The sequence below is a fragment of the Esox lucius genome, chromosome 15 (assembly GCF_011004845.1).
Source record: "Esox lucius isolate fEsoLuc1 chromosome 15, fEsoLuc1.pri, whole genome shotgun sequence".
Lineage (NCBI taxonomy): Eukaryota > Metazoa > Chordata > Actinopteri > Esociformes > Esocidae > Esox > Esox lucius.
In genome coordinates this window covers 19,649,754-19,761,436 of record NC_047583.1, presented here as the reverse complement: position 1 = coordinate 19,761,436, position 111,683 = coordinate 19,649,754, and the positions used below count along the sequence as shown (strand labels likewise).

The following is a 111,683-nucleotide window of genomic DNA, read 5'->3' as shown; positions in this document are numbered from 1 at the left end:
TGATATATAAGTAGGGTTGGAACAATCCTTCAAGTAAATTCTTTTTTCTTTTTTCTAGAATGGATGTTTTGCAACCATGTTTGTAAGGTGTGAGGCCAAAACGAAGTGAGAAATCAAGGTGCAGTTTTGAACCGTCACAGCTTTACGAGATTAAAGAGACAGGACACAAAGGAGACAGGAAGCACACACACACACTGAACCATCTAATTCTAATTTTAAAACAGTGACCTGTTGAACTATGCAGGTAGGTATTACTGTAATACTATGTGTGTGTGTCCACTTGCTCTGTCTGTTTGCTCTGTCTGTTTGCTCTGTCTTTATCTCCAGACTGGTAAATAGCTCATGCGTTCCCAGCAATTCCATTCTCATTTCTCTTGGCAGAATAGGTCCACACACACACACACACACTGGCAGGACACCACTCAAATGGGTTTGGCTCCCATTAAAATAAAGTGATTTATTTTGTACCTATCCTGCAGGATGGAGGTGGTTGGACTGTTGGCAGCACCATGTTTAGTTAATGACAGCAGGGCTCAATTCCTGTGATTCTAATGAGGATCACTGACACCCTGACAGTTCCCATTCACCTGGTCCATAGCTGTCCAGCTGCCTTATAGCTTTTAGATTAAGCTTGAGATGATTAGGAAAATGTGTATAATGATAATTCAGTGATAATGATCATGGCATCATGATAGACCAAATCCACATGAATTATGCTGATTTTATTTTTATTTGATTGGTAAAAATGACGGAAGGACGAAAAGACAATGAAAAGACAATGAAAATCATTCTCTTATGGAAACTGCGTTGAAAACCATTTCCCACTCTTTGTCACAGGTTTAGAAAACATGTCATTGTACTAAAGGTTATGTATTCCCTTAATCATTACATGACCAATCATCCTTCTACATTTGATCAACAAATATTTAATCTGGAAATCCCTCAGAGTATATCTGGGTGTGTGTGTGTGTGGTATTAGTAGGTTAGAGAGCTGACATGTGTGATCTAGGTTAGAAGTGGTCAGTATGTCTCCTGAGAGAATGGAGGGGGCCATGGCCCATCAATCATTTGTCGAGAGGGAGAATGTGTGAGTGAATGGGAGAGGGACTGGGGCTGGGTGATCAATCAAATGGTCAAATCAATCAACTAATTAGCTAATCCATATTTTCACACATTTTACTGTGTTTTCTAAAATTCTGACAAGAAAGGGGGAATGTGTTTACAATGGTCCCCTCTCCCTTTTGGTCTTCCCTCCCCTCCTCTCTGCATGTGAATGTGTGTGTTCCCACTATTGCTTGGCCCACTTCTAAAGACAGGCTGGTTGTCTGCGCCTCAGGGCAGCACTGAATCACAAATCTGGAGAGTTAAACAGCTAGAGGAGTTATTGTCATGCCAACGGCTGCCCAAGAAAAAGTGAGAGGAAAGAAAGATGGAGGAAGGGGATAGAGATGGAGATAGAGATGGAGATAGGGATAAAGGGAGATTGAGATGGAGCTGGGGATAAAGAGAGAGATGGAGAATGATGGAGATGGGAATAGAGAGAGATTGAGATGGGGATAGAGAGAGATGAGATGGGGATTGAGAGTGATTGAGAGTGATGGAGATAGAGAGTTGGAAAGATGGAGATGGGGATTGAGTGAGATTGAGATGAAGATGGGGATAAAGGGAGATAGAGAACTATGGAGATGGGGATTGAGAGAGATGAGATGGGGATTGAGAGAGATGAGATGGGGATTGAGAGTGATGGAGATGAGATGGGGATAGAGACAAGGGAAAGAGAGATAATGTTAAGACATGAAAATGTTGGTACTCAGCAACAATAGTACGTGTATAATGGAACAGAAGTGTTAAAATGAAAATACCATTGCAAATTGAACGCTTCTGTTCCTCACTCAAAACCTTCAAATGTTTTGGAAAGGAAAGAAAAAGGTGCAGTAGTCTCTTAATTTTTTCTGGAGCTGTATATGCCCACTTTGAATGTGATGCCAGCAACATGTTTCAAAAAAGCTGAGACAGGGGCAAGAAAAGACTGGAAAATGTGTGTAATGCTTACCTGCTGGTGGAACATCTCACAACAAATCAGGTTAATTGGCAACAGGTTAGTAACATGCTTGGGTATAAAAACCAGAAAAGCTTAGTTCAGACAGCCCGCAATTGAAAGTGATGAATGTTGTCGCCTGTAACTGGATTCAAACGAGGGTCGCCCACATGAGAGGCTATGTCTTCAGCCACTACACAACGGAACTGCACGATTATAAAGTGTCGATATAACGTCTTGACATTAGTTCATTTTGTCACGCATTAATGTTTCTTAAGCATACTTCCACCACAAAAAGCATATACAGTGGGGAGAAGAAGAAGCTTCAGGAAGTGTGCATGCAGTGTGCGTGTGCGTGTGTGTGTGTATATACATATACAGTGGGGAGAACAAGTATTTGATACACTACCGATTTTGCAGGTTTTCCTATTTACAAAGCATGTAGAGGTCTGTGATTTTTTTATCATAGGTACACTTCAACTGTGAAAGACGGAAACTAAAACAAAAACAAAATCACATTGTATGATTTTTAAATAATTAATTTGCATTTTATTGCATGACATAAGTATTTGATCACCTACCAACCAGTAAGAATTCCGTCTCTCGCAGACTTGTTAGTTTTTCTTTAAGAAGCCCTCCTGTTCTCCACTCATTACCTGTATTAACTGTACCTGTTTGAACTCATTACCTGTATAAAAGACACCTGTCCACACACTCAATCAAACAGACTCCAACCTCTCCACAATGGCCAAGACCAGAGAGCTGTGTAAGGACATCAGGGATAAAATTGTAGACCTGCACAAGGCTGGGATAGGCTACAGGACAATAGACAAGCAGCTTGGTGAGAAGGCAACAACTGTTGGCGCAATTATTAGAAAATGGAAGACGTTCAAGATGACGGTCAATCTCCCTCGATCTGGGGCTCCATGCAAGATCTCGCTTCGTGGGACATCAATGATCATAAGGGAGGTGAGGGATCAGCCCAGAACTACACGGCAGGACCTGGTCAATGACCTGAAGAGAGCTGGGACCACAATCTCAAAGAAAACCATTAGTAACACACTACGCTGTTCCCTCAGTAAGAGCATTGAATATGGGTCGTGGCTGGATCTTCCAGCATGACAACGATCCAAAACACACAGCCAGGGCAACTAAGGAGTGGCTCTGTAAGAAGCATCTCAAGGTCCAGGAGTGGCCTAGCCAGTCTCCAGACCTGAACCCAATAGAATATCTTTGGAGGGAGCTGAAAGTCTGTATTGCCCAGCGACAGCCCCAAAACCTGAAGTATCTGGAGAAGGTCTGTATGGAGGAGTGGGCCAAAATCCCTGCTGCAGTGTATGCATACCCGGTCAAGAACTACAGGAAACGTATGTTCACTATAAATGCAAACAAATGGTTTCTGTACCAAATAACGTAGCTACTGAAGGTTGTAGCCAGCAATGATATAATGTGTTTTGACTGTGACAGGAGTGAAACACAGGACCTGTTGATCCGTAGTCTGCATTACCACTACGTTATTTAACAAGGGTCTGTCGGTCGGTTGGTCGGTCAGTCAGTCAGAGACATTTGCTCTTGTAGGCCAGCTCCACATACGTAGTCCGGCAAAAAACGTCCCAGAGATGAGCCTTTCAGAAGTAAAGATGGGGAGGGGTTCACCACTTGCCAAACCACATACTGCATGCATTACAACAGCATGGCTCAGTAGTAGAAAAGTCTGGGTGCTAAACTGGCTTGCCTGCAGTTCAGACCTGTCACCCACTGAATTTTGCACATTATGAAATGAAAAACACGACAAAGGAGGCCCTGAATTGTTGAGCAGCTGAAATCCTATATCAAGAAAGAATGAGAAACATTTCACTTTCAAAACTACAGCAATTGGTGTCATCAGTTCCCAAACGCTTACAGAGTTTTGTTAAAAGAAGTGATGCAACATAGTGGTAAACATGCCCTTGCCCCCACTTTTTCTGAAACATGTTGCTGGCATCAAATTCAAAAATGCAAAAAAAGATTTTTTCCAAAAACAGTAACATTTCTCAGTTTCAACATTTGATAAGTATAAAATAGGGATACATTATTTGCACATCATTTCATTCTGTTTTGATTTGCATTTCACACAGCGTTTCACCTTTTTTGGAAATGGAGTTGTACATGTACCAGTTGCAACACAGAAACCCAAGTAGAGTATTTCCTTCAATGTTATGCATGTTGTCATTTACTTTGCACTTTACACTATTATGGCAATACACATAATACAGTGGTATAAACACAAAAGGTATTTAGTCAGCCACCAATTGTGCAAGTTCTCCCACTCAAAAAGATGAGAGAGGCCTGTAATTATCATCATTTTTAGCTTTAGCTATGAGAGACAAAATTAGGAAAGAAATCCAGAAAATTACATTGTAGGATTTTTTATGAATTTATTGGTAAATTATGGTGGAAAATAAGTATTTGGTCAATAACAAAAGTTAATCTCAATACTTTGTTATATACCCTTTGTTGGCGATGACAGAGGTCAAATGTTTTCTGTAAGTCTTCACAAGGTTTTCACACACTGTTGCTGGTATTTTGGCCCATTCCTCCATGCAGATCTCCTCTAGAGCAATGATGTTTTGGGGCTGTCGCTGGTCAACAAGAACTTTCAACTCCCTCCAAAGTTTTTCTATGGGGTTGAGATCTGGTGACTGGCTAGGCCACTCCAGGACCTTGAAATGCTTCTTACGAAGCCACTCCTTTGTAGCCCGGGCGGTGTGTTTGGGATCATTGTCATGCTGGAAGACCCAGCCACGTTACATCTTCAATGCCCTTGCTGATGGAAATCTCAAGATACATGGCCCCATTCATTCTTTCCTTTACACGGATCAGTCGTCCTGGTCCCTTTGCAGAAAAACAGCCCCAAAGCATGATGTTTCCACCCCCATGCTTCACAGTAGGTATGATGTTCTTTGGATACAACTCAGCATTCTTTCTCCTCCAAACACGACAAGTTGAGTTTTTACCAAAAAGCTCTATTTTGGTTTCATCTGACCATCTCCCAGTCCTCTTCTGGACCATCCAAATGCCCTCTAGCAAACCTCAGACGGGCCTGGACATGTACTGGCTTAAGCAGGGGGACACGTCTAGCACTGCAGGATTTGAGTCCCTGGCGGCATAGTGTGTTACTGATGGGAGCCTTTGTTAGTTTGGTCCCAGATCTCTGCAGGTCATTCACTAGGTCACGGGGGGTGTGGTTCTGGGATTTTTGCTCACCGTTCATGTGATCATTTTGATCCCACGGGGTGAGATCTTGCGTGGAGCCCCGGATCGAGGGAGATTTTTCAGTGGTCTTGTATGTCTTCCATTTTCTTATAATTGCTCCCACAGTTGATTTATTCACACCAAGCTGCTTACCTATTGCAGATTCAGTCTTCCCAGCCTGGTGCAGGTCTACAATTTTGTTTCTGTTGTCCTTTGACAGCTCTTTGGTCTTGGCCATAGTGAAGTTTGGAGTGTGACTGTTTGAGGTTGTGGACAGGTGTCTTTTATACTGATAACAAGTTCAAACAGGTGCCATTAATACAGGTAACGAGAGGAGGACAGAGGAGCATCTTAAAGAAGAAGTTACAGGTCTGTGAGAGACAGAAATCTTGCTTGTTTGTAGGCGACAAAATATTTATTTTACAGAGGAATTTACCAATAAATTCATAGAAAATCCTACAATGTGATTTTCTGGATTTTATTTTCTCATTTTGTCTCTCATAGTTAAAGTGTACATATGATGAAAATTACAGGCCTCGCTCATTTTCTTAAGTGGGAGAACTTGCACAATTGGTGGCTGACTAAATACTTTTTTGCCCCACTGTGTATTGATTAAAGTTTGGTAAAATGCTTATACTGAAAAATGGATCTGGCCACTTCATAAGGTGTATATTCTCTGTGTGACACAATTTCAAATGTTATGTTTCAGATCCACCTTTTTTAATTTAGTTGTAGGACAGTCTGAAACAAATTTTTGGGATGTTAAACACCATGGTTTATTTTCTAATTGTTTTCATTCTAAATATTAGCAATTTTATAAGACACTCTATTTCTCTTGTTTTTCTGTCTTGCTTACAATTGACCTAAATCGTATACTTTCTATGTTTCTCAGAATAAAGATTAAATTCACCTAATTGTCAATTTAACAGAAAGTCTAATCTAATTTGACTTCACGTCAAATCTAAGTGGAAATAGCATCCCCTACAGATACATATCAAACTAGTGAGTGGACGTTTAACATAACCCATGATAAGGCTGATGACACCAATCACAAAGAGTAAAAATATAGATTAACAGGGATCTGCGAGTGGCGCTGGGGTCCAGGTCACTGCCTTGCAGCAGCTGTACAGCTGTTTGGATCCTGGTCATGACAAACTGACGATGCCTCATTTGTCCCGATGCTGCCTGGGGTGGGGCGGTGGGAGTCAGTCAGGGTTGACTTCCTGGTTGAGTGAGTGTTCATAGGATTAGAACAGCTTGGCGAAATGTGCTTTGGAGAAAACACGTTTTGATCTCCAACCTTCCCACACCTGCTGTGCAGTTGTTGTGATGAGACAAGGCCTTATTGGGAGTTGGACAACACGAAATTGGGAAAAAAAATATAATGCATTTTTCTGTATACTAATATTTTATATTTTACATTTACGTCATTTGACAGATGCTTGTGTCCAGATGGAAAGAACAGCAGCTTTTTCAGTTGCTAGCCCAATGTTTCAACCACTAGGCTACCTGCTGCCTCAGCACGCAGCAGTAGGACTCCACACTGCATTTAAAGCAATTTCCAAGAAAATGCAGTACAGACGCGTGCTGCACATGGGAGCAGCTTCATGGACAGAGATGGAAATATCAGATAGAAATGTAGAAAGACTGGAACATCCTGGTGGCTGGAAGAAAGCTGCTCTGCAGTTGTGCTCATCTGTAACTCTCAGACGGCTTTCCAGGTCAGAGGACTAAGGTGACCGCCAAGAGAGCAACACATACTGTAATGTGGTTCAAAGAGAGATGTGAATAAATATAGTGCCTTCGGACAGTATTCCGACCACTTCACTTCCTCCATATATTGTTGTTTTGCAGACTTAATTTATAATTTATTAAATGTAGTCACTTTTTGCCATCAATCTACACCCAACAACCCACAATGACAATGCAATAAAAAGTTGTTTTTAGAAATGTGTGCCAATTTATTGAAAATTACAAAAATAATTTACATAAGCATTTAGACCCATTATTCAGTACTTTGTAGAACCGCCTTTGGCAACAATCACAGTTTTGACTCTTGTATATATCTATCAGCCTTGCACACCTGGATTTGGGCCGTTTCTCAAATTCTTCCTTATAGATCCTCTAAGCTCTGTCAGATTGGATGGGGAATATTTTCGCCCCAATTTGTAGTCCTGTGTGCTCTGGATCAGATTTTCTTCAAGGACCTCTCAGTATTCTGCTCCATTAATCCTTCCCTCAATCCTGACCAGTCTCTTAGTTGCACATGCTGACAAGCACCCTCATAGCTTGATGCTCCCACCAACATGCTTCACAGTAGGGAATTAACCTGTATTAACCAGGTGATGAGCAGTAGCTTGTTTTCATCAACCGCAGAGCTTGGAATTCAGGCTTATTTATTTGATTTTGGTCATACCGGAGAATCTTTTTCCTCATAAGCTTAGAGAAGTAGATGTTGGGTTGTTGGTCACCTCCCTGAACAAGGCCCTTCTTGCCCGATTATTGAGTTTGTCCAGATGGTCAGCTCTAGGATAAGTGTTGATGGTTCCAAACTCCCATTTCAAGTTTCTGGGAACTTTCAATTATATCTCAGAGGTCTGCTGGGAATTCCTTGGATTGCATGGCTTGGTTTTTCCTCTGATTTGCACTGGGAGGTATGGGGCCTTACATGTGTGTCTTTCTACATCATGTCTAATCAGTTGAATTTGTAACATGTGAAACACCTGTTGTCCAATCACATTCTAATTACATCACAAGGATGATAAAAGGACACAGGATGCAACAGTGTCAGGGTGATGGGTCTGAATACTTATTTACATTCAATATTTTAGTTCTTCATATTCAATAAATTGGCACACCTTTTCAGAACACCAATGCCATATACCCAAAGGACATTATAAAACTGTCAACACCTACTATGCAACGACAAAGAATAGACACAAGTTACAATAGTAACTCCAAATGGTAATTACACCAAGGAAATCTTAATGTATGAACACACCTAAAAAAAGGTGTTCTCCAGATGTGGTGAAACATTGTTACGGAATTAAAACACGATTTTCTTGTTTTTCTATGACATTACTGTGAATTTCCATCTCAGTGGACAGACTCATTTATCTATTTCAACAGCTTACTTATGGTTTGGCCTAACCAGGAATAGACTTCATTAGGGATAGGAATAGTTATTTATTCTGACAGGACTAATTTCTTTTGCTGGACAGGCTGTTAGGTAAATATTTTCCAAAATGTAAGTATACAAACCACTCTCCACACTTCCAGATGCAATACACCTCTGCCAGTCCAAACAGAATGGCCGAAGGTATAAAACTGACTTCTTCTTTTTTTTACTAAAGCACAATTGGAGGCCAGACTGTGTTTATCTTGAAAGTTATGCTGATTGGTTCTGAACAAAAACCGTAAAACCACTGGCTGTGCCAGCGTATAGAGGTTTGCTTCTTAGTCTTCATTCACTGTCAAAATAGAAGTGAAATCTCTGTCTCTCTCCCTTTTTGAAAACGTTACAGCATTAGAGAGATGTAGCCGTATGATACACGCAATGAGACCAGCTCAACAAAATCCTCGTCAGTTAGGGGGCGGTTTAAAGCTGAAGAAAACCCGGAGACATAAACACACAGGGGCTGCTGCACGTGCAGAGTTGGGTTGCCATAGAGACAGATCCTCTGGCGTCTGCAAACTGGGGTTTTTTTTCACAGCGAAAGAGAGCCCGAGGGAGGCTGCCAGTCTCTGGAACTCTCACAAAAACATCTCCATCTCATTATAACACAGACGGTTAAGCTGCCGGCCAAGAGACAGAGACGAAATGGTGCAAACGGTTCTGGAAATAATTTCTTAGGTTCTCTATAGGCATGTTTCTAATGGCTTTTGCAACTTTGCCAAGAGGTCTAGATCTTTATGGTATAGGACGTAGTGCATGCAACTGAAACTGCAGGGTCAGTGTGGTTAAATTCCTGTTGTTGTTATCTCTATCTCTCCATCAGTCATGACCATGTTGGTTTTCTAGGGGAAGACATTGCTATGTTTACCTCACTGTAACATTCACTATAAATTACCTTTTCCTTAACTAATCCATTGCGTCCATTGCAAACGACCCAGGCATTTGTAGAATTCCCTGTGTGTTTTTACATGCCTGAGAATCCATCAAGTATTACTGAGAGAAATCCACACATCGACAGACAGACCGACAGTCAGTCAGACAGTTTGGGGCTGGCCTACCTTATTGACCGGAACACACTGGCAGCACGGGTGTTATTATCTGCTTCGTTAGCATCTCTAATATTAATTAAAGATGAAGAACTCTCCTCCAGATGTATCGTTACAGGTTCACTGCTCCTCTTTGCCTCACTCAGCATGTGGGTTTGTGTGTGTGTGTGTGTGTTTGTTCAGTGATAAGAGAGCTGTGTTTTACAACAGGGGTGCATTATATAAGCACCACTACTGGATTAATTCTTATCTAGTACATTAGAGATAATCGATTCATGATAAATGTATGCAAAGGCATTTTATATTACTGTACATTTATGCATTCTCAGCTATGGCATCCCCCAAGGTATAGTGTTTGTTTCAATGAAAGTACGTCTTCAGTTATTAGATACTACAGTCCGAGGCAAAGAACCGTCTTAGGAATGAACCTTACTGCTACCCATGCATTGCCCCAGTTTAGAGTTATTTCTAAATTGCTTTTTTATTTCAGGTGTCTTCCACTTTCCCTTGTGATTTGATTGTTCCTACCCCCGGGACATCCAATCCATTATAGGTTGGGCAGATACTACGCTAATAATTAGTCTATGCTAATGATGAGTTTGTTATGAACAAGCTGCTCACTAATTACCTTGAATAAGAACACGGTGCTTTTGATATTTCTTCAAACCTAATCAGACATTTTTCCACATCGGTAGACATGTTCATGAGGGACTCCGTTCATTAGACTTTTGAAAGTTTGAGCTGAAAAAGACACGATGCATTTCTTGTCTCACTTTTCAGTGGTATTATAGGCAGAATTACTGTCTAAATAACATGTTTATTTTATCTTTCTGGGTGTTTGCGGTTGGTTGGTGTCCCTTTTGGTCTGATGCTTGCCAAAGTAGGAGGAGTTACTTCCTGTCTGGTTGGCCCTGTCTGGGGTTACTTTCAGATAGGGCCACAGTGTCTGTGAGCATCTCTGTTTCAGCGTTTATTTTTACACTGCTATATTGTTGGGTTGGTCTGTTCTGCCCCAATTCTATATGTTGCATTCATTTATGTGGTGGGGGACAAGAGACAGTCTGAAAAGTATGCAAACGTATCCTTCTGAATCCAAGGAATGCTTGCTGTAACTTTTCTGGTGTCCTGTTTAATCTTAAGAGGAAGTGGGCCCTTTGACTCTGGCTCAGTACTGCTTGTCCTAAATGACCTGTGGATGTCCCTGTCCGTAATCCTCCTGGTTGTGTTGCCTAATGTTTCCTGTTACCACTGCCTAACCTCATCCTGGACAAAGCCCAAATGCTTTTTCTGACCTGCTTGTCATCTGAACATGCAAAAACATTGATGTGGCCCAAAAGATCATGTACTCATATAATCTTCACCCGGCACAGCCAGAAGAGGACTGACCGCCCCTCAGAGTTTGGTTTCAACCCTACTAACCCTACTTTTTTCTTCAAATCTGTTGTAGCTTGCTGTTTGGGGTTCCTGGCTGGGGATCTGTAAAAGCACTTTTTGACAACTGCTCATGTAAAAAGGGATTTATTTGATTGATTGATTTATGATGCAGTTTCACCTAGTTATGGTAAAATGGATGCACTTACTGCAAGTAAGCCTAGAAAAGAATGGCTGCTAAATGACAAAGTACATGGTAAAAATCCCTTTATCTGCTTACCTAGAGTTTGATAAGGGTTTATATACAATTTGTATATCTCTGCTTTCAGTTTGAACAAAGTTGCTTACTAGTGTTTACAAAACCATGTAAGGATTTGGTTAAAATGTGTTTCACAGCTTTATAATAACACACAATTACAAATCAGATAGAATGAGTGGTGTTTTTTGACATAAGCACTAGTAATAAAGAAAAAGCAACAAATTCAATAAAGACATATCAAACACTAAAGACAAACCGGCACTTGCTTCAAAGGAAATCTTAAACTATCCCTTTTTGACGCTAGACTGATTGTTGGTCACAGTACAGTATAAATATAAGAATTGCTGTGTGTGTGTGTGGGTGTCTGTCTGGCCTTCTCCCTTCCCCTTGTGTCTCCTTCCTCTGTCTCAAGTCTATCAAGTGTTGGTCACACCTCACAAAGTCTGATGTTCTCCATTCATTAAGCAACCTAATGTCCTTGTGCCGAGAGTCTCTCAAAGGGGTCGTGTACGGGGCTGTTGCCTGGGACCTAGGAGAACAGATGGAAACGGTGTGGCTGTGTGTCCACGTGTGTTTATGTGTGCGCGTGCGAGAACGTGCTCATGTTTGTGTGCAAAACTGCTGGGAACTGAGAGAGTGGGAGAGCAGGAGTATGTCCTGTCCTCCTTAGACCTCAGGCATCCTATGATCCCTCATTCTAAATGGCCCACCAGGGTGTAGGGCCATTAGTAATGAGAGGAAGTGAATGGATGACTCCATCTGTGTCTTGTCTTGACCCTACCACTGACAGTACGTGGGATTGACTTCATACGTACATGTCTGTACCTGCAAGCGTAGGTGTGAATCTGCACGTGCATGTGTGTGTCTGTGTGTGTGTGTGTGTGTGACAGCATCCCTGCTGCCACAGCAGTGTGCACCATAACAGCATGGGTTTACAGTCACTCCTGCGATGTGTGTCATTATCGAAGAGAACAGTTCCATCTATCTGACTAGCTCCAATATACCTGACCCTGCCTCTCTGGAGGCCGCTCTTACCTCCTGAGGGATGAGCGAGGGAGAGAGGAGTGAGGTAAGGAGAGGGGGACATAAGGAGCAAGGGAGGGAAAGGAGGAGATATAGTGGGGGAGATATATAAGGATGAAGAGAGAAAATGACTGTTTATGAGACGTGAATGAGTAACGAGATGGGAATGGGAGCGAAAGATAGAAAGAGCAAGAGACTGAAAGAAAGCGATGGTCCATGGGACTGTTGGCGTGTCTAATAATACCAGACAAAGTGAATGAGAGAGAGAGTTATTTGTCACATGAGGGTTGGCGTGCCTAGTAATTCTAAAGGAAGAAAGAGATTGAAGTGTGAAGGGCCAAGAGAGAGAGGAACAGGGAGGAACTGACAGATGGCAGCGTTACTTCCATCTACAAGACATATTTGTGGTGTGAGAAGTGCCCACTTTTATTGAAAGTGAATAGCGCGTGCCCTTTATTGTTTGCCTATCGCATTAAACCTGCATTCCGTATTCCACATTCCGTATTCCACATTCTGTATTCCACATTCTGTATTCCATCAGGGGTAGATGTGGGTTGGGGGTGGGAGCGGCATCAAATCCATCATCTACCCTCCGGTCTCCCCTCATACATACTCCTCTCGTGCCCCCCTCTTTCTCTCCTCCTCTTCCTCTCTCCCCCCTCCCTTTCTTCTATGTTTTATTTCGCCAATTCACCTTCACCCCCCACAGAACTCTTGCTTATCGAGAGGATGAAAAGAAGAAAGCAACGACAACGAAAACAACAAACAAATCTTCTTTGTCCTGACCAATCTATTTCTTCATCTCCCTGTCCACTTCTTTTTGTCTCGTTGCGTCTTCTCTCTCATTTTTTTAAACTGAAAAGCATTTGATATGCTCGAACGACTGGGTCAGGGTTGACATAGAAAATCATACACGTAAGAATAATGAAAGTAATGGTGAGAACAACCTTAAGAGTAGATAAATGAACACATCATAATAAAGTGGAAAAAACTATTTTTCTCTGTCTCTCTTTCTCCGTCCCGCTCTTACCCCTCTCTCTCTCTGTTTGGGAGAGTCAGCCCGACAAAGGATTTAATGGACAGCAACGAATGGAAAAGGTCCCTGTGATCTCATCACAGGTGTGTATGATCGTCCCTTCTGTGTGGGTCTGTGTGTGTATGTGACGGTCCGTGTGACACTTGTCAGAGTGCCCTCAGGGGGACAATCATGTTTTAAAACATCCTTCAACTAATAGTTTTAACACATTTTTCCATAGTTTCCTCTCACCCTCTCCATCTTCCCTCTTTCTCTGGCTGCTGTCTCTTCTCTGTGTGTGTGTCTCTCTCTCTATCTGCATGTTGGTCTGTTCAGTGTGTTAGTTTGGTGTCTTGTTTAAAGGATACTGAACGGACAACGTAGGCATGACAGGTGACAGGCAGAAATCTATAGCCTTGCAGCTGCTATGAAATGACACTTGGGGAAATGTTTTCTCTAATCCCTCCACATATACATCAGAAAAAGTGCCTAAAATGAGTGGTATCAATGGACCATGGCAGCTTTCACTCAGCTACTTCATAGTAAAATGATGATTTTGTGCATTTGTAACTAGCTCCCACCAAGGGTAGAATATCCAGTCAGAACAAGCCGACATGGGCTTCCAGGCTGGGTTTGCTACAGTACTTAGACCACGCTATTTATTATACGGCTTTGAAATTGCTTTCCAACGATTCCTCTTGAGATTCATCTGGTGTGTTTCGGCTTGGGTCATGCATCCGAGTGAAACAGAGGGAGCCTGTTAGACAAGCTGATTTCTCCAAATGTGGTTTGGTTAAGAGGCTAAGCTGGAGTAGAGGGAGATGTGGGAGAAATCAGTAGGCACTCGCTGGTCTGGCCCAGTTCACCCGTTTGCTGGACTGTGGCCCACTCCATACTTACATGAAGCAGAGCGCCCCTTTGGATGCTTCTGGCAACATCTTCTCAGTGACTTCAGTGGGGATCCACTGGGGACTATACCCCTCGATGGCCTTTTGAAAGGGAGACAGCAAACACCGGACCTGATCCAGCTCATTCCACACTGGGTGTGTAGAGAAGGCCTATCACTCATTCTAGAGGCTGTCCATTGGTCCAAGAAACTGTGAGTCGTGGATGTCACCTGGCTGTTCGTGGGTTCTGGGGCAGGAGTTGCTATCAGACCCAGCACGGAGGTTGTCTTTAACGATGTTATACAAAGTGTTGGGGGTGTTTCAGGGTATCATACCCAGCAATCTCCTACCTGGGAAGAGATCGAGTGCTTGGCAATGGGGTTCACTAGGTTTTAAAAGTTAAAAGTTGAGAATACATGAGGTCATTACAGAGCTGTGGGAGCAGGGCAGTTCATTCTTCTGCTTAAAGTACAACAGATACTGTACAATTGGAGATTTTCATGTGGGAATTGATTGCCATAACCCCAGGAGCAAATTCCCTGCCAGGGTGGTTGGGATTTGGCGCTACTTCTGGACCCCCTGTGGTAACAGTGGCTCTGTGATCCTAAGATGCTCTTTTCCATAACCAGTGTGTTCATGGCTATAGTTGCGGAAGGGACGCTGGGGTTCTCCACACGTTATCACACTATCTTGTACAGTTTTTGCTGCCTGCAATACCTAAGTGACACTGCCTGAATGCAGCATTTGCACTTAACGATATCTATTATTCCATTCACACAAAAGCTGTGAATTATATAGTCATTTTTTATGTATGAAAAGTATGCAAAGGGACTTGTGGCATCCAAGTTGATACATCGTTCCTGCAATGGCATTGTTTTTGTAATCTCTTGAGGTCCTGATACAGGATGCTCACTCAGATGAACCAATCAAAAGTTTCCCAGCCTAGCCTCTTGACATTCGTGGATGGCAGTGTAGCCAGATGAGATGGTTTCTCGCCCTATTGGGCAATTTTTTATGACAGTGTGTGGAAAAAAAGGTGCTTTGTTGTGTTGATTTGTATAATTTTAATAGCAAAAATATACACACAGTAGAGGTGGTATAATGTTTGCCGACACAAGTTGCAAACGCTGGGTGATGTCACTGAATGGAAGGTGATAAATGCACCTCTGATTTCCCGTCTACCAAAATGTCTGTGCCAAACGTGCATGCCACAAACATGTATTAAAGGTGACCAGATAAACATTACCAAGTTATATTCTTAAAACAATATTGGAACAATCCCACAATTTCTATCTGAATGTGATGTACAGTATGTCCTATAGGAGTATTTTTGGGCTCCTTTTCTTGGCCTCCAACACCCAACGGAGGTTAAATGCCTTGTGTCTGGTGTGGGGGTTATGCACATTTCTTGACTAAACACAAGTTTTCTGGTTACGCAACCAGCTCTTCATCTACTTTGCCATACTCACTGAAATGGCATTCTCCATTGCATATAACAGCAAGGGGCTAGGGTCATATAACAGGGTCAACTACTTAACCCAGAAGGACTGTGGAAATGTCTTCACGCTTCTGAAAGGGAAAGACTGTGGTTTCACACATTTGTCAGGTGTTACTACAATGTCACAGCTCCCAGCCTGGAGCTTAGTGTGCTTTTCGATGGCCCGGAAGTAGGTGAAAAGGAAATCTGCGTCTCTGTGCAAATCGGTTTCGATAGGCAGCCATGTGTTCTGCCTGGCCGGCTTGAGGCTTGACTCTATAACTCATACTGCGCCTTACCGAAGTGATCGATTAATAGGGAACTTCTATATCCCCGGTTCCCTGAAGGAGATATGACATCATTGGCCTTTTTATTCAAGGTGTGATTAAGAGCAGACCAGCATCAGAGTGCTGAGCCGAGATTATTTTACCTGGAAGGCAAATCTTCTAGTCAGGGTAGAGCAATCATTGGCCTTGAAAGGCGTGATTGGTGAGCACCCCTCCATGGGGTAACACATTCCTTCCTTCAGGGGTCTGGGGTTGTACACATTACATAAATATTGAACTTTATTGGAGATTAACTATAATTACATAGTGAGTGAGTGTGTGTGTGTGAGTGATTGTGTGTGTGAGTGATTGTGTGAGAGAAATGGACAGGCATACAGCATACTACCTAGATAAAGAAAGAGATGGTACAACTGAATGAAGAAACAGACAAACAGACGGACTAGAAAAAGAGATAAATGTCAAGAAGGGGAAACAGGAAGGAAAGAGATATATGGCGCTGCTTTGTTTCTGCTACTTGTTTCTTTTAAAGAGTAATGCAATGTGACACTGCTTATCTCTATGGAGTTGTTTGTTTATTGTATTGTGAGCTCCAGCCCAATAAACCGACTGTTACGGATGGACATAAGTTAACCTCACCCTTGTATTAGTCTGAATGACCAGATGTACTGTACATTCTGAATGTCCTGTGGCATTAATGCTAGGTATGCCATCACTGCCCCAGTTCATGGAGACACAAACACAGATGCATGCCCACGAAAAGGTATGCACACGCAAGCCAATTCTTCCTCTCCAGTTCCCTGAAAACTGAAAGTCTTCCCTTTTGAATGTTTGTACAGTATGTTTGTCTCCTGAGTGTGTGTGTGTGTGTGAGGTGGGGGGGGGGGGTCTCTAGGCAATGCTTTGTCTGTGTGTTGTAGCTACAACTATAAAACTTGCTCCACTTAATCCTATTATATGGACCATGGTTCTGTTCATTTTTCCTTCGTTACATCTCCTAACATACAGGGCTTTGTCAACGACCCTCAGTTGCTGTTCTTTCTTCGTTACATTCCCTAACATACAGGGCTTTGTCAACGACCCTCAGTTGCTGTTCTTTATTCGTTACATTCCCTAACATACAGAGGTTTGTCAACGACCCTCAGTTGCTGTTCTTTCTTCGTTACATTCCCTAACATACAGGGCTTTGTCAACGACCCTCAGTTGCTGTTCTTTCTTCGTTACATTCCCTAACATACAGGGCTTTGTCAACGACCCTCAGTTGCTGTTCTTTCTTCGTTACATTCCCTAACATACAGAGGTTTGTCAACGACCCTCAGTTGCTGTTCTTTCTTCGTTACATTCCCTAACATACAGGGCTTTGTCAACGACCCTCAGTTGCTGTTCTTTCTTCGTTACATTCCCTAACATACAGGGCTTTGTCAACGACCCTCAGTTGCTGTTCTTTCTTCGTTACATCTCCTAACAGACAGAGGTTTGTGAATGTCCCCTGGTGGCTATTCTCTCTACCTCACATTGCCTATCAGACTGGTGTTTGGTTGTTGTGTTGTTCCTGGTTCTCTCTCTGAGTAGCCTCAGCTCTTTCTCTTAATCCCGCTCTTTTTACTGTCTCTCTCCATGACTCACAACTTTTTTAACTTTGGCCAATAGTTGTAAACGTAACACATTTTTTATTTAACATTTATAGACACTCCGAGACCAAGGTCTTCTTACACCTGAGGCCTGTGTTAAAGCAATTAAAAAACATAAAATATGAAAACACAATAATGAAAAACATTCACATAGAACATCTAGAAGGTGACAAGCGTTTGAGTTACCCTACACTGAAAAAAAGTATTACCAGCTGTTGTTCATCCAAATTGTTTTCTTTTATTCCATTCAGTTTAAAATTATTAGTTTAGTTGTAGAACCAAATATTTTTTATTTGAATCAGGTCAAGTTGCCTGCAGAGTGTAAAGCCTAAATATTTCAGTTTCATTTAATGTATTTTTTTCTAGGTTGATCCAAAAGATATTTGGTAACACCAGCAACATATCTCACAAAGGATTGTTGCATGTTTGTTTTAATATCTTCTGTTCTCCGTGCACACATTGATTACTTTGTTTTATTATAAAAAGTCATTAATAATCTTTATTTTCCTAACCTAATCCAACCTTTAAGCGGTTGGATTTATTACACCCATTACATAGATGCTTGTTTGAGTTGATGTACTTTGCCTGGTCTTGTCCTTTTAAGCAATTACCTACTCATTCAGTTGTTTGGAGTGTGTTTTTTGGGTGATAAGATGTTGCATTAGTTGGCTACTCTCTCAGCTTAAGACCAAATGGGAATATTTAGAACCCAGTTACCGGCTCTAGCCTTATAGGCCCCTTTATCCTAAATAATTTTGGGGTTTCCCAAGTGGTCGGCCATTTACCAAATATAATCCAGGCCCAGTTATATTGCATGATTGCTGTAAGTCACATGCATTTACATTGTGTGAACAGTATGAATTACTTTAGCACAGGCTTCAGGGAGTGGTTGAGTGCAACAATCAAGTCTCTGTCAATATAAAACACACTCATGGGTGGGTATCACACATTTTATATATATATACAGCTCTGTAAAAGTTTTAAGAGACCAGTGCACCATTTTCTTTCCTTTCCAAAAAATTCAAAAAGGAAGGTTTTGAGCGAGGAACAGAAGGGTTAAAATTAAGATCACTGCCAATTGAACCTCACTCAAAACGTTCCTTTCCTTTTGGAAAAGGAAAGAAAAAGGTGCAGTGGTCTCTTAATTTTTTTTGGAGCTTTACGTGTATGTGTGGAAGCTTCAGGAAGTGTGCATGCAGTGTGCGTGTGCGTGTGTGTGTGTGTATACATATACAGTGGGGAGAACAAGTATTTGATACACTGCCGATTTTGCAGGTTTTCCTACTTACAAAGCATGTAAAGGGCTATATTTTTTTATCATAGGTACACTTCAACTGTGAGAGACAGAATCTAAAACAAAAATCCAGAAAATCACATTGTATGATTTTTTTATAATTAATTTGCATTTTATTGCATGACATAAGTATTTGATCACCTACCAACCAGTAAAGAATTCTGACTCTCACAGACCTGTTAGTTTTTCTTTAAGCCCTCCTGTTCTCCCTCATTACCTGTATTAACTGCACCTGTTTGAACTCGTTACCTGTAAAAAAGACACCTGTCCACACACTCAATCAAACAGACTCCAACCCCTCCACAATGGTCTAGACCAGAAAGCTGTGTAAGGACATCAGGGATAAAATTGTAGACCTGCACAAAGCTGGGATGGGCTACAGGACAATAGGCAAGCAGCTTGGTGAGAAGGCAACAACTTTTGGTGCAATTATTAGAAAATGCAGTTCAAGATGACAGTCAATCTCCCTCGGTCTGGGGCTCCATGCAATATCTCACCTCGTGGGGCATCAATGATCACAAGGAAGGTGAGGGATCAGCCCAGAACTACACGGCAGGACCTGGTCAATGATCTGAAGAGAGCTGGGACCACAGTCTCAAAGAAAACCATTAGTAACACACTATGCTGTCATGGATTAAAATCCTGCAGCGCACGTAAAGTCCCCCTGCTCAAGCCAGCGCATGTCCAGGCCTGTCTGAAGTTTGCCAATGACCACCTGGATGATCCAGAGGAGGAATGGAAGAAGGTCATGTGGTCTGATGAGACAAAAATAGAACTTTTTGGTCTAAACTCCACTCTGCGTGTTTGGAGGAAGAAGAAGGATGAGTACAACCCCAAGAACACCATCCCAACCGTGAAGCATGGAGGTGGAAACATCATTCTTTGGGGATGATTCTCTGCAAAGGGGACAGGACGACTGCACCGTATTGAGGGGAGGATGGATGGGGCCATGTATCGCGAGATCTTGGCCAACAACTTCCTTCCCTCAGTAAGAGCATTGAAGATGGGTCGTGGCTGGGTCTTCCAGCATGACAACGACCCGAAACACACAGCCAGGGCAACTAAGGAGTGGCTCCGTAAGAAGCATCTCAAGGTCTAGGAGTGGCCTAGCCAGTCTCCAGACCTGAACCCAATAGAATATCTTTGGAGGGAGCTGAAAGTCCGTATTGCCCAGCGACAGCCCTGAAACCTGAAAGATCTGGAGAAGGTCTGTATGGAGGAGTATTCCAAAATCCCTGCTGCAGTGTGTGTAAACCTGGTCAAGAACAACAGGAAACGTATGATCTCTGTAATTGCAAACAAAGGTTTCTGTACCAAATATTAAGTTCTGCTTTTCTGATGTATCAAATACTTATGTCATGCAATAAAATGCTAATTAATTATTTAAAAATCATACAAGGTGATTTTCTGTTTTTTTGTTTTAGATTCCGCCACTCACAGTGTTCTCCCCACTGTATATACACATACGTACATGCATACACACACACACACACACACAAATATGAAATCCTTGAGGGGGCAAAATAAAAAACTCACAATAACCTGGTTGCATAAGTGTGCACACCCTTAAACTAATACTTTGTTGAATTACCTTTTGATTTTATTACAGCACTCAGTCTTTTGGGGTAGGAGTCTATTAGCATGGCTTCTTGGCGTGGCAATATTTGCCCACTCTTCTTTGCAAAAGCGCTTCAAATCTGTCAGATTGCGAGGACATCTCCTGTGCACAGTCCTCTTCTGATAAACCCACAGATGTTCAATTGGATTCAAGCCTGGGCTTTTCTCCACTTGATGATGACTGTCTTCACTGTGTTCCATGGTATATCTATTGCTTTGGAAATTATTTTGTACCCTTCTCCTGACTGATATCTTTCAACAATGAAATCCCTCTGATGCTTTGGAAGCTCTCTGCGGACCATGGCTTTTGCCCTGAGATGCAACTAAGAAAATGTCAGGAAAATCCAACTAGAGCAGCTGAACTTTATTTGTGAATAATCAGAGTCACTTTAAATGATGGCAGGTGTGTAATGACTTTTATTTAACATGAGTTTGAATGTGATTGGTAAATTCTGAACACAGCCACAACCCCAGTTATAAGAGGGTGTGCACACTTATGCAACCAGGTTATTTTAAGGTTTTTATTTTTCGTTTTCACCCTTAAAGATTTCAGTTTGTTTTTCAATTGAATTCTTCACATTATTGGTCACATTGAAAGTGAAAAAAGTTCTGACATGATTTATCTTTGTCTCGTTCTTTTACATCACAAAAACCTGGCATTTTCACAGGGGTGTGTATACTTTATATATACACTGTGTATATATATATATAAATAAATAATGGAATGGATATATTGAAATGAGACTTAACAGAATCAACTTCAGAAATTCAGGTTGAACCAAATTCATTTGATTTACATTGGGTCAACTCATAAAATACAAGTGTTAATCATAATATTTTTTTTTGATTTGATCAATGTTATATTTTTTTCAGTGGATAGGCACACAAACATTTACCTTGAGGTAATTCTAGAAGAAATTCCATGTATGAACCTGTGGTATCTTTTGGACTGAACTTGAGAATCATTGATTACTGGTGATTCTCATATTTATTTTTGAGTTAAGATAATTTGGAAGTGTCTGTATTAAAGCTTCATGTAAAAACATCCACCAATGTATGGCACTTCTATAAGCCAGAGAGTCCCAGACAACTGAGGTGTGTAAAAGACAATGATGTGTGTGAAAGTTCATACCGGTAATAAAATGCAAAGCTGCATGATAGACTGCATCTAGAGGTTTTACTACTGAGGCATGCATGTATAGCACATCACCGTAATCTATTACGGACATAAAAGTGGCTCGTACTATAAACATTCTATGATGAGAAGCAAGGCTGTAATTACAATATATATTGGGGGCGGGCCCATCTCTCCCAATATTCAGATATGTTCAAAATGTCGTCCCCCCCCGTCCCCCCCACCACACACACACACACACACAATATATTGATATATAAATAATAAATAAAATAAAAATGCGCTATGCAACGACAGGAAGCCGTCGGTCGATTGCTGTTGGTAGGTACAATTTATGACGAACACTACTCTCTTATTGCTTTCAAATGTATTAAAAAGTTGAAAACTAAAATGTCATGTGACGTGAGTGTTACGCATATCTTCTTGTCGATTCTGATAGCCTAGTTTTAACATCAACGTCATTTTGCGCTGGAACTTAAATTGTGGAAATAAATAATAGTTTGCTAATAAGCGTCAGTAATTGCATGGAGTGTAAACAAAGTTTTTGGTGAAAACGGGCCGATTTGCGAGTGCTAATAAATCAACCATCACAATGGTGCTCATGTGGTTATTTAACTAACTTTAAAGTCTTACGTTAATGATTTTGTTTGTGTCAATCATTTATGTTGCGCTGCATGTGCTATTTGTGCAGACAGTATCATTTTCATTGATTGCATATTCGTATAGTATACTGTATAGTTGTATTTACTTATGATAAATAGAATTATTAGTGTTTGTTTGATTAACGTCCAAGCAGTTTTATTAGTCAGCTTTCATTCACAGTGAGTGTCATCATGAGCACAAGGAAGGATGTCAGTGACATTCATCAGTTTTCTGGGCAGCCTCAGAAACGTAAGCTGAGAGCAGTGAGAAAATGAGTACCAGTCAGATGATACAAGTATACAGTAGCACAAGAGGGGAGTCAATGTTTATTTATAAACATTCCAGCAGAAATGGTTAGTAATCTATTCCTGAACATCATGGCAAGAAACTTGTTTATTGATATTTCTTTCATGTTCACTCTGGTACATTCAGAGTAAAGAAAGAGAGGGAGAGAGAGGCTATGAGGATGCCAACAGGGCAGAGAGAGCAGGTGACATGGAGGTGAGTGAGAAAAGGAGCAAATATTGATGACTGATCTGATATTGCTATGTTGGTGTTGTTCTGACAACATCATAATTAATGTTGGCACAGGTACCATTAAGGTTCGGTTTAGGCACAGGTGTCTCTGAGGTTAGGGTTAGGTCAGAGGGGAATATTCTGTCTTTGGACTGGGGTAACCAACTAACTACATGTCAGTTTCGATGATGGTCCTGGAGAAACATTAATTATGATGTTTTAGGAACAATACCAACACGTGATATCAGATTGTGTAAATATTGATGGTTAAGTCTTGTAAATATTAAAACATTTTTGGAATGTTTTTCTTTTCAAACCTGCTGGTTCCTTGTTTAAGGTGGATCATTCTGTAGCGGTGGTGTGGAGAGGAGGAGCCAGGCTCAGGCGGAATAGTAGTCAATGTTGACGAATTTTAATCAAAACAAACACAGAGTACAAAATACACTGAATGAAAGTAAAAGGGCTGGCTTTGACGCCAAAACGAGACACCACCCAGTGAGCAATCAAAGGCGGCCCGTCAGAGGAGACTATAATGTCCTACAGCCAGCAGGTCACCAGCTTTTGACGTTTTTTTCCTCATCTCAGTTTGCATCTCAGGCAGCTTTCGACCACTAGCGGCCGAAGAGAGGGCGTGTGCTATGATCTGCAGTATATGCTTGTGTTGCCATTTTCTTCCATCAGAGATGCTTTTGTACCCATTTTATTCTTGTACTGATTATTTGTATTAACTTTATTTTAATATTGTTAAATCTTAGTGTACAGTATTTTGGTAGTTTATAAATAAATTAGACTTTTACTTTTGCACTATTGCTTGTGTAAAAGACCATTGTTTAGACATGTAGAGTAAACACTTAGAAACATCCTTCTCCCACCATTGCTTGCTATAATTTTTCCCCCGAACTAACGGCCATTTTCCACTTCATGGTACTGGCTCACCTACTATAGCCTCGACTTTAATCACTTCATGGGGGACAGTTCTTTACTGTGTTTAAACACCGCCGTGTCCGTAGATGGCGCTATAGTGAATGTGAACTGCACGTAAGGCAAGACTATCGCCATTTTGCATCCTAGGAATCCCAGGTTCTAGTGATGTGAATACTGGATCATTTTAGTGACTTGATTCTTTAATTCTCGTTCAGGAAAAGGAACAACTCTAATTCAAATTCTAAACCATTGGCAGGAAAGTCATAGAAACTAAGCTTGAAAAAAACAGCGTTGGCCTGAGATGAAATACCTACAGTAAACCTTGTGTTTCTTTGTGTCCACAAGTCAGAATCAACAAGTTAGAATGTTATAATATATGTGCTTATTCCTTGTAGCTTTTATCAATGGATACATAACGTTAGCTAAATCGTGTTTATTTGTGTAACGTGACTCTTGGCAGTAACATTTAACTAGACTAGCTAAACCTGCACTTGTTACATTTTCGTCACTGATGTGCAGGGGCGCCGTATAGGGGGGAAAAGTTAGGAAAATTCCTGGCGGCGCCCCTGCTGATGGTCTTGTTGTGTGTCTTTGTGTATCCACATTGTTCTTAGCTAGCCTGTGTGTGTCTTTTGCCGCCGATTTTTAAACCTCTTTTCTAAACATAGCTTTCAGGTCAAGAAGTTTTCTGTTGTTTTTTTCCCGGAAGAGGATGACTGTGTGGCTGTAGTTCAACGCCTGTGGCTGAAAGGGGGAATTTGTTACTGGCCACCACACAGCAAGTCCTTCAGCCATGACAAGTTTGCCAGAACTTGTTCACCACCTGAGACACCTGGGGGGCTGTCCCTTAAAAGCTCATCAAGCATACAGGTGAATTTGATAATGTAATAACAATTAGAAATTTGGAATCAAAATATGTTTTGTAGGGTAAATGCATACAAAACCTTAACTTTTCCTAGACTCCCGCGTGGGCCCCTACCACCCCAAGGACGCACTTGGTCTACACCACGACACCCTGTGGATTGCAGCCCTGGAGGAATGTGAATTACATGTTGATCTCATAATTGCTGCAGTGTTTACTTGGTTTCACCATATTTACCTGTTCACCAACTTTTATGTTTAGTTTTAGGATGGAGCAAGCACAGTACTCCCAGGCACCAGAGAGGTACTCCACGCCACCATGTGGAGGACTGCTACACAGGGGAGTGGGTTAATTCACTTAACCCAGATGCTTAACTTGTTGTTAAAGCATGTTGCTTCCATTTTTATTTGTCAATTTCAATTTATTTTTAAGGGCAAAAAGGCAGAGGTTGGGGGAAGTTTTAGCTCTGCACATGAAGGCAACAATGAAAATGTTGGCAGACACTGCGATTTGAGTTCTGATTGTAAAATAACTAGATATTTATGACACAATAATTAACTGTCTGTCTTTACTTTCAGAACATTTGGAGATAATCAAGTGGCTGACTGAAGAGAAGGTCGAGCTGAGGGCACAGCTGACTCTACAATCAGGTAAAAACAAGACTATAGTTGCGCTAGCATGTTGTCTTCATGAAACATTTCATTTGTCTTGAATGTCATGCAATTCTCAAAATCATTTAAGTACAATATCTGATTACTGTATTACAGGAGCCATAAGGAAGAATCCTTCCAACCGGGATGCCACTGACGAGGCTGTCCAGAACCAGGTCCCCAGGTACCAGAAAGGGGCAGCTGACCGTGCAGGTGGGAGAAGATGTCACGGCGGTACAAGGGACCTGCTGTGAATATTAATGACGTCTCCAGCACAACCAATATTGCTCCTAATCTACAGTACTCTTTTTATTTATTTTTTACTGCTGCTATGTACAGTGTTATGTATATGATCGCATTATCCTCTTAATATATTTAAAGCTGTGTGTCAATGTTCTTAATTCTGACTGTAGTTGTAATGTGCTATGCCACCATTCATAAGCTTATTGCACTGATGTATCTATGTTATTCAATAACTACCGATTGCTGCTAGGTCATACTTATGTCTATTACTGCTATTCTAGCCCTTGTTTTTTTGTATTATATTGTGTTTATTTTGTACTTTTCCACATTCAGATACAGTAATTTTACTATATCTGTTGCTGGACATGTTTTCTTGCACTATTTGATAAAAATTTGCACCATTTGCACATGGTTATTTTGTATGCTTGCTGTATAATGCATGTTTTTGGCATGCATCTTGCACTATTTGAAATAAATTGTTTAGATTTTATTCAGCTCATTGTCATTTGTGATATGACCAAAATTATTGTAAAGGATTATTATAAATAAAACCTAATATTGGGTTATGAGGAATCCCGCTGGATTTAGTACATAAAAGCGGCTATCCGCCGTCGGGCCGCTGGTGAGCCACTGATCAGGGTATTGTTGGAAGGCATCGTAATGAAAGGGTCCCAGCAGTGGCCCGACGGCGACGCGCGCTATAAAAAATAAATAGAAAAAGCCACCGGCGGCCCGCTGGCCAGACGCTTTGCTGAAACGCTCGGCGGCCGCAGCAGCAGAAAGCTAGTGGGCCGCCGGTGGGCGGAGTGAGTTTGTGAAGGGATGGGAACTGGGAGTGCACGGCACAATGGCGCTGAACCTCACCATACCGTGACAAACAACGTAGAGTACTGTGTCCTCAGCACAGAGATTCAAATGACAGTGTATCAGACATTTATATACAAAGTAAACAACGAAGGACCCAAAATGTAACCCTGGGTGATCACATGTTTTTATGTTGTTGTACTTTCATATATTTTTCTTTGTAAAGCACATTGAATTGCTTCGATGTATGAATTGTGCTATATAAATAAAATTGCTTGCTTGGCAAATTAATAGAAAATCTGATTTAACCCCATCTGTTACAATGACCTGGATTCTATCACTTAGCTATCACTCTTTTCTAATATCCGATTCCAGTCCAAATGAAAATCTCCAAGGATACTTACTTTGTCCGAATGCCTAACATGCTGGTTTCAGAATGTGAATCTGTTTTTTGATGGTCAGCATAAATCTGGACAAATCCATGACTCTCACTCCCGGAAATCAAAGTTTGTGGGTATCTTTAAGCTTTCCACTATGATAGTCTGCAGTTGATCATTCCAATCCGGATTTCTCAGTATAGCTTTTGCCCCTGCCTGGGTATTATTATTTTATTTTTTACAACTCGCCACAGATCACTGGAATAGAGGGCCCACCACAGACACAACATAAACAGATGAAGAAACCTCCCAACTTGAAGTTGATCACCCCCGAAATGATGTCTCTTGGTCATCAGTCTCCAGGGTAGGGAAGATATTCTACAGAACTTTACTGATTCAGTAGGAGGAGATCACACCTCACTCCCATGACGTACAACGTTTCCATTGCTGGTTAACACAGTCCGAGAGATGAACATTCTGTGACTCATTTCTATAAGACCTTTGACGTAAGAAAACAACGTTCTTAGAACACAAGGGTTTATTTCAACTGACAGTCATTTTGGACTGGTACAACATGAATAAATAAAGACCATGTCTACATGTTGTACTGGTGGTACAGCAGACCTGCAAATTGCGCGGCAAATTGGGGTTCAGAACTACTTCATTGCACATCAACACATCCCACTTAATATTTGTACACTTTATGGCCCCTTCTATTTGCACTTCTGGTTAGATGCTAATTGCATTTCATTGCACTGTGCTTGTACGTTCAATGACAAAGTTTAATCTAATATGAAGTTTTACTTAGGATATGCCCCCGAGTTACTAATCTTTGACATATCCAAGACTCTAATCACCACCAAAGCCCCATGCCCCTACTATTTATTATATGGAAAATATAATTTTTTTAATGATTTTTTTGTAATAAATAATGAGGTAATTCAAACAATCAAGCTAGCATTTAAAGGGTTAAAATGCTTGGTTGTTTTGAGCAGGTTTCAAGTTGTTTAAGAGATTTATGGGAAAAAAACCTGAAGAAAATATTAATGTATAAATATTTTATGTCAGTTTATTGTACGTGTACATTTTTGTCCACGAAGGTATCCAAAGGGTAATACATTTGAGGGGCGCAATAGGGGTAATAAACACGAACACTGAATTATTTTCTACATAGTATAATTGCTTCTCCATCATAATCAATCTAGTAACTTATACATAGATTTCCTTGACTATCTAGCCAACTAGCTAAATGATGTGATGTAACCTACTTGTCAAGTAGAAAGGTAACCAATTCTACATCACTGTTAACACAAACTTCAGCTCTCGCCATTAAATGCCAAATTTTCCCTTGATTGCTTTATGCTTGCGTTGCTTCAGTATATTTTTGTTTCTGGAGTGTTCAGTGTAGGCTACATGAACCCAAACAAAGCTTGTCATTGGCCTTCACCTCACACCCCTACAAGTAAGTACACGCCTACGAAAGTCCTTCAACGTTTTACTTGCAACCATGGCAGTGAGGATAGTGTCAGGCTCTGCCAGAGACGTTTTTTTAACGTTAACTCTTGGTACAGTAAGAGTTATTATGGAAATTTTAAATGTAAAATGCTGCATAGGGCACCTTTAAGTCCGCCAAATGTTAAATGTAAAATATTTTTCTTCCCTTTTCTTCCCTTCCCAATTTCATAATGTCCAATTTTTTATTATGGTTCAACTCTGTTGCAACAGCTCTACATTTTTAGTTGCACAAAAATATAATAAAAGGAAACTCAACTTGGTTCTCTATGCATTCTCTACAAAATAATGCAACTCCTTGAAAGGTGAGTTCTACTCTGGTGACAAGTCATGGATAACCTTCCATATTGTGATCCAGAGAATGCATAGCCGCTTGTTAATTATACATTACATACATACTTAATTAATCAAGATCAACAGGTTCTGCATTGACAAAGCAGCAGTGATGGCTCACTGCTCTCATTGGGTACACGCATGCACACACACACACACACACACACACATACACGTTCACTTTATGTTCAATTAGATTATTTCCCTTATTCAGAGGTGGAGATAATTAATTCCTGTGTTAATAATCTTGGATGTTCTTTATGACCATGTAGTTAAATGAGAAACGAGTCTCCGTTGCCAGACATGTATTGAACATGAGAGGAATGAGACGATCCCCGACTGAGATAAATGCAGAGAATTATATTGAATTGGTACTGAACAGTTTTCACAACATAGGACTGTTTATAAGAAAAGACAGTTCTTTGATAATCCATCCAAGCTCTCCTTTCATTCGCCTCTCATTCAATTGTGTCATCCTCCTTTGTACATCTTTAATTTAAAACCATGCACATGTGGAATGGTCCTTCCTTTTCATTTCAACAAGCCATGACACCCGTCCTCTCGATGTTCTTAATTCAACTCTGTATAAGTGAATATGATTAGCATACCAGAAACGTTATTTGATCACTCAGAAATTACCTATTTTTATTTACAAGGTTCTTATAAAATTGAATAATTATAGTTCCCAACATTCAATTTGGACCAACATTCTTGCACCTTTTGATGGACAGTGGGAATACAATACAATAGTGAAAAGTGCAGTTGATAATATCGGTACCTTACGTTATAGATTATGTCATCATTGCATACCCATCTGAATCCGTATTGGGCCTAATTGCTGAAAGTTGTTACAGTAACGTGTCTTCCTGTTGTTGTCAGTTGTCCAGTTATCCACCAACAATGGGAAAGAGCTACATTCATAACAAGCTGAAAAAGGTCTTCTAAAGCCTTCCACACCATGTCCTGCTACAGATTTCACATTGCATTTGCCTTGTGTGTCTTTGCTTGGGTCATGCTTTTGCTTCTCTTGTCCTTCTCAGTTCATGTCGGGATGGTTGGCTGTTGGTGGCAGAACATGCAGACTGGCAGAGATGTATGACTCAGTTCTCCTTTCTCATGTTCAGTCATTGGGTGGGATGACTCCATCTCAGGATTCCTCCTCATTACAAGTCTGTGTCTCAAACTGTGTCTTCACACCTGCCTTTACCTGTTGGGCTGATCGGGTCAATGATGGTGTCATTCCCCTAGGGAATGTAATGGGTGCCACCAGTTCACACCCTTGAACAAATCTCACCACCTACATCAGAGGCTATGGTGATTCTCATCATGCCTTAGGAAACTGGTCCCATGAAGGGACACAAAACTGTTGTTGCTGTGTGGTTTGATGGGCCGAGTCACATCACTGGGGGGAGGGCAAAGTCACATCACTGGGATGAGGGCAGAGTCACATCACTGGGGTGAGAGCAGAGTCACATCACTGGGGTGAGGGCAGAGTCACATCACTGGGGTGAGAGCAGAGTCACATCACTGGGGTGAGGGCAGAGTCACATCACTGGGTGAGGGCAGAGTCACATCACTGGGGTGAGAGCAGAGTCACATCACTGGGGTGAGGGCAGAGTGCCCAGCACTTAAATGACTTGGAACATGGTTTTGCTTGAGGCATAAAAAGACCAGATTAATTTCACTACAAAATCACTCTTTTAGTAGAAAATCTATGACACATTTTTGAATTGTCAAGGAGCACATCCATTGCTGATGAAGTGATTTGAAATATGCTCAATCATTTTCTCACTCAACTTAACATAGTCCGTGATCATTGCCATCACCTTGTACATCTTTGAGTCAGGTTGTCACAAAATGAACAAAGTGACAATTTATTGGTCTGGTCATTTCACTTGTCCTTTCTTTGCTTCAGATACTGAAACTCAGATACATCACAATGTAGAAACGGGCAGTGGATGCCAGTTCTCTAAAAACAATATAAGAATATCACACAAGGGCAGTGTCTTTGTTAATAATTCTGTTGTACTGACATTTGTCCTTTTCCATTAATTCATTAGATCTGCAGTGGATTCCAGCAGCGGTATTTAGGACTATTTGACCTCAATCCACCTTTACAGCACAAAGTGCCTATTCACTGTAGACTACAACAATTGTGGTGACAACAATTGAATTAAAAAATATTTACATAATATGTAAATACAATTTTCAATTCACACTAGCAACGAGATACTCTCACTGCTCAGATGTACACTATGGGGTGGAACACCAGCCTGTGCAATGCTTTGGGTAGAGTTGGTTTTCACGTGTTGTTCCTGTGATTTTAGTATTTGTTTCGGTACTAGTGGGAGATGTTTTTAGTTGCTTCCCAGCAGCAAAATAAATGTTTTCTGATATTGTTTTTACATGGTGCCAGAAGGACTTCAGAACCAGACTTCGTACGTCACCAGTCATTCCACTCCAATACATGCGAGCAAGACGTCAGTAGCTGCTGGTAGTATCTGTCAGATAAGTGTCTTATGTTACCTACAGCATATATTCTCACTATCAGAAAGAATCTCCCAGTTAGTTTAAAATTATGTAGATTGAATATACAATAACCCAAGCCACTGCTTCATACTACTTGCCAAACATTCAGTGCAGATACTGGCTGTTGAGGTGATCTCAGTATGAGTTGTGTGGCTCCTCAGGTAGCTTGTAAATATATTTGGATAATTTTTACAATTCATGAATAAAAAGACATTAGATACTGTAGTCACAGAATATTACATGAATCCTATTAACTGAAATTAACAATTTTGGTGAAGCTTAATCAATGAGATTGATAACAAGAGTACCAATTTCCGAACAGTCTCAGATTGTGGTTGTCAAACCCTATTTATTGTGCTTTTTGAGGTGGAATGACTCTGAAGTAGTTTTTCTTGTGCTCTTAAGGATTTTCCCTTCAAGGCATGTCTCTTTCTCTGTCTGGAAACATTACATTTTAATTATGGCTGTCAGATCACTAACTGCTTTTCTAATTGGTGGAGAGAAAATTACCTCGAGACCTAAGCTCACTTCATTCTGTGTGACGTTCATTCTCAGTGTGTTAGTGTGTGCATGCATGTGAATGTGTGCACACGCGTGCCTGTCTGCGAAGCCCCCTTGCAAGGCGACAAGGAACAATGACATTCTTTCACTCAAACCGGGAGGCACTAGGACCCAGAAAATCCCTGGCTCCTCTATGGGACTGCCTCCTCTGTTCCAGTACACAGTGAGACAGAGGGAGAGAGAAGAAGAGTGGGGGAATGAGACAGACGGAGAGAGGGAGAGAAGAGAGAGGACCAGAAAAAAGTGTGGTCATATCTGTGTTCTCTGCTGTACAACTGCATCTGAACGGAATGGAGGGATTAAACGGGATTTAAAAGCTTTTGGGAAGAAGAGGAAAGAAGGAGTGAAAGAAGAAGGAGTGTTTCAGGATCGGGGAAAACAGCAGGATTTAAAGGTTACTATATGCCTAATCTAATCTCTGAGCTCAGATTTGCTGTCAGGAGTCGAGTGTGTCGTGTGCATGTGTGTATATGTGTGAACAGGTCACGCTCCTGTCCCTGTGATGAGTACATACTGTAGGTAACAGTAAACACACGCAGAAACTCGCGCACACACACACACACACCGTGTGTCTGATTTAGGATCTCTTTTTCTTGTTTTTTTTCCCTCAAACTCCACCATCTCCCTTTATCTTGCCTCCTCTTGTTGTCACCCGACTCAATTCACTCTTCTCATCTCTCTGTCTCTCGTTCTTCTCACTTTCACCTTTTTCTATCATGCCTGTCTCTGACATCTTTCTGCTCTCTCTTTCACCTCTCACTTCCCCTCTCCCTCCATCTCTCTGTTGCTTTCCCTGTCTCGTGTTCCTGGTGGCTGAGGAGTGTTTGTTGCCAGGGTGTTCAAGGTCAGCGTGTGAGCCTCAGTGTAGAACTGTTTTCCACAAAATGTGTGTATAAACTCAACCACAGTGCGGCTCGTCAGTGAAGTTCCAGATTAGAAACAAGCTAAAGCTTAGAGGAAAGAGAAAGCAAGAAAGAGAGAGACGGGAGAAGACAGATTGAAAGAGGGACAGTATGGTGACATAAAAAGGAGAAAGTGATTGACGGAGACAAGCTTTACCCTGAGAACAGGGATCGAGTGAAAAGAGAAAGAAAGGGAAAGAATCGGGTGAAAACGAGGAGCAAGGCAGAAGACGGAGGGACGAGGTGTGCAGAGCCATGTGAGCCTGGATAGGCACAGCAGCCAACAAGCCACTGATAACCTGTATGTCTTTATGAATGCAGCTCACACTGGACGGCATCTGTCTATGGTCCTGTATCGCCCAGCTGTTTGTGCATGTTGTGGGTTCAAATCCACGTGACATGCACACCATGATGGCACAATTTAATCATCCCCAGCTGATACACCTTTAGCACTCGTGTCATTTCTCTCTTTCTTGATCTTTATTCAGATTACGGGGTTTGTTATTATTGTGTCCTTATTGTTATCTTAATTTAATCTATTATGTTTATTCGGATTGCATTATTGTGAGGAAACTCGCGAGTTAAAATTGTATTGAGTGATCCTTGGTATGGTATGACAAACAAAACTTGAAACTAAGTTTCTTTAATTAAATGATTTACTATGTGGCTTATTTTTTCAGATACAAGAATCATTCATTATAAGCTTAGCTGTCTGTGAATGCTCTGGAATAGGGCTCATTCTCTGATTGTTTATAATGGCTTAGTACTTGTACAGATACCTTTCGCTATGTTTAACTACAGTACCAGAGAGATGTGAATGTTCTCGGTCCATGCAGCTTCGATGTCCTTGGGTCTGTGTTTTTCAACCCAGCCGTTTCATTGTCTTTATCTTGTCTGATATTTCCTGTGGTGTAACTACTCCAAGTGGAGGCATTCTTGATCTTAGCAGATTCTCTTCCCAGTGACTACAAAGACAGGAATAGCCTTGCTCTTTTCACTGCCTTCGTAAGTGTGTATATGCGTATGCGCGTATGTAGGGGGTCAAGAGTGTGTGACCAGAGGCTTTTTGTAATATGAATATGTGCATTATGAAATAACCATTGGTGTGATAAAAGAATGAACACACTCATACACTCACACACATTGGTCTCCCTCCATGAGAGCATTTCCATTGTAGCGAGACAAAGCTGGCTCACTCAGGAATTCAGGAATTCTGCTGTTCGTCTGTACGGATCACATCAGAGCAGGCGGAATTCGCAGTTAGAGTGAACTAGGGTATTTGAGAGTGAATATGTGTGTGAGTGTGTGTGTGTGTGTGTTTGCATATTCCGATCCACATCTTGTCAACTGTTCTGCTTCTTATCACACTGCTTGAAGAATTTACTGGTAAACGACCGCTATCAAGCTTGCCGGTGCCCGACCTACAACAAGAAGTTGCTGTAGTGCGACATGGCAAAGCAGCCCTATTCGACATCTTACCCATCCACAAGTCATTCTTATTGATGGGATAGCCATGCAATAACTAGCTGTCTAGTTCAAGTTCTTTTTTCCAATAGATTTGTGTACTCAGTTTTGATGACAAAGCTGAAATACATAGTATAAATATGATGAAAATATATATATTTTTTTTAATGGATATTTTTTTTTTTATGGATTTCTAAAATTTGATTTAAATGCTAAAGACAGTAGAAAATTGGCACTATAAAATAACTGACAATAGAGAATGTTCTGCACTGCGTCCTCTGAGCGACACAGCGATTCCATTCCAATCTCTGTAGACTTGACTTCACCTTCATGCACTAAGTAATGTAGTCCGTCTGGCCAAGGGAAAGGGGTCGGGTTTCGAAACTGCAAAAATATTTCTTATTTTTTTGTATTCAGAGTTGTAAATCCATATATCCATATTGTGAAAACCCTGCTGTTGGATTGAGTATGCTCTTCCGTATGCCATCTTGGATGTGGGCTTTTGTTGTTGCTCTAAGGCAGAGGAAATTGATCCTTTGGATAAGACAGAAAATGGCAAGCATCACCCTCTATACAAGTTAGTAGTCAATTTAAAGGCGCACTCTGGTCACATGATCACCCCACTGAAATGGCCTCCTTTTTAAAAAGGCTACATCTCCTTGTCTAACAGTAACTTCACCCTGTGTTAAACATATCTCCAGTTGTGCATCAGGTCATTTGGGGAAGGGGATGCAGTGATTTTGTTATAACGACTAGAATCTTTCACTCTTATTTCATCTTGTAAAACCTTGTTTAAAATATAGAATAAAGTTAATAGGTAAGACTTTTCAGATGGATGATAATGTGACTGGTAGGGATACTCTGTCTAATCTCTTCAACATACCCTGTCTAATCTCTTTAACATACTCTGTCTAATCTCTTTACCATACTCTGCCTAATCTCTTGAACATACTCTGCCTAATCTCTTGAACATACTCTTGTCTAATCTCATTGACATACTCTGCCTAATCTCTTTAACATACTCTGTCTAATCTCTTCAACATACTCTGTCTAATCTCTTTAACATACTCTGTCTAATCTCTTTAACATACTCTGTCTAATCTCTTTAACATACTCTCTCTAATCTCTTTAACATACTCAGTCTAAATTATTTACCATACTCTGCCTAATCTCTTGAACATACTCTGCCTAATCTCTTGAACATACTCTGCCTAATCTCTTGAACATACTCTGCCTAATCTCATTGACATACTCTGCCTAATCTCTTTAACATACTCTGCCTAATCTCTTTAACTTACTCTGCCTAATTTCTTTAACATACTCTGTCTAATCTCTTTAACATACTCTGTCTAATCTCTTTAACATATTCTGCCTAATCTCTTTAACATACTGTAACAAATCTCTTTAACATAATCTCTTTAACATCATCTCTTTAACATTCTCTGCCTAATCTATTTAACATAATCTGTCTAATCTCTTTAACATACTATGTCTAATCGCTTTAACATACTCTGTCTAATTTCTTTAACATACTATGTCTAATCTCTTTAACATACTCTGTCTAATTTATTTAACATACTCTGTCTAATCTCTTTAACATACTCTGTCTAATCTCTTTAACATACTCTGTCTAGTCTCAGTGATATTTGAAGTGCGAGACTGGGTGTGAGGTGGGTGCTAAATTTGGCGTTTAGTTGCGAACATTTTTGTGAAACACATTTTCTGTTTGCAAATTTGCAGGTGTGTCTCTATCAATTTGTTTGGTTTCATTTGTTTTGGCTAAACCATTATAATCTAAAGGTGTTTTTTGGCTGAATGAATATACCCTGGCTCTTTTCTCTTGAGTATAGGAATGTATGTTGTGATGTTCACAGAGCACTCTGTACATTAAAAAGGTTAGCTGGACACCAAAAATAACCTTAAGGGGCTTCTTAAGAAGTTTTAAATCTGTATCTAAACCTTGAGGCTATAACAAGACCAAAACGCATTTGATTTTCCAAGTTCTGATCATTGCCACTCCTGTTCTTTTTAAATGACTACCTGACTCTGTAGAGAAGAACAGAAGAACTAAATAGCGCCCGACTCTCTCTCTCTCCAGACAGTGCTAGTTTGTGTTCCAAATGGCACCCTATTTGTTAGCACACTTTTTGCCCAGAGCCCAATGGCCTTAAATGTAGAGCTCTTGGGTTACATTTGGGACTTGGGTCTAGTTAACAGGGAACCCTAAATGAAGTGCCCTTACAAATGGAGAGTGATTCATCTTTTTATCTTTGCTCTGTCACTACACTGCTTTGCTAAAAGACTGCTTCTCATCTTCTCTGCCTCTCATCCTCCTCATTTACTTCCCTCCCTCTTGTTCACCTCACTTTCACTCTCTCTTTTCCCTCCTTTCTTTCATGTCTGTCTCAAACTTCTTATTTCCTCTTCTTCCTCTCCCTGGCTCTTTTCCTTCCTTCTTTTTTCTTTCTTTCTTTCTTTCTTTCTTTCTTTCTATTTTCCTCTCTCTGTCATTATATTCTTTCTTTATTTTCTCTATCTGTGTCCATGGCCCCTTGTTGTAATTGAGCTCCACCTAAATAGACACTAACCCTGGCCCTGAAATCCTTGGTTCCTGATTGGTTGCAGCAGCAGGAAGTTCAGGGCTTCTACTAAACACCCAGAGACATGGTTACCATAGAGACAAAGATAAGCCCCCCCTCCCACGGTGTCATCACAACTGCCTACCACCGTATTTTAACCTCTCTCTATTTCTGTTTCTTACCTGTGTGTTATCTCATTAATAGTTGGAGTGAGCAGTTATTTTCTTTCCAGCTTAATTTTTATTGTCGCTTGTTCTTACTTTTTCTATTCTCTGTCATTCTTCCTTTCTTGAAATAGGCCTATCAACTGTGAGCCAGCTATTTTAGCCAACTGAACTAAAACCCAGCTGAAGCAAGTCGGGTCTTTCACTGCACAAACTATGCCTGTGACACATTTCTCTAGTTTAGTCCATGGCTTTGTTTACAAACTTCCTGTTCTGTTCTCCAAAGAGGACAAGGGGTGAAAGGTCAAGAGGTCAAAGAGGTTAAGAGATGTTGACCCTCTCCCTGTATGGTTCCTACTCAGCTGCTCTCCTCCAAATCAGTGTGTCACTTTGTGTGCGTGTGTGTGCAATTTATTTCAGTCAGGGTGGTGTGTGTGTGTCTCTGAAACTGTGATGCGGCTGGCAGGTCGTTAATTGATTTCAGGAGTATTGTGTCCCAACGGCTGTCCAACTGCCTCTCCATTCAAGAACATTTCAAGGTCTCACTCTTGCAATGCACACCTCTCTCTCTCTCTCTCTCACAATCCTTCATATTCTTTCTCACTTTCTCTCTCCTTTTGTCCCCCTCTCTGTTTAAGTGGAGGTACAGTAGGCAGTGTTGTCATTCTTACTGCTTCCTGTTGAAGTTTTGTTATCAGGGTGAAGGCCCCTTGGCAGGAAACCTGTCAAGAACTGTTATAAGTGTGTGTGTCTGTGCGCATGCGTGTGTGGCATATTTGACTGAGTCAAAGGTTAGGAAGGGAGACAAGCAGTATCTCTCTGTTCTGCATCTGCTTCTCCAAATTCTCTCCCTTTTGACTTTCTTCACAGTGTCAGTGTTCCTGTCAGTCTTCCCTCCTCACTTCCCTTACTGTTGTTGTCAGAGAATTTTATGAGAAAAGTTCAGATCAGTACTAGAAGTTCTAGCATCTTTCTCATGAATGTTATGCCATATTCTCATACTCCCTTCAAATGCTAATAACCCACTACCTCGGCATCTGAATAAGGGGCCATTGTGGCACTGATATGGTTGTCAGTTGCATCCCACTCCACTCGGGAAAGATTGGGAGGGAGCGCGACTACGTGTTTAGAGCTATACCATGAGGACCCTGTGTCTTGAGGCAGTTTTTTTGTTTCCGTCAATCTGGTGAGACTGGTTGTCCAACTTAGTTGTCTATTTTTGTAGAACACACTCATTTCTTCCAATTATACTAGAGTTAACAGACCAATTCCATCAAACTTTTTTGGTGACCCCTGTCTTGTGGCCTGAGCATCCATTGTCACCAATCCTCCTTATCAACAGGAAATAAGGAAAGGAAACTCAGGGAAGAGATATGTGTGTTTGTGTGTTTTGTTTGTGTGCACACGCGTGTACTAGGAGGTTAAACCCATCAATTCAAAAAGAAATGTCAGGCCCTTTAGTGTTCCCCTGCTCTGTCCCACCCAGATTGTGTGCGTTCTTTCAAAGTCATTCCCCACAGAATCACCACCCTGATTGTCTACTGAAACAGCTAGACAGACCCTATTATACACACACACTACTTCCCGCCAGCTCATCGGAAGGACTCCGGAGGATCAAGTCGTTCCCATCCCAGTCCGGAGCAGGCAGCCTATCATCAGTGTCATATTTCACCGGTACTGCTTTCATTTGGGCTCTGTCACCTAGGCGACAGCTCCGGCGAGGAGTGGATAAACAACTCTATTTAACCGTCCTCTCCTCCCTGGTCCCGCCCAGCATCGAGAGAGGCGGAGGGGAACGGACTGAGTTAGAGCGCGCCTGTGGGAGATGCCTTGCCTGACGGATAGGATGAATGGCCACAGATATGCACACGGGCACGCACGCACACACCCATACCACCGCATCCATCCATCATTGGACCCACTCGTGTCACTACATTCCCCTCCCATTGCCAACCATTCCCATCTCCAAACATTCCGGGAGAGGCATCTAATGCATTTCCAGGCGGATACGTTCTTGAGTCTAAACATTTCCTCTGCATCGTTTCATAGCAGTGACGTAGTCAGGTGGTGCTGTGAACTGTGATCTATGGTCTTACTGTTCTTTAATGGAGTTCTATTCATTGCTTTAATAAAACAGCTTCTAAAACTTAATACAGTTTGAATGTGGAATTTCTCAATGTGGAATTTTCTCAACCCTCAAATTGGGAATGTAAGGGGTAACAGTTTGTTAATATTGAAATGATGTCGCAGTACTTCCGTTCAACGGATGGAACAGATCTCAAATCTGCTAGTATGACAGTATTGGGACCGATTAGGACGTACGACTGTGTCTCAACAATAGATTAACATCACCTAAATTTGAATATTAAGCTATATTAATACATCATTAAGCATTGTGTTAATGGACAGTTTTACCTCGTGGTTAAAAGGTAGTTAGATACATAAGGGTTAGAGCTCACTTGTGTTCTAAAGATGCATGTGATTTCCCGATGTAATTGTATTTGTTTAATTATCGAACTGAGAATTTAGTGATTCTATTGTTAGAGAAATGCAAAGTGTAAGAAACGAAACACTTGGAACAGTGGGGTCAATCAATATGTACTTAGGCTAATCGGTACTTCTGTATTTTAATTTTAGGGAACAATATAAACCCACTGCCGTATTATTTTACTGTATTTTGTGTATTATTGTTGTATGAACATTTGAAGCCGATTGGTGTATGCTATAGTTGCAAACACTTTCAAAGCAACATAAAATAGCCTACAAAAAGACGAGAAGAACCCTGAATCAATGTGTCCTGTGTTTAATCTTTATTTTACGGGCTCCACAATGATGTATTGATTCAGCACTCTGTGAGTTTTCAGAAGACCGGTGTTTTACCTCGCCGTGCGAAGTTTTTCCGTCAGGTTACGTTATTGATCCAGTGATGGGAATATCCCGCTCATGGCAACCTCAAAGCAGCCCAGCAGCCTTCCCTCCTTTTCAAGTGCAAATCAACTAGCGACGGTATAGTACAAGCGTGTTTGCAGCATTCACAGTATAGAACATACACACTTCAAAGCTCTGTCTCAGTGTCTTCAACATACATTAACCTAAATGCAGTTAAACGGCCCTCCTCTGTGTAATACACTCACCTTTTTGCTTCCTCTCCTGACACACCTACAATACCTTCTTTTCATCTGCCACTGTGTCTCTGTGCAGCTCTCCCTACACCTCTCGAACTGCTCTCAGCTCAATGAGTTCCATCTGGAAGAGGGCTTGGGGTGTTAGGAGGCATACTTCAAACAGACTTGAGCCAAGGCTTGAGACCCATTGATGGGCTAATCACAAGTCGGAGTAGGCCCTGGGAGTGGTCCTAAATGTGAGTCAGCCTGCCCAGCCAAACTTAATAATGTGATTTAGTGACATCGGCTGTTCAAACTTTATTCTTTTGACCTCGTTTATTTGTTTATTCTTCCTTTATTTCTTTCTCCCTCAATCTCTCCCTTTGCACTTTCCCACCAAACTCCTTTAGCACATTTTCAAGGAAAAGACAAAGGGTCTCAAGGAGGTACAGTCGGCAGGCCTTGTTTAGGATACTTTGCCACTGGAAAACTAGAGCTGACTGAGTACTTGTTTCTAGGCTGCTAGGGTAGGCTGTCCTATCATGGTGATTATATTGTTCAGATGGTCTGAGTGAGGCAGTAAACACTAAGATGATGGCGGTGGTGAGGGACAGAAAAACTGAAGGGAGTCCAAAGTGGAAATACAGCTTCATTCCAAACAGCTCTAGTATGGTTCTTAACATCATTACAAATGAGTACTTTCCTGGTGAGCTCAGGAATTGCAAACAGCTCGGTATTTAATTAATTCGGACATTATCTTAATCAATCCTATTGCTTTCAGAATGTGTACTGTATAGAATGTGTTGTAATGTCTAAATCAGATGAAGTAAAATGATAATAGATTAAGCTAATATTACTGAAACTACCTTAATATTTGAGACAGTATGCAGTGTGTGCCTATACTACCAAGCCACCTTTCAGAATACTGTACAGTCCGTATAGTTTTTTAAACTTTCATTATAAATTGGCTATAAAAGCATGTAGCTCTATCAAGGTTGCCATTGGCCTATTTGTAGCCTTTGATCAGGCCAGTGTGAGCAACTGAGAAGAGAAACTACATCCAAACAGTAATTCTAGTCAGCAGTAATATGCACATGGGAGCAACTATGTTGCTCTGGAAAAGTCTTAAAAGTAAAAATGTGAGGTGCTAATGATTCTTGACTTGTCCGTCAGCCTGTTTGTCAGTCAGTTAATTGCTCATCATCACTGCTGTCTGGCAACGTACAGCTTCCACTGAGAAAGCATTGTAGCTCACAGATAATGTACAGTCAGATAAAAAGTCTTTGTGGCCAAGATATGTCCAGCGGTCTATGGTGCTGCCTTCGGTGCACATTTACTGCTCCTGGATGGATTCAAATCCGTGGCCAAGGGAGAGGGGTTTTGGGGCCTTGAAGCGCACAGACGGGCAATGTTGCTGAAGCTTGGACCGGGTAATGACAGGGTGGTCTGCTGTGGCGGAACGGAGTGACTGTGAAGGTTGATAGGGCCGAAGGTCTGAGAAATTAAAAAGGCCAAGGTGGTGCTTTGTAGGTCAGAAGGAGGATCTTGTAATCAATTCGTTGAGTTCTCGGGGAGCCAGTGGAGTTCACAGGTGGCATGCGGCCTGGACTTGTTCAGGGTCAGAGGTCAGGCTGCAGGAGGATCCAGCCCCAGTTCAGCAACGCTACTGGGTGTGCAGGTCTTTCATTCTAGCCCAGCACTAACACCCCCGGCGCAGCTACCCACTGTTTGAGTGTCTGAACGCAGAAAAAGCCGGCACATCCTGTAATTATTTGAAAGCTCTGTAGGCAGTGGAAAGGGATCATGTGTGTGGGCGCTGGGTCATTTATGGTTTATATGCAGGCTATGTGAGAGAGGGATGATGCAGAGATCTGTGAATGTGTCTGTGGGGGCGAGTAGCATGAAGGGGTTAATGTAGGTTAAGGGAGAAAGATTACTCTTTAGAGGGTTAACGTAAGGGATATACAATGCCAGTAGCCTTAGCATTAAGATGGTAACGGCCTGGCCGGTTAAAATATATCCTCTGTTTTAATGGGGTGATGTACCATTGTTGGCCTAGAGGGATAACCTCCTGTTTTAATGGTTGAGGTAGGTTTCAAGGGGATTACGAACAAGCGGGTGTTTTTCTGCAGGTGCTGCTTTTCATATGTGTCGGTCCCACCTTCTTTTTGTCCTTATCTCATTTATCCCACCCCTCTCGTTCTCCACCCATCCCTCCCTCCTTTCCTATCTACCTCAGAGCGTGTATTGTTCCCCCCTCTGACTTGGCCATCCTGCCAGCTAGCATGCTGGGGCTAATGTGATTTGAGATGTAATCATGTTTGCGATGGAGCTGATTAGTGACTGAATGTTTTCGTGGGCTAACGGTGACCCGTGCTGTCTCTGTTTGTTGCTGGCTGACATGGATAAATTGTCATGACACAGAATACCTAATGTTCCCTGTAATTTACTGTGCATGTAAGTTGCTTTGGGGAGGGGGTCTGCCAATCCTAGGTTAATGTGCTTTGCACTCACAGAGAAGATCACACCACAGAGTTAAATCATAGAAATAGCATGGCTAGAAAGGGATAGAACTTTCTCTTAAACTGTTTTAAGATAAATCTTGTACCTTTATGTATGATGGGAGGTTTTTAACGAGAGCTGGCTAATCATTAGGCCAAGCCTACAACTGGCAGGTACATTGAAATCCCCTGATCATAACTTAGTGCTGGCCCAACAGTAATGCTGAACACACACACACTCACAATCAATCTGCAGTTTTTATTTTGTGTGCCTGTGATTTGAACCTGTGTGCTCATTGGTAGAGAGTGTGAGAGAAAAGGCGTCTTGATAAGTCAATACTGCATGCTCCAATGCTGAAATTCTCTCGCCTGCTGACCCAACCCCTCTGTTCTCCCTATCCTGTCCATCCTTCCCTCTAACTCCCTCCTTCTCTCTCTACCCCCAACCATCTCTGTTGCCCTCCCTCCCTCTCTCTAACTCCCTCCTTCTCTCTCTACCCCCAACCATCTCTGTTGCCCTACCTCCCTCCCTCCCTCTCTCTAACTCCCTCCTTCTCTCTCTACCCCCAACCATCTCTGTTGCTCAGCCTCCCTCCATTGCTCCCTCCCCAGATACAGAACCAGAAATACAAATAAGGTGCCTGTTATGCCAGTTGAGTTTTCTTCCACTCCAAATTATTGTCAAGTTGTTACTGCTGAGTAATTCCTTTAGAGTTTCACCCCTACTCCTGGGGCCTGTGTCATTGCTTTTAAATTGGGTATCGAATAAATGCGCTTTCTAGTTTTCCACGAAGAAGGAAAATGATGCAAAATGTTTTTGGTGTGTGTGTGTGTGTGTGTTTGTATGGATACTGTAATTACAGAGAACCAGAGGCAGTCAACAGTTCCTGTCTTGACTCCGGTCCTTGTTTATCTGGCATTAGACAAAAGCAGATGTGTAGGTCTGTGTATGTGTCCAGGCAGAGTTGGGTCTGCGTCGAGTACACACACCTGTCCTCCTCTACTCTCGTCATTCTCTCGTCTCCTCCTCTACTGCCTAATCAAAGCGGATGATGACACCCTACGCGGTAATTAAAGCCACAATGTCTAATCAACGCTAGGCTAACTCCTGAGCCCGCGCAGTGTTAGACCACGCACGTCCTCACCTGGCGCCTTCCAATCAACATCGTCAACATCCACTTCGGCCCACCGTCCCACCCAATCATGATCTAGCGCTAATACCTACTGTTTTCTGTCTGTCTCCGAGAAGCACAGTGGGGAGGGGACAACTGTGTTTGTTTAGTTGTATTGAAATCTGTCACACAAGTAAATTTCATGAAACATGCACGCACGCAGACACTCTCTTTACAGCCAGTCCCATTGGACCCTTCACTTCAAACAGAGCACCAAAGACAAAGCTGTCTTGGTATCACTATCTGGCTGTGCGCTCAAATGATCAAGCATGAATGACTGGTTGAAGGGTCTTCTCACCATCTCTTTCTCTCGCTGGTATTAAAGTCATGTGTTGTAACTTGTGTCTTGAGGTTATGAACTGACAATGTCAGCATCTGTCCAGTTGAGTGAGTAGACTGCGGTAAGATATGAACTGACTGTTATAAAGCAGTGCAGTGGTTTTACAGGCGCTGTCTTTGGGGCCCTTTGAAGGACCATATTTGTCACAAATATACCAGGGGAACTTTTTCATTTAGAAACCCTGAAGGTCTGCCTTCGTAGTGCAATGTACAAATGAAGGCATCATGGTCGCGGAGATCGCATTTACAGTAAGCTCTAAACGGCCTTTTAGGTTTCCACTGGGCAATTTGGAACACTCCAGCGATACAGATCAAGCCTTCGTTTATGAATTGTATCATGTACCATTGTATCATGTACAGCGTCCACTTGTGACGACTTCCCAAGTGGATGATTGCATTGCTTCTCTTTTTTGTACTGAAACTGAACCCACTACGCTGGTGTGTAAAGCACTGCGCCCTGCCAACCGAGCCACCCAGGACCATGTTGACTAGAACTACAGTACACTATAGAGAGCCCGTTGTGCTCAGAGGACAGGGTCTCCAGTATGTTCCTATTCATTAGTGTGTCTCTCAGTGGAGTCTGTGTGTCTGCGGATCCACCCTAACCACGTTTACCTCCCAAGCCGACACTCAGCTACACAGCTGATTCAATCTACCCTCCTCGGGGAACGCAGCAACTGTGTGTGTGTGCGTGGTTATTATGTGTGGTGCCACGCAGGCCACGTCTTCTCGCCACAAATCTGCTTTATGTGTGTGAGCATGTGAAATTCTGGGTGTTTGTAGTTGTAATTAAGGAGCAAAAAAGTGATCCCCATTCTGACATCAACAAGGGGTTTTGCATCCTGTTTACAGTTGTTACCATGGACTCATTGTGCAAGGGGCAATATAGGTCAGTCATGACCAACAACATCTACCACTTGAGTAGTTTCTTTCCCTAGTGCTGTGGCCTTTAGCAACAATGCGTCTCTCCTGCAGAGACTAACAGGACTGCTCTTCAAATCAAGACACCTCCAAACTGCTAACTTAATAGCAGTCTTTTCCAACTCTGCTCATCTGCCTGCCTCCAGATGACATTGCTCTGTTACTGTAAATTGTTAAATGTGTACATAAACTGTACATTCATGCATATTTAATGTATATATTATACATAACATTATACATAACATTAATTAACCAATCTATGTATGTACATGTTTTACTTTTAAATTAAGGGCAAGTGTATATTTGTCAGCTTTCACACAAGGTCCAAACTAGATTTGGCATCTGCATTTGTCCCGAACCACTGTTTTGGTGGGGTGCATGAAAGAAGCTGCCCAGGCAGAAATTGCCTTGCACAGAGACCGGATTTCTCTCCTCACAACAGTCTAATGCGCAATTTTTGTTTATGTCATTTTCTCAACATCTTCACAGCAAGTTTGTGAGAGTAGCAGTTCGAGACTTTAGATCTACATGTCTTTAGATCTACATCGCGCCAAGGTTCTTAAAACCCTGGCCGTTCAACTGGTTCTCCCCAGTTATACAGAAATAGTTGCTAGAGCATGATGAGACAAGGCTGCAGTCCAAATCAATTTTACAACTGCAATACTCCTTGTATCCATAGCTCTGCATACATTTGAACCAGGTTAAGTTAATCCAGCCTCATCTCTCAGATTTTTCGCAGAATGCTGGTTATGTGGTCTCTTTATTATTGTTTGAATTGCAGATTGCCTCTTTAACAAACTCTTCTCAAGCTTGAATGGTTCTTTCTATTACCACAGCAAAAGCCGTGCACTGGCATTTACACACAGATGACAAGTGTATGAATGTGTGATTGTTTCTGGGAGAATGAACACGCCTGTGTGTGTATGAATATGTGCAAGGTGAGGTGCGCGTGTGTGAGGATGCCATTTCCTACTGTGTGTGTGTTTCTGCACATGCAAGTGTTTGTGTGTCTGCATGATGTTAGAATTGTGAAGACATGGCCAGCAGCCATTCCTATCCCATCTTACTGCGGCCAGTGACCTTCTGTTAAATGTTACAGCTGTACCCACAAGGCCCAGGGTCCCATACCCACTCCCTTCACGTTCCAAACGACCACATCATTCATGCCCCTCTCATCCCCGCGGTGAAGACGGACACATTATGACCCAATGTAGTGCATACTGCTGGACCAGGGCCTGATCAAAAGCAGGGGAACTGTGAAGGCGAGAAGAGCACCATTTGGGCCACCGCCTGCATGTTCAGGTCCGTGTTGTTGGTGATGTGCGGCACTCTTCCGGGCTGTTGGGAGATGGAGGGATCTGTTTCTGTGCTGGTTGGATGGATGCAGAGCTGTATAACGAGGGGGGAATGGCGTGGAAGTAAAAGGGAAGAACAAGAACATCTTCACCTTTGATCTTACGGAAGTGGAGAGGAATCAAGAGAGGAAAAGAGAGTGAAAGAGAAAGAGAGGGGAAGTGATTCAAAACAAGTTGGCTAACATATCAGAGACCTAAAGCAAATGTGAAGCAATCCCTCTGAGAAATCTATCAAAGAGATTAGACTGCTGTGTGTTAAGCTGCTACTTCTCTGAACCATTCAAGACTACTAATACAACGCACACAAACACACACGCGCACGGGCGAGATAGAGAGCGTGAGGGAGAGAATGCGTAGAAGACAGCAATGAGGGCAGTTATCCGGACATCGGTGGCTGAGCGATGGCGTTACTGCAGTGGCTGAGAGAGACAGACAGCGCTCTGACCGTGTGCGTGCGTGTGTGTGTGTGTGTGTGTGTGTGATGAAGATGAATGCCTGCCGTCCCGTGGGGTTCATGGGTGAAGGAATTAACACGGGTTGTCACTTGCTGCCCTGCCGCCTCCCGTTGCCCTGGCAACAGACGCCTCGTCGTCACAGTTGCAGAGAGGATGAGAGTGAGTGAATGAGAGGGAAAGAGAGAGAGAGAACAAGGAGAGCGAGAGAGCAGGGGAGAGAGAAAAAAGAGACAAAGAGATTGAGAGGGAAAGGGAGGGAGACTGAGACAAAGAGAGAGTGGCTGTCGGGCGAGACATGGAGAGGGGTAAGGATTAAGGCTAGTGGGGATTTAAATACTTCAGCCGCAAAACAGAGATCATTCATTGACCCGGGTTTGGGAGAGGGATTGATGTGTGTGCCCCTACGTGTGATAGCCGATTGATTCTCACTCTGTTAGTCAACTCCAGGGAGCCATTCAACATGACTGTGCTGCAAGCAAGCCTGTATGACTGAAAGATACAGACAGACACAGGTAAAGAAAGGGAATGCTAGAGCGGGAAATAAGGAGAGTAACAGAGAGAAAGGGGGAGCGGGAGGGGAGAGATGAAATCAGCAGTGATGACAATATTGATGATGAATGAGAGCCTCCAGGCTAGCTGTTTTCTTAATAGTAACCGACAGTAGCGCGAGGATCCGACTGGGCAACGGGTTGAACAGCCACTTGTCTGTTCCACTGGAGGAAGTTTCAGACATGCTATTGATGTGTGCGTGCTTGCTCATCCCAGTGTAGTTTTGTGAAAATAGGCATGTGAGTGTCCCATCGACCTGCCTCAACTGCACAGCCAATGACCTTTAGCCTCTAGCTCTCACCCCCCCACCAAAGGGGTTGGGAGACAAGAGCGAAGCACTTTTCCAGTGTAAATGTGAGACGTAATTGCTTGGTGTTTTTACCAAGTTACTGTGTGTATGTTTGTTTGTGTTTGCGAGCGGCTGGCCCGACACCAATTGAACAAACTGAGGGTTGACACTTGTTAGGCACAGTACTGGAGAAAGACGTGTGACGCCTTTATAAGGAGCAAATACAATCATGCATCAGTGCATGGACATCCTTTTGCAGACCACAAACATTATACCCATTTAAAATCCTATTTCCCTAACCCTAATTTTAACCCTAAAAAGAAGGGCATCAACCCAGCAGCAGTACCGGTATCTGCTCCTTTGTGTGAAGAGGAACAGGAGGAGCACTGCCAGAGCCTTACAAAATGACCTCCAGCGGTGTCCATGTTTCTGACCAAACTGTCAGAAACCGATTCCATGAGGGTGGCATTAGGGCCCGACGTCCTCTAGTAGGACCTGTGCTCACAGCCCAGCACCGTGCAGCTTGATTGGCTTTCGCCAAAGAACACCAGAATTGGCAGAACCAATGATGCCCCATTCTCTTCACAGATGAGAGCAAGTTCACAGGCCCTTACGTTCCCCAGACCTGAATCCAAGAACCTCTGGGACGTTATGTATCGTGCATCCGACACCGCCAAGTAACGCCACAGACTGTCCAGAAGCTCACTGATGCCCTGATCCAGATCTGGGAGGAGATCCCCCAGGACACCATCCACGAGCTCATCAGGAACATGCCCAGACATTGTCGGGAGAGCATACTGGCACGTGGGGGCCATATACACTACACAGTCAAATTATGAGTTGCTGTGATGAAATTCACGCAAGTTGAAAAAGCCTGTGATTTCAATTGTTTACTTTGATTTTCAGGGTGAGTTTGAATCCAGCCCTCAATTGGTTGATGATTTTGGTTTCCATTGACATTTGTTATGTCATTTTGTTCTCAACAAATTACACAACGTACAGTAAAGATTTTGATCATTAATGTATTTTGTTCATTGAGACCCGATGTGTGATTCAAGTGTTCCCTTTATTTTTTTGAGCAGGGTACAATTCAAACCCCTAACCAATTTACCCAAGGCTGATTTCTTTTCCTAATGGAGAGTCAAAAAGTCCCCACAAAGTTACATTTCTCTTGTTTTAATATCGGATAATGCTGGTCCACACCAAAACGTATTCCCATTCAAATGCTATCTTTCCTAACCACAGTTGTTACCTTTTTACCTTAAACTGGCAAATGCTCCCGCACTAGAGAACATTTTTCATTTTTTACTATATATGGGGGCATTTTGTCACCACAAGTATAGTCAAATTTCCACACACACATACTTTGGCCTCACCCTACTTTGTCAGGTAAACATAGGGCAGATGAGTCACGGCTTGTTGAGGACTGATGCAGACTTTCTTCATACACAGACTTTGCGTGCTTTCACTCAGTCACTGTCCTATGGAGTCCCAGCTAGTGCATTAACCAGGGCTAAACCAACATTCTAATGACTTTGGAGGAACCTACTTCAATAAGTCAGACAGAAACTTTCATTGCAAAAGGTTTTCCGTTCGGATTAAACAGTTTCCATTGCAAATCATTTTGGACTAATGATTGCACCCAGGGTGTTTTGATTAGCTTGTTCTGGATTTAGTGCTGGTTTCACCAGAGCTGAGAAAGAAGATAGCGAGTATTTTTATGCAAATAAGGAAACCTAAACTGCCCAGGTAGGAACATGTTGATCTTCTCCATGTTTTCTAAATAGCAATACTGTAGTCTAGCACTGAAAGCCTGTCTGATCTTAAATGACTGCTGTGAGGGAACAGTCAGTATTTTAAAGTCCAAGGGTTAGTCATCAGTAAGAGAGGTAGGTTGATTTTGTGCCAGAAGCTTCTGTTCACCAATGTGCTTCAAACAGCCAACAAATAGTTTTGTACCATCTTGCGCTTACATAAGTTGGGAGTGTTTTATCCAACTACAATGTTTACAACTGTCAGAAGGGAAACCTTTTGACACTTTTAGGTGTACTTTTACATTGCTGTTAGTTCCTGTCAATGTAGAACAGAAACATTATTTAGCAGATTTCTGAGACTACCTTACTCAGAAACAAACAGGGCCCAAGAGCTTCAAATTAGCTTAATAAGTTTACGCAAATTGATATAGTGTTTTATTAGTTAGGGTTTAAGACAAAGCCCAGAGTAATAAAACATCATAAAACCCTTCTTTCCACTGAGGTCCTAAGCATGAGTGTCTATCAGTATCAGCATCAGTACCTGAGTTGAGTATTTATATACTGGCATGAATAGTGAACTTACACACTCAATACAATTATAATGAGCCATGTGGTCAGGAGTGTGTGCGTGTTTGTGTGCGTCGAGGGGATAGTTTAGCCGTTGGTTGGGGGCAGGTCTGGTCTATTCAAAGGGGATTGGTTCTTTGCATTGTTTAGGAGCTCTGGCCTGAACCGGCCCACTGCTGGGGTCTGCAACACTTAAAGAGACACACAATGAAGAAATATATAGGGAGAGAGGTCATAATAATGCTGTATTATCACTGTGCATGTGTGTGCATCTGAATGAGATGAGAAGTGTGATTGATTAGGAATGTTGTGATCATAGGTTCTCCACCGTCATGCCGTTTTGATCTAAAAACAATCATGCATCAGATTTTAATTAGAACACATGACAACCATCTTTCCATGGTACGGCAGTTATTTAACGGGGCAAACACCTCTTCTAATAATGTCACATTAGATGTGGACCCCTAACGAATAATGCGCCAGTTAAACTGTCAGTGTAATTTTATTTAGAAGATCCATAGACGCATCTTAAGTTTAGAAAAAAAGGTGCTGGTGCCGTCTGAGACAGAGTCGGTGATTCTTCTGCCTGTACATGTGTCAAATCTCTTTTGTCTGAGTCAAAACAAATCGAGTGATATAAACCATAATATCATTATAGGCCACCCTTTGTCAATTTTTTTCTCTCGATATGTTGATTCTGGACAGTGAAAGTCATTATGCTAATTATTTTTATTTATATGCATTTATGTGCCAGACCACAACTCTTTATTGGTCAAAAATTGTGGTGATTTTGCTTTTGTATTTGGAAACAATATTGCATTGAGCAACCTTCGTCTATAAAACATATATTTTTTCAAGGTGATTGTTCAGGGACAATGTGATGTGTAAAAAGGCTTTATTTTAAGAACAGGTCATACGTAACATACCCTTTAGTGCAATAGCATCCAGCTGCAGCCCCACAGACACCTAAAACGCTGCTGGCTAAAACACAGCTGACTGTGGGCTAAAATTCATACAAAATTTCTGTTTAGTCAATTCCTGCCTAAAAACTCCGCTGGCTAAAAGTCACTGTTGGTTTTGTGATTTCCTAGCTTATTCATGAACTTTTATAGCATTGAAACATAATTCCTGTCAGGTTTGGATCATATAGAGTGGTGTTGTAAGCGTGTCTGGTAACTTTGTAGAACTTCATTAAATCTATCAAACTGGGAATCCTGTCTCCTGTTGTTCCGATCAGACATCATGTGGTGGTTGCAACCGGTCAATTCCTAGCACCTCAGTTCCTTCATCTGTATTGTATATGCTTTGTAATACATTAGCATAGGTAAATAGTATTACTCAATCCACTTACAATGTCTATAGAATAACTTGAAAACAACAAAAACTTTTTTCCATGTTATGGCTATGTCAACTAAACATTGAGCAATGTTATCGATTATGAATATTACTACATTTGCATAAGGCTTATTAACTTACTAACAGTATATGTTGTATAAGTTACATTAAGTAATGTTATTGACGGTGAATATTACATTAGCTTACTAATAGTATGTTGCTTAAGTTAGACAACAGAACAACTTTGTACCACATGTATCTAACATTCGAAATCCAAACAATTAAAAGCCCATACCAATATTTATGTTGACTATTATAATATTTGCACAGATATGCCAAAATTCATTTTCCAAAGCGTTCAAGCTCCACACTAAATCAACTCTTGAAATGTTTTAATCTGCAGTAACAATAGATTTGAGCTCAATGACACAAAAAATATAAAATAAAACACCTAATCACTTCGGTCACTCTCAGTCCACTCACCTGCCCCTAGAATTGGCAATCTGGGCACTGTCCAGGAAATGATGGGTCCGTGAAATACCCCTGCAGAACCCCACGCTTCCCGTTTCTGAGTATCCCACACATTCTTTAGAACCAGAAAAGGAACCAGGCAAGCCTAGTTCAGCCGGGCCACAATAAAAATTGAGAAATGCTGTATTCCTGGCTGGATTGGAACCCAGGTTTTCCAAGTGAGAGGCTGTGTCTTTAACCAATATGCACAGAGCTATAAGTGTGCAAGTGTCGGTATAGCATCTCGACATTACAACAATGTCACTTGTTAACATTACACCAAGTCTGAATATATCGCTAGACACCATTAAGCATTGTGCTAAACTGACTAACGTTTCTTATAAAGTTTACCTCCACCACAAATAGCATATATGAACGATAACTGACTTTTTCGACAAGTGAAAAGATGAGAGAATTGTGGAAACCCCTACTCTTTCACTCCCCAAGCGGTTGTGATCTAGCCTATATTACTCCAAAAAGCATGCATGGATGTGTACTTGAAAAATGCACAAGAAATGGTCACAATATAACCGTAAACAGTATATTATTTTTGGCTTACTATAAAGTAGCAAGTGAAGGTTAAAAACAGTGAAGTGTTTGTCTATCCTAAACAAATCTTAATGCATAATTTGTTTAGACTGTGATGAGGCTGGAATGAAGAACCTATTGGTTGATATATAGTCACTGTGAGTGACATACGCTCTTTTTGGCCGGCTCCGCCTACGCGGTCCGGTAAAAACATTGCAAAAAAAGCAATAATTTTACTCAATGCAAACGTATGTAACTACCTACTTAACTGTCGTTATAAAACCAAGTGTAGTTACGGTATTACGTACGGTAGCCTACTATATAGCTACAGTTGAATAAACTAGCAACAGTGCCTGGCTTTACGAGTGACCAGACCCGGTAACTTGAAAACAATGTTCCTAGTTAGCTAGCTAGCTATTTTGACGTAAAGTGTGGGTGTATTTAAATGCTGACATTATTTATAAATCACCTAAAGTGAAATCATTTTCGTAACGCTAACACTTGCGTGGTTTTTAGGCCTACATAGCAGACTGAAAAGGAAATACGTATTAATTTGTTGCCAGCGGTGTCTCTGGATGCTTCTGCTTCAGTGTCCTTAAAGATGCACTGTGATTTTTGCCCACTTGGCGTACAGGTGGCGCTGTCAGGCTAAAAAGGGTCACAGACAGTGTAGGCTGCTCTGTCAAGTATGTGCCAATATGTGCACGTGATTTTGTCATCAAAATCCCTTGCTTTAAAGCTTGGAATTTCATGGCTAACTGAGGTATGAGAGTGAATCATCATATAGTCTGTGCACATCCAGCCCGTAATGGGAGGCTTAAAAATGATTGTGTTATTTGCGAAAGTCATAGACTATCTTTCAGTAAAATGTAACTACATTATTTGGGTATATGCACAGCACTCACTGGTCAAACTTGCAATCTCTTTATCATTGTCTCTCCAAAACATGTTGACGTCTTTGGACATCTGCTGTTTGGGCACTAAAAAACACGCGGACTTCATTATTTCTCTTCTTTACTGACACCACGCTGCGTGTACGTGTGTGTTTGCGCCCCCCGTCATGTGCGCACTTCTTATTTGCTGACGAGCAAGTTTTCCCCCCAACTCCTGCGTGACTAGACGAAACAGACAAGCATTAATTATCTTATCTCCCTCTCTGAAACACACATACATACACACTGAAGATGGGAGCTCAAAGAACGTTAGAGTTGTTGATCCGCCGGGGAGAACTATAATTTCTGACCGGGGTTCGTTCAATTTCGCAGGGTTTTCTCTGTAAACATCGGTGTCTGATTCTGAATGAGGATAACAATGACTAACGTTAAAGGAATTTACACCGGGGCAGTTGTCCCAAATACGTCTTTCATCTGTGTATCCTAATTCATAGATCGCAAGGTAAGGAAAGAAAACAGACCGTAATCCTGCTCCGAATATTTGCTGTTTGTCCGTTGTTATGAGCTGTTTGGATGATTCGTGTAGGCTGAACAGTTTCTCGCCTTTTCCCACTAATTGAACGGTCCTTTTTATAGAGTATAGTCTTCCCTGGAAGCCTGACGTTTTTAACACACGTACCCATTAGACAACAGTCGTACAATGCAATTATAAAATAACTTAAGATGAATATTGAAAAGCTACACAATAATATTTAGCTTACCATAGCACAATAATGGTATTGCTTCGACGTAATTGTTTATGGGATAGTCACTTGTCGACACCCGTAAGTGAGCATCGTTCCATAGACTGAGACACTTAAACCTAATTAATTCGGGTTCAGCAAATATTTTGTCAACTAAGGCATTTATATAATCGCTCAATTCAGCGGTTTGACTGTGTGAATCGCTATCAACAAACTCTTCAAAAAAATATTTTCCCCCAGGTAGTGTTACTCCAATGCTTTTAAGTTCTTAAAGATTGGACTCAGTGCTGCCTCCATCGGTAAAGACCTTTAATTATTTGAACGCATTTGAGTAAGACTACCTGATGAAAAACGAATTTAACAAGTTTGTTGATAGCGGGGGACACATTAAAACGGTCAAATTTACCCAAATGGTAAATTATACACATGCCGTTGTTAACCAAAAAAATACACTGCCGAGACCAACTTTTGGTTTGTGTCTCAGTCTATGAAACCCTGCGCAACTATAGGAGTAGACAAATGAATGTCACATAAACAACAAAGATCTGCAATTTTGAATTATGAAGTTGTTGCTTTATTTTTTGTCTTTTCCACAATTTCCAACAAAGCAACAACTTAATGAATAGGCTACTGTAGCATACACGGGGCTACTGTAATATATAGGCCCAATAATAAAGCAGAGCCAGGAAAATTTAAAAGGAAGAAGACATTCAATGTGTAAGATTTTGGTGCGAGCTTTACATAAAATGTCACTGCACTCCCCTGTGCGAGTGGCCCATCTTGTAGTCCAGGATAGAAGCGAGAGTTTCTTTAAAAAAAATTTGGAAGAGTCTTGGGGAAGTGATGCTCTCTCAAGGATGTGATAGATAGGCTAGTAGGCTGTTAAGTTAATTAGCTTGCCCCAAACAGAGCACCCAGTTGTCAAGGCAACCCAACTCAATTAAATTACCTCCATCTGTCATCTGCTGTAACACAATTTATTTCCCGCGTAGAAAGAGACTCGTGGGATTGCTCTTCCAACAGTTCCAAGTCGCAAACAGTTGTCCTTGTCGCTGGGGAGATGTGCCTTAGGCTATAGATGGTTGATGAGTTAGTGTGTGGTCTATTTTAAGAATGTATTTATTTCTTATTTTTTTAATGATTTATTTTGCTAAAAGTAAATACAATTGCTTTGAAAATATTAGCCAATTTGTTTGAAAATGCTACTTAATTTTTTTTTTAAGGGTCTGTATGTAAGATTTTGAATGTAGGGCCTATTGCTAGCGTAAATTCAATCACAAATGAACAGTAGATCTGTAATTATTATTTTAAGTTAATGTTTCAAATATTATTTTTCTATATAATTGTTGAGAGGGCCATAGAGAGAGAGAGAGACCCAATTAAACTTTCTTGGGTCCGTCAATTAGGTTTCTCCTACTCACTTTAGACACTTGCTGTACTAATTCAGTCTCCTAAACATTAGAGGCAGGATTATACACAGTGCCCTTTTAATTTTAGGCCTATCTGTTTTTTAATGTGTGGGATATGTCCTCCCCAAATGCATTGTAGTCAATTTCAACACCGCATGCACATGTTCCAGCCAACGTGCAGATGAACCACCTAATAAAGACTGGACTTCAATACGAATGTGGTCATAGTAATACACAGTCTGTGCTTGACTGTGGTCGTAGTGATATGCAGTCTGTGCTTGTCTGTGGTCGTAGTGATAGGCAGTCTGTGCTTGACTGTGGTCATAGTCATATGCAGTCTGTGCTTGTCTGTGGTCGTAGTGATATGCAGTCTGTGCTTGTCTGTGGTCGTAGTGATATGCAGTCTGTGCTTGACTGTGGTCGTTGTGATATGCAGTCTGTGCTTGACTGTGGTCGTTGTGATATGCAGTTTTTGAACAACTCTTCCCTGACTCAAGAATCACGTTTGTTGACTTGTTAAATTTAATTATTCGTTTGAATTACTGGAAGCAATGAATCCCACACCAGCAGAATCACCTGTAGGATTCATAAGTGGTCCTCCAGGTCAGTGCTCTAACCAGCAAATTGTTGTTTTACATGTGTGGAGAAAAATAGATCAAACTGCACTCAGCCGTGTAGAAGAAAACTACATGTTTACATCTGACAAATGGATGCAAGATTGTTGAAATGTTTTGATAGACACAGCTTTGTAGAACCTAAACATACACAGAGCCTCTGGTCTAGAATGAATCGTTTGTGTGGTTAGTCGAAGAAATATGTGCTCAGTACCCACACAGCAGTCTAGCAAATGCTATTTACAGTGTAATCCATTTGCGGTCGTTATATTTGTATGCCTAGCAATCACAAATGTACATTGTTTAAACCTAAAGCACACTTTTTTTTCTTTTTTTTTTACAAGTTTCAGTTCCAAATTATAAAAATGTCTCTAACACTGCTGAACATGCATGTGGGGTAAAGGAAATGCTTTTTTAATCATGACTCTTTTGTTTTCAGTTTTGACCCCAATCAGGGGTCCTGTCATTCTCTCGGCATAACTTAATTATTTTAACTGAACAACCCAAAAAGATCATAACGAAAAGAGTCAAACTTCCCACCACTTCATAGTCTGTTTTTGGGTAAGAAGCAACTTGCTTGCACCCGTATTTAATTAAAACGAGCAAGGGGTCCATCTGGGTGCTGCGTGTTTACCATGGCGTGTAACTGTGAAAACGGTCCGGGCTTCATCCGCCTCAGATGAAGCATGACTAGTTTGATAACAGGGGGGAGTGAGTCTTTTTTTTCTCAGTGACTGCTTTGGTAAAACAAATCCCCTGATAACGCCGGATTAAGCCATATAAACATGACGGTTACCTCAATTATATACACAGGGGGGAGGGAAAGTGTGAGGAAAAGCGAGAGAGACAGACAGAGGAAGAGAGGGAGGGATGGAGAGGTACAGACTTTACAGGAAATATGAGGAGAAGAGAAATGGAAAGAGGTATATAGGCTGTGTGTGTCTTGGGGGGGGGGGGGGGTCAGTCACTGGATGTGCAGAGCTTACTGACAGCTGTGGGTAAATCAATCAAAGAGGCAGGATTTGGAAGGTTGTCTGGTTAAGGCGACAATGACCTGCTTATGTGAAGGTTGCAGTTTGTGTGCGTGTGTGCATTTGTGTGCGTGTGTGTGTGTGTGAGAGAGAGAGTGTGATACATTAGAATGGTGTATGTTAACTGCAGACCTCACTGCCTGAAATACTCCACATTCTTCTACTGAGAGCTAGAGAATGAGATTACTTCCCTTTGTAATTCGTACTTAATTTATTTGTGAAACTGTACCTAGCTATTAATGTATCATTTCAGAAGCATTTATCCTTTTGAAACGTGTAATATTTACTTTAGTCATTCTTTTGTCCTGGCTTGTTTTCCACTTGCTTTGGCAATGTAAACAAATGTATCCCATGCCAGTAAAGCTGTCTGAATTGAACTGAGAGAAGAAAGGAGCGAAAATAGAGATTAAGAAATGGAGAGTGAGGGAATAGTGCACAAGAGACAAAGGGAGGAGAGAAGAGGTGGTTAGAGGGGACGGGGAACAGTGAGAGTTCATGGCCTTTTAGTGTTGTTTTGGATGGTAGTACGTAATGGGCAGGAAGGTGTGTTGTATAGGCCAATATACCACGGCAAAGAGCTGTTCTCAGGCTCAATGTATCACGGATTGCCGGGCACAGCGCTTAGCCGTGGTATACTGGCAATATACCAGAAGACCCTGAAATGCCTTATTGCGCTTGTAACCCCCTGGTTTAAAAGAGACCATGATATCACATTGTGTTTTACTGCTTTAATTGTGTTAGTAACCAGTTTATCAATCAAGAAATGCATCTCATCGGTTTGTGGTGTATGGCCAATATACCACGGCTAAGTGGTGTGTCCAGGCATCGATGCATCGTGCAGAAGAACAGCTGTTAGTAAAGGATGGCAATGTGTAACTATTTCAGTATATGATGATAGTGTGTAAGTACTTTAGTATAGGACCAGAGTGTATAAGTGATATAGGTCAGTATAGAATGATATTACATATTCAGTGTTGGTGTGAAATGTCCTTAGTGTTGTTAAGTTTGTGTCTTTGCCTGGTACGCTGTCATGATGGACTGGCAATGATATAATGGATATTACCATAGTAACATAAGCTATTATAATTTTCTCTCTGTCTCTCTCCATTACCTGTCTAACACTACACAAATTCCATCTGTCTTCCAGGAGTCTAGCTGGTGGTGGTGTTATCCATGGGTCCCGTCATGCCTCCCAGTAAGAAGCCTGAGGTGTCGGGCATCAGTGTGGCGAGCGCCAGCCTCTCCCACTTCTACCAGGCCGGCTCGCTGTCCCGCGCCCTTCAGGAGGCAGAGGAACTCGACCTGGCCCTCCCTGTCCCACCAGCCCATCCCCTGGCGCCCCTGTCTGGCGGGGCCGCCAAGCCAGAGAAAGGCACCTCCACCCCGGGCATGGACGACGAGGAGTTGACCAACCTCAACTGGCTCCACGAGAGCAAGAACCTGCTCAACAGCTTCGGAGACCCAGTGCTGCGCAGCGTAAGCCCCGTGGGTGGTGAGGGGGGCGGAGGTGGCGGCAACCGCGGCGATGGGGACAGCGACGACACCCCGCCTTCGCCAGGCGGGGACCTACCGTACGACGCCCAGCGCAACCCCAACTGTAAGCCGCCATACTCGTTCAGCTGTCTAATCTTCATGGCCATCGAGGACGCTCCCTCCAAGAGGCTTCCGGTGAAGGAGATCTATAACTGGATACAGGAACACTTCCCTTATTTTGCCAATGCTCCCACAGGGTGGAAGAACTCTGTCAGGCACAACCTGTCTCTAAATAAGTGCTTCAAGAAGGTGGACAAGGACAGGAACCAGGTCAGTGGGAGGAGTGCACACGCAAATGCGCTTAGCATGCAAGCTAACACAAGCACAAACGTGTTTATAGATCCATACATACACATTCACATTATTTATGCACACAGTCACCCTCAAACACATACATTAAAACACACTTGCGCATTTGTACACTCAACAAAACGCCCTTATCTGCTTTTGCTGGCATCTGCCTGGTTTTCAAACCACTCTGCTGTTTTGTTTGAATCGTAAATTCATACCCTTCAGGCTTACCAGCACTAAAGAATGTCCAGGTGTTTTTCAGAGAACTGTTTCACATATGAATTGCTAATCAAAGTGAAGTCCTCTCTTTGTTTATTTGATTCACTGTCAGTAGTAACGTAACAACTCTTCAGGAGAGAAACGTCAGTAAAGTTGAAAAGTAAAGGAAACATTGTGTGTAATGTCACAGAGCTTGTGTGTTAATGTGTGAATGTGTGTAAAATGTGGATGATACATTTAGTTAATATCCTTTTGGGAAGTCTCTGATTGGCCAAATGCTACTACAGATTCTTTATTTACCATGATGCCACAACCATCAGTCACGGACTAGGAATGACTTAATAGATTTATACTAGTTCATTACCTGTTAGTGAGTGTGTGTGGGCGTGCATGCCAGTCTGTGTGTGTGAATGTGAAACAGTAAAGCCATTCCATGTGACTCGCAGTTCTTTACCAACTGCTAAGGGCTGTATATATATCTCCATGGCAACAACACTGCGGTTGTCATGGAAAGCCTGGAGTTGCTGTAGCAACAGAGAAAACTATGTGACAGTATGAGTGTGTTTTGTTCAGGCATTTGTTTATTATGTGAATAATAATGTGTGTTTTATATTTTTATTAGTGCTGTAAAATGATAAAAAATATTAATTGCGATTAATTGCATAATCCTCTGTAATTAATTGCGATTAATTGTAAATTTAGAATGTGTTCAGATTTTGCCCATAATACACAATTTTCAGTTTAAAAAGCAGTACATTATGTTAAAGACATACTGTGTTTTATTGCAAACTATGGACAGTGCTTGACTTGGAATTAAATAAATACAAGTTGACACAGCCCTTAATTTAGTTTAATATACATACAATGTCTGTCCATAACTTACCACAATAACTGTCCATACTGTATTTGTAAATGTAGCCCATGTAAATCTAAATAGAAAGTTGCTGGTCTACGATCTTTGGACCATTTTATATTGTTCTCTTGATTAACGCACTAAGGACAATAGTTATTACGTTAGGTTACTGTATAAAACATCAGCCCCTCTTATCTGGAGCACAGCAGGGTGTGCATGCATTTAACCCACTGAATCACACCTCAGCTTGTCATGGTCCTTTGATGTTTAAACTGAGATGTGTTTAGAATTGGGTTCAGGTGGGGCCCTGTAAACATTAGATTACCTGAAAGATGGTTATCCACAACCCAATACTTGTGTCTCTATTAAACAATTCCCAAATTCAACCAAATGCATAAGGTAGGCTGCTTGAATAGGCAATGGCATAAGGTAGTCATGGTGGCTAGAGATATCTACACACATTAATCAGGGCAGGGGACATCTATAATTCATGTAGAGCACAGATGTTGTTTGTAAATTCCACTATTATAATATGCTTTGGTGGAAACATTAATGCTTAGCTTAGATTAGCAAAAACATGAAACAATGACAACTTACCATGCTACAAGCAGTGATAGCAGGTGGATTCACGCAAGAGAGTCAGGGGAGACACGGCTAGCATTCTCAACAAAAAAAAAAGCCTGTGACGCGCTCAGGTCAAGTCACCAATAAAGTTACCAATAAACAATAAGTGTGTTTTTATTTGATTGCATAGCCACAAACACATACAAACACACACAGACAAAAGCACACACACACAAACACACACACACACAGCTGTAGAAGTGGAGTACATTTAGGGTGGCCAAATCTGGAAACATTAAAGTAGAACTGGATATAAAACCTGTCGACCAATCGCTGACAATGATTAAATGCAAATTAGCTTGTTGATACTAGTTTGAGTCTTTCATTGTTCTAGCTATTAATAATACATTATGATGCTCACATGACTGGTGTGTGTGTCTGTGTCAATAGACCTCTCTTCAGAGTGAAGTGTTTGGATTGGGTCATTCACAGAGATGTCCCATTCATAATATTCCATTAGTCTGTTTAATGAATGGAGGGTAGGTCTGTGTGCATGTGCTTGTGTGTCAAACCGCTGTGTTTAAAGTGTTTAATGAGTGAGTCAGATGGTTCTGTCCTTTTTCATTAGTTTTTCAATCAGGGGATGGGAGGAGAAGATAAGGGAGGTGAGGAGAAAAGAGAAAGGAGCAGGGGAGTTGAGACGATCAAGGTTTTCCTGGTTAAGGTGGACGGTAGAAGTCTTCATGTAGCCTACTATAAGGGATGTTCTTGACTGGTGGTGTTTTTAACTGTCCTATCTCTGTTTGTATGGGGGGGATGGTCAAAGTGTCCTTGGTTTCCATGACAGTGTTTATAAACACGAGACTGGCATCACACACAAGATCAAACACGCTCACAGAAACACACGCACATGCTTATATATGCACACACTAAAGTACACGCGCACAAACACACAGCCTTATGAATGCAGATGACCCTTCTGGGTGACAGTATGGTAAACATTGATTTAAACCTTGATTAATGGCACTGTTTGTTCTTCTGTTTCTTTGGTCACCATGGCAACGTGCAGATTGAAAAGATTAATAGCGCTATGAGCAGAGAGCCCAGTGCCAGGCCATCCAGATCAAGCCCGATAAGATTATCAAAACCAAAACAAACATTTCATCTGCATTCAAAGAGTGTGTGTGATTTACAAATAAAAGAGTCTATAATGGTGACAAGAGAATTGAGAATTGTAATTTGATTTCTGTAGCTGAGTGAGTGTATGTTAATCAGTGTGTGTGTGTGTGTGTGTGTGTGTGTCATTGAGATTAATGTGTGTAATGCTTGATACTTGGGCAGGGTTGTAAATGTAATAATACCGTGTAGTCTGTTAGCTCTATCTGCCTGAGGTTAAGCTGTGTGTGTGTGTGTGTGTGTGTGTGTTGTTAGCTGCTGGGTTCAGCTCTTTAATTATTAACGAAGAAGAACGTGGTCAACACAGAGAGGAGACTGGGGGCAAGAGCATCTGTAACCCCTCTGTGTCTCTGTCTCTCTTTATCTCTCTCTCTTTTTGTCTCCGCCTCTCTCTCTGTATCTCTGTCTCTCTATTTATCTCTCTCTCTGTATCTCTGTCTCTCTATTTATCTCTCTCTCTGTATCTCTGTCTCTCTATTTATCTCTCCCTCTGTCTCAGTTTTTCTCTCCCTTTGTCTGTCTATCTCTCTTTCCTCGTTTCTGTCTCTCTGTCAATTTTACTTCAATTCAATGTAAAGGGCTTCATTGGCATAAGACATTTTTGTTTACATTGCCAAATCAAGTGGAAAGTGGAGTAAACATTACACTCATTTTAAATATTATATTATAAGCGATATACAATGTAAATTAATACACATATTAATGGCAAGACACAATAAATATTGATTAGGTTCACAATGTTGTTTGTGCTTTGTTGGTTGACCCTTTCTCATGACAACTGGTCCTAAATGTAGCTTCTGTGGGACCCAAGTGCCTACCTCACCATGGACTCTACGCCTGCCAATATCCCTGGCACAAAGCTCTCTCAATCTCTCTGTGATCCCCAGAGCCACCTGTCCTTCGACCTCCAGACCCACTGGCCTCGCCTGGCTTGCCCCATCTGTGAACTCTCTGCACCCCCACACTACAGCGCTCCCTGTGCCCCAGCCAGATGTTACCCTCACAGATTTTAGCCTGCCAGGGTTAGCACGCACATCCCACTACACAATCCATCTCTTCCAATTCAGTTCAGTTCAATTCAGTAGGCTTTACTGACAAGGGAAATGTTACCAGAGATTGCCAAAATAGATATTGGCAAAGCCAACATTTTTGAAATTTTCAATCAATATTGACAATCATTCCTAATGTGTAATTACAATTACCAGGATAATACAGTTACTAATGAATAAGGAAAATAATGAAACTGTGAGATGGACCCAGTAATGTCAATGTCCTTGTTGGTCATTTCACTAACTGGCCCTGACACCTAAATATTCTATGGCACCAAAGTATTTTCCCCCCGACAGATTAATTACACTCAGACATGCATGTCTGAGGTGGACATGCATATGTAACAACAGTAAAAATGCAAGCACAGTGGCAGTACTAAATGTGCAAAGAGGCAAATTGAATGTGCAAGATGCATGTGAAACTGATAGGCAGGGATAGCAGTAGTGAGGTTCCCAAAGTAGACACGTACCTGTAACAACTGATAACTTTCATTATCAGACTTTGCAAGGCAGTGTCAGAGTCCAGTAGTACAAGAGGAGTAGTGCAACAAGGTCCCTGAGAGGAGAAGGGGGTGTGGTTAGTGATGGGTCACAGAGTTCAGAGTTCTCTGGGTCACAGAGTTCAGCAGGGTTACAGTAGATTAAACTGTTCTTGAGCCTGCTGGTATGGGAACGAAGAGATTTGTACCGCCTGCCTTATGGTTTTATGGTAACAGTTTGTGGCATAGATGTGAAGGGTCCCTGATGATCCCGCGCCTAGAGGTCTACGATGGCAGGCACAGACACCACTTGTGCTAGAGGTCTACGATGGCACGAGGCTGGTCACCAGTGATGTGCTGGGCGGTTTTCACCACCTGTTGCAGGGCCTTCCGGTCGGCTACAGAGCAACTGCTAAACCACACTGTGGCGCAGTTTTTCAGAATTCTCTCGATTGTGCAGCGGTTAAAATTCACAAGGATCTTGGAGGACAGGTGGGCTTTCTTCAGCCTCCTCAAAAAGTACAGGTGGTGCTGTGCCTTTTTGACCAGGGCTGAGGTGTTGAGGGTCCAGGAGAGGTCCTCTGAGATGTGGACACCCAAGAATTTGAAGCTGGCACACGCTCCACCTCTATGCCATCGATAAGAACTGGGGCGTGACTGCAGCCTTTAGACTTCTTGTAATCCACAACGAGTTCCTTGGTTTTCTTTGCGTTGAGGGCCAGGTTGTTGTCAGCACACAATGCCGCCAGGCACTTGACCTCCTCCCTGTAGGTTTACTCGTCATTGTCACTGATCAGGCCTACCACTGTGGTGTCGTCTGCAAACTTTACCATGGTGTTGGAACTGTGTACAGGAAGGCATTCGTGGCGTACAGGAGAGTGCTCAGCATACAGCCTTGTGGAACACCAGTGTTCAGGATCAGGGTGGAGGAGGTGAAGTTGTCTAACCTGACAGACTGGGTTCTGTCCAAAGTCCAGTTGCAGAGAGAGGGGCTGATCCCCAGGTCATGGAGATGGTTGACCAGCCTAAAGGGGATGACTGTGTTGGATGCTGACCTGAAGTCTATGAATAGCATTCTCACATAGGTGTTGGTTTTGTCCAGGTGGGTCAGAGCAGAGTGTAAAGCTGTGGAGATGGCGTCCTCTGTAGACCTGTTTGACCGGTAGGCAAACTGGTAGGGATCCAGTGTTGGGGGGAGGCAGGACTTAAGGTGGGCCAGAACTAGTCTTTTGAAGCACTTCATGATTGTGGGGTGAGTGCGACAAGTCGGAAGTCATTCAGGCTAGTCGACTGCTTCGGCACTGGCACAACGGTTGCGGTCTTGAAGCATGTTGGGACAACCACCTGGGCCAGTGACATGTTAAAAATGTCAGTAAAGACCTCGGCCGGCTGCCCAGCACACGCTCCGAGCACACGCCCAGGGATGCCATTCGTGGTGGAGAGTCTGGTGGGGGGCATCAGGGGGGAGTTGAGTTTTAAAGCCTGGCTCTTTGTCATCCCTGTCGAAGTGTGCGTTGAACCTGTTTCACTTGTCGGTGAAGGAAACGGCGCTGGCTGTGGGGGTGGGGTTCTTTGGCTGGTTGTCTGTGATGGCTTGGATGCCCTGTCACTTGTGTCGGGGTTCAGAGTTGTTGTTGAAGTGCTCCTCAATCTGCAGTTGGTGGTCATTTTTAGCCATCTTGATGCCCCTTTTCAGGTTGGCCCAGGATGAGCTGTAGGCCTTGGCATCGCCGGATCTGAAAGCAGCATTGTGTGCCTTTAATCTCTGCTCATCCATGGCTTCTGGTTGGGGAAGGTCTTTATTAGTTTATGGGTGGTGACATTGTTGGTGCAGATGTTGATGTAATCCAGAACAGAGGAAGCATATGTCCGTATGGGAGTCAAGGGTGGCTTGAGTGGCAAACAAACTCCAATCTGTGTGTTGAAACTGGTGCTGTAGAAGTGAGTCTGACACTTCTGGCCACACTTTGACTGACCTCACTGATGGTTTCACATGTTTAATGAGGGGTAAATACTGTACTTGGGAAGTAAAAACAGTGAAAGGTGGTCTGACTGTCCCATGTAGGGGAGGGGAATGGCTTTGCAAGCCTCCGGAATGTTTGTGTGCACATGGTCTAGTGTATTGTCTCCTCTGGTGGGGCCGGAGACACTTTGGTGGAATTTGGGAAAAACTGTTTTCAGATATGAATGGTTGAAATCCCATACAATCACAAAAACTCCATCCGGATATTCTGTCTGCTGTTAGCTAATGGTTCTTTCATTGGTAGTATAGCATTAGCATCCGGGGGTATGTAGACTACCATAACAACAATAGATGTCAACTCTAGAGGCAAGTGAAAAGGACTGCATCTAATCCTCATGTACTCCAGATTGGTTGAACAGTGATTTCCGGGTTAAGTTAGTGTTAGTACACCATGTTTTTTTACATGAATGCACAGCCCACCCCCTCTGGTCCTGCCGGTGTCCTCCTTGATCCGATCTGCTCTGAAGACACAGCGTCCATCCAGCTCTATTACGTTGTCGAGTATGTTATTGTTAAGCCACGTTTCCGAGAAAATCATTGCAATCCAAAATACATTTTTGTAAGGTGATTCTTTGTCGTATTTCGTCCGTTTTTTTCGCCAGTGTCTGTACGTTAGCAAGGAAAAGGCTTGGTAGTGAAGGCCGATGGGGGGCTAGCCAGAGCGTACCTAGTGTTTTTATCAATTTTCTATCAGGCTAAGAGGTTGGATAGTCTGACACTATGTACTGTCTGTTTTGAGCCAAATAGCACTGAAACTGACTTTCTTTGTAGTCTCTTTCCAATAAGTGGAATGTATTTATTTTTGTTTTATCCTAATTGAGTTGGGCCAGATTGTCTGAATCATTATAAATTTTTTTTTTTAAATAACTCACCAGAAAAAGAATAACACAGGAGATTTCACGAAAAGTACAAATGCTTATTGCATTTATTGTCTCTTTGTTGGATATTATTCACAAGAGGGAATTGGCCACAATTATACTTCTCAGCATACATTTTTCTGTTTCTCTTCTTCCTCCCGTCCCACTTTTTCTCTCATCCCTCTTCACTTATTCTCCATCCAAACTGGATCAGATCCAGAGACTCTGTGGTTAACTTGTTGCTAGGAGTTGCCGCGGGTTAACTTGGTTAACCCACCCATCACAGTGGCTGTATCTTCTGTGGTCTTGTTGTGTGTGTGTTTGTGTTTTGAGTCTGTGGCATTAACTGTACACATCCGGCTTCAACAAGCAGGACCTTGAAAACCGCTGAAGTTGCAAGAAAAGAGATCAATAAACAGCCTTCCCCTTCAGCCCTCCGCACAACCTGATCACATCGTCACATGACCTGAGTGTCAGCAGCTTCCTGGATCCCTCAGTGTCCAGTAAGAGGTGGTTTCTAGTATCCATTACATTCCAGTAGGCTATTTTTCCAGATCTTCAAACACTCAGAGGGCAAAAGTCAGAGACAATGTCGCTTGGTTGGGTAGAGTGAGGGTTAATGTTATTGGGGTTTCCATTGCCAAAACAATGCTGGGTGACTGTATGAATTCGGTCTATGTGTTCCATTATTTCTCCTAACTTCTCCAGCTTGACTTCAGACATTCAGTGGTGTCTGACTCCTTTTCTACATTTGTCACACTTTAATAGGTCAGTTTATTGATTTAAAATAGTTCAGAGATGTCCATTGTTTTCCTCTCTGTGTATTCATAGGTGTGTGTAGCTGTCTATTCTGCATGCATTGTCACTCAGAAGCCAAATAGTTAATATTAGACTAGACCTTTACTCTTCTACTTTAAACGCTTGTCTTTAGACAAAATGAGGGAATGGGGGCAGTGAGAATGAAGGGAACAAGAGGAGGGGAGAGAGCAATAGAGGAGAAGAGCACAAGGAAAAGAGAGTTGCCGGAGCGGAGACACATTGGGCAGACCTAGTGTAAACTTAGTATTTATTTTGCTCTGTTTTATTGGCGAAGGTATGTGCTGTCAGGGAGAGAGATGGAGGTGGATCAGAGCCAAGTCCTTGCATTCATCCAACCAGCCTTTTACTCGTTCATTCCCTGCCTCTATTTGTCTCACTATTTCTCTCCCTATTTTTCTGTCCCTGAGAAGAAGACAAGGGTTGGCATAGCAGGTCTGGTGTGTTATAGCAGACAAGGGATGAGATCATCACAGCCTGTGTGTGTGTGTGTGTGTGTGTGTGTGTGTGTGTGTGTGCGCGTGTGCATGCATGTGTGGGTGTGGGTGTTTGTTTAACCTTTAGTTTATCAGGGACTCCTACTGAGACCAAGGTGTTATTTTTACAGATGAGCCCTTAATTACCAAATTGTGCAAGCAGAAAGAAAAGCACATTAATAGAAAATTAACACATTCCTGAAACGCCCCTCAATCAACTTCCTGCACATTCACGTTTGTGTGTGTGTATTACTATAAAAGAGGATGGTTTGGTCTGAAGCGTACTTTGGGGGACACTGAGCAAGTGAGTAAAAAAAGAGATCTGACCATTCTAAAAGAATTAGAGGAATGATGTGTTTGCATAATACTAATGAGATGGGAGTTATGTTTACAGTTAATCCTGGGCACCCAAATGGAAAAATGAAAAGAAGTTACATAGAGAATATCAGTTCTTCACACTTTTTAACTGCAACAGACAAGGTACAAGGAAATTGACCAGACGGAGATTCGAGTGGCCGTATCAATGTGACAAAAACATTGTTTTTCTATCGACAATAAAGCGTGTGTTTGTGCCTGTGTTTAGGTCCTGTGTGATCTATCCTCTGGACGGAACAACTCTCTGAAAGGTGATTCTCACTAATTAGGATTAAATGGCTTAGTGGACACGGCTAATAATCCTTAATACTCCTCAATCTCTCTGTTGATCTCTCCCTTTCCATCTCACTTGATCTCTCTCTTCTTGATCGTCTATCTACAGTATCTTCCGATTGCCCTCTCTCCTACCTTTAATTCTTCTCTCATTCTTCTCTGTTGCACCCTCCCTCTTTGACAGTCTGTCTTTTTCCAGTTGTTTCAACATGATGACAAACTTTTTTCGGAGTTCACTGACCTGTACTGTAGCTAACTGAAGTTTTGTTAAACTGTGCTGCAGTGTACAGTTTAAAGTACACCTTTAGTTGCCGTATTGCTAGTTCACTTGACTCTTTGTTTTTGTTAAGCTTTTTGTTAGGCTTTGTATGTCGTTAGTATGAAGGCACTTGGGACTCTAAGGAAAGATCTCCATTACAAAATCTTTGCGTCTTCTGTAAACTGGTGCCTCAATGGGAAGGAGAGGAGGAGAGAGGACGCAAAGAGTCGTTGAGACTTCGTCTTCAAATTGAGACCCAGGCTAAACACGCAGACACTTCCAAATAACATGGGAGAAGGACAGTGGATGTTACTCTGCAGACTATGGTGACACCTTTGGAATGTTTCCTGTGTGACAGTGCAGTTCCAATTTATACTAAGCATACTTGGTTCTTTTGAACCCACAGAGGCTCAAAAGGAAGCTGTTCAGAAGGCTAATTTGCACAGATTATTTTGGATTAGGTGTGATGTTAGTCTGGCTGTCACTCTGTATTGTCCTTGACTCACTCTCTTTTATCTTAGTCCCCCCCCCCCCCCCCCCCCCCAATGTGAAACAAAGGCTGCGACTAAGGAAGTCCTGGAGATGGTCACTGTTTGAGGCTAGAGATGGTAGAATGGTACTGTCCCAGTGTTGTTCCTCACAGATCCACCATTCACGATCCAGGAACGATCAGGGACAGGATGATAGTTGGCTGTGTTTAAAAGGGATTTTGAACCGGATGAATTAAATGGAGTAGAGTAGAGAGGGATGGAGAAGGGAAGGAGAGCAAGGAGTAAAGTGATAGTGGGACATTTTATTTAAAAGAAGGCAAGAAGCGAAAGGGGGCAGGATCATAAATATAGGATGTGTTATTTAGCACGGGGGGGGGGGGGCTGATAGGATTAAGTAGATGGGCTCTGAAATCAGGAGGGGGGGGTCTTCTGCCAAAACCATCAACCACACACACAAGCTAGCCACTCCGCACAGCATGCCTGTTGCCAAGGAGACCACTGTAATCTACCCCCCCACCTCTGTCCTTCATTAATCTCTCAAATAAACCCTCTATCCTTTTCTCTCTCTTTCTACATCTTTTTGTTTTTTCAAGAGTTGTAAATCAGAGTTGTTTTTGTGTGTGTGTGTGTGTGTGTGTGTGTGTGTGTGTGTGTGTGTGTGTGTGTGTGTGTGCATATGCGAGGGAAAGTGCCCTGAAGCCAATAGATTTTTCCTGATTACCGAACATTTGGGAATTCCCACCAGCACAGACTCTATTTGACAGCCGGATATGAATAATTCCATAACACACACACGCATACACACACACACGTATATGCGTTTGGAAACTTAGATCTGACTCTAACTGATATTGTATTGTTATACCTTTTCATTTTCACATCAAACATTAAACATATTTCCTCCTAAAACTGTCACTAGCCTAATGATCCTGTGTGAAATGGGCCTTAAAACCTGGCACCACACTAGCTTTCTGTTAATGTTTCCCCTGCCATTAACGACCGGTCATTACAATTGATTGTCTTTGTTTAAAGGCAGCAAAATATTTTACAAACAAAATTCATGCTGGCACAAAAACCTGGGATAATTCGTAATTAGGGCAGAAAATGTGTTTGGTAGAAATTACAGAAATGTTTGGTTTGTAGTTTGATTACAGTATGCACACATGAAGATGCACGCCATCGTGCTTGAGCATAAACACACACACACACAACAAGCTGACAGTAGGCTGGTAGTTAGCTGTCTGAACTGCAGTGTTTCATCTATATTGCATCTCATGGCCTGATAGTGTTTGTGACTTAATGTCAGACATAGTCTTAAAGAAGCAGTCATCCTGATGGAAAGCTGACAGAATAATTAGGTGTGTGTGTCTGTGTCTGAGCCTAAAATATCTGTCTGCCTTGCTTCTAGTGAAATTGGATCTTAACTCTAAACTTAATTTTTTAAAGTACCCTCCATGTGAAAAGACTGTTCCAAAAGCTGTCATTCTATGTATAAATGCCTACTTGCGTACACTGCATATTACGCATGTAGGTTAGCATATTATATGTAACGACCGATGCCAAATTCTGCTGGTGGTTATATATATATATATATATATATATATATATATGGCTTTGTATATATTATTTATATATGACTTTGTATATATTATATATATTTGGCTTTGTGTATATATATATATATATATATATATATATATATATATATATATATATATATATATTAGCCAGGGGGAAGCGACATGATATCCCACAATCCCAGTGTTTACCTGGGTACCACTGGAACAAATCCTTTAGCATGGCTCCTTGTAGTGCTGAAGCCTAAGGACAAGAGTAAATATTAGCCATTAGCTGCCTAGCCTAGCTCAGCTAGCCTCGAAAATCAATAGGGTAGATTTTCTGTGTTTAGCATCTGACATCACCTGTCCCTTGTTGCAGATTGGTTGCTTCAGCACACCGGGGCAAAAGCAGGCAAACACACACAGCTGGATACGCGCACTCTCTCTGAGAATCAGTCTCTCAATTACTCTCTTGCATGCCTGCACGTGCACAAATACACACGTGGTTGTGTCACTGGGGTCCGAGCGGCTGTCTGATATCAAGTCACTGAGCCCAAGGTCATGGCTATTGATTTAACCAGAACACAGAAGAAATTCTGCCACACCATACCGTAAACCACTGCTCTACTGAGATAGGAGAGAGGGGGAAGAGGGGGGAGGGAGAGTGAAAGAAAGGGAGAGATAGAAGGAGAGGTTGTCAACCCCAAAACCTCCTTAACCCCCCCCCAAACCTTTCATTTGGAGTGGCCCTTAGTGGAGAGGTGTGCCTGGAACACTGAACCATTCCTGTAAGGGGGAGTTTTTATACCCCGAGGGATGGGGCATCGCTATACTACTCAAGCACATTAGAAACTCGGCAAGTGCTTGACGTCGAGCCTCACAATACCAATCCTGGCGACAGTAATAGCATTGCTTATACTTCGCATGCAACAAATATGTAGGCTACTTACAAGCAAAAGAACAGCAGAACAACAATGCGGCTATTCTCTGGCTTTTGGTTTATTGTGTAGTAGTACGAAAGCAGGATTTTCATTCCGTAGCTGTTTGGTAATTCATGGGATTTCCTTCCCAATGTTACTAGTTGAAACGTGGTATTGTAGCTAGAAAATTAGCTGGAAAACATATTTTATGGACCGTACACACAAACACACACACACACACACACACAGTGGTTATACATTTTAGCATCCAAACTTAAGAATCACAATTATACAAGATTTGGTAACAGCCTCATTCTTATTAGTTTCATGTACCCAGGTTTTGAACTGTAGGTTAAACAGATTTTGGACATAATGCCTATGAAGCATGAAGACATTTGTGAATAACCTTTTTAATGACAAATGTCATTAGGCTTTGACTGATGATTTATTGAGTGACTTACTCTGTTGTATATGTTATCTTTGTTTTTATGTTTGATAATTGACCTTATTATTTATGACTGTATTTTGTTTTATGTCATGTGTTTTATTCATTTTTTATTTTGTTTCTGGTCTTCCCAGGTTGTTGCTTCAAATGAGAAGGTACACTACATTTCAAAAGTCTGGGGTCACTTAGAAATGTCCTTGTTTTTAAAATAAAAGCAAAATTTTTGTCCAATAAAATAACATCACATTGATCAGAAATACAGTGTAGACATTGTTTATTTTGTAATTGGCTATTATAATTGGAATTGGCTGAGTTTTAATGGAATATCTAGATTGGCGTTCAGAGCCCATTATAAGCAACCATCACTCCTTTTGGTCCAATGGCCCATTGTGTTTGCTAAGTTTATCATTTTCAAAGGCTAATTGATCATTAGAAAACCATTTTGCAATTTTTTATAACCACTGAAAGCTGTTGTGCTGATTAAAGAAGTGATCAAATTGGCCTTGTTCAGACTAGTTCAGTATCTTCATCGTCAGCGTTTGTGGGTTCTATTACAGGCTCAATATGGCCAGAAACAATGACTTTTCTTCTGAAACTCATCAGTCTATTCTTGTTCTGAGAAATTCCAAATGACACGCTGGTATGAATTATCACTGTATCAGTGTTGCATTGAGTATTCTTTACCATTGACTGTTGCTTCCCAGCGTCGGAGCAGACAGTTTCTTCCATCTCACTTGATTATATTTGAGTTAGGATTGCAGCTTTCACAAGAAATAACTTGTAATATTGTGGTAATGTTGGTAGCCATCTGGATGTCACCATGATACATTCTACTGCTCATTATGGAGAGTTTTTTACTGCGAGCCAGCAACACGGCACAGGGGGCCACAGTATGTTGGCTCTCAGTTGTCGAACACTGATTTCCTGCAGGAAGGAAAGGGAAGACCAGGCCAGGGGGACAGCTCAGCACTGTTTCAAATTATTTCTGAAGTTTCTGGCTACAATCATAAATAAATATTTGGACAATTGATTGAACTGAGTGAGCCAAATCCGTTTACCCACTCACTCTTTAGCTACAAGATATCCATTTGTTGACCAGGTATGTCCTTCGTCCCTCCATTTTAGAGCCTAGGGCCGTAGAGCATCATGGCAGTTTTGATATCCCCTCATTAGAAGGGCTACTTCTCGATTTGCTTCCTCTGGAGGACCATCTTTGCGGTTAAAAAGGCGCTAACATACTAGTTGAACTGGAACGATACTCTAAATCGATATGGCTTGCGGGATTGCACAATATGGAGTGGGATAACTGAAATGACAGGCTTGAAACATTGCAAATTCCATTTGGAAATGCAAGCATCAATTTGGATAATTTCCCTTTTTTCCAAAATATATTGTTCCAAAGTACGTTACTATAAGATGACCTGTTCTTCTCATTGGATATTCCTCATTAGACATTTCTGGAAATTAAAAAACAAAAAGTGCATCCCTTCCTTTATGTCTCTCCCTGTAGCAAAATGCTGATGCTGGCATATGGGCGCCATAAAACACACACACACACACACACAATGACATCTGTCTGGATTTTTTATTTCTTTCTGGCCTGGTTTTTACGGGAGGCAGGTTTATCGCTTTATTTCCTTCTCATTTCTCATAATCAAATCCTGCTGTAGAGCAAGGTGTGCACGCACACACACACACACACACACACACACGTGTCCAGTGACAGGGAAAGTACTTCTCTGACAGACTGACTGCAGTACTTAACATTTGTTCGTAAGCATTTAGTTTTGTCAGTTAAGTTTAGGAATCCATCCCAAAATGTTATGGGTCGGAATAGGTTAAAACAATTTAAAACAAAGTGTCTGACATTGAATTTGCGACCGCTATTCCTGTCACCAAGCAAGCAGTGAGCCTACTAGATGAAAATACATGCTCACATTACCCCTAGTGGACAGTATGAAAGGCATCTCCCAAATGTCAAATAATGCAGTGGATCTGTTGTGAACTTTCTGCTTCCGGTCATATAGTATATCGAGCATGGAGCAAAAAAAAGCAGAATCAGTCTCATCTGACCTCTGTGCACCTCATTAACCACACCTAGAGCTAAAAGAGAGTGTGATGGAGCGATGGAGTGAAACAGAGAAAAGAGAGAGCGACGGATTATTTCACCTGGCGCTAATACTGTAGCAAATTCACATACAGATGGTTGGAGGAACAGAGGAGGAACGGGGGTGAAGGGGGTTTGTGCATGCATTGTGGTCTCATAGTTTCACATTGATACTTCACATCTATGGGCTGCATTCTCTGTGCGTGTATGTTGTCTTGCCTTATTATTTGTCTGTGGGACTGTGTTGTGTATATGTACTGTTCAGTTGTACTCTATGAAACAAAATGTCTCATTTATTGAACTCCTGTGACTAAAAGAGAGTATTGCCATTGTCTGTATTAACAGCCGTTCATTCCATTAATGCCTTTATCTCTGTCTCTCTCACTCTCTCCTTTATCTCTATCTCTCTCACTCTCTTCTTTATCTCTATCTCTCTCACTCTCTCCTTTATCTCTGTCTCTCTCACTCTCTCCTGTATCTCTGTCTCTCTCACTCTCTCCTTTATCTCTATCTCACTCACTCTCTCCTTTATCTCTATCTCTTTCACTCTCTCCTTTATCTCTGTCTCTCTCACTCTATCTCTCTCACTCTCTCCTTTTTCTCTGTCTCTCGCTTCCTCTCTGCAGAGCATTGGGAAGGGATCCTTGTGGTGTATAGACCCTGAATACAGGCAGAATTTGATTCAGGCACTGAAAAAGACACCATACCACCCTCACGCCCAGGTGTTCTCGACACCCTCCACCTCTCCTCTGGCATATCAGAGGTAAGACGCGGTCGCTCACGCACCCACACACAAAAACAGACACGCACACAGACAAACGCAACAACGCAGATATATGTAAGGCATGAAAGGCAGGAAGACACTGGTAGCTCATGATCCACCCCCTGGTGTTGACCCCCTACTCTCACTGTGGGATGGTTAACTCTGCTGCCTCAGGACATACCAGAGACACAACACACAAAGATAGATAGAGACAGAGGAAGGGAGACCGAGAGAACTGAGAGAGTAAACAGAGAGAGAGAGACAAAGAGAAGAGATGGGAGAGAGAGGGAGAGAGAGGGAGAGAGAGAAATGTAAACTGAATTAGGAGAGGAGGGGGGGACAAAGGGAGAAACAGAGAGAGAGATTAGTAATATTCTCCCTGCTGACTCTTACTTTTTGGTTTTCCGTTGCGTGTCCATGTATGTGTAGAGAGCTGTGTGTGTCTGTGTGTGAGAGTCTGTGTGTATCCAGCCCACTGTAGAACAGAGTTGAGTGGTGTTAAGCCAGAGCCTAGGGTAGTGGAGGCAGCCGACTGTGCAGGACACAGTAATGGTTTTACTGTAAAACCCAAAGTGGCACATCATCCTTTACAAAGGATATGGAACAAATGGCTGGTCAGGGAGGTAGAGAGAAAGAGGGGGAGATGGAAAGAGAGGAAGAGGCGAGATATATGTTCCCCCAAAATGGAGGAAATTGAATTGTTCAGCTTCGGACAACGTGGTGCTCAGGCAAGAAAAGGCGGATGGAGGGATTTAAGGGGGGGTACAGGTGTGTGTCTGTGTGTGTGTGTGTGTGTGTGTTTATTTGTTTGCTAGAAATGCTGTCTCTTCACTTCTTAGCTACTTACTTTTGTGGTTGCTCCACTTTTTTCCCAGTGTACATTCAGCAGTAAAAGGACAGAGTTAGCATTAGCACACTGCACAAACACACAGAATGAGGCCACCTTATCAAGGCTAAGTTTCACAAAATACTTGTTCAAATAGTAATAGGAACAATATCGCCATGATTATGCACAGTGGGAAATTCACTCTGAAGCAGTTTACAGTTCTGCAATAATTGCTGCAGTTGCTGTCACAATAGTTGACTTTGTAGGGAGAGAGGCGGAGGGAGCGAGAGGTGAAGGGAGCGAGGGACAGGGGGAGTTTTACTAGAGGGTGTTTATGTGTGGAAGAGAATGTTTGTTTGTTTGAGTCATGCAGGATGTATTGGCTTTCTCTCTTCTTTCTCTTGTTTTCCCCTCCCTCCCTCCAGATGGTATGATTCTGTGGTGGAGGCAGTAATAAAGTGTTTATCTGGCCACTGGGGGCTCGGAGCAGAATGCTGCTTTTTATAGCCGCATTTTACTCAGCACGCTCGCAAACACACACACACACTAAAACAAACACATACGCATGCATGCACCCACACTGGCTCCAACCCATGCCCATATGCAGGCACACTCCAAACAGTCTGCCATTGCTTGTGTTTACACGTGTTGGTGTCTCAATGTGTTTCAAGCCGAGGGCTTAGAGCATGCCAGCAATGACTGAAGGAGAGGAAAAGAACAGCGAAAAAGAGCAGCCTCAACTTCACGCGGGCCCAGACAGGGCCGCATTCCTTCACTCTCTCGCCTTCACTTTCTCTGTCTCTCCACCGCTTCGCACTGAACAGCTGGTGTGGCCGGGCCTCTCCGCTGAGCGTTTGCCCTTGCCGGGTGATTAGAGCCACCGTTGCCACGGCAACAGCGACGCCTCCATGGCAACGCGTATCCGAGGGAGAGACAGGTGCGGTTGCATCACAACGGCGATTTGTTGCCTGGCAAGACGGACAGGCCATTAGTGCGCGAAATACGCCATTGTCAAGGCAACGCATGGGCTCACCATGGCAACAGCAGATGGCCTATTCTGAGGTTGTGTGTGTGTGTGTGTGTGTGTGTGTGTCGTTAGCTACCTGCTTGTGAAGCCATAGAAGCATGAATTATGGGAGATGACAAGAGGAGGACCAATCGCTGGAGGAGATTAATTTTAGATGGAGAGAGAGGGAGGAGAGGATGGGGAGAAGACATACACACACACACTGCTGAGATGGAGCAGTTATACAGACCTTCTGTGAACATGGTGTTTAGCACTGAGATAGGAAAAACAAATCACACAAAGTAAGGAGAGGAGTACCAATTGCTGTGCGCATACATGTTATACTATTCTGGTGGGGACCAAAAATCCCTGCAAAGATGGTAAAACCAGGATAATTTGATCTTGTGTTGACAATAGGGCCCCCATGAGGAAAACAGATATTTTCGCATGACAGTTTGATTTAGGGGTTAGGTTTAGAATTGTTGGTTAAGATTAGGTTACTGTTGGTAAGGTTTAGGGTTTTGGGTTATATAATGGAGGATTTTAAATTGGGAATGTTTTGAGTTCCACAAAGGATAGTAAAGTGGAAAAACAAAGTGTGTGTTTGTTGTCTTTTCTTTGGTTACTTTGTTTTGTATGTCTTGTATCACTTTACAACTGTCCTGGACCCAAACCTTTAGCACTTCAATGTTTTTTCTATCTTTTTCATGTGTTTCAAGCTGTAATAGATATTGTGGCAGGATGGTCGAAGGTGCGTTTAAGAACTCTCATGTCCGCTAGTATTTGGATTATTTTTCGTGGCTCAACCCGTGCCCTGACAGCTTCGTCACTGTTCTGTTATTCCCTACAAATACACTTATTCACAATTATCAGGCAGCTTTGGCACCTGGAGAGCAATTATTTTTAACTGTATTACCCAGGAATAGAATGCTGGTCCGGGATTCCATCTAATGACTTTTTAGTAATTGGTACAGAATTCTACTTGCATATTATTTTAAATAATTTGTATGTTCTAATGCACAGGCATTTGTATGTGGGACCCTTTCGCTATTAACTTCAACAAAATAAAAGGGTTATATTTAATATATATATTTAGGGGTCATAATTTTGCGGCCACAGATTGTTTAAAAAAAATAATTACCCTGTTTTTCTCCACAATATGATGAACCAATTCTTAATTAAGGTCCCGCTTCATTGCGGCAACCCCAAGCGATCTCTGGACAGTTGATGTTGAGATTCTGCAAAGCACATCCAATGGCCTTCTGGTTCTTGTCACACTGCTCACTCAACCAGGAAGTCTATGGCAAAATAGAAAATATACAGTAACTAGCCAACTTTACATTTATTGTCTTGAGCTGACGTGAATGTAACGTTCCCCACACTCTTTATGCGTTTTGGTTAGTTAATGTTCGTTTGGTTAGTTAATGTTCGTGTTATGTAAAGGTTAGTGCTGGTCATGTTAGGTGTGGATGTTTTTACGCTCTTGTTTTGTAGTTTTCAGGTTTAGCTCTAACATTTCAGGCTTCCCTGCTGGCATCGTGCTAACTCTCCACCTTGGTGTTAAACAGGGTGACAGCTCAGTGGAAAATATCTGGAATTCCCCCAATCTGTCATTCACCTGTCTGTGTATGTGTGTTCGTGTGTGTCAGTCTGTCTGGCTGTCTGTGGTGGAACAAGTCAGAGATGACAGTTCACTGCCTATCAAGATACTAAAACAGGCACTTCACTCGATTGTGTTTCTCCACATACTTATTCTTTCTATCCTTCTCTTTCTTCATTTATACCCCTGCCCCCACCGCAATCCACACCTACTTCTGAAATTAAGAAATAAGAATGGCTCCATTGTGTTCAGAACCGTGAGGCTGGTGGACCAGGCGTCTGGGTGGTTTACCAGATTAGAATTGAAGTGAGAGCAAAGGATTGTTGCAGTGGGAGCCCATTGGATTGGCGGGTGCTAAATTAGTTAAAGAGGATTGTGTCTTCAGCCCGTACTACCCATGCCGGGCAGCAAAGGAAAGTGGTGGTCAATAAGATTGCTAATGAGATTACGGGAATCAAGGAAAAGGACCTGTCGCCTTCATTAGGGAGCGACTTGACTGGACTAACTGGAGCTGAGCACTTGTGGTCATGACGAGGGGCAATCGATTTCGCTCACCTCAGGACAGTGTGTTATGGCTTAGGGGGGTCCGCCAGTCTGAGCCTCTACCTTCGGTGCAGCTGGAGTTTCAATCCGTCCCACTTCTATTCCAGCAAACTTCATCCTCTTTCTGTCTCGCCTCTATCTGGCATGTTTGTGGGTGTGTGTTTTACTGGACATAATGGAATGGAAGGTTAAATAAAGGCTGCTGTGCGGAGTGAAGGTCAGAGAAGGTTTATAGAAAGAAAAGGATGAGAAAGAGACCGAATGTTAAGGGTGAAAGTGAGTGAAAAATATTTCGGTGGACGTATATAGAAAAGCTAAATAATAATAGTGATCAAGTGGGAGAGGGAGAGAAACATTGAAATTTGAAATTGAAAATGTTAATTGAATTGACAACGAGAGACACAGGGAGAGAGAGTAGTGAAGACAGACAGACAGACAGACAGAGGGGCTTGTGCCAGAGGCCCATGTGTTTCTCCTGAAAACACAAACAAAGAATGCTGTTCTCTCTGGCGTCCCGCGGTGTACACAAATGTTAGCGCTGCGCTCGCTAGCTCCACCGTGCTCCACTGCATCCAAACACTCTCCCGTTCTTTATTCATCCCAAGACCTGGTACTTACTGACTCATACAACACAACACAATGTATGCCAGTTTCTCTTCTTTTGAACAGTGTGTCTGGAGACTTAGGGCTGGAAAACCGAGTTATGCCTTTAAGCTCAATTTTTTTTGTATGAATCATGCATTGTTGTCAAAGAGGGAAATTGTCAGGTCTACATCTTTGAAATTAGAATTCTGCTTGTAGTCAACAAATGTGCACACACACAGACGCAAAGATGCATACATTTCCACATCTTAGAAGGTGCTTTAAAGACTGTTCTACAGAAAACAGTTGGTAGGAGGCCACTGATGTCAGAACAGTGACAGCTGTTCCCATGTTACCTTGAAACCTGTGGTTCAGGACTCTGTTATGGCACTGGAAGCCTTTAAAGCCATTTTCCGATTGTGGCTGCCCTACAGAGGGAAAGGCAAACCTTCATATCCCTGCCCCTGCTCTGTTTACAGTGTTTTTAGCAATTATTGTGGTTATTGTCATGTAAGACCAAAAATGCAAACAAGCTTTTAACACTACGAAGCGCCCTTTGTCGGTTTGCCTCTGTTCTGAGGCTGAGTATAAGCTACAGCCGTAGTTCACAAAAGTGATGTATTGGTTCTAAATGACCTGAGCTAACCTAAAACCAAACCAAACTCCTTCTTACAGTTTTAATTCATGGTCAACCTAGGGCTAATTCTTCTCTGTGTACAGAAAACCTAAATCAAAACATGATTACTTGGACGATTATGGACTACAGATGCTATTCTGGTTGAGCTTGTTGACACTAACCACATTGTGAATTTTGAAAGCGAGGCAGGAAAAAGAAGCCTGTCGGCGTTCACTTTTTTCCGTCCGTACAGCTGATACGCTGGGCTCCATTGACACAAGGCATACTGTTACCATGGTTACACATACCTGGGCGGTAACCCGACACCGAGCATATGGAGTCTGCGACTATAAACACTGGGCTGGCCCCTGGTGAACTAACCCAACCACACAGGCGAACTACAGCTACAGTATCCCTCCACATGCCACGCTGTTCTCTGGCCTCATGGATAACGCAACTTATATAACAGAACAAAAGATAGCTCAACCGTTTTTCTTTCCTGTCACTTTTTTGACTCAGTAAGACTTCACAGTTTTGCCCGGTCGATGTTGTGGGGCAACGGTTAAGTCAGTGCAAGTTTTAGGTCACACGCACATACAGTCACTTTGAAACATACAGAGCCCTCTCTATTTCAGTCGAATAGGAAATGAGGGCATTGGGACTGATAAAGTCTCAGCACTGTACAACCACCACAATACATTTTAAGCTTGTGGTAAAGCGTCTGGAGCTCGGACTGTCCTAGGTCAGTGTAGCTTCTCACCCCACTGTACAGTATCTTTCCCCTCAGAGAGTTTCGAAATCAAAGCCCCAAAATGTTAACTTTATAAGAACGGCAAAGCTGTGCTTTCCTTACTACTTTTTCCCTTCTCACAACTATTATGTGCATTTATTTTCAGATTGGTTTTGTAGATGGAGCATGTAAATTGGTTGTGAACCATATCTTTTTAGAGTAAAAACAAGCCCTGAATATCTCAGTAAATGACTAAGTAAGCTCTCATCCCTTAAATGGTAAAAATGTTATCACTTTCAAGATGAGGGAGTTGGCTCTTGTTTGCTATTGATTTGACTTGGATCTATAGTGGTGTTTAGTAGCTGGATGTCTCCAAACAAAGATGTGAATACCAACACAGGAAAAGGGAAGTTGATGATGTTGTTTTGGTTGCCAGGCGACTGATATGCTAATGAGAGTGCTACTTGGAAGGCTCCTGGCGAGCGACTGAAAAATGTTTTAATCATTCCTTTAAAAAAAATTGTTTTTGTGTGTGTGTGTGCAGTATGTGCATGTAAGTATGTGAAGCTGTGTCTTTGTGTGCCCGTGTGAGTTATTGCGTCTGTTTGCCTGTGTGTGTGTGTGTGTGTGTGTATGTGTGTGTGTGAGAGTATCTATCTGTCTGTTTGTATCTGCATGTCGGTTTGTGGTTGTGTGTCTTTGTGTGTCTGTCTGACTTACTGAGTGTGTTGGCCTGTGTGTGTTCAAGAGATGATGATCTTGTTTTTCCATTCTTCAGCTAAATTATCCCAAATGGTCGGGTCAGTCCTAGCCATCTGTCATCCCCGTAGTGTCCGGCTTATCAAGCAATGGCGATGCAGGAGTGGGTTGCTCTGTGCTTGATTGAGGTGCCTGTAGAACACGTTCTCTCTCTCTTCGTTTAAAAGGGATCTGTGTCTATCCTTTGGATGCAAACTGAGACGTTTGTGTTTCGACTGCAACTTGTCAAGTGTGTGTTTAAGCCGGTGAGACGCGCGCGTGCACACACACACACACACACACACACACACACACACGCGCGCGCACTCACACGGTTTAGGGGTTATAATGTGCTGTGCTGTGGTTATAATGTCCATGCACTGTTTGTTCTACAGCTCAATTAGTTAATATGGAATAAGCAGATTAGCATGGAGCATGGAAGGAGACGGCCTGCATGCGGTTCCACTAGCTGCTGGGTGTGTGCGCGCACGTGCGTGCGTGCGTGTGTGTGGCTGTGAGAGAATTGAGGGCTCAGATGGAGCTCAGTAGATGATCAGATCTATCTGATTAGATTTGGGAAAGCTCTGTCTGGTCGGAGAGAGGCGAAGAGGGAGACAGAATTAAGAGAGATAGGACGGGGAGACTTGGAGGCGGAGAGAGCGGACGAGATCGAGACAGGCAGAGACGGAGAAGGAGTCCAGAGAGGGAGAGAGGGTAGTGTGAGTCCACTCCTTAAACCCACCACTACGAAGATTACGGTATTACGGAGTTAACCCCTTCTTATCACACGCAGACATCGACCTCACACGCACTCCCAGAACAAAGTGGTGCCTGAGAGTACGCACTTGTGTGTCTATGTTTTAATTGCTCCTTACGCAGTTATAACTACAAATAGCACAGTCTAGTTCAAGTGTGTATTTGACTGATTGAACGCACCTGTCGGGGTTTTGTGCAAACTTCTGCCACAGTGGAATATTGCAAGATGCCGTCATTGGTTAAATTAAGTCCTTTTTTGTTAAGTGGGCCCCAGTGGGGGTTGTAACTGGAACTGGGGTTTTAAGGAGCACTTTGGTGACATAGAAAGCTACAACTAGTCAATCACTCATGAGGAACGTTCATGTTAAACTGTTTCCATTTGAATCTGAAGATGCGCCATCAATCTGTCTTTCTCCCTTCTTCCTGCAGCATGCCAAGTCCTCCTGTATGGCCGGGGAATCCCTTCTTCAGAAAAAACGGAGGAGTTCTTCTACAAGGTATCTTCACACGCACCGCATTAATACCTTCTTTCTGTGTCCTTCCTTCACCCCTCCCTCAGCCTCCGTCCTCATTACACAGCGGGAGGGCCGGACCCCCTCCCCTTCACTTTTTGGATTTACCTCCAAGCTGCCGGAGGGGCGGTCTTGGTTTGTTGGAAAGATCTTGGGATGTCATAGGCCCCCCCTGGCTACATCTCAGACAGCCTTAGCTAACACCATGAAAGGTCTGTCATTCTAAACAGGAGCCTATCACTGTCCCGACGTGGCTGCCTGTGCCCGCCCCCTCCCCGTTTCCACTCCCCTTTCACTCAGACATAATTTTTTGGGGAGGGAGAGTTGGGTGGGGGAGTACAGGGATTGGGGCAACATCCTTTGGGCGGCTTCTCATCTCTGCTCCGTCCCTTTCTTTCTCTATTGTAATCCAACAGAATGTCTTTTTTGTCCCTTCTTCTTTTGCCTTCTCCTCCCTCTCTTCCTGCGGCGCTTAATACTGAGGAGGAATCTGGTGGATAAGTCTCCATTGGCCCTTTTGTAACTTGACCGGTTCATGGGTATTCCGAGCTCCCTCCGCTGCTGCATGCTAATTCACGGAGAATGGCCCCTAATATTGCTTTAGTGGAGAGAAAGAATGAACGAAAGAGAGGGAGGAAGAGAGCGAGAGAGATGAGGGAGAAAAATGCCACTGTTTCAGGGTTTTGAGAAGTGGAGTCTTACAGCTTCTAAAGTATTGTTTTATCGTGAAAAGGATACATACTGTGTTTTAATGTCTCTAGGACCCTTCCAGGAAGGAAGCTGGAAGGTAAAACTGATACAAATAATGGGGAAATGGAAGTGGAAGGGTTCCAGGCTTTTATTGATGGCGTTTCTGTTGGATAAATCTGGCACAGCTTACTATTCTCCTCAGGGCTCTGGTCAAAAGTAGGTGCTCTACCTAGGATGCCATTTTGGACTGTCAGCCTTTGTCTTAAGCTCTTTGCTGTCAGTAAACTCAGCCAGTGAAGAAGACATGGAGCTTCACCTTCGAAAAGTTGCCATGGTAATGGTTAGCGCTGGGCACCTGATGTATCGTTGCCATGGTTGCGAAACGTCGGTAGACATCTTCCCGAAGCTTTTGTGTCTGGGGGAGTGTGATGAGATTGTCAGTGTTTCAGATGGGGAGATTAATCTTCTAGATTAAACGATGAGCTGGTGAGAGTGGAACGTTGAAGTAGATGGCCAACTTAATTGCCTGTTTTGGGTCTTCTTCCTTTTTTGTCTCTCTTTTTGTCTTTTCTATGAATCGATTCTTTCTCTTTTTCTCCTTTCTTAGATTTTTCATTTTCTCAGTTTTTGCTTCCTCTCTTTTTTATCTGTCTTTCTTTAATCCCATTCACACAGCCTGAATTGCTGCCAATTTGACCATGCTGTGAATTATGTGCAGTGTTATTAAGTATTAAAGGTATGCAATGGGACTCATGGCAACCAAGCTGATACATTTCTTTCTTGTATTGGACCTGGTGATTTCTGGGGAATTTCATTGGCTCCTGCTTAGTATGAATGGAGCTGTAATGCAGTGGCAGATGCAGTTTTGCGTGCTAGTCTCTACGTGCTGTGACTCCAAGGTCCTGACGCACTGGGGTGAACCAGTCACTAAGTTTCACAGTCTAGCTTGTTGACATCCCTGGAGGGGAAAGTCGAAAATCTAAAAATCTAATGTTGTAGCTGAGTGGACAGGTAATTTAACGGCACTACAATTCTTTATATTTACCTATAAGAGATCCAGGAAATGTCAGATTGTTGCCAATTTAGCCAAATTAGCATTAATCCACCATAATCAAGCTATAAAGTTGAAATCGACTTTGTTTGACATGTTTAGAATATCCCAACATGATTATAATTTTTTTTTGGATGACAACTATATTAATTCCTAAGTCTTGTTAATTTACCCCAAAACAATGTCTCTTGAACCATTCAAGCTAGAGCGATAAAACCAACATTGTTTCACATGATTTGTCTATCCCAAATGCAACTCCTGTAGGCCAGCATGTCTGTATGAAATGTGCGTCCCACCAACGTTGACGTGGACACTTCTATGCCTTAATGATGCTAAGCCCTCATGAACATTATCTAATTATTCTTGGAAACCATACTCTTTCTCTCTGTTTCTTCAAGGTACAGAGGGCCGTGCTGTTGCAGACCAATGTAATCCCATAAATTCCTCTGCACCTGCAAGTTAGTGAGTGTTTATACGCCTTAGACAGGTGGAGACCTGCACCCCCTGCCTGTCTCCCAGCCAAGAGGCAGACATGCAGGAGGGCAGGCAGACAGACAGATCACTGATACTGGCATTTAGTGGGAGGAGTGTTTAGTGTCAACTGCACTGCTATAGAACCTGCTATTACAGGGAGGGAATGGGGGAGATAGAGGATTGGCGTTGGAGAGGGAGAGATGGAGGGAGAAAAGAAGGGAGGGGGCGATGGGGAAGGATAGCGTGTGTGGGAGGAACATCTGTTGAGAGCAACGACTGAAACATGATCTGAGCTTCTAGCGCACACACGCTTACACTGACAGGTACAAGGGAGATTGTAGTGTGTGTGTGTGTGTGTGTGTGTGTGCGTGTGTGTGTGTGAGTGTGTGTGTCGTGCGGCATCTTGCGCAGGCCTCAGAGTGCTGTTGAGAGGCTTGGGCTTTCCTCAGAGCAGGTGAGCATGTGGCAGACAAACTAATTCATTCAACAGCTAGTACTACGACAGAACCAAACACACACACACACGCACCTCCACTATGATCCAGTTCAGTTGTAAATCCCCTCAGTCTCATTCTTCTGCCCCATTGATCTGAAGATGGAGGAGCGCCCTCTGATGCAACCCCCCCCCCCCCTTCTCCTGCACCCACCTGCGCCTTTATTTGACTTGTGCCTATTCGGATCAAAGTGCCGGCTGAGGGTCGCCTAGCATAGGATTGGCTGCGCGAGCCAGCGTCTGGCGCTGTACCTGTTGCTTTGCACACAGAAAGGATGGAGGATGAGGAGTTGGAGAGAGGAGAAGAGAGGAGAAAAGGAGGTATAAAGCACATGAAAGAAGCGATTGGGGTCCGGCCATTTAGGCTACAATGTAAAAGAAAAACGTCCCTGAAATGTCCCCAGTATTTGGTCATTCTTAGGACGTCCTCGGTTCGACGGACGGGGATGTGACAGACTAGCCCGTCTGTGGGGGCGGTCGATGCGGCCTTGTGTCCGTGTTTGATAACATCCAAACCGCAGTCTAATATGGGTGAATTATGACTGACCGGTTGGTCTGCGAAATAATAACGGGACTTGTCTTTGACGCCAAGCTGTTTGCGGATATGTCAGAGGGCAGCGTGTGTGTGTTTCACTGACCAGGTGGGGACAGACCAGGTGGGGACAGACCATCCCCACAACCACAGTAAAACAAAAAGAACTGCAACTTGTCAAGCCTTTCTCTAGTCCGCTGTAAGAAAAGGGCTTTCCAAGTTTTAGGGTTCTTAGGGATCTTCAGTGTCCTCATGTGGATGGTGATTTCTGCAGCACACGCTAGACAGCATCTGAGCCTGGACATTGATTGACAAGTGATACCATTTTGTGTGTGTGTGTGTGTGTGTGTGTGAGAGATTAAAATGTTTTGTTTGTCTTTAATAAGACGTTCTTGTCACACTAAGAAACCCCCAGGACAAAGTCTCTGATGCATTCAGCTCACAACACTACTCTCAGCTATGAATGCATACAGCACAATGGACACACACACACACATACACACTTTGCTCTGAGCAATGGCAGAATAAGCCGGAGGATATTTGACTTACTGATGCCGGAGAAAAGAGCGGCAAATAGTGACATTCTGAAGAGTTGAGAGAAATGAACTGGAGCACTGATGAATATTTGGAGGAATGGACTGAAGACAGGGAAGATCTCAGTGGAACCTCTTTCCACACTACAGCCCTCTCTGACGAGGGCACAGAATATATTGGGAACCCATTTCCATATCACACCATTACCAGGAGGTTGAAACTTACACACCGTGGTTGCTCGTTCTGACAGAACTCTTCACACTTGAGCGCTTTATACGTTTTCTTATGCAGACAGTTGGAAGTGGGATTTTGTGGTTGTATTCTGTCTTCACAATGTTCCATAAAGATAGGAGAGTGATTGGGATGCTTGCGAATGTAGTATAAACAGATCTGTGTCATATTCATTTTGAAAATGTTAGTTATATTCAAGACACTCTCAAACTGAGCAATTCGAGTTTCCGTTGCGCTCGACTTTCCCCTCGCCATCTTGGCGATAGGATCTAGCAAACTCTCCGTTACTGGCCAGATGCTCTAAACGCTAGGTTACTTGCCACAGCATTTTTATAGATAGGCGAGAGAGCACGAAACAGAGAGGGATACGAGAGAGGGACGGAGATGGAAAGAGAGCGAGAAGAAGAGAGATGTCGATACATTGACCTCCTTTTCTGTTTTTCTCACTGTCCTCGTCCTTCTCCTCTCTCCAACTTCTGAGAGTTAGTCGTTCATTCTTCTCCGTCCTCTTATCCACAATGAGACATTCAGGAGATTAGTCACAAGAGGGAGGGAAAAGGGGAAGTGTGAGAGAGCGTGAGCAAGCAAGAGGATTGGCACGTGAGAGATTTTATAATTGTTTTCTTTTTTGTTTTTTTTTCTCCACTTGATTTGGCATTGTAAACAAGTGGTTCCCAAGCTAATAAAGCTTCTTTAAAATGAATTTAATTTGGTGAAGGAGAGAGGATGAAGATGCATTCCGGGACTTTCGAGGAATAAAAATACCTCCTTTAACTTCCTATTTTGGGCTGTACTGTAGGTGTAATATGTTTTTTATATGAGCATCATATATTAGTACAATCATTATCATACCTCCGTTAGATACAATACAAACGCAAAGAGAAAGAGAGACACAGGGAGAGGGGGAGACAAACAGTAAGAGACCAAGACAAAGTCGAATGCAGAAAGAGAGAAAGTGGTCAGTCTGTCTGTATAATGCATTTCACTTCTTATTATTGTCAGGGGCACTCAGTCTGCTGTCTCCTCCCCCTCTTCTCCCCCCCAGCTCTCCGTCTCTCCTCCCCCCTCTCTCATTCTCCTCCTCTCATCCTCTTCTTACTCACTTCTCCTTTTATCTCCTCTTTGTTCCACAACAGTAGCATCAAAGATGATGAGACTGAACTCCCTTGTTTGGAATATCAATTCTCTCTCTTCCTTTTTAAACTCTCCATCTATCTCCCTCTCCCCACCTCCTCGCCCTCTCCTATTTCTTCTTGTCGTTCTGCTCTGTGCCCTACTCTGTAAGGATCTTCCAGTGTGAATCGATGCGGCAGTGTAGTGAGCTGGCTCCACTTTCAGTCAGGATATCTGATTGTCAAGAAATGGCGTTTGTCACATTAGCTTCTATCACTTCTCAGCCTGTCACGTGCACCTTTCGTACTCCTGCTCATTAGTTGCAACAGGCGTGTAACACGTGCACAACACACACACACTCACCTCTTTCTGCCCCCTCTCTCTGGCTTGGGTGGTTCCTGCTTCAAAGCGTCTCTCGCTCTCACCCTTTTCTGTCCTCTTTTCACCTCTTTTTACCCTCAGAGTCTCTGATGTGTCATACATTCAGAGGTGTGTGTGTGGGTCTCCACTAACAGCCTTGACCCTGTCTCCTGGGTTTGTCGGCCTCTCTAGGGGAAATCACCCTGCGCCGACACCCCAAGGGACAGATCAGGCTGACGGAAGGTAGGGGTTGGCTGGCTTTTAACAAGGTAGTGAGACAGAAAGACAGGGGAATGAGAGGGTGGAAAAAATAGAGATGGAAAGAAAGAAATAGAAAAGAAAGAGGGAAACAGTCTCTCTTCCTAACTTTAATCATCTTATTGTAGAAATTCTACACTCAGCATGGTAGCCTAGTCATTAGATTGTTAGGCCAGTACCTGGAAGATTACTGGATCAAAATCCAAGGGCCATCGAGGTGATCTGCCTTTGACCCTAATTGTTCCAGGGTGTCATTCAAAATGGTGGATCGCCCCACTCTCAGGGGAAGTTTGATGAACATTTCCATTTTATGCCTACACACTTGTGCTAGTTAGGAAGGGAACACAACAAATATAAAAGCCTTTTGACCTTCTCACATTCTGGGTGGCATGTCTGGACTGAAGGCAGGCCAGTTTAGCACCCAGACTTTTTTATTACGGAGCCATGCTGTAGTAATATGTACGGAATGTGGTTTGGCATTGTCTTGCTGAAATAAGCAAGGCCTTCGCTGAAAAAGACGTTATCTGAATAGCAGCATATGTTGCTTGAAAAACCTCTACATATTGTTTAGCTTTAATGGTGCCTTGACAGATGTGCAAGTCTCCCATGCCATGTGCACTAATGCACCCCCATACCATCACAGATGTTGGCCTTTGAACTTTGCAGTGATAACAAGCCCCTTTCCTTTTTTGGCCGGAAGATTCCCAAAGATTATTTACAATTTTGATTAGTCAGACCACAGGACAGACTGAGCTTGGGCCCAGAGAAGACAGTGGCATTTCTGGATCTTGTTTATAAATAGTTTCTTCTTTGCATGGTATAGCTTTAACTTGCATTTGTGGATGCAGTGACATACTGTATTTGCAGACAATAGTTTTTGGAAGTGTTCCTGAGCCCATGCAATGATTTTCACTAAGGAATCATGTCTGTTTTTAATGAAGTGCCATCTGAGGGCCCTACGATCATGGCCATCCAACATTGGATTTCGGCCTTGTCCCTTGCGTACAGAGATTTCTCTGGATTTTCTGTATTATATACCGGAGATGATGAGATCCCCAAACTCTTCGCAATTTTAAGTTCACCCATGTTATTCTTGAATTGTTGCACTATTTGCCCGCACAGTCTTTCATAGAGTGGTAAACCCCTCCCCATCTTCTGAAAGACTCATCCTCTTTGTACTGTATTCTATTTAATATAGGGTTTAAATTATTTCACATCTTTGCAATCTGTGTTTTTTCCATTTTACACAGCATCCCAACTTTTTTAGAAACAGGATTATAGAACAAGTCTGATGTTGGTCACTCCCACTTGGAATATAGTCTGATATTGGTCACTCCCACTTGGAATACAGTCTGATGTTGGTCACTCCCACTTGGAATACAGTCTGATGTTGGTCACTCCCACTTGGAATACAGTCTGATATTGGTCACTCCCACTTGAAATACAGTCTGATATTGGTCACTCCCACTTAGAATACAGTCTGATATTGGTCACTCCCACTTGAAATACAGTCTGATATTTGTCACTCCCACTTACAATACAATCTGATATTTGACACTCCCACTTGGAATACAGTCTGATATTGGTCACTCCCACTTAGAATACAGTCTGATATTGGTCACTCCCACTTGGAATACAGTCTGATATTGGTCACTCCCACTTAGAATACAGTCTGATATTGGTCACTCCCACTTGGAATACAGTCTGATATTGGTCACTCCCACTAGTGTTTTATATTCTGATAAATGTATGAACATCTGCATCCTTCATTGTTCCTCCCTTCCTCTTTCTCTTTTTCGTTATCGGGGTGATTCATTAAGTGGGTGTAGTGTCTGCTTTTATGACCCTACAGAGAGATATAGAAAGAGTAGGTGTCGTGTGTCTTTCTGTGTCTGTCATCCTGTGTGAATTGATGAGTGGGCTGGGGGCTGCGTCATCTTGCTGAGTCTGTGATCTGATATGGGTCGTGGGTGTTTTCTTTTGTTGTGCCTGGTACATCTGAATCTCATTTTCTGGGTGTTTTGTCATAGTTAGGCCTGTTACATGCTTGGTCATATGAAGTTTTTGTGGGGGCTTTCACTTGATGTGGAATGAGAATGCCCCCCCCCCCTTTCCTCTTTCTTACCCAGTTACTTCTATAAATAGGTTTTGAAGTCAGGGGCTGTGCATTGTAACACTGCACTGGCTTCCTCTGCACAGGGGGGTGGAGGGGGGGGGGAGTTAAAGGATACATAGGAATGCGTAGCCACGTAATTTATTTTAAAAGAAATACTTTTGAGTTATTTTGCCAACTTACTGAAGCAATTAATGGCAAATGCCTTACTCAAGGGCAAAGTATATTCAATAGGTCAGGGATTCTAACGAGCAACCATTTGGTTACTGGTCTTATGCTCTAACTGCTAGGCTACCCATCACCCTGTAGATGTATGTAGTAGGGATGACTTTGCTTATAGTCGCCTGGTTTCAATTATGGGCTGTAAACATTGATTTTGCCTTCATCTCTCTTTTACACTATCCTTGTTTCTCACTTTTTACCATCACCCGCTTTGTCTCGCTCTCATCTTTATTTCTCTCTTCATCCCCCTCTTTCCTTTTTTCTCTGTCTCCTCTCTCTTCCTCTATCTCTTTCTTCTCTCTCTATCCCACTCTTTCAGTCTCTCTTCTCCCTTTATCCCACTTTCTTTCTCCTTTCTCTCTCTTCTCTCGCATCTCTCTCTATGCCTCTCTATCTCTTCTCTCTCTTTCACTTTCCATGTCTTTTCTCTCTGTCTCTCTATATCTCTTCTCTCTGTATCTCTCTGTCTATCCCTCTCTCACTGTCTTTGGTATTTCCTGTGGTGTGTGTGATCCAGTTGGGCTCTGAAGTGAAGTATGTGAAATGGGATCGGTTGCCTTGGCGACAGCAAGCCCCGGTCAGAGAGAGTGGCAAAAAGGAAGCCACAGAGAAATTCCTTCAAAAGGGAGATAGAGAGTGATTTTCTGGCATTTTAATGCTTTATTTGACAGGAAAGTGTGAAAAGGTAGAAGAGAGAGTTTTTGCTTAAAGAATAGTGGGGCAGATTCAAACCCGTTATGCAGAGGTACAGTGGATGTAAAAAGTCTACACACCCCTGTTAAAATGCCAGGTTTATGTGATGTAAAAGAATGAGACAAAGATAAATCATGTCAGAACTTTTTCCACTTTTAATGTGACCTATAATGTGAATCATTCAATTGAAAAACAAACTGAAATCTTCTTTTACATCACAAGAACCTGTTATTTTTACAGGGGTGTGTAGACTTTTTATATCCACTGTTCATGTGCAATTGAGGTAGCGGCTTAGACACCTAGACTATCTTAGGACCTGAGGGAAATACTAAATCCAAAAATCTGTCATGTTTATGACATAATTAAAGAAATGATCAACTGTATTAACCTCAAATTCAAATGAGTTATTCTCAAACTTTTCAACACCATCCTCCGCTGTGGAATCTTTGGAACAATGGTCAGATTAGCCATTCCGCCAAAGAGGAGACACATTTGACCTCAGTAATTACTGCGCAGTCGGCATCAACAGCAACCTGAAATATTTTCTGCAATATTTGAAACATCAGACTCTAGAATGTCCTCAATGAAAACACATTTCTGATCAAATTGCCTTCTTAACAAAGCAATGTACCACTGACCATGTATACATCGTCAATGTAAAACTGACCACGAAAACTCCCTTTCTTTTCACACTTAGTTGATTTATTAAAAATAAACTGCCTTTACTTTGCTCTCACTGCTATGAAACGAACATTAAGTGGAAGCAGATGACATTCAATGAAGCTGACATTGTTATTTCTTATTTAATTTCAGATAAATAGAATTGAATAGGTTGAACTGACTTAAGTGTGATTTTCTATCACACCAATCAGTAAAAGCACTTGAAGGTTTCATGACCATCTAAAGGAATGTATTCCAGAACTTTCTATGAAAAAGTTTTCACCCACAGAGAGATAAATGTAGACAGCAGCATATTATGCCAGCTGGTCAAGCTCTGTCCTGTAACACAAACAGACTCCACAGAGCCCCAGGACAACAACAACACAATGAAATCATGAGAAAACGAAAAATAACAATTTCACAAAAACTGGTAAGAATCTACCAAAACAACTGGAATGCTACCTTGCCCTTAACAGAGCAGGCATGTGCAGGGGGGGGGGCCCTTTGCCCCTTGATGCCCCAAAAAAAAGGCCCTTTTGTGAAGGCCTGCCCAAATCTAACTACTAGTAAAATGTATGAATAATAATTTATTCGTAAATAAACCACGTGATGACCTTTAACCTGAGGACCTCATCCAGACCGTTTTTCAATATCGCGCACGCGCAATACTACCAGAAGGAGAGGATCTTCAATACCGCGGCTGCTGGTACATGCTGTTCTCAGTGAAGCGGTGTGTGTACTGTACGAAACGGGCCACGTTGATTTTGAATAATGACAATGTCCTAGACAAAGTTTACTATAACAGCTATTCTTTACTATTCTGTATAACAGAGAAGAAAAAGCCTTCAGATTGGGACAACTTAAGATACTTCAGTTTGTAATTCCAGAGTTATTAATAGGTGCAAAGAAAATAAATGTTTTAACTTCTGACCTTAAAATTGTCTTTTCTATTCTGATTCTTTTTCAAAACTGCATAGCAACATTTGCTGCCATATACAGAAGCATCTGTATTGATACACGTATCAGAAAGGAATGTGTCACAATATATTGATGTACTGATATTTTGAGCAAAGCCCTATTTAAAGCCTTGTTCCATGTGCCCCTTTTATACTTTGAGCACCTGCCCCTCCAAAGGTCTCTGTACGGCCCTGTAACAGAGAGTACACAGTGGTAGAATACCTGACCACTCTGACTGACAACAACAAAAACAAAACACCTGACTATGTATAGACTCAGTGAGCATGACCTTGCTCTCGAGGTAGGACACGATAGGCAGACCTGGTTCTCAAGAGAAGACAAGCTCTTTGCTCACAGCCCATGAAATGAGGTGGAAACTGAGCTGCATTTCTTAATCTCCCTCCAAAGATATGACCATATTTGAGACATATTTCACAGAGATTGTGTAGAACCACTAAGAATGTAAAACAGGAATAATAGTAGGATTACGAAGCATAGCCATGGGAAACAACCAGTGGGGCACCAGCGACATTGTAAACATGACCATTATGTATATCTTTATTTTCCCTTGCCGTTGCTCATTGTTACATATCCACTCATATAACAGTTGAAATGTCTTGGTGCTTTTGAAGACAATAACACCTTTGTTGTATTGTTTTATTTCCTCACTTGTTTTGACAATGTAAACATGTTTTCAATGCCAATGAATTCTATTGAATAGAGAGGGAGAGACAGCAAGCAAGAGGATTGCTTCGAAAAAGACAGAGTAAAAGAAAAAAAGGGAGAGAAAAGCATAGTTACAATGGAAGTATGGAAGGATTCAGCCCTGTTTTGAGAGTCTTTTAATAATTCAACCACTACAGTAAAAGCCTCTTTTAGGCCTTTGCCTCTCCTCTTTCTAGAAAAGGATCATCTTATTTTTGACAGCTTGTTTCCCAGACTTCTGTTCCTCTCTCGTTCTCTCTGTCTTTGTGTCAGTTACACAAGCTTTCCCTGTGTGTTTTGTGTGTCAGTTGTTGTGGACTCAGAGCCGGCATGGGGACCCCAAGAGGAAGTAGAGTAAAATCACAATGCTGCTTTGAAGACACTGCACATTATATTCATTTATGGAATATGAAAGAATTCTGTGAATTAAACGAACAAGATTTAGACCACAGATGCCAAATAGAAGGATAAAGGACTATACCATTATAATTGTTGCTTTTAAAGGGAAAAAATTGACAGAGAGAGTTTGTGTATGATTTGGTCTGTCTTCCTGTATGTCTGTCTGTCTCTCCCTCTCAGGGTGTTAGTCATGTGAAGAGGCCATGGGAGAGAGAATAACTCACACCGGCAGGGCTTATCTAGTGAAGCTTGTTAGGGTTGGAAGCTTCTCACACTAGTCTGGGCCCCCCTAGATGGACACAGAGGGTGGTACCATGAGATGGGTCCCACACAACACAACTGTTGTTTGTGTTTGTGTGTGTGTCAATTTTCGTGATGCTCAGTTGACGTTACTTTTACTTCAGCCTGTTCTCTTTAGGCTCCGCACACACACATAAACAATAACACATGGCATGGAACAACACATGCACAGACATTATTGTCTCGCTTCACACACAACTCCGCTGTGTATACAAGCCCCCCATCAAATCATACGTGGTAGAATCCTGCCGGGCAGACGCTCTGTCGGGAACCGTAATGGTAAACTATTTCAAATGGCTGGTTAGTAGCTTTGTTACTTTCTATCCCCTTTTGTCTTTTCTCTCAGCGACGTAATGCTGCTGACTGCTGTGGGCTTTTGAGTCAATGTGCTCTGTCCATCTGATAGTACACTCCCCTCGTTGTCATTTGATCTCCAGTTGAGGAGTGATCAATGTTTTGCTGGAAGCATCGCTGAGTCACCAGCAGATACTTTGGAAATTGTTGATTCTGAAATACTCCTCTGTGCTTGTGTTTGTTCTGTGAAATACTCCTCTGTGCTTGTGTTTGTTCTGTGAAATACTCCTCTGTGCTTGTGTTTGTTCTGTGAAATACTCCTCTGTGCTTGTGTTTGTTCTGTGAAATACTCCTCTGTGCTTGTGTTTGTTCTGTGAAATACTCCTCTGTGCTTGTGTTTGTTCTGTGAAATACTCCTCTGTGCTTGTGTTTGTTCTGTGAAATACTCCTCTGTACTTGTGTTTGTTCTGTGAAATACTCATCTGTGCTTGTGTTCATTCTGTGAAATACTCCTCTGTGCTTGTGTTTGTTCTGTGAAATACTATGTGCTTGTGTTCATTCTGTGAAATACTCCTCTGTGCTTGTTATGGCTGCACAATATATCGTTTCAGCATTGACATTGCGATGTACGCAACCCACAATAGTCACATCGCAGAACGTGCGATTTAGTAAAGTAAACATATATCGGTCTATAATATATTTATTTTTTCAAATGGAAAACCAGCATTATATCTGTCTGATATAAGGTAATTTACTCTGATTTATGGATATTTGGATACACGGTTTATTATAATTATTTTTAACACGGAGTTCGTTGCTGCACGTGGTTGACACGCAGGCTCTGCTTGCGCGTAACGAAATGATGAGCGAGGAACAGGCAAAAAAGACCGAAATGGAGAATTTGCAGTAGGGGCTGCATCCCTCAGAGCGACGCGGATGTCCACCACAGTCATATGGACGTCTTCGCTAGGGGAAGCCCTCGAGTGGATGTTTCGCAGGACGGACGAACGACGAGTGACGTTGAGAGGGATGTTGAGCCGGATGGACGGGAGAGGCAACTAGATCCCTCGTAGCGACGTGGACGTCCACTACGGTCACATGGACGTACTCGCTAGGGGGAGCCCTTCGAGATGATGTTTAGCAGGACGGACGAGCGACGAGGGATGTGCTGGATGTTGAGCCGGACGGACGGGCGATGAGGGATGTTGAGCGGGATGTTGAGCAGGACGGACGGGTGATGAGGAAGGGGGGCATGGTCCGGACGGACAAAGTGGAGAAATCAAAATTATGGAGAAATCAAATTAAAATGGAGAAATCAAATTATGACTATTATCCAATGACAAAATGTATTCTTTCTGTGAAGATTATGCTAGAAATCAGACTACGCTGCACTGTTTCTTGTATTGTGGAAAGAGTTTTATGTTTTGTTTTAGGCAAAAACGACACTGAAGTCTTAAGATGTTTTACAATGATGTGTTTTTATAGCACAAATAGTCGATTTAATTTCACTTTATAACAATAAATCTTGGTAAGGCTATATTTGACAGTGTTATGTATATTATCGATTTATTTTTTGCTTAATTCTTACTACGTAGATCTCGGTTTCTATGTGACAAGAATTTCATTGTGCAAAATGATGCTATGTTTTTCGGTGCATTTGATAAATAAACTGAAACTTAAACCTTAAACTTTCTTACTATACCGAAAAAAACATAAATTGAAAGATAACCGGCCTGTCAAGTCCCCCTTTATTTAATTATTTCCCACTTTTGTCATGTCAAAATAATAAATAATAATAGTAATTTCTACATATCACGTTTTAAATAAGACTCACAATTTTGGGGGGGATTTATTAAATTTTTAAAATAGAAATACAAATTCACAACAAAACAATAACAGTAGTGATATTATTAACAAAGAAATGTAAATAAACTTGCACGTGGACACATTTTAATGTTAAAATATAAATACTAAACTCCAACAAAACAATAACGTTTAAAAAAATCCAAATAAACTTCTCATAAGAATTATAGAACACGTAATCATCACAGTATAACAACAAGTCAATTAAACTTCAGGGATTTCAATCTGTCCAGTTAGGAATCAAAAACCATTGTAAATCAGTGTCACATGTTTTGGGGCACATGAATGTGACAACAGGTGCACTGGAGAGGCAACAGAAAGAGAACCCACAAAACAATAATGGTTTTGCAAATGCCCAGACAATTGCTCACTCCTTATCCTGACGGATTCTTCTCTAGTTTCGCGTTTTACCCATACGGAAAATAAATGTATTTTAAATATATTTTTGAATACATTTGGGAAATATATTTCCGAACACATTTGGAAAATATATTCCTGAATACATTTGGCAAATATTTTTGAAATTGGCCGCTTAAATATATTTGTAAAAAATGTCCAGCAGTCCAGCTCCTCCAGGATGGCTAATCCATATGTGCCATCACTAGGTTTGCTGCGTCTCCTAGTCTGAAGAGCATAGAGGAGATACCAGGAGATGAGCCATTACAGAATGAGAGCTGGCCAGGGCCGTAGAACTTGTTGCGGGATACAATATGCAAAGTCGAGGCCGTCAGCTTTCTTGCAGAAATCCTCCTCAGACGAAAATGTTTGCTCTGTTTTAAAATATGAAATGTTTTTGAATACTGTCGTTCAATCCATTTCATAGTTGCCAATGTTGAAGAACAGTCCATTAATATAATCACGTCTGTATACTTTATATATTTGTTGTTGTTGTTTGTGCTTGAATCATAACACTAACAATATAATGAATGTGTCCTTTACAGCCTTGTCAATTAAAGGAATTTTAAATAAGCTAACTATAACTCCTGGTAAATGGTAAGGTAAACCAGTGTAAGATAAGACATCGCTGCTGCTTTGGCTGTGAACACAAGCTATACTGTAGGGTAGATGCATATTTTCTAAACATATAAAGTACATTTTGAAGTAGTCAACATAAAAATAACATAAAACTGTAACATTCTCCTATCAATTGTGTCATTTGAAAAAAACAACAGGCAATTATTTTGTAATAAGGAAGAAAACTAGACTAAAACATGCTGGATAGAACCTTAAGAAATTGTCATATGTATTTATTATCAATTGATAAGGCATTCTTGTTTTTCTAATATATTAACGTAGCCACTTGTTTAAATATTGTGATGGGGTTTTATTGTTGTTCGTTTTTATATTTAATTAAACATAATATGTGACATATATTAGGACTTCTGTGTCCTAAGATTTGTTGCAATGCATGAGACAAATACAGTGAAACTGCACATTTTAGAGTGGCCTTTTATTGTGGCCAGCCTCAGGCACACCTGTGCAATAATCATGCTGTGTAATCAGCATCTTGATATGCCACATCTGTGAGGTGGATGGATTATCTAGACAGAACAATATTTGAGAGAAATAGGCATTTTGTGTATATAGAGAAAGTCTTAGATCTTTGAGTTCAGCTCATGATAAATGGGGGCAAACAAAAGTGCATGCTAATCGGTTGTTCAGTGTAGTTGCCTCTCCCGGCCGTCCGGCTTAACATCCCTCTCAACGTCACTCGTCGCTCGTCCGTTCTGCTAAAACATCTACTCGAGGGCTCCCCCTAGCGAGGACGTCCATGTGACTGTGCTGGACGTTCACGTCGGATTTAGCTGCCTCTCAGAATTTGGTTGCAAAAATAAATGCATCGTCAATTATATGGAAATATCTTTGCTACAGACAAGATGATGTTGACCAAAAACAGGTACGTTGTCAAGAGTGCCTTGCAATTGTTGCCACAACACGAGACCACACGACCAATTTGTTCGATCATTAAAGGCGGCACCACAAATATTCGTATGACAAGTGCAAAGCATCTCAATGCCATCCAAAGCAAAAATCTATTTCGGGTTTGCATTTGCCAGTATTACACCATACAAGAAAGGTTCCAAACAGTAGAGAGATTCAATAACATTTCACGTCGCCAAAGACATGGTACCAATTAACACAGTTACTAAAGAGGGTTTTAAAAACATGATCCGTTTTCTTGACAAGCGGTATGTAATGCCATCACTCAACAATTTTTCTCAAGTTGCCGTCCCAGAGCTGTACAAGAAATGCAAGACACAAGTTGAAAAAGAGCTGTCACAAGTGGAATATTATACAGCAACAACAGACTTGTGGTCCAGCTGGACAACGGAGCCTGACATAAGTTTCACCATACACTTTATTAATGAGGACTTCCACCTGAAAAGTCGTTGTTTGCAAACTGAATTTTCCCAGAGGATCATACAAGTGAGAACATCGCAACAGGTATGAGAGAAGCTTTAGCTGACTGGGGCCTAGATGAGAGTCGTCTAGTCTGTATAAAAACAGACAATGCCGCGAACATGGTGAAGGCTGCACCTGAACAAGTGGACCAGATTGCAGTGCTTTGGCCACAGACTGCATCTTGCAGTTGGTAAGTTATGCCCAATTGCGCGTTCTATTTTACTACTGTTGCTATTGCTATACTATTACTGTTACATATTATTACTTAGCAACTTGTACTGAAATATAAAACATTTTATAACAAGTTTCATACATTTTAATTGTAGAGGATGAGGCTGGGGAAGAATGAAGGATACAGACTTTCAGGTTGATAGCCAAAGCTGTTTCTGAAGACATCCTGTATTTTTTCATATCACAATATATATCGAAGAAAAACAAAATATCGCAATGTCAGTTATTTCCAATATCGTGCAACCCTAGTGCTTGTCTTTGTTCTTTGAAATACTCATCTGTGCTTGTGTTCGTTCTGTGCATTTTAAGGGAGTCCTGCAAGTCACATGTTTAAAAAAAGAATCTAATACAAACTTAGCTTTCTTCAGTCTCATTTAACGTCAAGCCCTGATTTTAGTGTTATTGCTAGCAAATTATTTTACTAATTTAGCAGACACTCTCGTCCAGAGAGACTTACATGAATAAACAGGGTTAACTGTCTTGCTCAAGGCCAACATTATAGATGTTTCACCTTGTTGGCTGAGGAATTCATTCCAGCAATCTTTCAGTTACTGGTCAGATGCATTAACTGCAATTCTACATGCAATTCTCTCCTGCTAACATGATTGATCATTCACTCAACTTCAGAGCAATGTGTCTGTCTTTTCTGGATCTCGTTAACTAAGAAACTCTGACTCTTTATCTGAGTGACTGTGTGTTTACTGTTTAATACCTTTGGTGTTCCTGAACGTAGCTCTTAAAAGGCGGCTGTGTGGAGAGCCTTTGGTGTGCCTTTAATGTGAAGTGTTGCTAATGTTGTTCACTTGAACGCAGTGCTAAAAAGCAACGTGCTGACACATGCTGCCTTGTTAGCTGGAAGCCAGGTTGTAACACTTAGTGAATAATAGAAGGACTTGAACACAGTTTATTATCACTAGAATGACAGAAGAAGAATTAGTGTGAGTATAGAAGGGAGGGAACGCCTTGACCAAAATGTCTGTGACCACACTGCATTGGACTGGATTATTTCTTACCACAAATCAGCAGATTCTGCAATGCTCACATTCGTGTTATTGCTTTGTATTACTTTGTGAGTGTATTGTTGTCAATGTGGAATCTCAATGATTTATTACACTGCTTTTGTAAGTTAAGCAGAGATTGTGTTTATTATTCCTCAGTTAAAGATATTGGTAGCACACACACACACACACACACACACACACAGTAACATCTCTGTGCTGGTCTTGTTCCCAGTCCTTTGCGGTAATACATGGAAGGTCTGTTGGAACTCTGTGTCAAACTTGGCCTTAACTAGAAGTCATGGTGCTGGGGTATTCTCCCGGTACAGTGCTCATTGGCTAAATCTACTTAATATACCAACCAATTATCTCTAATAATACCGTCCTTACACATGTCTCTTCAGCATGGTACTCTCATTATGTTCAAAAGCAGGAGGCTGAGACAGTTGACTACGATACCGAACAGCCCCAGGGAAGAATGGACAATTGATATTTTCACAACGTTAAATGTTCTCAATGTGATTTGAGTCAGTAGGCTTATGATCTCATGAGTCTTCTCAAATACACGATAAATATTTTCCAAGTACCCTAAGGGGTCCTAGTACCACTGGTTGGGAACCACTGGTGTAATCTACATTATCAAGCATAAGAGGGACTGCTCGTTCAAAAACGGAACCCCTTTTCTTGGATACATTCCTGTGACTACAACCTCTTCGGAGAAACATCCAAATTAATTACTTATGAGATTACTTACTCTGAAGGAAAAAAATGAGGGCGAAGTATTGTTGTTGCTAGGTAACACACTGAAATTCATGGGAAGAAGCTGCCAAGGAAACGATTTGCCAAAATTAAAAGATGACAAAAAACATTACTTTGGGAAGTCAACTCCCATAGAATTCTATGGACAACTCCCACTAAGGCCAACTTTGAGTGGTTGATGTACCGGGTTTATAGGCACTGTGTACAGTAGCCCGGGGACGAGGTTATCCCTGCACTGGCCCGGGAAAAGTAATTCCATTAGTGATAAACACACTCTGTTACCTGGCAACAACATGGATGGCCTATTTTGAACGCTTCAACATTTACATGTCTGAGTCTGTCTCTGCAGAAACCACAAATATATTCTCTCTTTTCCTGGAGGAATGTGTGTGTGTGCTTCTCTGTGCATCTTAGCAGCTGGTCATTTAGTTCTAAGTGACGGTGCGTGTGTCTTCAGTACTGTTGAATACCTTTGGTGTTCCTGAACGTAGCTCTTAAAAGGCGGCCCGTGTGGAGAGCCTTTGGTGTGCCTTTAATGTGAAGTGTTTCTAATGTTGTTCTCTTGAACGCAGTGCTAAAAAGCAACGTGCTGACACATGCTGCCTTGTTAGCTGGAAGCCAGGTTGTAACACTTAGTGAATAATAGAAGGACTTGAACACAGTTTATAATCGCTAGAAGGACAGAAGAAGAATTAGCGAAAGGCGAGGAGAGGCAAGAGGACAGGAATAGGGAGAGACGAGGAGACGGTGTGTAGGAGGGGGTTGGGAAAAGAAGAGGGGAGTCGAGGGAGGGGAGTCGAGGGAGGGGAGGAGAGGGTATGGAGGAGTGACAAGAGGGGATATGGTATGACCTTAACATCAACCACACCCTGTTTACTGTGACCATCCTCACTGTGACCGCAAAATGCCCTGATCCACACCAACTTTGACCATATTGTTTGTGACCACATATCAGCTAAAACTACAGTGTTTAAAGATGTTTTTATTGTACAATGTGTATGTATTTCTGTGACTGTAGAATGATTTACAATTTACCAGTGGTATATAATCGTGGACAGATTTTGTTTATTATCTCTTAGTTAAAGCTGTTGGTAACACACAGAGACACACACACAGACACACATACACGCTCACACCACATCCCTGCTCTGACCCAGGAGAAGTCATTCCATTAGTGATAAACACACTCTGTTACCTGGCAACAACATGGATGGCCTATTTTGAACGATTCAACATTTACATGTCTGAGTCTGTCTCTGCAGAAACCACAAATATATTCTCCCTTTTCCTGGAGGAATGTGTGTGTGTGCTTGTGTGTGTGTGTGTGTGTGTGGGTGTGTGGGTCTGTCTGTGTGTGTGTGTGTTTCTGTGCATCTGTGTGTGTCTGTGTATGTGTGTTTGTGTGGGTGTGTGTGGGTGTGTGTGTCTGAGTGTCTGTGTACGTGTGGGTTAGGTCTTACTGAACTCATGGGGACCAAATGTCCCAATGAGTATAGTAAAACCAGAAACAATTGGCCTCATTGGGACCTTTTGCCGGTCCCCATGAGGCAAAAGTCAATTTCTGGCTCAGGGTTTAGGTTTAGGGTCAAACTTACAATTGGTTTTGTAGTTAGAATAGGGGTTTCTTTAAGGTCCAGGTGTTGTTGGTTAAGTTTAAGGTTGAGGTTAGGCATTACATCTAGGTAAAGTTTAGGCATAAATGTTACTTTACTGAGGTTAAGGTTAGGGTTAGGTTTCAGGTTAGATTAGGGTTAGGTTTAGGGTTAAGATTAGGGCAAGGGAGCATGCAATTTCTATTTTCTGGTCCCCATGAGGGTAGCTGTACAAACTTGTGTGTGGGTGTGTGTGTGTGTGTGTGTTTGCTTGTGTGTGGGTGTGTGTGTGTATGTTTGGACTGCTTAAGTGCTATTGTTTTGGTAGGAAGGTATCAGGTTTGAATCCCACTCTGTTCCATGTCTTGGTTTAGAAGTGATTATTTCTAAATTGCTTGAGCTCTCCACTTCAAAAGCCTTACTAAAGTAACGATCATGGGAATTGGAGAAAGCATAAGGAATTAAGACTTTAATAAAAATACAGCCCTCCAGTGAATTAAAGAAAATTCTGTTCCATTTGCATTTGTGATGATCACTCAGTAACCATGAAAGAATGATCATGTTTCTCTTAATCGGCCTGAGCACTGAATTTAGATATTTAAGTAGTGTGTGTGTGTGTGTTTGTGTGTGTGTGTACACTCCATACTGTTGCTGTGTTCTCAAAGTAGGTGCTTTTGTGTAGTTTCTGCTCTGTATAGTAAGATGAAAGAAGCTAACTACTCAACATGCTCTAAGACATCCCCTTCCTTCATGCCCATTCTTTCACTGTGTACTGCACCACCATCAGGGCTTTATTAGTCATTCTATAGCATTGATTATTTAACCTTTCATCCCTCGAGGCTAATGGCTAATGTGTATGTCTGTGTATTGTGTTTGTGAGCATTATTTGTGCGTATTCATGCGTGAATCTCAGTTGATTGTATCTTTACCAAGGAAGTCAATGTCCTTTGAAGAAAGTGCCTGTCGTGTCTGTCCGTGCGCACCAGTGCTTGTCTCAGAGAGTACCAAAACCCCCTTTCCTCTAAGAACCACTGGGACATAACAGGGACCACAGTTTACAAACCCCTTCATCCTTCGGGCACCTTTATCTTTGTTTACTAACTTTATCCATCCATCCATCCATCCAGGTTCTTGTATTGACACAGAGTAGACCCGCATAAATCGCCTGCATGGATAATTAAGCAATACTATGAAGAAGTTTGAAGATCAGAGACAAAAATGTGCTACTGTTCACGAAAATTAAGAACATTAACAGGCTTCGGTCCAGATCAGCAGGGGGTCACCATATGAACCAAAGATCGTCAAACAAACCCATCCCCTCTCCAACCGCACAGACTGACAATTGGGGTGGGCTTGGTGCTTAGGCTTTTCTTTTGACGAAAGTGAGGAAAGGGAATGCTCCGTTACTGCTGCCAACGTGTCCATTAAAGACTTAGCAATGCAGTCTGACGCTGTTGTTGTGGCGATTGTGGTTGATTAAATCTATGGTTTCCCGGAAGTGAATTGGGCCTAGGTCCTTGGGCCCATGAAGTATAGGTCTGCGTATTAACTTTACTGCACACAGAGGTGGTATTTGTGATCAGAAAAAATGTATGTCAGTGAAATGAGAGTGGGTTTACACACAGCCAATTCACTTGGAACATGAATACAGTGGCTGAATCAAATATCCTCTGCTTGTGAACTCTTTAGTTTTTTACTGTGTTGAATGTAGACCTGAACATACAGAAGACCTGTTGTATACTACGAATCACATTGTTACATTTCGATCTTAGACAGGAAGAGTAAGTCCATGTACAGTTTTTACACTGAAGCATATTTTGTGAACTGAGCGGCATTTTGTATTTGTCGAAGTGGGTACTTGTGTGTGTTTTTGTGTGTACGTGTGTGTTGTATGAGTATGTGTTCCAATGATGAGATGAGTGCAGTCTGTGGGCAAATCAAAGTGCTGATGCCAGGTTTAGTCAATATACAGTCATATTGAGCCTCTCCCCCATACTTTAACTGCTGAAGGTGAAATGACCCTCAACTACTGATCCAAGATCATATTATTACCCTGGAAACAGAAGTGTCAGAAAATAGCTTATGCTGACAAAGACAGGGAATGAGAGGGGGAGAGAGAGAGAGAGCGAGAGAAAAGAGAGATGTAGTCAGTAATACAAACAGGGCAATGGAAAGGGAGAGAGTTCAGGGGAGACAGATAGTTGGAGAACATTGGGGGGGGGGGGGTGCAGTGAAGAGTGGAAGAGTTGGAGAGAAAATGCGGGGAGAGCGAGTGAGAGAGGGGGGAGAGAGAAGGGGTAGCCCCTGCTGTGTAACTATGGAAATGTGTGTAGGGAAGAGAGCCTCCCCCTAGTGGTGAGTGTGAAACACACACACACTTCCTCACCCAGTTAGTCAGTTCGATCTGTCCGGATTGTTCATTCTACCAACTCTAATTCCACACTCCTGTGTCTGTGGAGTGGCAGGATCAAGTGCACTGCATTGATCCTAAGGTCGTAGTTCAGAGCTGTATTCCATTCCAGTGAGTGTGTATGGATCTGGTTATGTCCCTGGGTCTCAGATTAACCTTTGACCTCTGGTCTCTCCAGGAGCTTCCGTGTTTACCTAGATCAGGAATTCCATCCCCCATCTGGACAAGCAGACGGTACACTTCAGATCGAAATCGTTACCGATTCAGTTCACTACTTTTGAACCTGATCTATAGGGCCCTTTAATGTAGTGCACTATATGGGGAATAGAGTGTGATATGGAACACAGGCTTTATAGTGATTGAGAGATAGAGAGAGAGAGCGCAGGAGAGACACACACATAGAGAGAGAGAGAGAGATAGTGAGAGAATGGGAGTTGAACATGTAGATGAGTTATGAGAGAGTGCTGGATGTCACAGAGACACAAATGGACATGTGGAGAAGTTAAGTGCTAAAAACCTGTATGTTATTAAACCTTGTCGTGAATGTGTGGACCCAGATGCTCTGTGATATCCATAACACAGCACACCGAATGACCTGACTCAGTATAAAGTCTTGTATGAAGTAGCATCCAATCAAATGTTAGAAAGAAGTCAATCCCATTTGATTTCACGCCTCTTCAGATCAAGCTCCTATCAACCGATTGCATTCCAGTTGTTCTTGTTTCTCAGACAGTCTGTGTCCACTCCTTCTCAGAAGGTCCCTGGCTTGTCCCCAGGTCCTGCGGTGGGTGAATGACCCGTTCCATTGTGTCGCATGGACCCGGCTACTGTGGACCTACAATGGCACTCCTGCCGCTGGCCTTTCATCCTGCCTGCCCAACCGCGCTAATGCCACTCCCTGCTCTCCGCGTCTTCTTGTCACCCCACATCCTGTCACCGTGCTAGACGACTGATGTGTGTGTGCATGTGCGTGTGTGTGTGTGTGTGCGTGTGTGTTGGTGCATGGGGTCAGGGTATTCCCTGTCGTGCTAGACGACTGATGTGTGTGTGTGTGTGTGTGTGTGCGTGCGTGTGTGTGTGTATGCGTGTGTGTGTGTGTGTGTGTGTGTGTGTGTGTGTTGGTGCATGGGGTCAGGGTATTCCCTGTTTGAGGGGGCCCTCTCTTTTCACAGGGTGAGAGATTAAAGAGAAATTAGTGTGTTTTCAACCCAGCTGGTCTTCTGGTTGATTAGCTAGCTTAGCCACTCGCTATAACCACCATAGTTGTGTATACGCTTGCCTTTGGCAGTTGGGGGAAAGGGGGTTACCAAGGCAACAATTGCGGCTTGCTTAATGGGCAGGAAAGTGAGCATGATTCCAAATGGATTATATTTTCCCCTCTCGTCCCTCCTTTTTTTGCCCTGCTTTTTTTCTCTCTCTCCCTCCACTCTGCCATCTTCTCTACATGAGTCCATATTTCTTTCTCTCCATTGTACTTAGAATATGTGTATGTGTGTGTGTGTGTGTGCATTACTGACCCTCTCACTCTCTCTCTGCCTCTAGTCCCTCAGGGAGTGATCCAGAATGGAGCCAGAATAATGAATGAAGGTCTTTACCCAGGGATACGACCGCTGCCCATCAACTCCCTAGAGAGCAGGACCTCCACAGTCAGGTTGGGCACCTGCCTGTTATAGAGCATGACACACTATAAACACGCACACGGACACTTACACAGATGCAATGAAACGTGCGGAGGCGTTAGAAAGAGACAGATAAGAGGGGTGAAAGCTGCATGTTGAGACAGGACACAAGCGCACTGGTGAGTGTGTGTGTAGGATGTTTTGGCCCGGGGCTGTGCAGGTGTGTTTGAAGGTAAGCGCCTCTCGGCGACTCCAGCCGAGCTGTGTTCAACTGGGTACTACTGCCGGATGAGCTACTGTTAGCGGCACAACTGACAGCTTCACACGAACCAGAACGACAAGTCGGAGCTCAGTGAGACTGTAGCACCGCCAGTGTGGTTCGACAAAGTAAGAACCCACAGACAGAGTAAACAGACAAACAGGTTCCCTCACCATCCGTTATTTCTGTCTTTCAGACACACGCACACACACTTAGTCAGAGCAGAGAGAGTGACTCACTGACTGACTGACAGCGCATTTAGACATGAATAATAGATGGGAGTTGTCTTAGCCTGCTGTGCTCCTCCTATAATTCATGAGGTTTAAATGCAGACGGAGCAGCCAGAAAGGCCAGGGATACTCAGTGCTGGGCCTTTAACTCTAAGCATCAGTTAGTGGGGAGTGTGCATGACTTGATGCTGATTGGTCAAGGAAAGTTGGCTGGCAAACTGGAATGGAAAAAAAATATTAATTAGGGTTAACTATTCCTTTATAAAGAAAAATGGAATAGCATAAAAAAAACTGTATAATATGTTAACTAGTGAAGACACCCCTTCACTCAGCTCTCACAAACCAGAGTAGTTATGGAACAGTTGATGAAGACATTGTGGCATCAACAAGGTAATGTGGCATTGTTACAATTGCCAATGTAGGATCAGTAGTGATGTCAGCCAGTCGCACTGATTAATTCATTTAAATTAAAGTGAATCGACTCAAACGGCACTTCATCGATCCCTGGGGGGCGATTGATTTGTCACTGGTTTTATATTGAAATCATAGCCATTCCAACCAAACAAGCCACAGCATTAGAACATTTTCACATTTGCCTGATTGCAGGGTGTGGGGACCCATCAGAATCATTAAAACATGCAACATTAGCTCTTCAGGCCTGTGCTTTACTCTCTGAAGTGGCTCTCCAAGATGGCCCCGGTCTAATTGAATTAGCTGATGATTCACTGATTAGCAATACTGGTCATGGCATTTTTCTGATTTACACACTGAAGCTCCTCTACGTGGGCATGTGTATAAACATGCCAAAGATATAAGTCAAACACAGAGTTGTGAACTATGTCAGTATGGACAATAACCTTAAAATTACCAAATGCATTTTACTGATCTAGCAAATAGCCTAGGGATTGGTTTGGTATTTTGGTTGGTTGGTTTCTGATGACGAAACCACCAAACTAGTTGTAGTATTTTAAAAGACAGTAGTTGTTATCACGTGAATTCACACAGTTTATCGCGATAACAAGCTATTGGCTGACCTCAGTGTGTTTATCATGTATTTGTTTTTTTGGTGTGTGTACATTGGATCTGGATAGATTTTGCTTGAATGTTTATGAGACTCATATTTCTGTCTCCCTTCCAGGTCGGTGCTCATCGGAGGCTGTCGGAAGCACGGCGACCCCACCTGCAACTCGCCGTTAGTCAGCAGCGATCCCAAGGAGGATCATACCTACAGCACCAACCAGTCGGACGACGGCAGTGACTACACGAGCGACTCTAGTCTCCGCAGCAACTGCAAAGTCCCTGTTGCTCAGGACGTTGCCAACGACTCGGACTTCGACGACGAGGAAGACGAAGATGACAAGAGCAAGATCCAGCTAGCGATCAAGAAGGAAGAGACGCTCGACTGGCCCATAGACACGATAGACTCCGCCCCCTCTGGCCAGCAACACAGCAGAAAGCGGCATCATTACCTGAAAGCCAAGCAGAGGATGGGCGTGGCTAGTGATACGCTCCCGCTGAAGAAGAGGCGCACGGAAAAACCGCCGGAGAGCGATGACGAGGAGATGAAGGAGGCAGCGGGCTCACTGCTCCATCTGGCTGGCGTCCGGGCTTGCTTGAACAATATCACCAACAGAACCGCCAAAGGCCAGAAAGAGCAAAAAGAACCCACGAAAAACTGACCACAGAGACTTGAGAGTGAGAAATTGAGAGAGACTTAGCAGAGAGAGCAAAGCTTTTCAAAGAAAGAAAGAGAAAGAGAGAACGGAAAAACAAAACATCACTTTCAATATAGAAATGTATGCTTTCTTTTTTTCAGGACATCAGGTGAATTCTGAATGATTTGTGGCAATATTAAAAAACAATCACTTTGTTTTCCTATCTTTAATGTTTATGAGGGTTGGGTTTCTTTTTATTTTTTCTTTCCGTTTCATTTGTTTTAATTTGTTTAAAGGAGATTGAAGCCATAGATTTAAACCTTTTTCTGATATTCATCTAAGTTAGCAGGTTTCTGTTGGCTGAAAATAAAGTGAGCTAGAACAAAAACATTTTTGGGAGGGGTGGGATTGGGGGGCCCCCATCATGGATTGGATTGGATCACCCTATGAAGCTATTGGACTTTATAATCTCATGGGACACAGATGGCTCAATCACTGGTTACAACAGTGGAATTTACAGGTGGAACATTCTTATGAGGTGCTTATTATTTACTGCTATAGTTAGTATTCAGGGTCAGAACTTAAACTGAGTTGCAGTGATATCTGTAGCTGCATTTTTCTGTAAGGATACAACCATATACGCACAGATATACGTTATACTGGGTAAATAAATATTATTCAACTATTCCACTGAAGCAGAATAGATACTTATGTGATAACATGAAAATTGTTGCCAGCCCTGACACACCTAACGTGGTTTGGCAAGCCCTGATACACCTAACATTCAGGAAAAAAAGGAATTTTCTTGGTGCTAATATGGTGGCTATTCAAAAATAAGTATCAAACCTAGTTCACCAAACTGTCTGTTAAGTAAGCAAAATCAACCCCAGAAAAATTAGGTTCCATGAAATTCTGTGAAGCATTTGGCTTTAGTGACCATTAGCCTAACCATGCCCATGGAACATACATCGGGTAGTCTCTTTGTGTGTATCTTACCTTAGCGTGACACTTTTGGGAAAGTGCCCAAAGAGAACCTCCTGGTCATCCCAGTGATGACGGTAGCCCTTCCTTCAGACCGCAAATCCAATTTAGCCACCGGCGCTAGCTAGAGTGCCAATGTGAGGGGGACAGTGATGTTTTCCCCTTAAAGATTGACTGTAGGATTGTTTTGTGATGATGGTCTGTGGTATAAATGGGACGTAGGAAAGGCTTGGTTTTTCTGGCAGGGTCTTCTCTATGTGAGCTAATTGAGTTCAGTAAAAGCCATAAGCTATTAGTCTAGCTAGCGCTTATTGGAAAATAACTGAAGATATGTCAAGATAACCTCAAAACTGCCTGTGTCCTGTTATGAAAGCAATCAATGTGAATAATTGAGTCATACTGGAGTGATACCATGGTATGATATTTTTCCCATGGCACGAACACATGAACCACATTGATGGAAAAGAAGTGTTGCTACGAAACCTGCCAATTTTATTTCCTGTGAAAAGAATAATGATATGACTGTCGAGTTGTTTATTTTTTGTTTGTTGGTTTTTGTTTACTTACCTACCCTCATGACGTAATAAAGCAATTTCATCCAGTCAGGATAACTCTGTATAAAAAATTTAAACTAGAGTTTTTTTTCCTTTTCCTAATTTAAGCAATGTAGCCAGCAGGATTTTTTCAAATCGTGTTGCATGGGTTCTGTAAAGAAAAAGACAAACTGTTTTCTATTCAGACAAAGTTCATGTTAGGTAAATAATGTATTTAGCATGAAGCATGAATTATTTTCATATAAGTATCCTAGCGAACAAAAAGGTTCTGCCTCGAAATTCTACGCCCATAGGTGTGGAATCCTCTGTTTTGTCTTTAGATTTTTTTCTTGTCTTTTTTACTCATCCATGTTTTAATGTGGGCTTTAAAAAGATACAGTAAATAACCTTGTTCAGGGACTGAAAGCCGACCTGTTGGGTAAATCTCTGTCTGCAATATAAAGGATAAGTCTTAGTGCTCCCATAAATATGGGGTATAATGTCCCACAGTTTGTATGTACTGAAGATGGCCCTCCTACAAAAAACACCACTGACAAAATTGTAAAAAAGAAATTGGCATGAAGATGAGTCATTTGTGGATTGAACATGCCGAACATCCAGCATACCTCTGTCCTCTCCAGCATGGGCGTACCACTGTGTCTGACGGGTTCTGCCTGAAGGCTGGATGTTAGAGCCCACGTGATTAAGGAGAGGTTAGCTAGTGAGTGTCAATAATTGTTTTTATGTTGTTGTATTTTTTTTGTCTACTGTTAATTTTATGTTTCTCGCTGTCTTCTTACCATTTCTACTCTAGCAACTCTTCAGGTCTTAATGACAGTATTATTAAGCAGGCTACCATAGACTCCTTGCACATGAAAATAACACAAAGTAAACTACACAGCACGTTAGCTAGATAATTATAACTTTTATAGGACATATTTTCATAGTATCTTGCCAGATTGCTCTAAGATATTAAAGGACCAGTGCAGTCAATTTTCTTTTTTCAAATTATATTTCCACATTAAGGTCGTAATGTCACTCTGAAATGATAAAATGATTATTGTAATGTAATTACTGTACAAAAGCTGTATGAAAGAAGTTGCCTGGAATGTCAGCTTGTTTGGGTGGGATGATACCTTTTGGCCAACTGCATGATGTTACATAGCTGATTGTCTGTTCTGAGTAAGGTGGTGGGCTATAGACCATCCTATCAGTCAATCTGGTCTGTATACGCAAGTAGCTTCAAATTTGTTTTCAAGGGAGGATCAAGGAGCATCGGGAAAATTAATTTTACAAATATATTTTGGGGGTATATTGAAATGTAAACAAATACAGTGATTTAATAGGCATAATAACATTATTTAAAAATAGGAAGACTGCACTGGGACTTTAAATTAAAGATATTGTCTAAGTTCAGTGCCAAAGCCTGTACTAATTCCTTATCTACCTGAAATAGATGACACACACTTGATCTGTATGTCAAGACAAAACATTGCCAGGAAGCTGTAGCATTTCTGTCCGATTCCCATTATATGATATGTTACTAGTAATATGTTTAAAAACTACCACACTACTCACTGTACATTGCCCACTGGGATGCTTTTAATTTGAGAACATGTTCATGTTTTTTGTGACCTTTTTAAACCCTATATTTCATAGTGCACATATTTTGAACAGAACCCACCCAGGGTTTGCAAACCCAACGTGGCTCTGGTCAAAAGTAATACATTATCAAGGAAATAGGGTTGGATTTAAAATTTGAGTCTCCTAGACTGCTTTGTGTATCAATGTATCTTCCACTGATAAATCTGTAATAGGCATATTAACATATTTCCATTATTTGTTACATTATCCTTTTTGAGGGATAGTGCCTTCCATAGAAAACACTCACTAAATAAATCTTCCTTCAATCAGAATCCTTCACGTGCCACAATATTGGAGAAGGAACATGTGTTCTAGAAAAAACATTGAATATGAATTACTGTTAATGAACTGTCAATACAAGACAGATAAGGAT

At 42.1% G+C, this 111,683-nt stretch overlaps 1 protein-coding gene across 3 annotated transcripts; it reads left to right on the top strand.

Annotated features, from left to right (window-relative positions):
- Positions 1-31,618: 31,618 nt before the first annotated feature.
- Positions 31,619-108,367, top strand: foxn3 (forkhead box N3). Of its 3 annotated transcripts, none has more exons than XM_010878598.3 (6): positions 31,619-31,833; positions 57,765-58,420; positions 74,009-74,145; positions 81,972-82,039; positions 105,932-106,040; positions 107,636-108,367. In XM_010878598.3, the coding sequence occupies exons 2-6, from the start codon at positions 57,791-57,793 to the stop codon at positions 108,174-108,176; spliced, it is 1,485 nt and encodes a 494-aa protein (XP_010876900.2). In that variant the 5' UTR covers positions 31,619-31,833; positions 57,765-57,790; the 3' UTR covers positions 108,177-108,367. The 3 variants fall into 3 exon arrangements, with proteins under 3 accessions (XP_010876900.2, XP_010876899.2, XP_010876901.2); XM_010878597.4 differs by lacking the exon at positions 31,619-31,833 and adding an exon at positions 53,038-53,322; XM_010878599.3 differs by lacking the exon at positions 31,619-31,833 and adding an exon at positions 55,556-55,575.
- The last annotated feature ends 3,316 nt before the right edge of the window (positions 108,368-111,683 follow it).

Excerpts from the sequence above, each read along its gene's own strand:
- foxn3 (XM_010878598.3), top strand. The coding sequence starts at position 57,791 with ATGGGTCCCGTCATGCCTCCCAGTAAGAAGCCTGAGGTGTCGGGCATC. Across the intron at positions 74,146-81,971 it reads TCTCCTCTGGCATATCAGAG|CATGCCAAGTCCTCCTGTAT; the intron begins GTAAGACGCGGT and ends TTCTTCCTGCAG. Across the intron at positions 82,040-105,931 it reads CGGAGGAGTTCTTCTACAAG|TCCCTCAGGGAGTGATCCAG; the intron begins GTATCTTCACAC and ends CTCTGCCTCTAG.